At 29.8% G+C, this 144179-nt stretch overlaps 1 protein-coding gene across 1 annotated transcript; it reads left to right on the top strand.

The window, feature by feature from the left end:
• Window positions 1-1282: 1282 nt before the first annotated feature.
• LOC129984942 (uncharacterized) lies at window positions 1283-82984 on the top strand. Its single transcript, XM_056094886.1, has 7 exons — window positions 1283-2070; window positions 42750-42891; window positions 50415-50520; window positions 59409-59651; window positions 72968-73080; window positions 79903-80002; window positions 82913-82984. Exons 1-7 carry the CDS (start codon window positions 1977-1979, stop codon window positions 82982-82984), a joined length of 870 nt encoding a protein of 289 aa, XP_055950861.1. The 5' UTR covers window positions 1283-1976.
• Window positions 82985-144179: the final 61195 nt, after the last annotated feature.

Below are 144179 nucleotides of genomic sequence, written 5' to 3' on the forward strand. Positions count from 1 at the left end.
ATTTTGGCTGTAACAGCTTTGAATTAAGTTGCTATGGGGCAATGTATTTGCCGATGGAGCATGGATATCAGTGGCATACTACCTTCTCCAAAAAGAGACAGCTTTGTAATGAAGGCCGAAAAAGTGTTGTATAGTTTTATTTTCGAAGATGAAGAGCTTCGATAATGAACTATAAAGACCATCTATTAAAACGTGGCCTCCATACTGTGAACTGTTTAAGGTCTCTTTAACATTTATGTCTAAATCGCCATTGCCTCTCTATTAATATTCAAAGAAAACAATATTTTTTATCAAAACTTTAAGAGTAAAAAAAAAAAAAAAAAAAAAAAAAATCCGTGTATTTAGGATTTGATAAAGCTGGTTTCAATTACCGCATTAGAAAGTGTTGTTTCAAATTGTATTTAAAACAAATTTTGAAAAATTGTAAAATTCCCTTTGAGATAATAAAATAATTATGTCTCGAGCGATAATCAATCACGAAGTTAATGTTGGGAAAATGAACAAACATATAGATGTAGACTTAATTCTTGTTAATTAATTAATGGCTAAATTTTCGAAAACTGAAAGTAACAAATTTTACCAAGAAATGGATTCGAAAATGGTGTGGGCGAATTTCATTTTATTACTATTCACTATTTAGGAGGAATTTTTATAGTCGACAGAAGTATATAACTTCTGCTTTGTATTATTGTTTACACATTAGTGAGATAAGTCATATTTTGTTATTACCAAGATGAGATTCTAAGAATTCCATTTAATTGGCAGATCTTTGCGGATGTGAAAATAAACTTCATATTAATTAATGGAACTAATTGAAATCTTATTAAAAAGAACAGTGATAAGCTTATTTTAATTAACAGCCCTAATTCTACCACCGGAATCTTATTATTTCCGAAATTCCTTTATATAACCACCGAGTATTGAAGCAAGTAATGATAAATTGCGTTTTAATTTATTTAAGTAGTTCCAGATTTGGAGGCGTGGACTGAAAACTCGAGCGTTTAAAAAAATGCACGCATAAAAATATACATTCATCCTTTCCCATTATCTTTCGAATACAGAAAACGTGGAAAGTCACGTGATATTTCGATTTGTTGTTTCCTGTTGTCCCTAGAGACCATAAACGTGGCGAATGAAAGAAATAGACAACAAAAAAAGAAAACCCTGTTTCAATCGAAACATATTTTACTCCAAGCAGATGCAAAACTTTTGCTTAGCATGGTTCAGTCTGTCCGAGACCATCAAATCAACAACACCACGCAACTCAACATAACTCTTAAATTCCACCTGCCTGGTCTGACGAAACGTTTGACTCCGGATGAAAAACATTAATCAAACAATTCTGAAAGTGATGTGTGAAACAAACTGTTGCCAAGGTGTACATATTGATTGGTGAATTATTTTTTTTGTTTAGTATTAGTACTGAGAATTAGCGTGTATGTCAACAGTTGGGCAATCATGAGACGTCTTCACATTGTTCCAATTACCCAGTTTCTTGGCGGGCTTTTCTGATTGGCTGCTGCACTGTTGCCATTTCTTTCAAATGAGGTTAATTAATACAATTGATGGAGATATGAAAAGTTTTTAGATGGAATTTACAGGGAATCGAAAGCTTTGGTATACTAGATAGAATATACATCTTTAAATTCATCTTGTTTAAAATTGCTTTTGAGTGTTGTTTTCTAAAAATATAAAAAAATGCTAAATTAAAAAGGAACTGAGCAAAAGGAAGAACTGACACACTTTAAGAATTTTTTGGAATGATGTCAATAATTAATTGGAATTCACTGCAATATATTTCGTAATAAAATTGTGGAGTGAAGTGCATTGAACAAGATATAATTTGATAAAATTTGCAACAGACATATTTTATAAATGCAATGAAATGTAAAGTTCTTGGATTTTCTGATAAATAGGATGGGCATATACATGAACTATTATCATAGCTGTTCAGAACTATTTGCTGAGTTGTTCTAATGAAGATTTGGTGCCAACAGTTCTACAGATTACAGAACAGAAATATTGTGCTTTGGACTAAAAAGTTCTTGGCTGTTCTTTTATTATGGATATGTAAGTTGATTATTCACATTATTTCATAATTCTTTTAGTTACAGTAAACAAAAACATTACAAAGCATTTAATTCAGTATTCTAATAAACTAAAAAAATTTTTTTAGTGTGTTACGGAATAGTACAGATACGGAATTTTAATTAAAGAACCTTAAATAAACTAAAATAAATAGATAAAATATTAGTTTACCATGTGTTAATTGTAAATTAGAAATCAGATTAATAAAAAAAGTTAACTCTAGGGAGTATTGACGTATTCAATAAAAACAAATTTTAAAAACGTCTGATTTATAGATTTAATGATTGGAAAAATATAATTAATTTTTAATTACTTCCTGACAACTTTTATTGACAACATTTATAAAACTACTTAGAATGATCATGATACATTTTAATTAGTACTTCAATACTCCTAGAATATGTATATTTCGTTTTGAGATTTGCCGAAATGATGCTTAGCGAATTTTAATATAAGATTGGTAATTCGTTCCATATTATTTTAAAGCAATGCGGGAGCCTTCGAAAAATATGGGTATTTCATTCTCTCAAAAATCGAAATCAGTTTTAGCAAGCCTTCGAATATCGTGTACAAATTGCTCCATATCGTATCGAAATTTTATTTAATAGATGTTTTTAATAACATGCAAAATTTCTTCCTTGTTATGACCAAACCGTGCCTAGTAAAAATAACAATTTTTGAATAATCAAAATAAAAAAAAATGTGCTGTATAATAAATGTTCAGTCTAATTCTCTTGCTGTATAAAAATTGTATTGTCAATTGCTTTAAATCTGCATAGTGTTAAATGAAAACTTTGGATTATACTATATGATAATCTTACTTACGACTAGTCGCTTTTGGAGACCAACTGGTTCGCAGGAGATATGAGTTATATTTAATTTCAGTTATATCGCTTGGATACAACGTCATATACATATTTCCATCAAATTATCGGACATAAAACCCGTTTATTTTAATTATCTTACATAGTTCCTTCCGTTCACTGAGTATATGAGTCTTTCTAACGAAGCTAGTGACATAAGATCCTAATGTGATCAAAAGTATAAATGTTCGGTTCACTTATAGTCTAAATTTCGTACTTACAGGTATGTGTAATATGTTTATGTATGATATGTCATAATGTAATATGTTTATTATGTGAATTAGACATATTAAACAGAATTTTCCTTCTTTAGCTTTCAATAATAGAAGAAAATAACACTATTAAATATTTCATGAATAAATGAAAACAATTTCAGTTTCATGGAACAATGTAATCGATTGTTTGAAATCAGACAATTCGTTTTAGAAAAACACCAAACTCCAGAAAAAATGGCGCTGTTTTTAAATTGGTATCATAAAAATGAAATTTTTAAAATTTGGAAACATAAAATTTATTTTTGCAAGTTGTTGCAGAAAACCGTCACATTTTAGCTTAATTTTTTATTAATTAAATTTTAATTAAAATGTCAAAAAAAAGGCTGCGAAATACATATTGCTATCTTTCAAGATATTTCTGCCCCAAATTTGGTACATATAGGTAAAGCGAAAACACACACACACACACACACACACACACACACACACACACACACACACACACACACACACACACACACACACACACACACACACACACACACACACACACACACAATTATCCAGAAACATTTTGGATCACATTATTTTTGACACAAAAATTGTAATAAGTTTAATGCAAATTGGGATATATTATTCAGGCTTATGAGAAAGTCGATTACATCCGCTATTTTGGATATTTTATGAAATGATTTATGTTATATGTTTTATCTGGATTTGTTGGAGGTAGTTGCAAAAGTCTAGAAAAGCATTTGAAAAAAATTCCAAGAGGATAAACTGGAGTGAAGTAAAAAAAAAATAGTTTTCAAAAGTTTTTTTTAATTATCTTTTTTTTGCTCTTTAAATATAATATTGATATCTAATTGTAATTATTTTAAGTGGAAAGCTCTTAGCCTTCTTTAAAAGATTATTTGAAATAATTTAAGATTCTTTTTGTTAATATATAAGTCTTATTAAAAATATGGATACTTTAAAGTATTTTTTATTGAGAAAGAGAAAGCATCTTTATTTCTATTTACCAGTGCCAACATTCAATAAAAATAAATATTTTTTAAATTATCTCTGTCATTAAAATATTCATAAAAAATTCTATACATATTGGCATTTTGTAATTGAAAGTGTTTTCGGCAAGCATTCGTTATTCGCATTTTGGTAAACATCAGTTGACCGATTAATTTAATTAAATTTTGAAACCATACCAGTGGCACTGATTGGTAGAAAATGCGAGAAAAAGTATTTTCAAGATATTACGTGTTTATAATAAGAATTATAAATTAAAGTTTAAAAAATATAAATAATTAAAATAAAAGTTTCTTCTTTTTAATGTACTAATGAGTGGCTGCAAAAATAGTTCTGCTTAATTTATATGGTTTAAAAGATTTAAGATAAATTATGAAATGCAGAATCTGCTTGATAAATTTCAAAAAATAACAATAGATTCTTTTTCCCAAATTCATTACATTGCACCATAAGGTATTTCATTAAATGGCAAATACAATACGAGTCCAATTTAAGTGCACTTTTAATTGAAAAGTTTGAACAAAAGATAAGTAACTACATAAAACATATATTATGAATAATTCTTTTTCTATTAAAAGCAAAAAGTAATCTTTTTTACTTCCTCAGAACAATTTAGACAATATATTGCTATCTTGTAAAATTAGGAAAATTTTAGTGAAAAAGAAAACCACTCAATATAATAAATCAAATATTAATGGAAATTGCATTAATGAATATATTTAATTAAATTCAATTAATTATGCTATTTTTAACTAATTAAATTTTAAATTTAAATTTTACATATATTTGCTTCACGGAATAAAAACGATAAGTACAAAATTTGCAATTGAATCTTAGATAAAGTGAAATCTTTATTCCTTTGTGTAGCCTCATTTTGAGCAAATGAATGCATTAGTAATGCTACATAAAATAAATGAATTAATCATCATCTATTGTTTGTATTCCAAATGAAAAAGAAATGAAACTTTCAATCGTATCTTGATTATAATTAATTAATAAATAATTTTTTTTACTGATCACCGTATTCATAATTGATTAATTATAATAATGGAAATGGACTCCCCAATCTTTTTGAAAGCGAAAGAGAATTTAATTACTACACTGTAATTAAGTTAGTTCTTTCAAACGATACATTCCTTTGTTTCATATGTAAAAATTGAATCCATTTTCAAGCATTAGTGCTCCTAAAAATAATCCTTAATTAATTATTCATAAACTCATAAAAATTTGGTATTCAAGAACTTACATTTCCAACGTTCTGACAGTAATAACTCAATATTAGAATGCCATAACTTATTTCAATCTGCGCTTCATGGAAATTACCACAAGAAAAATGCTTTAAATGATTGAAAAAATTATTTCTGAATTTAACTTTCAGAATGGTTTAAAAGTTTTAATTACTTTGATGCAACCTTATATGAAAGCAATGGAAACGCTATCAACAAATGAAAGACCTAGAAAGATAATGCACATGCAAATTCGAATCTATAATCCTAAACATCATAACATGAAATGCTTTAGGTTCTATTAATTTAACTTTATTTTATTTTTCAACTATATAGAAGCTTAACGCTTAACTATATAGCAGCAATAACATGCACATATAAAACCCATTTGATATAATCACAACATATAAATCTGCCGGCGTCCTGGCATAGGGTTCGAGTCCCGGTTTGGGCATGGTTGTTCTTCCGTTGTTCTATCTGTGAGATGTATGAATATGCCCTCCTGTAAAAAGGGGTTGTGCAAGCGAATGAGTGATGTGTGAGTAGCTAAGTCGTACTGTTGGCCCTAGTTGGCGCTACTAAAAACAAGAGACGCTCCCCCACAGGCTTAAATCGGCTGTCTTCGAACAGCGGGCTTGTCCGTGGCAAGTGCCATAAGAAACAACAACAACATATAAATCGAATAATGAAAACCATGGAAAGTAATGTTGCAAAATATGTTTAAAAATTATTAAAACTGGAGAAAATGATTTTTGTGGTGCAATAAAAAGTCTTCCGCAATTATAGCGAAGAAAAATTTTGATTGAATGTTAGTTAAAAGCTGCCAAAAATCTTTAAAATGGGCGTATTTTCTTATTTACCACCTATTATGTGAAAAATAGGCACTTACAATAATAAATTTTGTGGCTAGTGGACCAGCGACTCGTCAAAGAGCGTTTTGATATAGCTTTTTCATATGCAGATTGTATGACAGCCTCTAAATGATGTCATGTTACAATAAACGGCCGACGTCCTGGCATAGGGGTAGCGCGTCTTCCCCGTGATCTACCCGTCCTGAGTTCGAGTCCCGGTTTGGGATTGGTTGTTCTCCCGTTGTTCTATGTGTGAATGTGTCCTCCTGTAAAAAGGATTCTGCAAGCGAATGATTGATGCGTGAGTAGCAAGGTTGTACTCTTGACCTTAGCTGGTGCTACTATAAAAACAAGAGACGCTCTCCCACCGGCTTAAATCACTGTCTTCGTAGCAGCGGACTTGTCCATGGCAAGTGTCAGAAACAACAACAGCATGTTATAATAAAGAGTGATTATCAAACTCATTGTCATTTTATTTATTCTTCTTTTAATGGCAAAGATTTACATTTTAATTTTTTTTTTTACTTTCTCATATATGAGAATAGCATAAAATTTGATAGCAGGAGTTTGATTATATTTGCTTTTAAGGACTCCTGAGCTCGAGGAATACTATAGCTCCCCAAAATAACAATTGAACGGGGGAAGTTTAATATGGGGTCTTTCCACCAAAATTACAAATATCTTTGAAATTTTGGAAAAATCTGCATGTGGAAAACCGGTTTGTCTATCTGTAAGTTGCATGTGAGCATGATATTCCATAAATACAAATAAGTGTTCACAGACATGCAAGCAAAATTTGAAACAATGTTTTTAAAATTCCAAATCAAATTTAAAATATTTTTTTTATTACTAGAATAATGGATCCCCATAACATTTTTTCAAAATCTTTCAACAGATTGAAATTTTTATCTGAAATCAAATATGATAAATAATCCCGGCGAACCAGCTGGTCAATGAATGCTTATTTGAATGCCTTTATCTGAACCAGATGCTTTTACCTGAATGCTTTTTTCAAAGAGAAACATTTATTTTCTGTTATTCCTGAACAATGTATAAGCAATGCAATCATTGCTTGTAAAGAACGCATAAATACAATATTTAATATTAAAATAAAAAAAGTAAAAATTTACAATTTATTTAAAATAAAAAATTTTTAAAAAATGTTTTAAAAAAGAAAACTAATATTTTTGCACTTTTCTTTACAAAATCTATGCTAAATTGATAAAACTATTGCAAAGTCATAACTTGCTAAGTGCCGAGTGTGAATCAAATCATAAATCGCTTTTGGACGCCGGCTTGGTCGACGCCAATAATTACTGAAAAATCATTTCATTCAATAAAAGTGCATTAATTCATTTATCATAAGAGCATACATTCATTTCAGCATTTCATTCCTCATAAGCGATTCATTTTATTTGCATCTCTTATGAATAATTTGATATATAATTACCTTAATAAAGTATCTTAAACCTCAAATTTTGATCGACACACAAGAAGTATCATTACAGTTACAGTAGCTTAGCACTTGCTTCGTCTGCTTTACACGCGCACGCACTTATTGCATCAAGTCATATGACCAAACTGTCTATGCCATCTAATACCAGATTGCATGTTGAAGCTTATTTGATTATAACATTAAGATGATGTTTGTTTGTTTGTTGTTTGTTTCTTATGGCACTAAGCCTGAGGGGAACGTCTCTTATTTTTTATAGCAGCGCCAACTAGGGCCAAGAGTACGACTTTGCCACTTCACGCATCATTCATTCGCTTGCACAACCCCTTTTTACAGGAGGGCACATTCACACATCTCACAGATAGAACAACAGAAGAACAACCATGCCCAAACCGGGACGCCCAGATCACGGGGAAGACGCGCTACCCCTATGCCAGGACGCCGGCTTAAGATGATGTGGTGTATTTTACTTTTAATAGTTTTACTGTTAGTTGATTTAAAACAGGCTTATAAAAATTTTATAATGTAAAGCACAATCTTTAAGGACACCAAGTTTATGTCTAAATACATTTGAATGATTATTGAACTTTATTTAAATATTTTATAAAAAATGAAATGGTATAAAATCAGTAAACAAATATTCATTACGACTTTGAGAAAAAGTGAGAAGGGATGAAAATAGAATCATCATTCCGCAGCTTTTGACAATGAAAAAAAAAAGCCTGATTCAATCTTTTAGAAGCAGTGAAAATAGTTTGAATTATTCCTCAGAAATGAAAAATGTTATTTGCTCTTCTTATTAAAAAAGTATCAAAATTAGAGAAAAATTGCACAACCATTGGTATTATAAAAATATAATTTTTTTTAAAAAATGATATGAAAATCATTTTTCTGCAATAATATTTTCGAAAGTTAACGGGAAAAATTGATAAAATTTTGATTCAGTTTTTTAATTATTATTTTTATTTAAATTAAAAAAATCCCTGCGAATTGTATATTTCTACCCACTAAAATATATCAGTAGCAAATTTAAGTATAAGGGTCTGTCCTCTATAAAAAAAAACATGCATTCATTTTTGATATTAGTAGAGGACCTTTATCCAATCCTTTTCTGTATTCAGAAACTACTATTCTATCATAATTCATAATAGAACGCATCCGAACAAAATTTTACTCTAGTTTTTATTTGGGCCAAAGAAACAAAATAAATCTATCAATGTGAAATGTCAACTACGAATAGCATGAACAAAGATGTTTTCGGGAATTACTATCTTAAAAATTCAACTATTTTAACGTACTCTTAACTAGAAATAAATGAACTGCTAAAGGTTCCAAGAAAACGACTTTGAAGGTAATTAGCAGAACCCCTCAAGAAAAAAAAATGTAGCAGAGAGATCTGAAAAAGTTGAGGACATTGTAAGCAAAATTATGAAAGGTGCCAAACAAGTTAGAAAACTTAATTTATCTCGTGAAGGGTTTTTCTGAAAAATCTAAAAATAGTAAGAATTTAATTGAATTTTGCCTCCGAGTTAGAGGGATGTTTTCTCCTCTTGCTGAATTTCTACGGAAGTTAATCTGCATTTTTTTTTTTTTTTTTTGCCAAAGAAACAAGTCCCATTATAGTTCGTACAGAATTTTAATTACGATTTAATAAATAATAAGATGCATTTTGTAATAACTATGCATGAAGTTTGGAATTTTGCTTGAGTTGAAAGTTTTACAGAGGAACAATGTGAATTATGATTTATTTTTTTAAAAAAATTTGTCGTTATTAAAGTATAAACAAAATTATATCTTAATCGTAAAATTCTTTTTTGAAATTTTGATATTTAAGTGGATTTCCAACATTCTTCATTTTCATGAATCCATGTGAATTATTACTCCCTATCTCTGAGCTATATATATAGAAAGCAAGAAGCTGTATAGATGAAATTTCTCATGTGTGTTTTGTCCTCTTTTTTGACCAAGTATATGTGAGCACAAAATTCAACAAATTAGGTACATGAATTTTGGCATATTATTTTATAATTAAACTTGTAGATAAATTTCAAATTTCTACTCAAATCTGTTGAAAGGTAAATACATGTTGACTTTTTATAAAAATCTTTTTTATTTTCCTTGGAGTTTCTTGTGATACTATTCATTTTTAATTAATTTTTATGTTGCCGTTTTTGCTTTCAAACCGCCGAGTTATTTCTACAGAGGGAAAGAATAAAATTTTTTGCCCAATTTTGTCTTTGAGTGAAATAAAAACGGCGAGTCACATGGTGTTGTAGATTTCTTAAACTACGTAGAGCACCACACATTAGTTTAATTTTTGTCTGCGCAAGATTTAGCAAATCCCATGGTGGAATGCACATTATGAGGCCTCTCGTTTAATGTACTAGTCAGTTTAGTTTTACATTACAACACGTTCTTAATTTTAGTCATATTTCAATAGTTTATTATTTTTATTTTAGTATCTTTGAGAAAATTCTTATGTATATGTATACACATATAGTGCATACAATTATCAGACTCTTAATAATAATAAATATTGAATTAATTAAGTTAAAAGCTTAACAAATTTAGCATATATATTTGACAGATAGTAAATATTATTTTAATACTTTTTAATTTATGGAATTCATATTTTTTATTGTTGTTGTTTATAATGGCACTTGCCATGGACAAGCTCGGTGACGAAGTCACCGATTTTAAGCCAAGGGAGCGTCTCTTGTTTTAGTAGCGCCAACTAGGGCCAAGGGTACGTCTTAGCTACTCACGCATCACATTCGCTTGCACAATGCACAACCCCTTTTTTACATAGGGGCCCATTTGCACATCTCACAGATAGAACAGATGATGAACAACCATGCCTGAACCGGGACTCGAACCCAGGACATCCAGATTACGGGGAAGAAACGCTACCCATATGCCAGGACGCCGGCATATTTTTTTTATAAATGTTTTAATTGGCAAATAGGCTAACGATACATTTTTAATCCGATTGTTGTGGCTCCCTTAGTTCAGCGACGGTAGATAATTGCCTAATCTGCCTCGTCAGAACCACCATTGAATAAAATTAATATTTTCAGTCGAATAAACAATGCATATGAGAAGGAGTATAATCTTTAGATGGGCAGAGATTTTAATCACGGACACGTTCATTCAACTTACATGATTACCTAATCAATCACAGTTTGGGATTAGTATAAAAATTACTGTAATATTGAAAAATTGCTGTTTCCCTCAATCATGTGCATAATAAACTGTATATATCGCTCGAACAAAGGATCGTAAAGGATAAATTACAGAAACCTTTCTTTACTTTTTCGTATATGTAGTGGCCGCGGTGGCCTGGTGGTAAGGTCTCGGCTTCGGAACCGTAGCGTTTCAGGTTGGAGACCCGATTCCACCAAAAAGAACCGTCGTGTAAGGGGGTCTGTTGCACGTTAAATCCGTCCTGACCAAACGTCCTCCCACTGGTGTAGTGTGGAGAGGGGGGTGCCAGCTCAGGTGTCGCCCTCGTCATCTGTCCGCGGTTCAAAATGACGCGGTCCGTCACAAAATAGCCCTAGTGTTGCTTCAAACGGGACGATAATATAACTAAACTAAACCGTATACGTAGTACAGAGAAAGTATAGTAATCGCCAAAATTTCAAACTCCAGATTTTCATAAATCTCCACATTTTAGACCTCCTTGAGTTCGAAAAACACATTTTCCCAAAATGCCCGTCCACCTGTCTGTCTGACTGTGACAAAGATAACTCAAAAACGTTTTGAGCTAGATGGATGAAATTTGGTATATGGTCTTTATACAACACTTGCAGATTTCTATCAAATTTTAAGTAAAATCTGTTCGGAGCAAGTTCGTCTTTCCAATGGTTCGAATATAAGTTAACACGATAATCGGAATACGAAGAGAGCTAGATAGATAAGCTTCGGTATACAGATTTAACATCTATAGTGTTTCTTCCCCGTGATCTGGGCGTTCCGGGTTCGAGTTCCGGTTTGGGCATGGTTGTTCTTCCGTTGTTCTATCGGTGAGATGTGTGAATGTGCCCTCCTGTAAAAAGGGGTTGTGCAAGCGAATGAGTGATGTGTGAGTAGCAAAATCGTACTCTTAGCCTAGTTGACGCTACTATAAAAACAAGAGACGCTCCCCCTCCGACTTAAAATCGCTGTCTTCGAACAGCGGGCTTGTCCGTGGCAAGTGCCATAAGAAATAACACATCTATAGTGTAGATACCTATCAAATTTTGAGCCAAAGCCAATTACGGGTTGAATGTCTAATAGTCTATACTTTCAGAAACATGTAAACGCGGTAATTCAAAAACGCAGTGACTTAAATGTATCAAATTTGTTTAGAGATATTGTAATTACATTTTCAGTCAAATTTTTATTTCAATCATTGAGAAAAACGTGTCGAAAACTCAAATTCGATTTTTGGATATTATTAATTTATGCCAGAGATGAATCGCTAAATAACTCGCCAAGAATGATACGATAGATTGAGAAAAACGGCTAAATCCACACCAAAAGTTAATATTTCGTAACTATTGTACTTCAATGTTATGCAAGGCGTTCTCTGGCATGACACGTTTATTATAGGGTATGCGAGAAAGTTTTGGGAAAACAATGCCCCCTAGTTTATTTTTCAATTTAACTTGGTGCAACATAAAATATAGATTTTTGTCTTTAATTTTTTTTTATCAATTATCATATATCTTCAGGAAGAGCTGTTTTCTGCATATATTGTTTAAAATGAATTTTTTCGCAACTTTCAAACAATTTATTTTGCATCGAGATTTTTTTTTAAAAAAATTGCATTTTGAACCTTATTTTAGAGCTTGTTAGTTTCTCATAAAGTTAATATTTCGACTTGTATAGTTTCAGTATTCCTCTAAACTGTTTCTTTTTTCGATTGAGAATACTCCAACCATTTTTCGAGTAAATACATTGCCATATTTTTCAGAAAGAAATTATATTTTACTGAGGAGCAATATTCTTATACTTGTCACGGATAGCCCTTACTTTTAAAGAAAAATATGATTTCATGCCTTGTTATCTCGAAAATAAGTTATTTTCTTGTACATTTCGCCTCAAAGATGCGATCAAATTCGAGAATATGTTTTATTTTTCTCAACTAGCTTAAAAGTCTTAGATTGAAATAAATTTTTCTTGACGTTGCATGTATTTCTTTATTTATGAATTTTTGAAATATTTTACAATAATATTTTCAAATGTAGCCAAGAGTATGTTCGAGGTAATAGGATGCTAGTGTATTTGCTGGAGTTTAGTATGGCATTTTAATATTCAAGTTACGATTGCCGTGCTAAAATTGCATTCTTGTTTTAGAAGTTGCTGTTTTGAAGTAATTGCAGTTATTGGTTTAGAAGTATAGATGAGAGGGATCTTTTCTGTAATGTATTTGGATATATAGAAATATATTATCACTTTTTAATTTTGAAGCATTTCCTCTCTTTTAATATTGCCATATATTTTTTTCTAGTCCAAATGGTTTGCTGGGAATATGGGTTATATTTCATTTCAAGTGAATCGTTTCTTCTTAACTTCGTGTCCCTGATTCCACCAAATTATCAGACATTAAAGCCATGTTATTTTGGTTGTTTTATTTTATTTCTGTTTATTGAATACACAAACTGTTTTAATGCATACGAATCCTATATCATCATAGCGCTATTACAACATAAATGGCCGATTCCTCTGTCTTCTAAATTTTGAAGAATTGTAAATTTAATTTTTTATTCGTCTTTTAAACTACATAAATTTTAAACAGAAACTTTTTCTCTGATTTTTAACAGAAGCAGAAAATTAAGCGGTTCAATATTTCATGAAACAATGAAAACGGTTTGAATTTCAAGGCAGCAATATAATATATTGCTGCCTTGAGCAAATAAATTGCTAAATTTTGAGAAACACGCACGCACACACACACACACACACACACACACACACACACACACACACACACACACACACACACACACACACACACACACACACACACACACACACAGAGAGAGAGAGAGAGAGAGAGAGAGAGAGAGAGACAGAGATGTATGAACATATTTGATATTATATAACAAGGAGTAATTTCGCTTATTATTATTAGATCTTTTATTAGCATGTTTCGACTCAGTCAACAAGCAATTGGCTTACTGTAATTGATTCATTTCTATTTTCAGAAAAAATATCAAATTTTAGATGCAACGGCTGATAAATAAAGTTGGACAAGTGCATTGCACACGGAATAGAGTCTCTGCAAGGCTTCTAAGACAGTAATTTGAAATTTAAAAATTAAGGGAGAATCATTAGACCAAGTTTCGTATAAATATTTCTCATGAAATAATCTCGCAGAACCGGCTGATAGCTCAATGTGGCTAATAAGCAAATAATAAAACTGTATATTCGACAGAAAAATCATGTGTTAAGTGCCCTGCTAATGCTGCAATAACCTTTTGCCAGAAAAGTTTGAGAAATTTATGAGAATTTTATCAACTTTTAAGTATTCAAGCTGTAAAATAATTAACGAAGAATGTAAGATATAAAAAAATTATAGTTTTGAAAATCATGGTTATAGATTAAACTAGAAAATTAATGAAAAAAAAAAGGGAATTTGCGCCAACATCTCCTTAAATAGTAGTTGATTTTATGCTTTGCTTCAATTAAAACTTGACAGGCTATAAAATGCCCACTTGCACAATTTTTATATTTCTTAGCTAATTAGAGGAAGAAAATGTTTCGAAAGTAACGGGAAAGAATTTAAAAAAAGACCTAAAGAGATTTAATTAAATGGAGAAATGAAAATATTTACACTTAAATGTGTCTTTCAAAAGCGCCACGAGTTTATTATCGTTAATCATGATTTATCGATGTAGTAACTTTGTAACTAAGCATTATTTAAAATTCTGTAGGCTTTAAAGTATCATGAGAAAAACTGGCAATTTAATATAATGTCCAGAATAAAGTGCAATTCAACGAAAAAACACATAAGATTATTTTTAAAATGTGATATTAGTCGAACAATTGAGGCAAATTAGACGCCCTGTTAAGTGAAAGAAGTAATAAAATAAAAATTCTTCCCTAAATGAGATTATTTGAAGTAATCAATTTGCAAAGTAAAATAATCAATCAATGTAAGAAATTTGTTATTGCAAATTTCATCTAATAAAATTTGTGACAATTTATAAACATGCAATAAAGCCAAATGCCAAACTTTCGTCTTTATTTTTTTGCACAGTTATTTATTTGTTGCATCAGATTTACGTTTTCCAGAAAAAGATTTTGCTTATCAGAAAGCAAATTTACAGGCGCCAATTGTGTTTAATACTTTGGTGCCTGTAAATTGTGTTTCTTTACAAATTAACTAGGTATTGAAAACTTAAACTTTCAGGCATCAGAAAGTAAGTTATTGTATCAAAGATATATGAATTTAATGTATGAAAGATGCTGAATTTTTAAAAATATTTACTTAATGCAGGGGGTTTTAATCCAAAACCACTGATGAAAAATGTATACTTTCTTTACAGGTAGCTTAGTATTCTATAGGAAAAAATCGACGATATCCATATTCTTTAGTATAAGGCAGCGCAGAATCGTTTCACCTATTGCATTTGTTATCAAGTCTGACTTGCCATTAGAATTAAGTCTTTACAAACATAATTTTTTTTGCTTTTTAAAATATTATAAATATGAAATACATGCAAGAATATTTTCTGAAGTTATAGGAAAATAATGCTGTAGCAGTTACATTACTCTTATCTTGTCTTTTGGATACTAAATGGTGATGTCTGATTAAGTCATCCAATATACCATCCCATAATGCATTGCGAGTGTAATGAAAATGAGATGCAATGCTGTTCTGTTAAGCTGAGCTCGTGAATGTCTTATTTTGTCTTTGTGCTTGTTTAGTGTGTGAATGTGATTATTAAAAAATATGTTCCTAAAAATATTCGTCCTGTTGTTTCCTACAGGGATCATAATAATCTCCATTCCACCACAATTCTAGAATTTTTCATACTTTTTAAAAATTAATTAAAATGTATTTACTTTTCTGAGAATGATAAATCTGAGAGGGCTTATTTTTAAATACCAAATTATATCTGCGTCAAAGCTGAAAGTTTTATGCCTAATTATATAATGGTGCCAAACCTGAAAGTTTTCATGTCAAATTATATAACGACGCCAAATCTGAAAGTTTTTATGCCAAATTATATAATGTTACCAAATCTGAAAGTGTTATGCCTAATTATATAAATGACGCCGAATCTGAAAGTTTCATACCTGATGGTTGTTATGTAGAAAGTCAAAACCCAAAAAGAGTTCTATGCTTTTTTGCAGCCCTTTACTAAATTCAGAATTTACTTTTTTTATGTTGATTTGTAATATATCTCAATATGTAAAATAATGTTACCCTAGGCCTTAATATAAGCCAAACCTCAACCAAGGAAACAAATAAAATCGCTTATTATCAAATGTCAGATATTGTAAGTATGAGCACACATGTCTTAGGGAAATAACTTCATGAAAAAGCCAATTATTGTAAGAAACAAATACCAACTTTAAACGGACTTTTAACTAGAAATAAATGAACTGCTACGGGCTACAAGAAAATGTCTCCAAAAGTAATTAATTGAACTAACTAAAGAAAAAAACACAGAAGAGAGACTTTCACACAAGGTTGAGGACATTGTCAGCAAAATTATGAAAGGTGCCAAACAAGTTAGAAAACTTAATTTATTTCGTGAAGGGTTTTTCTGAAAAATCTAAAAATAGAGTGAATTAAATTGAATTTTGTGTCCGAGTTCGCAAGAGGACTTTTTCCCCTCTAGCTGAATCTCTGCGGAAGTTAATTTATAATTTTTTTGCCCAGGGAACCAGTCCCATTATAGTTCGTACATAATTTTAATTACGTTTTAATGAGCGATTAGGTGCTTTTCGTAATAACTCTGTGATAAGTTCGGAACTCTGCTTAAAATGAAAGCTTTTCAGATGATTAGTATGGGGATTTTTTATATACATCTTATAAATTTGTCATATTCAATGAAACCTTCGTAATTATAAAAAGAAATGACCTCGAATTTTCGATGAATTTCAAAGTGTTAGACGTTTTCGAGACTGATGTTTTCACATTTTTGATGTATAATAAGTATCATATAATAGCAAAATATTTGAGATTAATTTTCAAGTGTTAAAGCAAATCATGAACGAAGGCTTGATATCATCATCGACTACGGATGACTTTATTTGATGAAATATTCATTGTGGATTATTTTTTAGTACACATTGTGTGCTCATTTCATTTGTTCATTCCTTTTCTTTTTATTCCTACTTATATTTTCCTCTTTATACAGAGAAACTTTTAAACCAGAAACCTTATCAGATTGATTTCCTACGTTAGCTTAGTGGTAATTATAATAACAAATCAGAATGATAATTACAATTGATGTATATAGGCATTTTTATTCAGAGTGGATGGAGAAATTGTGATGATAAAATATATTAATTTCTAATTATTCGATTCAGTAAACTCAGAGCCAAAGTTAGACATTTATAGGTGAGCTTGAGCTACTGGAAATTTAACAAATGAACATGAACTTTTGGCTCAGGATTCCTAGGAGTATTTCATCAAAATAGGCCTAATGATTTCGGTACAATAAGAACAATTCAATACTTCTATGTCTACTTATGAAAAAGATAGTATATGTTTGTGTATCTATGAGTACTGGCATTCCACAAGGCAGATCGTTCGATTTGGAATTAGAAATCTGATAAAAAATGTGGAAAATAGTAATGTACACTAACAATTGTTTTTAATAAAGTTTAATTAAGCAAAATTCTGGTGCTCCTCAGAGGGATAAATTCCAAAAATATGATTGAGTAAAGATGAGTTTTATACATTTTTAAAATTGAAAATATATTTTCAATATAGTAATACAATGCCGTGTAATTTTTGCCCGAACTTTGATGATAAATTGTCGCATAATATTTATCTGAACATTGTCAATAAAATTTTTTTTGCTTAATTTTCAACAATAGATTTTATTGTTGCAAAGAAATTCAAACCACTTTCATCGTTTTACTAAATATTAAATCTCATAATTTTCTTCCACTGTTTAAATGTGAGGAAGAAAGATTATATTTTTTATCAGCGCAATTTATACGAAGAATAGAAAGTGTCATTTCGGTTGATTGAAATTTAAAAAAAAAAGATGCGCGTGTAGTAAACGTTTTCAAAACTACTATGATATGATTGGACTTACCTCCATTAGGAAGATTCATTATATAAGAAATAGTGCAGCATTCGATCATTAAAACAAAAAGATTTTAATATTTATCATAATTTGACATTTAAAAATGCTTTGTTGAGAAAAATAAAAATATCAAGCTATGGATGAGAGATTTAATTGAAATTTAACATAAATAACATATTCACGATGAATAAGTTTGGAGCCAAAAGCGACTCATAAAAAAATTGCAAAGAATTATTATCCCTTTAATTTTTAAATTATTTTGCAAGCATTTGGACAATATTCCATGAACAAAAGAATATTAATAAACGTTATGCTACCATCTTACTTTACCTTCTCTCTCTTTCAAAGATGTCACAAAAAATCAAATTTAATAATAGGGAATTGTAAAATCCCGAATTCATTATGTTGTGATCCTCCCTTAAGAAGATTATATTAATTCAATTAATCTATCAATTGATAAATTAGTTCTGAAAGTGTTAAAATTAACACTTCGACATCAAGTAAATCCTGCATGAAATTTCAGGTCTTTAATATACTAGAAAATGATTCAAAAAATCGATGACGAAATTTCTTTTTTACAAACGTAAAATTCCAGCTAATAAAAACTGTTTAAAGGCTGGACAACAACATGTATTCTTCTAGTAAGAGAATAAAGCGTCAATTTAATACATCGAGGCATTTTTCTTGTTTAAAAAAGTATTAAGATATGGCTATCTTGTGGTTGTCTGAGACCCCCGACTCGCATTTTTATGTTGGAGCAAATTTGCTGTCAGTGCCATTAATTAATTCTCTGTAACGGAATAAGTCGGAGCTGAACTTGCGACTTCAGAACCCATCCATCATGTTAATAGCCTTCGTCTGTCATTTTCATGTCTCAAAAGTGATTAATTTTGCAACAAAATACATAAAAGCTGTTAAAGTGACACTAACTGCAACCTATAAGAGTTAGTAACAGAACGGGAATTGTGGACAGTAAAAATAAAAGGGATAAAAATGTTTCGTATTTAAAGGTCATCCTTTTTTTATTATGGTAATGGATGATTAATTTTATGTATTTGAACTACAGAATCTAATGTATTGGCAATGAATCCTAGAACTTTAACTATCATATCCGTACTGTTATGATAATAAAATATCAAGTATTTTTGAAATATTTAATAATATTTTAATTTCAGTAATCTAAAAATAGTAATGAATTAGGATTTTGTATATAACATATGCAGAACATTAGTGCCTTTGGTCAGATAAAAAAATCCTCTCGGCAAACTGGAAGGCAAAGTTTGATTCCTTTACATCTAAATTTTATCTGATAACATAAATTGTTGATGTTAGAAATAGACAACATTAGGGCTTAATAAAATCACTTTTAAGCCCCTAACTTTTAAGATATTCTAGTTATCGAAAAGTTTTAAATATAAAAGTTGTTCGTTTTAATGAGGCACTCATTTGGATAGTTGGAATTATTTTTCTATCTTCAATATTAAGAGAGTTAGAGCGAAATGAAAATTTCAGTCCCCAACATTTCCACCACTTTTGAGCTACATGGGCCATTTATGAACTTGCACGAGATTTTTATATTGCTAACAACACATTCCAAACCAGTTAAAAGAAAATTACTCTAGTTATCCTGTTCACAAGATATATATATATATATATATATATATATATATATATATATATATAATTGAACGAAGGGTGTTTGCGGCTTTAAGGACATGATCGGAAAACCTAATATAAAATGTAATGAACATGAACTTTTAATTGCTAATTGAGATATATTCATTAGTCAACATTTAAACCTAATTTCCATCCATTATAACGAGGCATCGCATTTTGCATCTTTTGAATAGAAATCATAGAAATGCCGCTTGTGATGATAAACGGATATTGATTGCCTGTTGTAAAGTAATACCATCATGAAACTTTCTAACAGAAAGGAAAGTCTTAAAGTTTCAATAATATAGGAAACTTAGCGTTAATGAAGTTTGGACATAAAGGATATGAAGGAATATATCCAATTGTAATCAATGTGTTACAGTCAATGTATGAGGATACGATAGCTACAATGATGTCTTTGTTTTACGGATATTTTGAATTAAATGACGAACATGAATATTCTTGCGATTCCAGAATTTCTAGAGCTTGAATCCAGTGAATTTACTTGCTTCCTGGGTAACTCAAATATAATCAGCCTTATTTATCTACTTTATGAATTAACTAACACATCTTTTGCAAAAAAATTTCTTTTGGAAAAAATTATGGATAGTCGCTATCTTGGCACAATTCATTCTCTTTGAAGGGTACATTCTTTAATCGAATGTATAAGAAATACAATCCATCATCAGAAGAACCAATGCATCACCAATAAAGATAATCAAAAGAACCAATCCATCACCAATGAAGATTACCAAAGAACCAACCAACCAGCTAGCCAGCCAGTCATCCAACCAAGCAACCAATAAATTAAAAGAACCAATCATCTTCACCAATCTTCATTAATCACCTTCGATTTATGAAGATTAGACATCCTCGATTATCGAGGATGTCTAATCTTCGAGGTGTCCCACCCTTTATACACATTTGTGAAAAAAAAAGAAAAGAAAAAAGACGACTCTGTTAAAATATAACGTGTTTTGAATAAAATCATAGTTACATTCTAATATTTCTAAAGATTTGCAGTTATCAGCCAGAAGAACACTCGAAATATTATTGAGAACTTGTGGGGGAATTCGAAAAAATGACTTCACTTAAATAGAGAAATTTTTATCCCACTGCAAAACTGATATTCACGATTGATTCAAAGCCAATATTACATTGTGTCCACAAATAATACTATCCATTAACCCATTCCAGGGCCATGGGAAATATACATCCCACCAAATTCATCAATCTTTGTGTGGAGGCATAACGCATCTTTGTAGGCTGGCATAAGTTCTGACAAATTTTTCAATAAGACAGAAATTTAAATACTTCAGTTCTTTGTCTCCAACAAAATAGTATTTTGATTAGTTAAGTAGTTATTAATTACACAATTTATTAAGAAAACAAATTAAATTTATCTAATAAGCTAAATGAATCACTTTTTTGAAGCTAGTGTCAATCCTAAAACTTTTTTAATACACCATGAGTAGAAAAGAAAATGACCTTTTAAAGGGTTAAGCCTAAGAATGTTTAGAGTCATAGAAAATAATGATGGATCCATAAAATGCAAAATCATTGCTCTTACATTATAGCATTCTTTCTCTTTCGGTAACATTAAAGGTTTTTATACGCTTTATATGTCTTAACTTTTGTAATAAAAAGCTTGCAAACGCATTTTTTCGATTTTTTAATGAGTATTTCATGATAAAAATTGAAATTCACTTTATATTTTTAGTTTTTAAACTAAACAATAACCTTAATTTTTTTGGTCTTAAATATTTTGGACGAACTGTTAAAGCAACACATTTTTATTGAAGTAAACACTATAATGAGTTTCATGAAATTAGGGATCATTCTTTTTCTCTTAGACACACACACACACACACACACACACACACACACACACACACACACACACACACACACACACACACACACACACACACACACACACACACACACACACACACACACACACACACACACACACACACACACACACATATATATATTCAATAATATTGATTACTTATTATTCATTTTGTTTCTCGTGTAGAAAATATATGATAAAGTGATGAAATCATCACAAAATTAGACCTCCAGGTTCTGATGAATGCATTCGTTATAGACTTCTACCAGTTCTAAAATATTTTTGAATTATTTCTGACTGTAAGACGAGTCTGTTCTGTCTGTCTAAGAAAGCAATAACTGGAGAATGGAAAAATTTGATGCACGTTCTTTACACCCTATTTACAAATATATCATAAATTTCATTTCAAATTTGTCAAAAGAAAGTCTGTCTAGTATGCTTATGAACACAATAATTCAAAAACACAAGTTAACAGGATGAAAATTAACATAAGTTATTATTATTAGGTTTATAGATTTTTGATAAATCTTGCCTCCAAAATACCAAATACCTTACATCTACCCTTCTGTTTAATCTTATGTATTTAAACGTGGTAACACAACATTGCAATTCATAACAATCATGAATTTCGGTGTGTGCCGGAGTCTTGGATAGGGGTAGCGCGTCTTCCCCATGATCTGGGCGCCCTGGGTTCGAGTGCCGGGTTGGGCATGGTTGTTGTTCCGTTGTTCGATCTGTGAGATATGTGAATGTGCCCTCCTGTAAAAAGGGGTTGTGCGAGCGAATGAGTGATGCGTGAGTAGCAAAGTCGTACGCTTGGCCCTAATTGGCGCTACTATAAAAACAAGAGACGCTCCCCTCCGGCTTAAATCACTGGCTTCGTAATAGCGGGCTTGTCCGTAGCAAGTGCCATAAGAAACAACAACAACATTTCGAAATGTGTATTTAGACTAGATATTTTAAATCTATATTTGAATCGCGCTAATATATGAATTTTTTCATAAATTAAACTTATAAAAGTGTATGCAGCAGTAGAATACACTTTTATAAATTTGCATCGTCGCTGGATTATTTTCGTATTTTAGGATAACGAAATCTCTATTTCTTTCTAAAACAATCTCAAATGGGAAATGTTTAAAAGTCCTAAGGCAAGAAGATGTTTTCTATATTATAGAACCATTTATGTTAAAAAATATTTAAACAAACTGTTATCAGGAACAATACTCCCCATTATTTGAACTTAAACCTTATGTTACCCCTTCCTTCAGAATTTATTTTTACTTTTCAAATATTGTTACTAATGGAAAATTTAGTTGAAAGAAACCCTACCAATCTTCTTATAAATTCACCATTAATTTTTTTTCAAGTATTATTATCTCCGTAGCCCCTAAAAGCCTTAATGGCCTTATATCTTTCCTCTGAGTATTTAATATTAATAGCCGTAAATGTAAATTTAATGACCTCTAGCCCTGAGGCTCTCAAAGTCTTTTGAATGGAAGCAATCTGTATTGTGTGCTTAATTATCCCAAGCCTCGGCAGGGCGGCATCTTGAAGAATCGATCTTGGACGTTTAACGAGTCTTTCTGCTGACCACTTGAGACGTATTGATCACAAGAAGATAAAAGAACGGGTGACATTTGCAACATATTCCTTAGACAATTCTTCGAAGAGACAGATTAAACTTTGCTTTTCGACAAATTTCTGTGAGATCTGATGTAATATTTCAATATTTAACAAAAAATTGGTAAATTCATTACATTAGTTATATTAATTTCGTTGCTGGTAACAAATATCCATCTGATATGCTATTTTAAGTTCTCTTTGGCTCAATTTAAGTTTTGGAATTTTTTTTTAATCTTGTCTATGATGAGAAAAGCAGGATGACTCATAATTTGTAAATAGTTTAAAAATTAATAAAATTGGAATTGAATTTGGTTTGTGACAAAGCTATTCTCATAAAAAAGTGATGTTTTTGACAAAGAAAAATAAAATGATTCAAATTTTTGCCGATAGATGGTGCTGCCCTAAAAACTCATGAAATATGAAAATCAAGAGCTTAGGAAATACAAGGCGCATGATTTATAGTTCATTTATTATTTCTCTTGTGAAGACGTTCTTGAGAAGAGCCTTTAAAATGATGTACGAATGCAATATGCGAAATCGAACTACTTGTTAAGATGGACTCTTTATCTTAATTTTTTTTGGAATAACTCGCTGAAATGGAAGAGGAGAATGGCAGAACTTTTGATGACAAATTTGATCTGAGAATCATGTACTTTCAAGGGAAATAAAAATTGGCAAAATAGGCTCAGTCCTGGGAAACTCGAGGGCCTTTTCCCTCCTCATAGAGAATTGCTGTGAAACGATGTTTCAGAGATTTCGCTTGAAAATTCGGGTGTTGGGAGAGAGGTGATAATTGATGACACATCTAGCGGCCATGAACTTTCGTATAAAAATTGGCAACATTGAAGCAATAATTATAGTTTGGAAACTTGTAATCTGGTTTTCCTGTTTATCATAAACATATAGATAATAAAATTACGAAATAAGAAAAAATATAAATGACATATTTTTTATTAGAAAATGGAAAATTTTAGCAATCATATCTTTAAAAAGTTTTTCCATCCACTCTTTCACATCAGCAAAGTATCACATATTGGTATTCTTTAAAAATAATTCATTTGAAAATAACCTTTGTAGAACATTTCTCTAACAATAAACATTATGGTGTACTGATTACAGAAAATTTAATCTATGATTTGAGTTATAAATGCTGAACAAACGCCAGCAATATTACCCCAAATTCATTCCGCAGCAAATTAGCGTAGGCTGCTACACAATAACTCAATTAAATCTTTGATTTAAATTCACATCTCCTTGCCTTTATTGGTACAAGCAACGTCAATTTAGTTGAGTTGAGAGGAATTTAATGATCCACATTGCATGATAAATTAAGCAGGATTATATACATTCGTTGAGGATAAATGATTTAGCCTAAAGTAATATAATTTAATTAAAACAACGATTCATCTTTCTAATCTTAACATTTTAGAACTAATCACTGCTGTTGCTGAATTAGGGAAGGAAATTTGAAATTAAAATTGGAGATGTAGCTGGATAAGTACTAAATTTTACTCTTTATGTCGAATCAATACTAATTCAGAACTCTTTAATAGTTAATATCTATGAGTGATGATACGAGAAGAAATAGCACAAGAGGGAATGGTAATTTCTGTCGAGAAATAATTAAAAATCCGATTTATTTCGAAACTAAAAGGTGCCGAAGAATTAACGCAAGATTTGAATTTACCACCATTCCTGCAGTAAAGTGTTAGCAACCTTATTAAAACATCTACATTTGATAGCTGATAGGTTAAGGTTAGGAAAAATGGAGTGTTACTCGATAGAACAACGTGTTTTCCTTGTTAAACAATATTTCAAAAAATAATGAAAGTCTGGCGGTCACAGTTCAAAAATTTGAGAATTGGCCCCCTAGATCGTGTGATTTAACACCACTGAATTTCTTTTTATGGAGTTATTTAAAGTCAAATGTCTATGCAGCAAGCACGTGTTTACTGAAGGAGGAAATTTAAGGCTGCATCAACGAAATTCAGCCACATTTAAGTAAAATGATCATGGAAAATTTCGAAAAAAGCGCCTGTATGTCCAACAAAGCCGTAGAGGCCTTTAGTCCTATATGTTATTCTATACATAATCCTATCTTGTGTACTTTTCAATTTAATAAAAATATAACAATAAAGAAAAAAACCCCCGTTTTTTTTTATTTAATTCAAATCAAGCGTTAAAACGTTGTTTTATCATGTAACGCTCCACTTTTTACTAACCCTATCAGCTGTCAAATGATATTTTTAATAGGGTTGCCAACACTTTACTGCACGAATGGTGCCAAATTCAAATCTTGCATTAATTTTGGGACAGCCTTTATAATAAAAAAATCAAATAAATGCATTTGGCAGTAATGATATAATTAAATATCTTGTTTTTTTTTTAACTATGATGTTCGAGAAGGAACATCGAATCTTTATCTGCAGTATATAGGGAAGAAATTCCGAATCATGGTTAGTGCAATTTATCCTCTTCCACGTGTACCTAACAACCGACAGGGAACCATAACGGATATGAGTTCGGGGATATATTGCTGTGAAAAGTAATGAAATAAACTTAATAATATATTAAAAGATCGCTGCTTTAATGAATAATTGTGATGGAAATGATTATTAAACACATCATTCCAAATTAAAGATACTCTGGTGGAAAGGTTTCCACTTCGGTTCTAGTGAGTTCGAAGTTCGAATCTCGATTCTTCTGAAAAACTAACTGTCTTACAATCTTATCCAGTGGATCAAATATCGTTTCGTGGATATGTAGCAGAAGCTTGGAAAGAGGGGTTGGTTCTCTTTAAATTGCATGGTCGGTCTCGAGATAGTTTTTATTTTAAGCTTGTCCTAAATTTAACTAAATCGAATTAAAATTGATAATTTTAGCTTTCTGATATGCTAACTATACCAAATAAAAATATTGCAACTGTAAGAAAAAAAATATAATTTCGAGATTTTGACGAATATCCAAAAAAAAAAAAAAAAAATTGAAGAGTACAAAGAACTTTGAAGAACGATCAACAAAGAATAGAGACAGGGCAATGACATAACAAATAAAAAAAATATTAATAAAAATGACATCAAAATATTACCATCTACAAAAAATTTGTTTGTCTGTCTGCTCATAAGTATACGATGACTAAAAAACATAATGAGAGAGGTTGGAAAAATTTAGCATATGAATTTTTATCCGAGAATGTTTATAAAATGTTGGCTCAAATCCGTCGACAAATTTACCGTCTGTTGATTTGTATAATCATATGTATGCGAATATGGTAACATAAAAAAGATAACATAGATGAATGTAATTTGTTGTCGTTTCTTATGGCACTTGCCATGGACAAGCGCGCTGTTACGAAGACAGCGATTTCAACCCGGTGGGGGAGCGTTGCTTATTTTCTATATATCAGCGCCATCTAGGGCCAATTGAACGACTTAGCTATACACCCGTCACAATCCTTTTTACGGGGCAGACTTCATTCACACTTTTCATTCGTAATTTAGACCTGAATCAGAGAACTAACACCCCTGATCCAGTACCCCCAGTGGTATTACTCTCGACATCGAGGACTATGTGACCACCACAGATTTATACGCTCCTCAGCCACCAAGTACGCGAGGAATCTTCGGCCGGCGGGGTTCAAACTCGCAACTTAATGAACGCGAATCCAACGCTCTACCAACCAGGCTATCTCGGACTATGTAAATTGGTCTTCAGTGTTGTTATTAAGAAAGTAAAACTAAATGAAATATTAAGTAAATATTTAAAGAAAGACGTCCAAAATTTATTTTACGTTTTCTTTATTATAGTAAAAGTACAAATATTTCTATATGGTGTCACAACATGCATTAGTTGAGGGAAGAAACTTTCCCCTGGCGTTGATGTCGGTTTTCATCTTTCTCTCGTATCACACAGCAGGTGACTGACTAGCTTACGAACTCTAGAGCTCCTTTTTTCCTATTACAGAGATTCAGACTTAAATCTTTTTTGCTGTCTCTACTAACAATCAAGATAAATGTGTATCTGGCGCTCTGCAGACTCTTTGGCATAGGTTTAGGTTTAGTTATATTAACGTACCGTTTGAAGCAACACTAGGGCTATTTTGAGACGGACCTCGTAATTTTGAACCACGGTCAGATGACGAGGACGACACCTGAGCTGGCACCCCCCTCTCCACACCACACCAGCGGGAGGACGTTTGGTCATGACGGATTTAACGTGCAACAGACCCCCTTACACGACGGTTCTTCGGTGGAATAGGGTCTCGAACCTGAAACCCTCCGGTTCTGACGCCGAGACCTTACCGCCACGGCCACTCTTTGGCATAGACTGTTTGGTATAAAGTTATTAAATATCGCAGAAATGTAAGGTGGGAAGTAAAATTGTACTCCTCGAAGCGATTAAAAAAATTTTATTAAAATTTTGGTTACTTGAAAATTTGGCTAGCATATTGGTTAAGCATTTTTTTTTCACCATACTTCTGAAAATATTACAACGCAAAACTGAGTTTTTATGTCATCTAATTTTTTTAATGATACCAATTTATTCGCCATATGATTTTTCCAATTTTTCATCAATTTTTAAAACTATTTTAGGCATATTTGACAAAATACATTTAATTGTGAAGTAAAGCTCACATGGATTTCATTGTTGCTTTAATATGTCTTTTTGGCTTTTTTCCATTACTGTGATCAAGATATGAAGATTTGATTTATTTTTCCATTCTGAATAGGTTTAAGAATATGGCATGATTTTAATAAAATATTTGAAAATTTGTTTTACTTGCAATTAAGATTTATCTTCAGAATCAAGTAATGGTGAAAAATTTTAAGGTTCACAGTATTTAAATATTAATGTTCTTTCTTGTGATATAACTGGATGTATAAATATATCAACAAAAATTTGATTGAAGTATACTACAATTAAGAAATTGAGTAAGTTTTCTAAAATAGTATTAGTTATAAGTCTATCAAAATTCGTTTGGAAATATTTTGTTGATTAAGCTATTTAAGTCAAGTTACACCAAATGATTAATTGTAATTTTAAGCAGCCATTAATTCTGGTGAACCAATTAGTTGTAAATAGCGGCTCTTAAAGAATGAAAAACAGAATGCTTCATATCGTGTTATTCTAAAATAGTGAGAGAATATTCTCACTATTAGGCTTATATTAGGCATTATTAGGCATTATATTAGGCTTAAATTAATTGATATATCTAGCCACCTTTGGTGATTAGATGATTCATAGATGATGTTAATAGTATATTAATCAAGTTATGTCAATCTAGATATAACTAGAAACAACATTGACATAATTTGATATATCTAGTTATGTCAATCAGCTTAAAATTGGGTAAGATTTAATGCTTGGGAAGCTGAAAGTGTCAATTGCGAAATAAATAAATAAGTAAAATAAAATAAGCTCAAGTTATTTCTTTAAAAATTTATTTTCTACTTTTTATTTCTTAGAAATTAAGCAATATTAAAAGAAATCTAAAAGGAAGAAAACAGAAAACCATTTTAAATCCAGAATCAACAAAAGTTCTCAAATTGATTATCGCAATTTTTCACATTCATATTATTTTTAAGCCTAGAAATAAACTTACGGATATTAAAGCACTACTTTCATTCAGTTAAAGAAAGTGAAAAGGTCATTTTTAAATGCTTTATTTGAAGAAATTATTTTTCGCTAACTTTTCTGTTTACGTGTATTTAAAGACTTATGACTCTAAAAGTTTCGATAAACACTTTGATTAGTAACTTTGCGAAAACGAAATTATTTACTGAAAGCTCAGGAAACTTTCCTTAGAATCTTTCTTTTAAAAGGAAGATAAACAATTTTTAAAATCTCTTTATTTATTTCTTATGTTGTGCTTCGTTAATTTCAAGTATATGTAGAGCACATTAAATTGTTTTTGAAGTATAATGGATTAATTGAATTCATTCAAATTTTTTGTTTTAATTTTTTTATATAATTTTTTAAACTTGATATTTTTTTATACTTATAAAATTTTGTAATCGATTTTTTCCTCATATTCTTATAGTCTAGAATTCTGAAAGGTTACACACTTACAGGCGTGCCATATTGGTGCACTGTTTTAATAGTTTCAGAAATTAATTCTCAATTAATCAATTAATGTAGTCAAAATTTTATTCAGTTTGCGTGGCGCCATCTGGAAGAATAAGGAACAATTGAAATCAGAATTCTTAATATTGATAAAAATAAAATAATAATTAAAGAATAAAAAGTAGGAGATAATGTGAAGTCAATTTAAAAGTTTCTACTTTTAGTACCCAAATAAAAATGTGTGTTTTTTAAAATACTTTCATTAAATTTAAAATTGATTGATTAAATTCCTTCCAAGGAAATTGAATCAAAAATAAAATTATCTGATTAACATAATTAGATTTTCTAAAAAAACGCAATTATTTCGTTCAGATCCAATGCTTAGATTGTTAATATAAAATTCAGAACATATTTTAATTTTATTTACCAAGAATACCGTAATGAATTCTTGTTTATTACATGAAACTTAAGTATATTGAGATGTAAATTCATTAAGGAAATCTGATATGAAACACAGAAAATTTTTTCTTTATCGCGTCTCAAAAATACTAAGAATTTAATGAGTTTAGGAAAAAGAAGTAAAAAAAAAAAAAAAATCAATAGCTCCCCTATATTTTACTTGTTTTGAATTATTTTCGCGTATGAAATTTTAATTATGTTTACGAAAACGATCCGATATGGTGAGCTAAATGTAAACAAAAGACATTATAGAGAATGAAGTTTGATTGCATCCTTTTTTTACTGATACTTGAATTCATTGTATATACATATGTCTGTGTTTTGAAGCTTAAAATTAGCTTAAAAGAATTTGTTTACAAAACCGAGTGTTTTGTTTTCAAAAACATTGAAACTTGATAAGAAAAATGAGACAAAGAATTTGATACAAAATAAAGGCTGATATTGTCTGTTTTGAAATACTAAATAAAAAGTGTTTTTGAATTTCAAACCATTTTTCTCCTTTTTTTGTCGGTTCGTTTCATTCTGTTGTCGGTTATAGAACAAATTTTACACTCAGAAACTGGAAGAAAAAAATTCATGTTTTCAAATCATTTTGCATTTTGCTGAACACTTAATTAAGAAAAAAAAATTATTACACTATTGTTCAATTGTTCATGCTCATTTAAAGATTTTAAAAATCTGTTTAAAGTAAAATTCTCGCCTGAATGATGAAGGCAATCAAATTATAATTTGTCTCTTCAAGTTATTATCAATAAATAACATAAAAAATGACTAATAACTTATCTAATTTTGTATCTATTATTAAAGAAATGTATAACTGGGCACCAATGGTAAATCAAAATGCAGACATTCAATGTCATATGTTAATAATACATTAAAGATGAGGTTTGCACAGAATAAAAATATCAAAAGTGGTTTTCCGGAAGTAAAAACTCATATTTTTTGCTTTCTTACTTTCTCATGTACTCTGGTAATAATTTAGAAGAATGAGTGTGTTTTGACTCTTTAAGGAACTGTTTGACCTAGATGACAAATTGTAAAATACTAAAACAAACTGTAAATTACTAAATTAATTGTAAAATTTATATATTGGAGGGTAAAATTGTGCACCTATGAATGATTTTTAAAAATTTTAAATAATTATAAATTACACTAGATAATTCAGTCGCTATTAAGTCATCTAGACTCCTATTAACGTATTGTTTACTATTCTACAAGATTTTTAAAAAAAAATTATCTACTAAAAATTAAGCAAGATTTTAGCGCTTTTTCGTAATAACTCTCGAACATAGTATTACATGAAATTATCTTTTACACAACATCAAAATATAAAAAAAATGTCTTTTTAATGACTCCAATTAATTGCTATGCATTTTAAAGATTTTTTTTTGCATAATTTTTAATATACCCTTTATTGTTCTAATGAAATTCAAACTGTTTTCATTATTTCATTAAATATTTAATCACTCGATTTTCTTAAATTTCGCAAGAAATTTTTATTGTTGAAAGCTAAAAAAGAATGATTCCGCAAATTATTTGTTAGTTCGTATGAGGAATCAGAAAAAGGAAATTATATAATCTCTGCAAATTATTTGTTCAATTCATATGAGGAATCAGAAAAAGGAAATTATATAATCTCAAACGAAGTAGGCAATCTGAAATACAGTGGTGGCCAAAATTGTGGACACTTTTGAAAATTTTATGTTTTCTAACTTTGTATGCTCATAGAAAATGCAACGTTTCACAAAATGCACACTCTTGCATATCATTTTAAAGAGAATTTAATGCTGATTTTAATATAAAACGCAGAATTGAAATATTTACAATACAAAAAAAAAATTGAATGGCAATAATTATCGAGATACATTAGATGCTGATTCTACAGTGAGTTATCAGTACTTAGAAGGGCAGCCTTTATTTTTTATTACAGCTTCATACTAATGTTTCATCGAGCTGAGGAGAGTTTTAAACTCTTCCTTCGTTATTGCATGATGCCAGGAAACAATTATAGCCTCAATTAATTCTCTTTAATTTGATGAGCACTTCATTATGTACTAGGTTTTCAAACGTTGCCCTAAGTTCTCAATAATTTTGTGGTCAGGACTGTTTCCTGATCATGATAACAATCTAATGTTCTTTGTACTAAACCACACTTTCGATATTTTTGCTGTGTGGTAAGGAACTGAATCCTGCTGAAAAATAAATGATGTGTTGTTGGGAAGGATATTGATGATAAAAGGTGTAAGTTTTGGCTCTAGAATAATGTCAATGTATTTTTTTTGCATATAATGCCCCATCAATAATATATCATCTGCTAATATGCATGTCCAAATCATAACACTAATTGAGTTAATCATAGTTGCCTGAAGGCAATCAGGATGTAGCTCTTCGCTTATTTTATGTCTTACATGTTTTCACTCATCGTTATCGAATAACAATACCTGCATTTTATCACTCCGTATAATTTATGACTACTGATCATTTGTCCAATTAATACGTCCCCTTTCCCTCTATAATCTTTTTATACGCTGCTGCAAATTGATCCCAGGATTTTATTTTATTGAATTCTACCTCTTAGTCCAACATCTGATTATCTTCTCCTGATTATTCTTGAACTGACATAAACGCCAGCATCATTCAATTCACTTCTGGTGGCCGCTAACGACATACTTCTGTCTTGGGGACATAGTCTCTTTATTCTTCTGTCATCAACAGATGAGGTGCACATTTTTCCATTCTTTTCCTGTTTTGTTTTTTATTGAGTTTGTTTCTGTTTCTTATGGCACTTGCTAATTTAAGCCGGAGGGGGAGCATATCTTGTTTTTATAGTAGCGCCTACTAGGGCCAAGTGCACGACTTTGCTATTCACTCATCACTCATTCGCTTCCATAATCTCTTTTTACAGGAGAGAACATTCACATATTTCAGAGATAGAACAACGGAAGAACAACCATTCCCAAACAGGGACTCGAAACCGTGACGCCCAAATCACAGGGAAGACGCGCTACCCCTATGCTATGACGCCGGCAAGAATTTGTTTCTTGATATCGTAAACAGTGTTCGGACTCCAGAAGTAGTCACTGAACCACCCACCTGTCTTGCAATTTCAGCATAGGAAAAACCACAATCATGTAACACAATAATCTTGGTTCTCTATCTAGGTGTAAAATCTATTCTTTTATTTGATGTTATTGCTTCTTGACTAAATATTAGAAATATTTACTACATTACAACTATATATTAAAATGTTTCACAAAATTTCTAACTTCCAATTTGATTACATATAAAAACATATTACATATATCTTCTTTCTACAGAAAAAAGCACAATAATGATTTGTTCCAACTTTAAACATAACGATAGCTTCTGCTAGCAGTTATTAACATTTGATTGGTTCCTAGAACAAGGACAGTGATTTGCCAGAAAAGTTAGAAATTGCAATCCACTTCATCACTGTGTTTGTTATTCAGATTAAAGTAAAAATAACTTTTTTTGTATTGCAAATATTTGAATTTTGCTTTTTGTATTGAAATCAGTATTAAATTCTTTTTTAAATGATATGTAAGAGTTTGCATTTTGTGAAATGTAACATTTTCTATAAGCATACAAAGTTAAAAAAACATAACGATTTTCAAAAATGTCCACAATTTTGGTTACCACTGTATATTACTCAAGTGGATATATATATATATATATATATATATATATATATATATATATATAAAGTATTGCAATTATCCATGTATTTCATTTTGTTTCAATAAAATTCTAAGTTTTAGTTCCACGTGAGACAGAGACATACATTTTATGAGGATAATGTCTATTTGTCTGTATATGTGTGATTTGATGTATCTTATATGTTTTGTATCGAAAATATAGAAACGCAATGAGTTAGGCGTATGATATCATGTGTGTTGTCTTCGCATAAAAATTGTTTATCTCTAATAAAGCTTGCAGGAAAGGTATATTTATAAAATGCTGACTTAATTTTAAACATTTTACAATGAATCCAAATAAAAAATGAGGTATAAGAATTACTAAAATTTCCATTTCTATTCTTTTTGTAGCCCTCCAGAATTAATGTCAGAAATTATTCAATTTTTGCATATTTTAAGAATAAAATTTAATCATTCTTAAAAAACAATACAAAATAATACTTTCTTGCAATTTCTTAAAATTTTTAATTGCTTTAATTTTTTCAAGCTTGATTAAATTTTGCTAAAATGTTTTAAAAAATTTAAGCATTATATCCTAAAAAGAGAAAAAAAAACATTTTGAGAGATTTTTTGTCTTCGAAAAAATATTTATGAAATGGTTGTATGCATTTTCTCAGAAACCGTAAATATAGAATAAATTAAGCCTGTCGTGTACTTAATAATGGGAATATTTAGTATTAGAATTTCCATTAAGTAAATATTTGAATTATTCGAAAATAAGGCATAATGTTTTAATATAATAATTTTAATATTTCTATTTTTGGCAAACAAATTAATTTTATTTAGCATTTAAATAGTTTTAATATTAGCATTACTTCTATTGAAATTTTAAAATATTTTAATAAAAAATTTTAGTACATTGAGCGAAAATTCATAATCTCTAGTAACACATCGAAACATTTTATTATCTTTATAATAAAGTTTATTGAACTTTTTCAAATTAAATTTTACACAAATTTTGTATCTTTCTTTTCTATAAATTATTCTTCCGTTTGCATTTTTATTTCACCATATAAGATTTCAGAGAAAATTTATTTTCAGGAAGTGGCAATGAAGCGACTGATAATACTAGCAAACGATTTTACCGAGCAGTTGAATACGTGAATAAATCTTTTTAAAGAGCTTTATTGAGTGTTAATATTACAATTTTATTTAAATAAATACATTAAATTGTCATCATCATATTTTATGTAAAATAATACTCGTCAAGTAAATCTGAACAAACAAATTTTCAGATTTGCAATGGAAAGTTTTAATTTAGCTATTTTGTTTAACAATTCAATAGAATGAGTTTAGTAAAAGATTTTTATAGAGCAGGTAAATGCTTATATTACTTATATCTCATTGTTTATCATTTGATTTGATTTATAACTTAAATTTTTGAGATATGGCCTCACTTCCTATGCTTTATCCAAAATTATTTAAAACAAGATTATCTATTTATTTTTTTCATATGAGTGCATTCATTTAAATAAATAATTTTCGTTATGGAATATCATATAACTTATTACCTCTATTTAAATAAAACAAACAAAAATTCAATTGATTCTTCTACACAAATTCAAATTAAATTAGTATTTTTTATTCAAAATTAACTAACGGTTGAAATCAAAATATCTTTATTCTAAATATTAATTAACTATCAAATATATTATTAATTCTTATATTATTCTAATATTGTTTCTTATAATAATATTGTCGAATACTTCTAACTTATATTTTCCATTCGTAACAAAAAGAAAAAAAATATATATGGCTTTTCTCTGATAAGCACACTGCATTTGTAAAATAGTTGATATGTAATTCATTTAGAATTAAAGCCCACACAAATTTTGCATTCTCCCTGTCGGAGTATTCTCTCTCAAATTCTGAGTTCATAGACGGATGAATTTTAATAGCATACATCTGATTGATCCAGTCCTGGAATAACGCAAATGCTGAATAGTTCATAAATTTTCCATACAAATAGAGGCGAAGACACGAATTTTGCATTTCTCTGTCTCATATTGACTTAGTCGCTCAGAATATATATTGGCATCTAAAACTCGCTTCGATTCGACCTTTGGAAATAGAATAACTGCCTGTTTCCTATATGCATAGGACGAAGTTTTAAGCTGAGATGTAGAAATAAAATTCTAAATATTTATTTCGTCGTTCGGAACAATAATTTGGCGAATTGTTTCGAACTTTGGATAGCTCTGAATCTGAAAATTCTATAGTTCTAGGGTTTATTTTTTGGTAGGAATATTTGAGTTAGATTTCATTTTAGATAGTTCTAGGGAAAATGCAGAATAAAAATAAGAAAATTGCAAATTTAATTTAATTTTGAAATTTTGAATTTGAATTTAAAGATTTCTTTGAGAATCAAAATTCTCGAGAACTGGGAATACTGGGTACTGATGGAATGTGTGACACACGCACAGAAAATTATTAAACCAAATGTGATGCTAATACTTTTTCAAATTTCCGGAAATACTTCCAAATAATTTAGATATACAGAAATTTGTTTTTATATAAAATAAATGGAAGTTTGAAACTTTTGGAATAAAAGAAACTAAACTAAACTAAATAAGAATACTAAGAATAAGAGATTAAATTAATGTGCATTTATTATAGAAGAATTCTAAACTAAATGTAGCAATTAAAATATACAATTTTCATATTGCTGGTATGCTTGTAGATATTTTAGATATGCAATAATTTTATGAATATAAAATAAATAAATAAAATAAAATAAATATTTAGAAAATTATTTTGATTGGAGACAGATTTACAATTTTATGTATCAAAAAGTAAAAAATCACGAAGCTTCCGAATGGATTCCTATTTCTATTACAGCAAATAGCTTATGGGAAGCAAAAATCCGAATTAAAGGATTAATTGAAAGGAAAGAATGTCCGCAAATTGAAAGTGAATCCTGAATTGCGTTATAAGCAATATTTCAAGCAGGATACTGCACTTGAAATTTGCTTTATAAAATAAATACACACTATTTAATATATATATATGTCATGTTAGTAACAAAAATCTTTCTAAAACTGTAGATTAGAAGAAGAATTTAGTTAATGAATTTAAAGCAATATTTATCCGTTAAATTCGAAGTTTGTTTAACCAAACGTTTTTTATAAAGTGGTTGCTTTCTTTTCTTAGATAAGATTATAAAAGATTTTCTTAAGTAAATCTAGAATGACTAAATTTAAATTATAGCCCAAAAATTCATTCATTTCTACATCTCAACCAGTTGTTGTTGCTAATCTCCATGGCCTGACTTAGTCAGACCAAATCCAAAAATCCGTTGACAAGAAGAAAGTCAAAAACAAGGAAGGGAGAAGAATAAATTTCTCCCCAATGAAATTCTAAACAGTCCAGAATATGTTCAGCAGAGGCCTGATGTTGGCAGCATTTCAGGCAAAGAGGGCAAAGAAAAGACTTTTAAGGTGGCCATTGGCAAGGTGCGACAGACAAGTGTTGGATTTTCTATCACAAGGAAGATTTAAGGACTGCCCCGGTTTATTGGCTCTATACCAATCATGAATAGGGGGGAACCATCCAATTCTTCTTATTTAGGAATTTCGCCTGAGAGAACAGTTCTAAGTATGTGAGCTCAGTAGAAGATGAAGTCGCTAGGCTGTTTCCTTTCTTTGCAAGCCTGTCTGCTATTTCGTTACCAAGTAGATCCACATGAGATGGGATCCACTGGAAATGAATATCATGTTGAAGTGAAATCAGCTTCAACTTCTGAAGAATAGACAAACTTGCTTTATCTCCAACATAGGTCCAATTGGCAAGGTGTTCCATTGAGCTGCGGCTATCAGTAAGAATCCAAAGGTTCTTATAATTATTTTCGTGTAAAATGGTCTTAAGTCCCTCATCGATTGCTAGAAATTCGCTTCTAAATCACAACCAGTAAATGTCCTGAATCAAATTCATCGTCATTTCTTTGAATACAGTTTGAAAGGAGATTTATTTCCTTACATATATGTATGGACAGGAAAACATCTTTAGATTGTGGTAAAGAAAATTTTCTTTCATTGCTTAAAAATAGTCTGAATTTCCTTTTTTACGAAAAAGGGTATATTATTATCATGAAGAATTTTGGATAACTTAGATATAATATATTACCAATATCTTGATAGAAGTTGGATTTGAAAATCATAATAAGTTTGAGATGCCATTTTACAACACAACTGTTTTTTTTTGTTTTGTAATCTCGATTGTATTTGATACAAACAATAAAATATACTAATTAAAAAAATCGTAAGATTTTTTTATATTTTTTATTTAGTAGCTATGAATTTAATGAGTTATTTCAGATTGAAATAAAAAAAACGTATTTTAGTTTGCGAAAATATACTATATTTTTTACCAATAATTTTAGAGAGTAAGTTTAAGGTTTATTACAGTCTCTTCTATTGACAATAGATATTCACTTCAATGTCTAAAAATCTTTTACTATTTTTAAAAACAAGGATTCTTGATTAAACAATTGAAATTTCTATTTTCCAATTTCGAGTCCCACATCTAACCATTTATTTGATGGCCAACACCGTCTGAATCTTGATTCTCCTGAGATTCGTGAACTTTTTCCTTTAGTCCAGAGACTGAAAAGGATGAAGAATCACGTTCGAAGGAAGCAAAATTATTTTATTCCTTTTTGCTTATCATTCATTCAGGAGAACAGAGCTTCCTTCATCCTGAAAATTCAAAGCTAAATTCTACCAATCAAATTTAAACTTTCTTCAAATTGAATTGAGTCGGGACGTTTCATTTTCTTTTTAAGGAAAGTTCAAAATTGCATATAAAAATAAATCGTTGAAATTTAAATTAAATTGCATTTCGTCATTTAAGATAATTTAATGAAGTTTCTGGATTTCTTGATATATTTTTTTTTTGAGCAGGACAAAATATTTGCCATGGATTAACGTTACAATTTAGAACTGTTTCTCGTATAAGGTGAGTACAATATTATAATCGGCATTAAAAATTTGGACTTGATATTTTGAACTTTCGTTTATGACCTTTCAAAGGTCTATAAAACCATCTTTGAAATTATATCTGTCCATCTGGAAATACAGTAACTAAACAAATATATCTAAACTATCAAAACAGTATAAAGTGGACGAGGAGCCAAATAAAGGTCCAAAGCAATATCTGACTTTTGTAATGCCTAAATGCATCTATTTATAAATTATTAAATAATGTACATACATAAAATATTAAAATGTTTAAATGATTTCTTTAAATTTATGTAAAAGTAAAATTTTCAAATAACATCTAACAAAAATAAAGCATTATATATGCAAATGTGTTAGTGTTTCATAGGACAGACAATTTACAAAGCTACCACATTTGGCATAGATAGAATTTAGAGAATGGAAATATGCTCTTCTGAATTTTTAGAAGTTTTAGTGAAAACGAGATTTTGGAATTTAAACATAATAGCTCCCAAAATTAAAAATGCACAAAACTAGTTTTTAGACAATGTTAAGATTTTTTTTTAAATTTTTAGTGATACAAATTTGATCTTGTGTAAGCGTTTCTTAAATGTTTACATTTTTTTGATTAAAAGAAGGATTTAAATTCATATGAATGAATATTTAATCATAATCATTAATACAGGTGAACTAGTTGTTAACGACAAGTGGTAATTGCTATTATTTTTATTAATATGTAAATTTTTCATAATATTCGTAAATTAATAAGTATTATGAATAGAATATGAATATGACAGTAAATGTACTAATCAAATTTTCGAAGCGCAAAGAATACTTCTGTTTATATTTATGGATTAGCCCAAAAAGAAATAATCAATACATTCAACTTTTTTATCATTAACTATTTATTTCAAATTATTTTTTGAACACTTATTTTCAACAAGGCCAATGAACCTCCATTTTTCATCGCGGAAATAAATTACTTTTTGTTTGTCCTAGGAGCTGATTCGTGACACTGAGTGGCAGAAATACTGTTGGTAACGATTTAAACTTCGCAGAAAAAGATAATTTGTTTGCTGTTGAACTTTTTATGCAGCTTCTCTCGTAGCAAACGATACGATAATAACTAGCAATCATTGATTGACAAGAGTTTGCAATTGCAGCTTATGTATAGTTTCCTTTACGTTGTGATTTACACTTTCCATTATCGGCTTTATTTCAATCAGATACATATCTTTTATTTTTTACGTTTTTTAGTTATTTATTTATATTACATATTTTTATGTCTTCATATTTTATATTTATTTATTTACAATATCATTTTTTATATTAAATAATTTTATGCCTTTTGTATATTAAATGGATGTAGAAAAAGTGTCCATCAATGGATAAAAGTAGAATAAATGGGTTTTTTAAAAAATTGTAGTCCTGCAAAAATAGTCCTGATTTTAATAAAATAGCTATAAAATGTCATAGTAAACATTACAATCAGTATATAAATATGTTCTATGCCTTTTAAATATTCAGAAATAATTAATTGCTTCTTTGATTGAATATTTTGTCACATAAAATACAACGGTGGCACATATTTAATTTATAAAAACTTATTTCTTTACAATTTTTAGTTTTGATTTTGAATGAGCTGAAATGATATGTGCAATTTGAGCTTGAAGTTCGAATTGTTCAATCTTATTAAAATGTGCAATTATATATATATTAAAAATATTAATGATATTAACAATATTATTTAACAATATGCTAATTAAAAATTCAAACGGATAAGATTTATTGAAAGCTGGTTGAATTCAGTACATTATTTCCAATTTGGTAACTTTTTGTAAAACATGCTTAATGTTAATAAAGAATATTATAATTAATCACGTACAAAATAATAATTTTTTTATAATAATATTGTTTTTATATATCTTCGGGGAGCTTCGATGAATTGCACTTTCGATTCCATAGAAAAAATCCTTTTCTTTTCTCGAATTTTTCTTAAGATTCTTGGACTGAACTTGGACGTAAGGAACATAGTTTAATATTTTTTTTAAGAAGAAATTTTTTTTGTATAATACACTGTCATTTTTTTTGTCTTGAAACATAATTGATGATGTTACCAGAGTCAGCCTTCCAACGTAACACGTTGATTAGAGCATTCTGTCATCTTTTTATCAAGGGGCCCATTTATCATAGCAGATTTTTTGGCAATCTAAGTAGTACAAGCTCATATATGTCACTTTTTTTTTTAATAAAAGATTGGCAGCTAACTGCTTGTTAAAGATGATGATACTCATAAGCCAGCATTTATTATTTATAATGATGAATTAATATAACAAAATTCCTATGTTATTATTAAGGCAGTTGAAGACAATTTTAGATATAAATAAAGAAATGAAAGGAAAGTAATTGAAATGATTGTAAAATACAATTTTATGGCTGTTTCTTTTTTACATATGCGTAAATTTAAAATGCGATTTACGTTTATTTTGTGAATAAGATTTGTGAGTAGATTTTGTGAGTAAAATTTCTGAATTTTCATTAAAAAATTGATATTTTTTAGTCTATTTATCATCTGATTTTATGATTCTTACATAAAAAAGTATTTACATGTTTGTTCCGATATTATTTCTTATTAACTGATGCGATTTTGATGGATTGATACACATCCTTCTCGTTCGACAAGCCGGCTAAAACTGTTATGAAAACAAATCTATCAATTTTTCAGGATAGACAGGGAAATCATTAAAAGGCATTGTTGTTGTTTCTTATTTATGGAACTTGACATAGGCAAGCCCGCTGTTCGAAAATAGCCTGTTTAAGACTGAGGGGGAGCGACTCTTGTTTCTATAGTAGCGCCATCTACGGCTAAGAGAAAGATCTAGCTACACACACGTCAAAACCCTTTTTACAGGGCGGACTTCATTCACGTATCTCATTCATAGATCGTAATTTAGACCTGAATTCGAGAACGATCACCCCTGATCCAGTACCCCCAACGGTATTACTCTCGACATGGAGGACTTTTTGACCACGACGGATTTATACTCGCGTCAGTTACCAAGCACGCGGTGAATCTTCGGCCGGCGGGGTTCGAACTCGCAACCTAAGGGATGCGAATTCAACGCTCTACCAACCAGACTACCCCGGCCCTCGAAATGCATATGACAAGTGAATAGATTAATATAGATTAATATGAAATTCAATTGGGACGTTTATATCCGAAGAGCTAAAACTATAGTGGGGTTAAATATAACCCCTATAAGTAAGTACTCCCTCTGGAGGATATCTATCTCCAATCAATCCTGAATCGGGTAGTCTGAGGACCAATCGTTAAAATATTGATAATAAAGTATAATAATATTTCTACTACTAATAAAGAAAAATATGTGTTTGATTGTGTCCATTTGCTCTACAGGATAGAAACGTTGACATAGAGCAAACAAATTTAGTACAGATGTGCATAGATAATCAGACTGTGCCTCTCCTAGCGATTTTTTAGAAGTTTCAATTAATTAAAAATATTATTGCACGCCAGTGGTTAATATAATTTTAAAATTAAGAAATTGTTTTTTAATGACATCAATTTACTTGTCATGCTTTTTTGGAATTTTAGAAAATTTTCAAACATTTTTTTTGCTGGATTTTTAACAACAGATTACACTGTTGTCCTGAAATTCAATCCGTTTTCATAATTTAATCAAATACTTAATAGCGTACTTTGTGTACTTTTCTTCCATTATTGAACACCAAGGATGAAAGATTCTGCTTATTTTTTGCTCATTTAATACGAGGAATAGGAATCTGAGATCATTTTACCTCAAAAGATTTAAGTTTTTAATGACCTATGATCATGTGGATCTCGACTACATTATGAAGATACATGTACACTATAAACAGAGAATCTGTAATTTTATCAACACTGCTTTAATGTTTTTAAGAATCTGTTGTTTAAACATATTTTTTTCTGATGGAATCTGGAACATTAAATTATGCATAAGATATTTAATTGAAATAAACCTTAACCAACAATCCGAACGAATCATCTGGCTGCAAAGTAACAAGACCAATTATCATAAATTAAATAATTTCGAAATATATGAACACTATTTCAGAATACAATAATATTATGTAAATTAATAATTACTACAGAACATTCTGATAGCCAAAATACAATCTGCGTTTATCAAAAGTGTTGGTAACCATTGTTTATCGGAAACTCTTCGTATTTTTCCATGACTACGTGTGGATTCTAAGTAATTGAGTGCAACGTTCTAACTGAAGCACGTAAATTATGCATTACTCAATATAGACTGTAACCGGTTCGTTTCTGCAATTGTTGAACACACCTGCCAGTTTGAATAAAATCGAATAAAAATATTCCGGATTTTTCTCATACATTAGTTAAACACAGGGAAATAAAATTAGAAAAATGTTTGTTTAATGCAATGTTTTTTCTTCTGTGTTTCAGGCTGTTGTTGCCCAGGTGACGAATCACATCCTCTGTCCACAACTTCTCACGTGCAGTCTGTGACGTTAGAGTGTCACGTGATATTGGAAGACTTGTATGGAAGATACGCACAGCTAGCTTGCAGTTGCAAGTGCTGGTTACGGTAAATGTTTGTTTTTCTCGTGAGTGTAACGCATTTGTTCTAAAATGGAAAGGACGTTTTATTCACAGGAGTTTTTCGTTCTTTTGTTCTATAATGACATACATTTTAGTATTGAACACGATCGATCCATAGTTTCCTAATGCGCTGTTAATGAATACTTGAGAAATAGTAAAAATACAGGTCACTCGGAGGGGGGGGGCAGGTCAAAATAGCTTAGGAAAGTAGCTCAGTGTCAGGGAAGATAACAGCAGAACAAGTCACGCAAAAGTTCGATTATAAAGAACAGTGCTAAGAATGATATTATGTAATATGGTCATTGAAACCATTTATTTTTTCATTTAAAAAAAACAAATAATAAAGGCTGCAATGCTGAATTAAAGATTAAATGAACAGCCTTCAGCAATCAGCTATTCGATACCCATATAAATATTGTCAATCTAATCAATTAATTTGATGCAATAGAATCACTGGGGGAATTGGGAAAGTGTTTTAGTGAACTAGGAAATATATGTCTTACTAACGCATTTTAGAGGAACATTATAAATACTTTCTTGCTTCTTTCTATTAAATCTTCTGGCGTTTGTTTACTTTAGTTGCAATAGCAATAAAAATAAGTGAAACCAAAACTGTTTCTACATTGGTTATTTTCGAGGTAAATTGCTAAATTATACATTTCTTGTAGGATATATCGGCTAAGTGTAGGTAAGATTTAATTTTCATTTTTAGATTTCTCCAGAGAAATACGAGTGGTTTCTTAATCACTTCTGACAATTTTAATTGTGGGGTAGTTGGTAACAGATTTTTAATATAATCAAAACTTATATTTTCCATATATTTTGAAGTATTATATTATAGGTAGTGATATTAAGTAAAGGAACATAGTAATATTATGTCCCACCAATATTTTTTATTATCTTATACCAAATTAACAACTGATATTGCTAAATAATCAGTTATATGTTATTATTACACACATAATAATTTTCCCACATGATAATGTACTTACTATTAATAATGATTTGTTGCTGATTGATGTGGAATTTTAAAAAAAAGCAAGAATACTGAAGTCAAAGAAGGAAAAAAAAGTGTGCAACTGAAAGAGTATTTTGAAGAAGATGATTTTGTCTCTTTTCAATACAAAAAAATGGGGATTATGAAGATGGGAAAAGTAGCATTCCGTATCATCCATGGTTGAATTTTCAATATATAAATATTTTGATGGTATTAAAAAAATTACCATTATTTTTTCGTATCAAGGATAGATGGAGATGAAGAGATGATGTTTAGCTAATGATGACATGCTTGAAGAGCACCAATTTGACTAAATTAAAGTTTGTTTTTAGCGGCTAATAATAATTTACGATTGCCGAGAGTTAGATGAATATTGTATTATTAGAACCTATCGCTAAAAATATTTTTAGGCATAAATGTTTGAGGAAAATTTGTCGAATCAGAAAGAATTCAAAGAAAAATATATGATTTATATTTGTGAAATGATAAACGAAATGAGTTGCAGAACTTTACTTTAGACTATCTAAAGACTTTTTCACTTATAACTTGCCACAGCTTTCTCCTAGAAAATTTCAAAATTGTTGACAAAATAGCAATTAGAGTTCGTAGTAACTTAGTTATAGAATTTAAAAATAATTACTTTTCAGTTTAAGAGTAAAAGCACTAGGGGCATGATAACCCTAGATAGGCATGTCTCCCCTATTTTGGACACCAATTTCCCGACCGATTAAAAATAAAATTATAGACAGAATACCAGTTCAAATATCAAATTATATGCATTTAAATCAATGCGTTTTCGAATTATTGCATTTAAATGCTTCTGAAAATACCCACCAACAGATGAAAAACCTTTGACAAATTTATTTCAAAACTTGATAAAGAATTATACTTTAATTGCTAAAACTATTAACCAAATTTTATTTTTGTAAGTTCATTCGCTTTTGGGCTATCGCTTTTATATGAATGCAAAAGTTAAGACCGACAGACGGTCAATTCCTTGACGACATTGAAAATTTCATACATATCTATACTTTAGAGGTTAAATCTAAAGTGCAAAACACCAATAAAGCTCTGTTCATTTGATAGCCATTGTGTTAAGTTATATTCGAAAAGTCGACCAGACAGATTTCCTATGGATAGATTTAGTTCAAAATTTGATAGAAATATATATCTTTTATATAAAAAAATGCCAAATTTCATCCATCTAGCTCAAGGCGTTTTGAGTTATCATGATTGTAGAGAGAAATAGTTTCGAAAATGTGATTTTAGACTCAAGTAGTTTTGAAACTTGGAGATCCTTCAAAATTTCGAGTTTGTATTTTTTGACAATTACAATGATTTCTTTTTGAATACTTCGCACATAAAAAAATAAAAATATAAAAATTATGAACCATTTTACTCTATAATAATGAATTTTATCATAATTACAGAGTAAAATGCTTTTGCATGTATTTGCAAATAATTTGAAGCGTATTAACCAAGGTTTCCTTCGTTTTTTTGAAGCAAAAAATAAAAGATTTTTCGATTTTAAACATAGTGTCCAGTAAAACGTTTTTGACATCTATAAATTTGTATGAATCTCTTAAAAAATACTAAAATTAATGAAAATATTTATTACAGAGTAGAATGATTTTCCGTGTACTGTAATTTTCTATAAAATGACGACTGTTTAGAACATATTTAACCATCTACGTTCTAATAGGCTATTTTTCATTCCAACAAATTCTTCTTTACACGCAACGAATTATGATGGAACTGGTCATCACTGCTTCTCGACCGATCATTCCAAGGAACGAGCACGCAATGAATGAATTAAAGTACATTTTACTAATAACCATTCTGGGAAGTTAATGTGTCAACTTCAAATCAATAAAAGCAATCGATTTTTCCAAGTACCATTTTGTATCAAGTAAAAGAGTGGAATACAACAAGATAAATAATTTATTTTTTATCAAAAGACAAATAAAAAATAAGCATGAATAAGACAATAAATGTGAAAAAATAAAGCAACTACTAATTATTTTAACTAAAAAGTAACAGCGTCATCTGATGTTGAGAAAATTAGACAGTTTTGCACTTTGACGATGAATTATAATCAATTGATAGTTAATGAGTGATCTGCAAATCAATGAAAAGAATCAATTTTTCTTTCAAGTTCTTTATTCGAAATTGGGAAGAGTAAAACATAATGGACAAGTGATTGTTTTTTCTTTTTTTCTAAGGTATGTTTCAAAAACAGATAGACATGTTATACATTAATGTCATACATGGAAATAATGCGATAAAGAATCACTTGCACCAATTGTTTTCAAAAATAACACCGACTTTCAAAAATAATAACATTGACACAAATAATGACACCTGCTAACAGAAAATTAGAAAGTTTGCAGTTGGACAATAAATCCTCGTCCAGTATTTGATGCCTGCCAATACTTCTGAAACACGCTGACTGTTTGGTCTACAAATTTATTTGATGATTATTATTAATAGTTATAAAATAGTAAAACATAGTTAACTATGAAGTGTAAATAACTGGACCTTTTTGGTAAGGGTTTGTTGCTATCCATGCTGTTAACAATTATTAATAAAGATAAGAACACTAGGCAAATGTCAAAAATTATGAGTTAATAATAGTCTTGTAAGAAACCTCAGATGTTTCAACTGTAAGGTTTTGATTTCGAGATTCAATTCCACTAAAAGTAGATGATATCATTTAACTGATCTTGGTTTGAGGTGGGCGTCAGCAGTAAATTTAATTTCGAGTTTTTATCAGCGTAATAACAACACATCGCAAAAAACTAGCAGTTTTTTTATTCACGAATAATTTTCTCTGGCATTTGAAGTTTTAATTACGCTTATAATTCCATAGAATAAAATAACCTAATTTTTAAGAAATATAATAATGAGTTGTTGGTTCTGTTTGTTTGTTGCTTATCCTCCTTGGATTGAGCACCAATTCAAATCAAGTCCAAGAGATCGGGGACAGAGGGGTGCATTAGCTTCTGAGGTTAAAGACCCCTGAGCACTCGAGGACACAAGTCTGACTTTAGCTTATATGAAGATGACACTCACACACTTGCTTGCATAGCCCCTTTTTTGCAAGGGGACTCTTTCACACACCTCACAGAGGGTAAAAGGTACATACAGAGTAGAAAAAACATGGTTGTTCTTTACACACAGGGTAAAGAACAACCATGATCGAACCAGGATTCGAACCCGGGAAGCCCAGATCATGGGGAAGTTGGTTCTTTATCCAATAAGAACCAAATCTACAGATTTAAATCTATGAAATTTGACCTGAATACCCTTTTTTTTTAATGCAAAGCTGGGCATTCATAAAACTTAGCTAAAGTGTTCGAAAACAATACATTAAACGGTCACAGTGATATTTTTTATTTTCGAAAAATTAGGAATTAAACATTTGAAAATAGATCACAGTTTTTACACCACTAATTTCATATCCTGTTCCGATATGGAGACCTTTCATATTCTGTTCATAGATGGAGACATAAGGTATAAAAAGCTATAAAAGTTAACAAAGTACGAAGAGGTAATGAAGGAACAGAGAATGTGAAGAGAAAAATAAAGAGAAAAAAATTATTTTTATAGGGGATTAGGCTTATTAATAAATATATTTTTGGGTTATATTCGAGGTGAATGTAGAGGTTTTTCCAATTTTAGAACGTTAACTGTCAAAATAACAGTTGAAAATAAAAATGCAAACATCTTATGGCATTTAAGCCATTGATTTATACTCGATTTTAGATATTATAAATGATTACTTTGAAGAAAATGAAAGCCTGTTAAAAAGATAGGTATTAAATAAAACAGAAATTAAAAAATAGTGACCGAGTAATTCAAAGTTAACAATAATTCGTCAGCGTCTATGTTTTATTAAAGCGAAGAAAGCAGTATTGAGCAAAAATGAAATTGATATCATTGAAGTGGTAAATTTTGACTTTTAAGAGGAAATTTTTATTGAAATATTTCTTGTAAGATTATTTTCTCTGATTTCACTACAGACAAACAGCAAAATTTCTGTTAATTTCAGATTAACTGAATAGTCTACAAATAGTTTTGCGCTTTTAAAAGGTGAGATTTTTCCTTCTCTTCTCTTGAAGACTAAATGTGGCAAGTGTGGGTGAAATCAATCCAGCCGTTTGGAAGGAGATGAGGAACCATAAAACATACCGCAATGTCTTTTATTTATGTTAAAATAATCATATTGTTATGAATTCGGGTTTTTTTCGATTTTTTAGTCGATGAAGAAACAGTCCTTTAAAAGTCTAAAATATTTATCCCAGCAAATTTAGGACTTTATACAAAGAAACTTAGCTACTCTCTACTGTCTTTCCAAACGCCTGAAAATCTCCACTGTCTCCTCGCTTTAACTGTATCCAGCTGCCGAAACATTACTACACGACTGGCTATTCCTCATACGACTCAATGCTACTTCTACCATAAACACCAGGACTCAGCACACAGCTCAATTCAGCATTCGCTTGAGCTCCACACAACGCTTTCTCTTCGGTGGACTGATGCAATTATTCGCCGTTGACTCGCTATGCGATCTAAACCTCTCGAAGAGTCGGTACATGACTGTCTTCGGCTTGGACTACCGGCCTTTTATAGTTTCCGGAGCAGAAAAGAAATGATTCTTGAACAATTAAGCATATCTCGGCTCCTATGGCTTCTATCACCAAAATTCTCGAAGATTCCAATATTATCTATTTTATCGCAAAAGTCACCAAATTTGTAGTCAAGTCGCCAAATGGTCGCCAAGTTTGGCGCCAAGCTCTGGGACTACTGATTCGGCATCTGATCAGCATCCAACAAAGCTGATCGTAAAATGGTCTTTCCAGTGATTGAACTGATCGTGCTGGGAAGCAGCATTACTGATTTGTAACAATATTCGGCAATTGAGTTAAAAATATAACTTTCCCACAGTTTCAGTTAAATGAAAGAAAACAAAACAACGCTTTTATCTCAGATTTGAAATATACAAAGAGAAAGTGTTGTAACTGTAAAAAAAAATTCGAATATAACATGTTGATGAATATTCATCAAAATGTCAGACCCCTCCCCCCGCATTCGAAAAAGTACTTTTATTGGGTGATGCTTATTTGTTTAGGAATGATATAACTCAAAATTGCCTTTAAATGCTCATTGAAATTTGTTATGTATTCCTAAAACAACTGGAAAATTTTCTGATTTCTGTCGACTCTTGGATGAAATTAATTGCAAGAATATCTGTCCGTCTGTGTAAACGTAAACACGATAACCAAAAAAAAACAAAAAAACACCAATAGTTATATAGAAGAAATTTGATGCATTATTTCTTCATCAAAAGTGTGTGCATCAAATTTTTGAGATATATACTTTTGATTATTTATTCATTGTTAGTTTTAGTGATAATTCAAAAATGCAACAATTTATAGAAATAAAATTTGATGTGAGGTTTCGAGATTCAAATTGTAGATCTTTGTATTAAAATTTGGGTTCAATCGGCTAATAAAAAGAAATCTAAAATTCATATTTATTTTTTTCATTCTTTTATCCTTTTTTTCATGAATTTCAAAGAGCATTAAAGTAAGCGGGTTTAGTTTAGTTTAGTTTAATTAAAGTTCCGTTTTGAAGCAACGTTAAGGTTATTTTGTAACTGTGAGCCGTGGTTAGATGATGAGGGTTGTGACTGGGCTGGCAGGCTTTCTCCAGGCTTCTACACTACACTGTGTCACAACAGTGGGAGGGCGTTTGGCCCTGACGGATTTAGCGGGCACCAGGCCCGTTTACATGACGGTTCTTCGCTGGAATCGGGTCTCGGACCTCAAGCCCTCCGGTTCCGAAGCCGAGACCTTCCCACCAGGCCATTGTGGTTCCCTAAATTGTGTATCAGAAATCGGATATCTTGTGAAAGAAATTCTCTTTCATATGACTTACTTCATTTTGGGCAGTAAAATGACACACTATTCTTTTGGAGAGTTTACTGCCTCTCTCTCCATCCCATATTTATGGAAAATTCAGGAGATGCAGGATGTTAGAAAAAGAATCGGAAAGAAAATGTTGTATTTTCTAAATATGCGAGAAAGGCGAGAGGTATTTTTCCATTACGGCTTGCTTTTGTAGTTTCTAGTTGAAATTGCTAACCTGAAAAAATTTTTTGTCACGAATTAAATAGTCGGTTTAAATAATTTTCTTTGTGATAATTTTTCTTTTCAAAATTAATTTCAAGAATTCTAAATAAAAGATATCACCTAATACACAATGAGTTTCAAGATCACATCAAAATGAACATGTGATACCGTTGAAATATTAATTTTCAACTTTAAAATATGACTCTTTATAGAGTATCTATATTATTCATTATTTTTTAGTATGAAACCTCCCAATTAAGTTTCCTTACATGAAATATGTCAATTCAAAATAGCTCTCTAAATATTATATTTACTATTGATTCAAGGTGTAAATTCTATTAATAATATAGTTTTTATATTTTTTTTTATCTTATTCAGGTGCCAAGAAACTCAAAAGTGCTTGAAGTGGTATTCATTAATCCGTTCAGTAGCCAGTTCAATATCGTTTCACTCATCTGAATTGTCAACATTGAAAGAAATCTTAGTAAGTATGGCAATCTTTAAAAATATGCTTAATTTGTGGAGGTTGTAACAGCTTTGAAAGGAGAAGAAATATTAAAATAAATCACAGCAATTTTAAGTAACACATTTTTTATTAACATATTAAATAGAAAAATTTCTTTTATCTTAATCATTTTCTGATACTAAGTCTTTGATTTATAATATTCACTATTTCAAATATTATAGAATCTTTAAATCAGTCGCTTATCTAATTCGCTGTCAGATGGCGCCACATATATAAAATCAAAATTTAGCTAAATTATAAGATCCACTGATATCTCATAAAATAGTAAAATAATGTAAGTTATTAAGAATACATAAATGTGTAAATGTGTGGACATCAGAAAATAGGTGTAATATAGATTCGAAACTCCATCGCTACAAATGTGAACTTCTTAAATATGAAATTCAAACTTCTTAAGTTCAATGAAAGTGTATTGTAAAAACGATTTTATTATGACATAATTTTTCTTATTAACTTTTAAGATAAAATGTTAGAAAAAGAATTTTTTTCTTCAAAAAATTTATAAATTGATGGACTCAAGGAGGAAAGCAACATTTTATGAGTTTTGGATTCACAATTATGAAATGCCCAAAACGCTGACTAATTACTTTTTTTATCCAAAACTGAGCAAATTACGGAATTTACAATACAAATTACGGCATTATAATATTTAATATAATAAAATTAGGATAGTTTTGTAATATTGTAATTGCATAATTGTAATATTAGGACATTTTTTTATGATTTTTAAAAAAAATTTCATTGCAAAATATGTACTTAATAGTTCTTACTGAATTACACAACTGCTTTCAATTCTAAAATATCTTTATAATTCCTAACTTGGTGTCCTGTAAAAATGTTCTATACGCCTATATAAAAAAATTGAAAATTCATAATGTATTTATATTCTACAGAAAAATCCAAACTACACAATATTCTTTAAATTTTAATCGCAGATAATGAAAAGCATAAAAAAAGATTTTGGAGAAGACTTCGTCATAATTAATTAAAGGTTTAATTTTTTATTAATTAAAAATACATTATGTTAATTATAAAGAATAGATTATTTAATCTTAAATGTAGTCTTTCTTTTGAATGATAATATTACCGATATGTTAAATCAATAAAAAATTCTGATAAATTTTTTTTGTCACAGCGTTGCAACTCGAAATAATTGGTTAAATTTTGCATTTAAAAATTATTAAAAATTCGTAAAAATATTATTTGGTATAACTGATGTATTATTAGTAGACAGTAGTAGTTACTATTTTAGAAATATTATATATATTTAAAAATTGAATTTATTTAACTTGTTGACATTCTGTTCAGTGTTAATATAAATTATATTTTTTGTTCTAAATATAAAGTACATTTTTACATGCAATACTTAGTTGTCGATTGCTGATTTTTTAAATGTTTGATGCAGTCTTTGTTTTGTTGTATGTATTTCAAACTTTGTCCACAAATATTGAGGAAAATTCAATGAAGAATTAGCACAAGGAAGATTTTAATAAAAAATTTGGATAAGGTAGATTTTAATAAAAAAAAATATGTGAACATTGATTACATTAATATTAATTTGGCAATTAATTAATTTAGTACTTTACATTATTATTAATTAGTAGTTTAATACGTTATAAACTTATATATTAATATTAATATAAAAGCTTTATAAAGAATTCGCATTAGAAAGATTTTATATTAATATATAATTATATATATAAAATTATATATTAATATTTAAGTTTTAATAAAGTATTTGCACAAGAAAGACTTTAATAGAGAATTTGGATTAGGTAGATTTTAATTCAAAATATGTGAGCATTAATTACATTATTATTAATTTATATATTAATATAAAATAATATATTTAATTATTAATTTTACATATTAATATAAAAGCTTTATAAAGAATTTGCATAAGAAAGATTTTATATATATATATATATATATATATATATATATATATATATATATATATATATATATATATATATATATAAGGTTAATTTTGTTTGAAGCAGAATGCAGGTTGGACAAGCAATGAAGAGACTTTGTATTTTTTATTTCGTTTTATTCTCCCGGGAGAGAGGCATGATTTATTTACAAGAAGACGCAGCGCGGCACAAAAGCAGAAGTAAGGGAGGAACGAAACAAATGATCACTAGTCTTATATAACATGGGATTTCCGACCACGCGATATAGGTTTATATATTAATATATAAGTTTTATTAAAGTATTTGGGTAAGAAATATTTTAATAGAGAATTTGGATAAGGTAGGTTTAGTAAAAAGTATGTTAATTATTACAGTAATGTTTTCATAAAAGTACATTAATTGCATTATTATTAATACTTAACAAATTAATTAAATTAGTAGTTAATTTCAAATATTAATAGAAAAGTAAAATAGTTTAATCCTGAACCATGTATCAGCTAGTAATGTAATAATTCTCAGTGATAATATATTTTTTAAAGAATGAAAAAGTACATTCATTTTACAATACATTAATTAATTTGAAAATAATTTTTGCACTCGAAAATGTTAAGTAAAAATGAAAACTATTGTATATAACAATACACACACATAAAAGCCCCCCCCCCCCCTTCTCAACCTTTTACGAATTTCGTGAATGATAGCTTCCGTCTAGAGCAAAATACTTTCCCAAAATGAATACCGGCGGAAGTAATTATAGTATATAGTTTGATTAAGTGAAAAACGGAATTCTTAAATGAAAAATGGCGAAAGTTTTCACCGAAAGCTTTATTATCCTGTCATAACAGATCTAGATAGATTATATTCTCTGATAGGATATTCACCGTTATTTCTTGATGATATGCCTGTCAAATCAACGAATATTGTATTTCGGAAATATTCTGCATTTTGACTTGCACAATAGAAAAAAATTGAAACATAAATATATATTACATATTATCCAGATGAAATTTGATGCATAAGATGGTCTTGTGAATTATGTGATGCCTAATATGGTATGTCAGATCTGAGGAAAAATAGCTTTTAGGGGAAACAATTATTTATCAGTGATATATGTATTGTTATTTTGGAATAGTTAAAGAAAGGGAAATAAATTAAAGGAGATAAACTATTAAATTTACAAAGCATTTTTTAAAATTTAAAGAAAAATTGGATATAATTCTCAGAATTTATTTAGATTGGCATATTTTGAGGTCTAGTTATTATTGAGAATTGGGAAAAAATCAAATAATTCTTTATTAGATTTAAAGCATTTATACATTAATCTTTAAATTGAGAGAGTATGAGTAAAATGAATATAAATGCTGGAGTCTTTTAAATAAAAAAGTACGATAAAGATTTCTTCGCTAGCATTGAATCGTCTTTTTAAAATTGAAATTTAAAATATTTAGGTAAATGAGATAGTACTTAAAATTATATTATGATGCTCAAAATATGTCGTAACTGGCTCCTATCTAATAGACAACATAAAAAAAAATAATGTCACTTTTGATGGTATGAGTTAAAATCTGAAATTTTGGACATTGGGCAAGAAATTATGTAATGGTCTAATGAAGAACAGGAGATGCCTGAGAAGGATAGCTCTCTTTCCGTTATATTCTCTTAATTAGGACGTAATAATGAAACATGAACTGGAAAAGGAAAATGTGATGATGAAGAGGAGGGAGAAGATGAAGAAGACATGCAGATAAAATTATTACATGAGAAGATGTAACGAAAAATTACTATATATGATTCACCAAATAATGTTCATTTATATCATTAAGATATTATGATTTTCCTTTTATGCACGGTGAATTTTTAAAAATCCGACAACAATTTTGGAAGCAGGCTGATATTCGAAGTTATATACCTTCACTCTCATCAATGCGTATCTTTCAAGTGATAACGTATATAGTAAATTTAAAATTGCGATTAATTTTGTTTTTTTTGGAATATAAAACTAAGAGTATAAGTTTTAATAATAAGAAGAAAGCTGCATGAGTTTTGTAAATATTTTTCCGGCTGTGGAAGACACATAGGAAAATGTGGCTTGCAGATTGTTTGTAATTTGTGCTAATCATCAAGAAACACAAGTAGGTAAATTATAGAAATACGTATTCAATTGCTCTGAAAAATCTCTTTTCAAGAGTTGGCAAAGTTCCATTCAATTTTCAAGATTTAATTCGAGAGATTCAATTTTGTATTGGCATACAATATATAAGACTTATCGTTTTAAAGGCACACTTTCTATAAAAACTGTTTAATTTGTCTTTGTCTGTTTAATTTGCCATGATCTAGAACGTCGTTTTTAAAAAAAAAAACAGTAGGCACATATTTAAAAGGAAGATAGAAAATTGTGAGCAATGGCAAGCAATCGCATTTCGACATGTTTGGTATTATGGAAATTTAAAGACTTATTTAAGTTGCAAAAACTAGAAAATGAGTTTCCTTAGGAAATTTTATTGTTGGAAGTCCGTTAGGACAAGACAGGTGGAAGTTAAGAAATGTACTTACGAAACTTAGTATACAGCAAATAATTCCTGAGTATCTTTGGGAATTTATTTCCCTGCTGTCTAAATTTCCCTTTGTGATACTTGTAGGAGATGAAAGAGGCAAAAAGACGAATCGGAATGACGTAATATCGCAGGGTCCAAAATTTCTTCTAAACGAGTTACATTAAAAGAAAGAAAGAAAAAAAAATAGAAACAGCAAGACGTTAGTGTAACACAAATTATTTTAACAACAAATTTCACATTGGCAATTAACAACATGTTATAGAAGGTGTTAGAAATTTCTATTAGAAGCAGTTACATAGGCTTCACAGCATTGCCACGTGGAACTCTTAATGTTCTGGAAGATGTCTGTTCCGTTTCTCACATCTACCGGCAGCTACAGAGACATGAGCAGGAGGTCTTGTACATCAAGACTTCATTTGACCCCAGCAGAAGAATTACAGGTATGACAGGGCCGGAGATCTAGCAAGTCAATGAAAGGGACCAATATGACTTATCCAATGCAGTTCAAATGTAAGACTGTCATTGATGTCTTGTGGGAATGGGAGAGTCCCATCATTGCTGGAACCACTTATGCAGCTTAACAAGAAGAATATGTGCTTTTACAAGAAGCCCAGGTAAACCTTGTGGTAGAAAGATCAAGTATGTCCTACCGTTCAGAAGAAGGAAGGGAGGGGTCAGAAGGTACAGTTCAGTGAGGTAATCTCCAAAATACCAACAAAAACACTGACAGAGAAATGAAGTTGAAAAGCACGTGGTCGGGTGCTATTGAGGGCTCTTCAAAGTTCAAAAATGGGTGTTATGCTAAATGAAGGTTCCCACTCTTGCGAAATTTACCTCATCCTTGAAAAACACTCCCAGAAAATGTGCTGTTTTTCGCATTCTATTGAAAACATCATGTAGCCACGCTCAGGTATTCATGATTCTTAGACTACGATGATTTGAAGGATTGCAGGTGGTGTGGACGGATTTGGTTTGTGAACAGTATCCACCAATGATGTGGAAAACACCATTTATGACGTGGAAAGACCATGGCGAAGGAAAGGCCAATTTATTTCGAGCATTCGTACTTAAATTGCCTTCTTCCAGACATGATATATTTTCTTCATTTTCTGGCGTCTTCGTCGTTCTATTCATGGTAACTTTTGTTAAACAAGCAGTCTCTCATAATCTTTTGAACATAAGTGCTGGAAATATTCCTGATACACGTGCAGAAAATCGTGTCTTTTATAATACAATTTGTAGCTCTATACATTAGGTCCATGTCAGCCAGTTCAACTTTTTCATACTCATCCATCCAAATGTATTTGGAACAGGCTCATAAATCAGTAAATGTTGATTTCAAGCAGGATTGGTGTTCAATCGACCTGTCCTGCTACTCAACGTCTTGTAGCACATTTCAGACCAGTAATGCTATGTAGTTCCAATTCGTCTTTGTATTCCCTACACCTTCTATTTGTTTAAGCACTGGCAGTAAAACAGTCTGTACAAATGAAATTAGGATTTTTTTAAAACCTGATTTTAAAGCATCATAATTACGTAACAATGAAATATTTAAACAGAAAAGTGCAACCAACTAATATTTTTCAAAAATAATTCTTAGTTCCTTATGATTATTGTGAATACGAAATATAATTTTATATTAAACCAGTTGTCATAAAAATTGCTTCTATCAAAATGTCTTCATTTCTAGAAACTAATTTTGAGAGAAAATTGTACAAAATTAGCAACAAACAAATGGGAAATAGTAAATTACGGAATATTACAGTCACGAAATTCATTTTTCTTTTTATTTACATACTTTTACTCCAAAGGGAGATTTTTTAAATATAAATATATACTTCTAATATCTCTCAAAATTAAACTTTTTTTCATCAACTGCAAATTAAATCTGAAGTGAAAATCGTCTGCAGAAAAAGAAGAGCAATTTTTTTCCAGTAAATTGCAAAGACGATATTTAATTAAAACTTTTTTTTAATAGTTTTATAATTTCTTTCTTGAATAGTTTAATTAACATTTGCAAATATTTGTTATAATATTTATTTTTTTAAATTTCTGCAACACTTTTTCAAATAAACGTGTTCTTTAAAAAAAAATTCAACACTTCGAATTCTTTTTAATCAGCTTATCCTGTGGTAATTCTTATTCAATAGATTGTTTAGTTTGAAGATTAGATTTTGCATGTGCTGTTTAGTAAAAAAACACTTTACAAGTTATATAATTTCTTAATTTCTTTTTTCCCCATTTCAGATAGAGAAATTCGGCATTTCTTCTAAAAATATGTTATTTTGTTTTAAAATAGAATTGTGAAAATGGCAGGGTCTTCAAAAAGGAGAATCCTTCTGTTCATAAAAGAAATTTAGTCTGAAAGCAGCTTAATAAAATTAACAAGTTGTTAATCTTAAAACAAGCTGTAAAAAATAAGCACAATATTTTTAAGCAGCACGTTGCGTTTATTCAAGAGATAAAGTTCATTTATAACATAATAAGGATATGTAATTCCATGAATTCAGAATATTAAAATGCTAGATTTTAATAATGAGAATTATTTTGGGTGATATTATCATCTTGAGCCTTAGTTAGAGGACGAGAACAACTTTTCAGATGGCTTTCCTTTCTACAGATATTTATTCCGTACCAGTGGTAGAATATTTGTGTCAGTCTATTTAATACATATTCTTGACCACCTTGGATCTTTGGTGGGATCGTATCTCGATACTTTAATTCTCCTCTGCTTTCGTCGAGATTTTGCCTACATATTAAGTGCACATTTAATCCATGGAAGCTCAAAATTCCTGGTGTGATGTGGAAATTTGGAGTAGGGTTTCACGCTAAAGCTAAATGTATGTTCAATTTCTATCTATCAACTGCAATATATGGATTTGACCCATTTGTCTGGAGCACAATACTGTTTCAGTGGAATGTTAATGCGACAGTTTGTTATAAGACATCAGACTTTCGCAATAACTTCTTGTTGAAGCATAGTTGTGTAATGGCACACACGATTTGTGTAAACCCAGAAGTGAATAGGTGCAATGGAAGGATGTCCTAAGAAAAAGTACAATTAGTAGTGGAGGACGTAAGGGGCGAAAAGCTGTCAAAATGGTATCGAAACTTTTTTGACGTTATGATGTTTCTTCAACGTAATACAAACATACTAATTATTTAAGTATTGTGTTCAGCTTATATATCATAAGTTTTTTTAATAATTCTAATTATTCGTATTGTGTAAATTATTAATAAATCATTAATTTCTTACGGCGCGATCTTTTAGTGTACCTACTTTAGTACAATTGCTAATTTTTGTGGTACTTTTCGGTTAGCCGGGCACAAGTCTCCAAACAATTTAGACAAGAGCCATGAAATACATCACTAAAAAGGTTGTAGCCTTAGTTTGTAAGCAAGCTGGCGCAAGTGTTGGCGACATTTTTTTTTAGTATAAATCCAAATTATTTGGAAACTTTTCGTTTGTGCCCGGTTAACCAAAATGACTTCAAAAAAAAAACAAACAGAAGTAATAGGTTTCGAATAACTGGGATAGGAGTTTGAAATAATCTTTAACAAGACTGAAGACTAGTTAAACAGCTCTATGTCTAGCCAGAAATATTTCTTTTCATGTAACGCTTTGGTCAACAATCAACAATCGTCGATGTGCCAATTGTTGGCTGGTACGATGTAACTTTCCTGATTTGTACAATCGCAAGATTCTACATTCTATCGCAAAGATAAGAGTAGAATTCTTTTTTAACTCTTTTTAACCCAAATAAAGCAATAAATTCACTCAGTTATTACCTTTCAGTAATGGTTACCTTCAGTCACAAATAGGCTGATGTTTTAAAGAAAACCATTATGGGCTTGTCGTGTTGAATCACGATCATTGCTTGCAGCATATAAATTATTGTTGTCGTTTCTTATGGCACTTGTTATAGAGAAGCCCGCTGACGAAGTCAGAGATTTTAAGTCGAGAGAGAGTCTCTTATTTCAGTAGCACCATCTAGGGCCAAGAGTGCGTCTTGGCCATTCATGCGTCACATTCTCTTGCACAACTGCTTTAATTACAGGGGGCACATTCACACACCTCACAGATAGAACACAAATGAAGAACAACCATGCCCAAACTGGGACTCGAACCCGTGACGCCCAAAGCATGGGGAAGACGCGCAACCCCTATGCCAGGACGCCGGTGCATATAAATTGTACTTTTAGCTGGTTCTAAACTGTCGTTTGATCATTACGCCATTTTGGAATACAAACCATTCTTTATATATATATATATATATATATATATATATATATATATAGAGAGAGAGAGAGAGAGAAATTAGCTTTGTTGTGCGTAATATATTTTTAATTTATTTTCACATGCATTCATTTTCAGGCCAATACCTACAGTTCTTGTTGCGAGCAGCTATCTGCTTCACTTTTTCAGCGGGAAGGAAACACGCCGGACTTCACTCTTGAATGCAGTGCGAGTTCAAAAATCCCTGCCAACCTATCTCACTGCGGTATCGACTGGGGCCATAGTTGCTGTTTAGTGTTTTGCTCAGATAATGTAAACCACGATGCCTGTTCGTATTTTAAACCAGACTCATCCATTCATCATCTTTCCTCCTTCAATCAAGTAAGTTTGCTTCTGGTAAAAACACTCCTATCTTGTTTTATTGGTTACTAGCCGCCTTTGACGGCCAGCCGGTTCGCTAGTATTACCGCTTGCTACAATTTTCAATTAAATATTTTAAGTAACTGATCTCTAAATAGATTCTCAAACAAAACATTTTTAATCTTCAAATTTTGATAGTCATACCAAACTTATACTGTTATTATTATTATTATTGAATATGAGTATTGCAAACAGAATCGCTCGGTATATAAGTCTTTTGTGAACTACAAAATATTTTTCATAATTTATGTAATATCTCAAAGAATAATTCAACAAAAAATTCTCAGATGCAGCATAAAATTCAGTTTTTAGTTTTGCTTTCAAGAGGATTGAAATGAAATCAATAATAATATTTTGTTTCGGCCTATAAATATATTTCAAAAATTATGAAGTCTAAATTTAATGCAGTAAGGGATCATATTCTGAGAAATATTCTGGACACACCAAATTTTAAATAAATGAATGAATGTTTCTATTTTCCACGATCAACTAAGACTTATTTATGAAGTTTTGAATGTTAAAAATTTAGAAAAACTCAACATTTTCATAATCTTAGGCCAATTAATCTTGAGAAACCTGCGAGCTGTATTTTCTTTGAAACGATCGATGGAAAATCTAAAATTATCCTTTTTTTATTGAATAGTGATATTCAAATTTTCATAAATCAGTCAGTTTAAGTGATTGATTTAGTTGATTGGAAATTAACTTTTATCTAAAATATTAGTGTTTCAAGAACATTTTGTTAATCGTGATTTCCACAGCAGAAGCTTTATGTAAAATCAAAAATTCGTTATCTATTAGAGCATTTATTGAATCAAGTTACATAAAATATAATCATTTTCCATTTAGATCATTTTAACAGATCTGTGTCTTACTAAAGGTTTACAAATTAGCTGCTTGGCCCTGATTTGAATGGATATCCTGTTCATATTAAACAAAACTTGCCTTAAAATAAAACTGATTTATTGGATTAATAATATAAGACAGTGTAAAAGATCATAAAATAATTTTTCTTGAATTTATTTTTTAGAAAAAATAATATTTCATATTTGTTTCATTTCTTACAGACACGTGCCGAAAATTATATTTTTGCAGATTTCATTTCCAAAAAGATTTAATTTATTTTCAATTGGAGCTTTAATCAATGTGATGGCAACACTTTGAAAAAAGATAATTTTTTCCCATGAATGCGAAACGTGCTCGTGCAGCTTAAATTTTATTTTTATTTTGTATGAAGAAAATTATCGAAAAATATAGTTAAAATATTTATTTAAAAATTCATCAAAAATAGAAATTTAACTTTAAGGTTAAAACATTGGTATCATTTAAAAGATAAATTTTTGATCTTTAACTTGATGTAAAAATCTTTTTTGTGCGATAATATTTTCGGAAGTTATAGCAGAAACACGCCAAAATTTCGCTGAATTTTTAAATAAATAAAATTCTAATTAAAAATAACCCTCAGGTGCACATTCCCGGCCTCCAAGGTATACACGTGCCAAATTTGGTAACTGTAGTTGAATGGTCTGGCCTGTAGAGTGGCAACACACACACACACACACACACACACACACACACACACACACACACACACACACACACACACACACACACACACACACACACACACACACACACACACACACACACACACACACACACACACACACACACACACACACACACACATTGAGCTATATTATAAGTATATAGATATTTATTACTACATGCATCTTAGAAAATATTATTAGAGTCTATCATTTAAATGTGTGGTTGATGATAATAATTTGTTTACATTCGTCGCTGTAAACAATATGGAAGAAAAAAGAGCTAATAAATAATACATTTGCATTGTTCCAGTCCTGTTACTTGGGATTTTTCTATAATTTTCAAATCAAACTAAATCCATTTACCATTTTTTTTAATGTTAAAAAGCCTTAAGAAGAACAAATATCAGATTTATTTGAACATAACTATGCAAATCATACTTAGCTATAGGAAATAAATATTTCAATCCCTGAGGTTAGGAAAGAGGTATTATTTCAGAGTTTTACACTAACTGACTCTGCGTTCTTGTGGCGCATGTGTTTGCGCAATTCTTTTTACCAAATTGAGCCAGACGTATAGTTAAAATATCCAAAATTATAAGTAAAAATATTCAATAAAAATAACTGCCATCAAATGGTACTTAAAAGAAAGTTACTTAAGTGTGAAACTCTGATTTTCACACGATAAGTAGAAGTGAGAAATGTTAGGAGATAAAAAGTGGCATTAAAAATTAAATACAACGGTAAAAGATAATGGCTCAATAAAAGTTAAAAGATATTTTCATGTAAATGTTTTCCCCACTAAGCCTAACATGGCTAGTGATGAAGATAAAAAAAGGGATGCACTGATTATTAAAATTTGAGCACTCTATCAATATGAAATTGAGTATAAATAATTACAAAAATTATTATAAAGCTGTTGTGGAATGTTTACAAAGATACTAGAAATTCTGCGTTGGTGCAAGAGGCATCAAATTGCAACTCACGAGATTCATCTAGATTTCTATTTGATTCATATTTTTAGACCTTCTACTTAAATGCATACTTTAATATACATCTTCAAAAAGGAGACTGTCCTCAGAATGTACCTAGTTGAGGATTGCATAAAAATCTCCATCCTTATTGATTCATCTGAAAAGAAACAACGAAAAAAGGGTATGAACTAGAAATTAAAGCAAGAAGAGAACAGAAGGGAAAAAAGAAAAATTAAAAAGTAGAAATTTTAAAGAAAAATATCCAAACGTTAAAACAAAGGCAAATATGGTTGAAAAGAAGATTTTGAAACGAAGACTTTATAGAAGTTATAGAAGAATTGTAGAAGTAGTTATAGAAAAAATTATATAGTAGAATATTAATGAAGTATTATATTATAGTGTATTATATTATCATCTTGTAAATCATTGTTACGATCTATTTGGACAGACAATGTAATTTTGAACAATAGCCTAGTGACGGAAAGACTCTCTCCTTGAGCATTACAATAGTGATGTAGTATACTCCTGAGAGATTGAAATTCGCTTACACGTCATTTCTTCGGCTAAATGGACTTCAAATCAAAACATTTCAGCCAAAACATTTCGCCACGTCCCGCAATTCTGATGAAGGAGAATAGGTTAATTGTTTAATTTGGATACAAAATATATGCCATAGGAAGTAATTTTTTTTTAAATTTAAATTTTACTGTAAATCACTTGATATAATTTATAGTCATTATGCTAAGTTATAGCTATTATCAAATGCATTATGTACTTTAATAAATAAAAAATAGTAATGAGGGTATAATTTTAAATATTATCGTTTATATTGTCACTATTTCTCGGATGTTTGTTACAACTTGCTCTCTGTACGGAGCAAATTGTATGATTCCACAAATTATAAACAAAGTATTTCTGGTTCTAAAAAAAAAAAAAAAAAAAGCGAATTTTTTCACGTATATCATCTATTCCCCTCCCCCCGGATTTAATTGCAATTATTCTTCCCATTGTTTTAAAAAGTGTTAATCATAGCATTATTAACTAAGATTTCTTCATATATTTTAAACGGTAAACTTAGGATATTTTTTATCAAACATTTTTTCCATTCAACTATTAAACACTTACCTAATCCAATACCTATTTAATAATGAATTCTTAACATTTAACAATTTTTCATTGCTTTGTATAAGAAATTTAATCCACGTTTCATCGTACATTTATGCAAAAAATTGGATGCCAAGAATCTATTTTAATTAATAGTTTCAACAAAAGATGGCACTGCAATCATGTTTCGAATTTGCATTGAAATAGCTGAAATAATTCGTGTACTCTTACGCGTGAAATTAATTTTCATTAGCGAATAAGGAAAAAAGAAAAGAACCCCCCCCATAATATTTTACGAAAAGTATGCATTTTAATATTCCAGAAGATTAATTTTGTATGCTAATGAGCCGTTTTTAATTAAAGAAATTAGATGAGAGAAAAATTAAAAAATATCTTCCTTTTTAGCTAAAACTTGTTGAGTTATCTTGGTCATAGAAAGGCTACGAAATGAATTTAGAATTTAATGAACTGTATTAAAAAAGCATTTTTTTTTCATTGCCGTTCTTTTAATAAAGATTTGCTTAAAATAGTTTTGTTAATCATTTTTCATTTCATAAGCAATAGTTAGCAAAAAATGCTTTGCTTGGCCTTTCTCATAAAAAGTTATATGCAAAAGATTCCTAATAAAAAATTTAAAAAAAATGTGAGTTTCATAAAGGAAAAAATATGCAGATCATGAATATAATATAAAGTATTATGTGCAAGCTAGTAATAGTTTTAATTATTTGCTTCTGTTTTGTATATAACTTGTAAATAGAGCTTAAATGTTCTCGCAATGATGTACTGCAACTTTTACTAATTGCCATATTAGGTGCTGTTGGAATTATATGACCATATAGAAAGCCAATCGACTATTTATGAACAGGTTTTTAATATGGAAAACCAGTTCATTTTATTAATAAAACTGGAATAAATAAATACAAGATCAAAAAATCAAATATGTGAATTGAATTCGATGATTTATGATTAGAAGAAGAGTTTTTAAATTTTAATTATAAGCTTATATATTTAATATTTAATAACTGCCATATAGTTTCGATCTCTGTTTTTCAATTTTAAAATTATGTTATGAACCTAAAAATACTGAAAATATATTGGAAAATGATAACGATTTGAGTTTTATTTACATTAAAGAAGATATACTCCTTCTAAAACACTCATTCTGCAAATTATATTAAAATATTTAATTCAGGGTAAATTTCATAATAATTTTTTTTCTAATCTATGTGGAAAAATTTGTAGAAGAAAATATTTTATTTTTGTTTCGTCGCTAGACATCGAAATCTGCTGTTTAAAAAAAAGTTGCACAAAAAAGAAGTACTTTTGCAAAATATAGTAATATTGTAGCTCAATGATGTTCCTCGCATGATTCATTTATTTTTATTTTAAAAATTACTCTTTATTGCACTAAATATATAGGCTAATCGTGGTCTAATTATTAATATCTAAATCTCTTGAAAAAAGTATATAATTTTGGAAGCATAAAATGGTTTAATGACATAAAGAGTTATGTTCATTTTGTCCGAGTCAATACATTGCAAAAAAAATTCCCTAAATTAAAAATTTTATTAAGTTCCTTATTGCATTGGTCAAATTTCATGAAATATTATTGACACATTAAATTTAAGGGAAAAAAAACATCGCTCATTTGCTATCAAAACTGAACTAATTTTCGTTTTAAATTTCATTATTTTAGACGAAAAACAGTTAATTTACACAAACGGATTCTTTTGATTGAATGATCTTTTCAGAAGCAATGTTGAAAAGGTTTAAAATCATCTAAAATAGTGATAAACCAAGTTTCACTACCTTGTCATTTCACTGACAAAAAAGATCCCTACTGAAATCACCTTAATTTTTATGACCCTACGTTCTGTAATAAAAATAACTTATTTCGGCATTTCTGACTGCCCTTAATGTTTGCCTCAACAATTTAGGAACAACTCTCAGTAGCACACATACAATTTACAATATTTTTTGATATTAAACGATATTTTCAATATAGAACTATGCTGTAAATTGAATGATGTAATATCGCACAATTTCGGGCAACAAGCTATGCTGCTTGTGATTTGCATACAAAGTATATGACCTGCATACATTATTTATCTTTCTGTTAATAAAATAGCCAGAGATTTCATAGTGTGAGATAAAATAACTGAGAATTCAATTTTCCGTCACCTTCAGTTCAGGAGTTTGGAAATTATACTTTCATAGCAATATCGTATTTGTTAAGAATTTATTATAAAACATGCGATGCACAATTTCAAGCTATTTTATTAACAGAAAGATAAATTATGTATGCAGGCTCCTTACTTTGTATGCAAGTCACAAGCAGCACCGCATGTTGCTCGAAATTATGCGATATTACATCATTCAATCTTCAGCATTGTTTTATATTGAAAATATCTTTTAATATAAAAAAAATAATGCACATTGTATGTGTACTACTGAGAGTTGATCCCAAATTGATAAGGCAAACATTAAAGGTAGTCAGTCATGCCGAAACAAGTTATTTTTACTATAGAACATGGAGTCACAATAGCTAAGGTAATTTCTATAAGAAATCTGCATATATAATTTACTTTCCTGTTCATAAAATAGAGTGATATTGTACATAGCCTGTTTTATAATAAATTCTTAACAAGTAAGATATTTCTCACAAAGTGTTATTTCAAGATGGTAGAAAATTGAATTCTCTATTAATTGCAGTTGAAGACGACTTAATTAAATCCTCGATATCATATTTCTTGAAAGTCGCTGGTAATCAGAGTACGATGCTTATGAATATTGTTAATTTTTGGAACGTGTCTTAAAGTTTCGAAAGCTAGATTACAATTTTCTTTGTAAATTCAGAGATTTTTCTTACGCAAGGGACAACAAATGCGATTATGGGAACTTTCTATATGCCACTTTAGAAATCGGTTCCTAAAATGAGTTCTCTTTAACCTCAAAGAGAGATTGTGTATGATCTATTAGTTTTAACTTTTAATCCAATATCTGAAAAGTCAGATGAATTTCCGGAGTTAAAGATCAATAATGAATATTGTCACGAAGATTTAAAGAACTACGTCGTTAGCTTAAACAAAACAAACAATTTATTAGGACGAAGCAACTCACAACAGTACCAGACTGAGAACTCACCCATCACTGACGGGGCTCAGCTGTTATATACATATATAGAATGTTCGAAAAAGACCCAATTTGAATATTTACGAAAAAACCTTTAGAACCTTTCAGATCTTAGATAAGCAACAGATATCATTTTAAATAAAATAATTCCAGTCTTGGATAAAAAATCGTATCTTATAAGTTTAAAATATGATCGCATGATTAGGATAATCCCAGAATCGATATTTTTCTCTCAAAATGTCCTGGTTAGTGATGCATTAAACTAGAAAAAAATTCAAATACCAATACTATAATATTAATATTTTACAATCAGAAAGCATTTTGTATATCGTAAAATTGAACTAGGACTATATGTTGAAAATAACCTCTGAGTCGGCATTCTATCGCTAATTTTGCACGCCAATAACCTACTAAACTGAAAACCTACTAAACTCTGCCACTAGAATAATGCTTCTTCTGTATTCAACCAGAATACTGATTGTATAAAATATAGCATTTGTCAGACAGAGAATAGAACGGTGACCTTTTCATTTTTGATGTATTACCGAGTGAATTTGTTGGATTTTTGTAATCCAGACAAGTCTGCCTTCCGCCTTTTCGAAACATTTTCACAACAAAAGAATAAATGTTTAAGAAATAACAGATTCCTTCTATTGGGAAAATGTCACTTTGGAATTTACAAGAATGCGAACAATAATATAGAATTTCGTAATTTGGACCATTCAAGCCAACAAAAGTCAATAGATTCTTTTTTTGTCGTTGCCGGTGAGATTTTCTCCGACAGCAAGCAACAAATGTGCCTCTGATGTAGGTTACTTTCATATGATGTATGCATTGCATTGAAACTTGAAATCGATTCGTTGAAAGGGGTGAATGCCTATGAATTGCCTGAGGTATTAGTGCTTCTCTTTTGTAAGAATGTCTATTTTAATTTTTAGGCCTTTTCCTAATGTTTGCAGAACGATTCATATTTTTAGATTAGCAATTTCTATTAACTACATAAAGCGTATTAATTAGTCTTGGCTTGAGAAGTTCGTGCTTTGATCTAAAGAGTAAGACAATAGATGTAATAGATAGATAAAACAGTTAGGCAATAAATAATAGAAAAATTGATAATAGATAGGCAATAAATAAAAGACAAATAATGGATAGACAGATAAACAATGCCATATAGATAATAGATAGATAATAATATATAGGTAATAGAAGACAATAAATAATAGATAGATAGATAGATTAACAATAAATAGTAAATGGATAAATAATAATATATAGATAATAAAGAGATAATAAATAATAAATAGATAATAATAATAGATAGATAGATAGATAATAGATTGACAGTAAATAGTAGATAGATAATAAAATAGAATAGGTAGCAATAATAGATAGATAATACGTAGACAATAGATACATATAGGCAACAGGTGTAGACTATGATTTAGAGATTCTTATAATTAAGAAATACAAAATATGAGTTTTCAGATAAATATAAAAATACAAAATATAATGGGAAACTTGAACTTGAAAAGAAATAGGATATTGGGATTTATAGCATCAATGGCTGTTATCCATATAAAGAAAATCTTCATATTTAATTGAAACACTTGTCTTAAACTATATTTAATTAATGTTGCCATCTTTATTGAGACTATTATCATAATGATGAGTTATACTTTCTGTTTAGATATCGATGAAAGATTTTATATTGAATGATATTTAATCGATAACAGCTTTATCCCAACATTGTTATCATGAATTCTCTTGATAGGAAGGAAATTCTTGAACTTACAAATATTTGCAAATCTGATGAGAAAAGATCTATTGTTTTATGATGGAGATAGGAAGAAATATTGGGTATCTGAGAATTCTTGGGTAAATTTATGTTAAAGATTAATTATGAGCCATGGCATTTCTTCGGGGCTACATATTACTAAAATGATTCATTAAGCTTTATTTTACAACATAATTAGTTTTCTGAATCCGATAGATAGTGCTATTTGTGGTTTAGTGGGAAAATTTCACTTAGTAGTCATATTATACAATTTTCAAAGTAAATTGAGATGAGGCTAATGTAATTATTTTTTAAAATATTACTTGCTTTAACTTATTGCGAAGTATTTAGGCGTGCTGCCTTCTTTAACAACGAAGTCTTGAACGTTCGAACAGTTTGTAACTACAGGATAAACATTCTCATTGTATCATATGTTGAGTTATCTGATGCGGACAATTGGTAATAATTCGAAATTATGGGTGCGGTAGCACTTTTGAGATTGCATCGCGGATGAAATGACAATTGCTTACGTAGTTTATAATCCGAAAGACTCATATAACTCCAAAACATTATCTAATATATTTCTCCACATAACCTATATCCTATTATTATTATGCGTTCCTACTATTAATATAAAAAAAGTTATGGCATACTCAAGGTTGAATTAACAAAGAAAAGTAGAAATAAAATTGTTTATTTGCGCATTTACAAGATATTTGCAACCAGTGGAAATTTTGTTCCTAAACATTCTCGAATACGCATGATAAAGATTTTATTTCCCCTCCCTCCCGCATAATAAAAATAAGGATCTAGGGCAAAACTGTGATTGCCACGAATGTTCATATCTTTATTTTCAGAATCTCGCGTATGAGCGTCTTGTGCTCTCTAGCGTTGTGAAAGAAATCGAGTAAGTATTTTAAACGCCCTTCTTTTCAACTTAATTAAACCAAGATTTGACACAAAATTACAATTTTAGTTACAAAATATCATCTCATATTTCATTTTTCTAACTCGCCATTTTTCTGAGTGCATTCTGAGCATTCAAGTGCATGTTAATTAATGAACAGAATGGCAGACGGCCAACTCTTTGGTGAATTTGGCTCGAACATTGCAACAGATCTGCACTTTAGATTGTAAAACTGAGCATTAAGTTTTATTCATCTAGTTATCATAAAAATCCTGATATATTGATCTTAGACAGATAGAAAAACTTCCTGAAAATATATTTCGCCCACATTTTGTTTGAGAATAATAAAATTATATGTAAATTCCACATACTAAATTACTATAATTACAAGCATTTATGTATTATCGTATCGCAGACAGATATAATTCCGAAAATGTGTTTTTTTAGACTCACAAAGATCAGAAATATAGGGATTTCCAAAATAAAAATCTCGAGTTCGAAATTTTGACGATTGCGATCTCTTTGTATATTCTTTATATATGAACTTGAAAAAATAACAATAAAACTATTTTCATTTAGACTACAAAAAGAAGGAGATGCAAATGGTTATTTCCGACCTGTGGAAATAGGAATGCAAGCTAAAATTTTGTTAAACCCCACTTCTTGTAGGTCTATAAAGATAATTAAAATAGCACAAATCCTTTGCCATCATATTTGATGGAGTAGCGCAAAATATATACTGAAAACATTTTAGTGGAAAATTGATCATAGAATGATAAAAAAGGTAAAGAAAATTGTTAACCTTATGAAATAAAATCTCAATGCTTACCTTATTCCAACTAATTAATATCTTGTGAGATGAACTAATTATCCGGAAATTGAACAAACAAGCTTCATTATTGCAGAAGAGCAGAGAGATTGATACAATCTACCCTGCTTTTCTACTCCTTGGTATTTTATGCTTCTATGAGGCACAATATTCATTCACTTAACATAATTCTTTTCTGAAGAAATCTGCTCAATGCATGGAACAAGTAGACTGAGAAAGAGAAAAAAAGAAAAAAGAAATATGTGTCATCTCTGGGGTGTTATAAAAAAATAAATCAAATGCTTTATGAAATTATAAAAAAGTGCTTCATGCAATAAAAATCTTTGAAATTAAATTTTTGAGTTTAAAAAACACTTCATACTTCAAAATGAATTTATTTCAGTGCAATAAAATTGACACTGACTTAATTGGTATAAAAAATATTATTCTTCCAGTTTTGTGTGATGTGGAACTCATTTTGAATTTTATGAATTGATCACCTATGCAAAATTATCAAACTTTCAAAATTTTGTATCACATAAATACGATGTATAATATAAGAGCCGGCTTCCTGGCATAGGGGTAGAGAGTGTTCCCCGTGATCTGGGTTCGAGTCCTGATTCAGGCATGGTTTGTTCTTCTTCTGTGTTCTATCTGCGAGACGTGTGAATGTGCCCCCCTGTAAAAAGGGGTTGTGCAAGCGAATGAGTGATGCATGAGTAGTCAAGTCGTACTCTTGGCCCTAGTTGGCTCTACGATAAAAACAAGAAGCGCTCCCCCTTAGGCTTAAATCGGCTGTTTTAGAACAGCGGGCTTGTTCATGGCAAGTGCCATAAGATACAACAATAATATAAGAAGCCTACGAAGGGCATCGAGAAAGTAAGTTCCCTGCTGCTTGTAAAAAAGAAACAAAATATGATTACCTGGAAAGATTTGTTGCAAAAGATGCAACCATATTTCATCTTTTTCTTAACATAACCTTTCATCACCTTTAATATCAACTTCCTTATTTCACTTGTATTTTACGAAAGTTTGAACTTCTATATATATATGTTCCTTTTAGTAATAAATCCTTTTAGTAATTTTATAATCTTTTAATGTGTTCCTTTGAGTAATAAAAGTTATTATTATTATCGTTCTCGTGCATAGTTTCCTAATTTTGTAATCGTTTTACACGTGTATATCGTGTTTCCCGCCATTTTGATTTACACTTTCATCCTTAGTCACATAATTACCAATTATGCTGTACTTTTGAACAAGAAAATAATACAATGATTCAGTATTTTGATATTGTATCACTGTATTATTTTTTTATGTCGAATTCAATGACTATTTGCGACCAGACGAATAAATCAGTTGCTTTGGATCGCTAGGCTGAGAGAATGGCTGCAAGCAGGTCCTCTTATAAAAACTTTATTTTCCGAACTGCCGTATGAATAAGTTTATAAAAAATACAAATGTAATGAATGCTAAAGTATAATGATTATATTAACACTTTATCAAATCTAATTGGTCATAATTTTAATATATTTTATTACTTTTATTTAGTTATTTGCATATTAATAAAATCGAATGCCTATTTCAATCATCTGTGTATGATTATGAATATCGAATAGCCTGGAGTCACAAAAGATAATAAAACGAATACTTTTCCCGAAGTTAATAAAATAAAAATATAAATAAATCAGCAAAAAATAATTAAAAGTGTGGTGAAATTTGAAATTAAATTGCTCAGCTTATTAAAATAGCGGCCTCATAATATGCATAGCCGAAGGTCACAATTAAGCAATCACTTTCCTCACTTTCTAATTAGATTGCAATTTCCGTTTTAGAAATGTGTTGCTCTGATTCTATTAAAAATGATACTGATTCTATTCATTAATAAAAAAATCATTAATTATTAATATCTTTGAATCGAATCATAATTTTTTCTTTCTCGTATATGTAGTATAGAGAAAGAATAGGAATCGCCAAAAAATTCAAACTCGAGAATTTGGCGAATCTCCACATTTCAGACCTTCCTGAGTTCGAAAAGCACATTTTTCAAAAATGTCCGTCTGTCCGTCTGTGACAAAGATAACCAAAAAAGACAGACGAAATTAGGTATACCGACGTTACTCTAAATTTGTAAACTTCTATCAAGTTTTGAATAAACTCTATTCAGAGCAAGTCGGTCTGTCCGGTTGTTCGAATGTAAATTAACATGATATATGCAAAACGAAGAGAGTTAGATGAATAAAATTTGGTACATAGATTTACCATTTATAGAGGGGATACTTGTCAAATTTTCAGTCAAATTCAATTAGGGGTTGACGGTCTGTCGGTCTGCGTTTTCAGAAATAATTAATCGAGGCAACTCAAAATCGCTATGACTTCAATATGTCAAATTTAGTATGTAATTTTGTGTCTACAAGTGTAGTTCACTGACATATTTTTGTTTCAATCAGTTGTGAAAAAACAGGTCTAAAATATAGATTATACTTTCGGATAGGCATCCGGATTGGTATTAATCCCTGGCATTCTGGAATACCTTGCAGAATGCCAGGGATTAATCGCCCAATACCTCGTCAAAGACCACTCGATAATTTCAGTAAAGATGCTATATTCACACTAAAGATTAATATTTCATAACAATTGTACGTCAATGCTATTCAAGGCCTTTTCTGGAATAATTCCAGAAGAATATGAGAGAAAATTTTGGAAAGACCACTTCCACTGGTTAAAAATAACTCAATTTAAAACTATAAGCTTAAAAATACGGCAAATCAGTGCACAAAAATACACTGACACTCCAGATCAGACCCTTAATATCCCCTTACCAGATATTAAGAGATTAATATCTGATAAGATGAATTGATTGTCATCAAACAGAGCAGACAAATACCATTATCGTAAAATAATAGCAGAACGATAAAATACTTCTTCCGAAATACTCTAACCCATGGGACACCCTCTTAGGTGGCACAATATTTATTTATCCCAAACCTTCTACTATTCAAAAGGTATTTTATTCCATTTTTCCTATTTTCAGCTGCAGCAGCAGCATCTGCCTACTACCAGGCACGAACAGACTGAGGAAGTGAAAGAAAAAGAAGAAAAAAGGGAAAACGTGTTCCACCAGTCGAGACAGAGGCGGCAGAGCAGGTGAGAATTGCTTATTATTCCGTTCTAGTGCTTTGCTGTGGAGAGCGCGGGAAGAGCAGAAGTTTCGAACTCAGTCAGCACTCGCAGAAAATGGCATTTGAATATATTCCGGCACGTATGAGCATATGGTGCGTGATGTTTCCCCATCTCGGTGGCAGAGTGACTTTCGGAATGTGTGAAGCTGCGAGAGGAGATCCGTTGTAAAGTGAATCGCAACATCAGCACATTTCGTGAAAATGGGTAGTAAAAGGATTAATTTAAGTTTACGGAAAGATTTCGGATTCGTGAAACCGTTTATGCCTCGTAATGGAATTTGAGGTGCCAGGAGTAAGAATTTGCTATTGAAATAGAATGCATTGCTGAATAATTCATGACTGGAAATACAATCGGAAGTAATTATTCTTTGAGGTAATTCAAGGAATAATCATGGAACGTAAGGACACAATTATTAATAATTATCAGTTTTCAGAGAAATATTTGAATTTGAGATTTGATGCTTGAATTTGAAAACACATTCGCTGATGATGATGAACGTTGGTTGATGTTCAAGAATCAACCAAATCAAGGATGCGGATAAAGTAACATATTTAAAATACAGAGTTTATTAATGAATGACGAAAACTCTAATTTGTGCATTAATGATGATTTCAGTTACTGTGGGTTGAAAAACATCAATCTAATAAAAGCATTGTTTTGAAAAAATTCTCATTCAAAAAAAAAAAAAAAAAGAAAAAAAAAGAAAGAAACATTTTAAATTGAACATAAATTTACTGTTCATATCTTTCCTATCTATCTATTGTTTTCATTTCGATGAGAAATTTAATTAGTTTTTATATATTTATTTATTTGGTTTTATTGTTAGCTAAAATGATAAAAAGTAAAATTAATTTACGACCTCTCGCCAACCATAAAAAAACTCGCGAAAAGTCAGCCATCTTTCATGGCTTCATGAAATGGAAATAAAGGCTTTTAGGTTTGCAATAAAGTGGATTATCATATACGCGAGTTAGCAAATTGTACAGACTAAATCTATGGCAAAGGATACCGACGGCTCTGATTGGTTTAAGCCTTGGCATCTTTTTGGCAGTGTTTTACCTAAAAGATGCCATACCGAAATATATTTTTATAAAAATAAATAAAATTTGTGAATTTATCCCCCCACCCTATTTTTCATGGTTCACATGTAATATTAATCTGGAACACATATACAGCAGAAAAGATCAAATCCTGAAACCTAAATTCAGGAAATATAAAAATTACAATTTATTAAAAATATTTTTTTGTGTTTCTTCTTAATATTATTCTTATATAACTAAAAAAATTAGCTACGAAATGAAATATTCCGTTAAAGCTTACATATTTATACGTTTTGGGCATTAAGTAATCATCTCCCCATATGTAGTTGATGGGAAAGTAACAAACGTTCATCAACAAGTTTCAATGACTGCATAAATTATCTAATAAAGGCACGAAAATCATAGAAAAATAAGAATTATTTAATTGCTGCATCATATGTTGAGGAATTACTTCCATTTAGTTTTTAAACTTCTGTACATAAACAACATTAGTTAATTGTATTACTAGTATTATTAGTACTATTTATTATTATTATTATTATTAATTAGTACTAGTAGTGTTACTAGTAATATTTAGAGAAAACAATTATATTAATAAAAATTAGATCGTGTTGATATTCACTCGTATGTTCCATAAAACTAATGAAAGGTACAAGGTTTGAGCCAAATAAGCGAAAACTACACTATTATGAGTGTAAAACATTGCCAAAAAGATGCCAAGGCGTAAACCAATCAGAGCACGTCGGTATCCTTTGCCATAGACTTAGTCTGTACAATTTGCGAACTCGCATCATATACAATTAGAAATCAAAATCTGAAAAAAAATTTGACTTTGGTAAAAGGACATTATTTTAAAGTCGGATCAATGACAACAGTTCTTGAGCTATATTTTCAGGCAAACTCCAATATAAATGTTGCTAAGCAACTGCGAATGGGTAAAAATACCATAACATAATAAGATATATATACAGGAGAAAATTATTTCTTATATACAGAATTAAAACTGACATGAATTCGAGTTGCATATTTTTAAAATCATATTGAATAGTTTCTTTATTAAATAATATTGGTGCTATTATGGGGGCCGAGAATCTGGTTGATATGAGAGAAAGTGAGTTAAAACGTACAGAGATTTGTAATAAAAACTAGCAGCACCCACAGAGCGTTGCCCGTGGCATAACATCCAAGAGGAAAAATTAGCTTTAGACTTAAGTCTAGCCTCCACCCGATATGACATGAAAATGCCATGAGGGATCAAAAAGATATTTAGAAATCATCAAAAATAACTACAACAAAAATTTTATAGCACACATTCAGAAATATTTATTGCTAAGCTTTGATATACAGTCCTTTGCCGTCTTGCGAGGTTGGCAATTTTTCGATGGCGCTTTGTTTGGGGTTACATGGCCGCCATTTTTTTTATGTTACTGTATGCTACTGTATTTCGAGCTTTCTTGTTCATTTCCATTGATTTCTTTCCTGCTGAACTTACTTCTTCTGCTTACTTTCATTATTTTCGATTAAATTTTTTTGCATGCATTTCATTTTACTGCATTTATTGATTTTTTTATATATTTCTGTTAATTTGGTGCAGCGTTCCTCGGAACCTTTAGACTGGAAACGCTATTACTGTTGTTCGCGCCATATTGAGCCATTTCGCTAAAATTTGACGATAAACTATTTTTTTGGGTGAAAATGATTGTATATCAATGCTGTTTCATATTAAGACTGTTAAAATGGTTTCAATTTTCCCTTGTAAACAACACACGCCTTTTGATTCATCTTCCCATTTTAAAGCTGGGCTAAGCTTTGATATACAGTCATTTTGCGCCTTCGAGGTTGGCAATTGTTCAGTGGCGCTTTTGCTACCATTACCCTATTGCTGCCGTTCTCGCACATTCGGCCATTTTGCTAAAATTTGGCAATAAATTATTTTTTGGCGAAAATGACTGTATACCAAAGCTGTTCCTATAGCTGAACAATGTGGACAGATTATAAACATTGCTCCTATTGAAACCGATGCATCATTTCTGTAATCCACACATGGATCGAAATTCAGAGCGGAGTACTCTGTTTCAGACCAAATATCTGGAACGTTTGTTCTTTCACTTCTTCTCATGTGTCTCAAATTTAATGTCTTTCTCTGTTAGCAGACAGGCGAGATTCATTCTGTCTCTGTAATTCTTTCTCTGATATTCGCTAACCTAACATTTCTTTCCTCTACATTTTCATTATCGCGCAACAAACGAAGCATTTTGGCATTTAATGTGCTCCGTCCAAGGTTGAATTTCCTTCATTTGGGGATAATAAGATTTGAATCGCTGTTTAAAATCAGACGTAAACAAAGAAATGTATCGCATATGAATATCACAGCTCTTGCTATTTGCACATGCGAAGTTTGAGATTTCCGCTCACGCGCGGATAAGTGCAAAGCACATATACCGCTGCTTTATGCATGCACAAATCGTTGTAGGAAAATAATTAAAATCGCAATTATAAAACTCCTTTTTTCATTTTTATATGACTTCGATATACTAAAACCTTCCCCAATAGATGCCCTACAAAATGGTACAAATATCTCCAAAATTAGTTAAGTATTTCTCGAGTTTTTCGTGTTTCAACATACAGAAGGCATTCAGGTGACTTCATTTTATATTATGTATAGATATACAGACATTTATAATAATTAATTTTAATAATGAATTCTCACAATAAAGTATTATGTAATTTGTCACATGCCTTATATTGTTGCAATGAAATTTTAACCAATTTTATAACTTCTTCAAACATTTCAACAAGTCCACCGAGAATATTGGTCATATTTAATTTCAAATAAATCGTTTACATATAACTTCATGTCCATGATTCCCCGCCAAGTAGTATGGCATTAAAGCCGTGCTATTTGAATTGCCTTCCTGAAAAATTTATTTATTACGCACATGAATCTCTTTATTGTATGTTATTTACTTTCGTTTTTAAATTCATTTATAGACAGTTTGCTGCGCTTTCGAAGAAGAAAACTTTTGTAGACAAATGCTTTTGAAGGCATAGATAACCATCTAAAATTAAAAATTAAGAGGAGTAACCAACTTTTAGTGCCGGCGTCCTGGCATAGGGGTAGCGCATCTTCCCCGTGATCTAGGCTCCCCGGTTTGGGCATGGTTGTTCTTCCTGTTCTATCTGTGAGATGTGTGAATGTGCCCTCCTGTAAAAAGGGGTTGTGCAAGCGAATGAGTGATGCGTGAGTAGTCAAGTCGTACTCTTGGCCCAAGTTGGCCCTACGATAAAAACAAAAGGCGCCCCCCCCCCAGGTTTAAATCGGCTGTCTTTGAACAGCGGGCATATCCGTGGCAAGTGCCATAAGAAACAACAATAGCCAACTTTCAGTTCCCACATTATTTAATAAATCTTCAAAGTGCCTCTCAGTATTTTTATTCCCACTGAGTGACACTATTACTTGTGTTGTTGCTCTTTTTAATGTTCATCATTTGGAAGAAGCAGAGATGATGTTTGAAGAAAGACAGTTGCAAGATAGATTCTGCGTTACCCCATTATGAAGAGATTTTAATTTCCTGCCGTTATACTAACATAAACAGCATTTCTACTTTTTCGCATGCGTAATATAGACAAAGTATAATAATAATCGTCAAAAAAAAATTCAAACTCGAGATATTGACGTATCTCCACGTTTTAGAACTCCCCGAATTCAAAATGCTAATTCACTACAAAACGTAGAGTCCCAGACAGATGAAATTCGATTAACAAAATTAACATTTATAGTTTAGACACCAATCAAATTTTTAGCCATATCCAAAGAGGGGTTGACTGTCTGTTGGTCTATACTTTTAGAAATATATTAATGTGATAACTCAGTGTCTCAACAACTTAATGTATCAAATGTGGTACGTGATTTTGTGACTAAAGGTGTAGCTTTGTGTCAAATTTTTATTTCAGTCGGTTTGGAAAAAAGCGTCCCAAATGCAAATTCGATTTTCGGATACGATTAATTGCATGCCGGGGATTAATCGCCAAATAACTCGCCAAAGATGAATAAGATAGATTCAGTAAAAATGCTAATTCACGCCAAAGGTTAATATTTCGCAACTATTTTATGCCAATGCTATGCAGGGTGTTATCTGGGATAACACCTTTATTAGAGAGTATGAGAGAATGTTATGGGAGACTAACCCCACTTGTTACATAAGAGAGTAGAAAAAGTCTGTGGAAACATAATAACTCTATTTAATGGGAAAAAATTAACTTTTACGGTTTTTTAAATTCTTTTTCACTTCTTTGTTAAGTTTGAATCATTTTATTTTCCATTTTAAAAAACTATCATCCGGTATTTTTGAAATTGCAAACAAAATACGAAAAACTCCTAATAAGATGTATATTTAAAATAAAGTCTGTTTGTTATTAAAACCAGCGAACCTCATTTAAAATTTTCCGAAAGGAATAACAGGAAAAGGAATCGTTTGCTCAGCGTGTTAACTCAAAATTAGATGGTAAACAAAAGAGAAACATCTGCTGATCCTTGAAAAAAATTGTAACAGGCATTTTTGAAAAAAGAAATACACAATCGTAATATATGGATATAAAATATGAAGCTGCGTTTAGCATTTTTACCAATCGCATTTTTTAATTATATTTTGCTAAGACATTCTCTTCCTTTTTTTGTATTTGCACATTTTTTCTTTTTTTACTTTCTGGCATACTTTAGTGCAGAGAAAATAGAGTTCTCATCGAAAAATTCGAACTCGAGATTTTGTCGAATCTCCACGTTTTAGATCTCCCTGAGTTCGAAAAACACATTTTTGGAAAATATCTGTCTGTCTATCTGTGATAAAGATAATTCGAAAACTCTTTGAGGTAGCCTTTTAAAATTTGGTATATAATCTTTGCAACAAATTTTTAGATTTCTTGCAAATTTTGAGTAAAATCTGTTCAGAGGAAGTCCGTCTGATCGGATATTCGAATATAAGCTAACATGATAATTACAAAACTAAGAGAGCTAGATAGATAAAATTCGGTACACACATTTAACATCTGTTTCGTAGACACCTAGCAAATTCTGAGCCACATCCAAATACGGGTTTACTATCTGTCGGTCTGTACTACCAACGATGTGCTTCGCGCACGGTGTTGGGGTGGTAACTCCGTACACAAATGTCGGTCTGTACTTTCAGAAACACGTAAACGCGATAATTAAAAAAAAACAAACACAAAGTCATAAATATATCATATGGGTATGAGATTTTGTGATTACAGGCGTAGTTTTGTGTCAAATTTTTGTTTCAATCGGTTAAGAAAAACATGTTTAAAACACAAATTCGATATTTGGATACTATTAACGCTATACCAGGGATTAATCGCGAAATATCTCGCCAAAGATGACATGATAGATTCAGTAAAAATGCTAAATTCATACCAAAACTTGAAATTTCGTTACTCATGCAGGCCGATGCCATATAAGGCGTTCTCTGACAAGACACGCTTATTAGAGAGTATGCGAGAAAGTTTTGAGGAAACTATTACTTTTGGTTTTTGTTTACTGTTTTTCTATAAAACCTTACATTGCCTAAATAATTTCAAAATATAATATAATCGATCAACTGTTAACATAAAAAATCGAGTATAATTTATTTAAACAGATATTTTCCATTATTTCCACATAAAGGCTCATTTGCATCTAAATATTGATCAAGATGATTTTCATTTTTAATCCTTTATTTCCTTTTTTTTGCAGTGGATTCCTTCCTCCATTCCGAATTGAAATTTTGGAAACAATAAAAGAAATTGCAGTACTTCAACCCTTTAATCTTTCAATACGGCTTGTGGACAATAATGTAAGTTTTTATTAATTACTGATTTTTTACTTTGAAAAATTATGCATGCGATAAGGTATGTGGACTTTGTTAAAAGCCATTTTTAAAAAATCGTAACAAAAGGTTTGAGCATAGATTAATTAATTTTTATATATATTTAATATTTTTTCCTACTTTTTGAGTTTTGAAATCTTTTGATATACAAATGGCGTAACTTTTGTATGATAGATGCTTTTTTTTATTGATTCAATGGCATTAACTCATATCAATTTCCATTTAGTATCTCACAGAATGGTTGCTATAGTGCCTATTTGATATCGTATTCTTTGATGCAATCATATATTTTGATCTCAATCTAAATTGAGAGTTAAATAATGTTTTTTATGGGTAAAGTTTCAAAAGAATTAACAATAAAAAGAAAACGCAGAAATCTGCATAAAAGGAATACTCAAAGTATGAACTAAGATGTTAATAAAAATAAAGAGAAGAATTTGAAATGCTAAAAACAAAAAAAAACAAAAAAAATGACGAGTGTCATAATTCAAAATTCGTTTCCAAAACATGAATTGTGAAAAAAATTCTTTTATTATTTAATTCTTTTTTATAAGCAAATTTAAAATTCTGCAGTTACAATAACTTTCTGAAACTTAATGATATTTTGATTTTTAATATTTCCAATTATCTGATTTCAAAATCATGAAAGGAAAAGAATAGCAAGTTCTCACATGCGCGGCCAAAATTTGTTCTACTGCAAATACTCATATATATTTCAATATTTTAGGTTCCTTTTTAGAATTTTAATGCATATTTGCTTGTATATTATTTTGTATTTTGAATGTTTTACATAATTTGGGTTTTATATAATGGTACATGCGAAAAACAATAAAAAATTACCGGATTTTTTAAAAAAGAAGACCTTTATATCTTTTAGAATATTTGTGATATGTTTATAAAAATGCATGCATATTTTATTCATAACTAGCCGCCTTTGGTGACCAGCCAGTTAGCCAATCTTAATGCTCGTTAAAATTTTAATAATTAAATATTTTATGTACTTCCTACTTTAATAGCTTCTTCATTAAAATATTTCAAAACTTCAAATTTTGATAGTCATATAATTCACTCATAATATTATAAAGGCCTTCAGTCATAACGTAATATGTATCTCTCTAATTTTCTGTTTGCTCCCATAAAATTTATGCTTTAAATTAAAGTGGAAATGATTAATCTGCAATTAATATAATAATATTTTTTACTGAAACAAAACCTTTTTTATAATGATTACAGAAAACAGAGTCACTGAGCGTTTAAACTTTATGGGCACTAAAGAATATCATTCTCAATTTATGTAATATCTCAAGAATTTGTCAATAAAATTTTCTCAGATTCATCATGAGCAGATCGATTAATTAACAATGTTTAATTTTAAATGCATCAAACACTAAGAAAATAAAACGAATCTTTTAAAATAATCGGTTGAAAACAGGTTAAAAAAACTACTTATAAAACGATGTACTTAAAACTATAAGCATATACAAAAAATATATAACTAACATAAATACAATTTAATTACAAAAGCATAAAACTAACCTAAAAATAATTTAAATCTAGTCCGCATCAGTTGATAATTCTCAACAGTCAGAACACAATGCGTATGCGTGAATTTTCTACGCCAGTTGGGGTAACGCTACGCAGATTAGAAATTTTTAATTTCCTTTATTCTGTTTTATTTTAATTCATAAGTACTTAAGAATGAATCTGAAAGATCGATTCATTAACAATATTTAATTTTAAATGCATCAAACACTAAGAAAATAAACAGAATCGTTTGAAATAATCGGTCGAAAATATGTTAAGTCCTTGTTAGCGAGGGGAAAAAAATGAAGCCTTACTCGTTTGGCGGAGGGAAGTGAAAAGATGTTTTGGCGGGAAAGTTAGTTTTTAATTAATAATTTAAATTCTAATTAAAAATTCAAAAAAAGGAACCCCAGTTGCACATTTCCGACCTTTAAGGTATGCATGTGCCAAATTTAGTAGCTGTAGGTCGAACGATGTAGCCTGTTGAGCGTCAACACACACACACGCACATTGAACTTTATATAAGTATAGATAAAGAAAATTATTGATGCAAGTTTCAAATATCAATATTTTTCTATAAAACAAGATACACAAAAAAATCATTTTGTTCTTTGTTCTTTATTCATGAGTTTTCTAAATACCTTCATGATCGAATATTTTTCTGTAAAACGTAAGTGCACAATAAAGATTTGTATTCTTTAGATGAGTAAAATTCAAGGAAAATGCACTCAGCTTTTCAAGAGATATTTGCAAAAAAAAAAAAAAAAAAAAAAAAAAAAAAAAAAAAAAAAATTAAATTTACTGACCTTTATATGTGTAAAGCTACTGATGAAAGTTGCCATTTTCTCTTGAGAAAATATTTCAACTTTTGTGCTCCTTTAAAGAAGTGAAAAAAAAAAGCTTTTGAAAATAGAAATAAAATACTGAATTAATATTTTAGACGAAAAATAATGTATTTTTTACATTTATAATCTTATGGATAATTGCATTATTATTAATCAATCGTTCTGAAGATCCAATTAAAAGCATCTTTTTAAAACAAAAAAATTAGCAAAAATTGATTTTTGGAAAAGCAACAACAACAACAACAAAACTCATCCTTTTAATTTACTGAAGAGTAAAAAAGAACTCACCTTTTTTTTTATAGCCATAAAAGTCACTATTTACCGCAGAATGTGTTTCAAGCGAAAATGGTTGCTATAAAACTTGATGGCGCGAAATTTAATTGAATTAAGAATTAACAACTCGGAATTACAAAAAGAAAGCAAACAGGAGAGAGAAATAATTCTAGTTTCTTCTTCTTGTTCGTCTTAAATTGGTTTATATGCTGTTCTTTAAAATGCTTCATTCTAGATAAAAGAAGTATCTTTTCCTTCTTTTGTTCTTTTTGTTCTGGAACTAATTAATGCAAGAACAGAAGTGTGAAGAAATGCTTATTTTACCTTTCTTATTTGTATTTAAAGCACATGCTGTATTATAGGATATTTCTTTTTTCCCTCTTTTTTTCTAAAGATGCTTTTTGATTTAAAGAATTGTATTAAAATAAAGAACACAACTTGTATTGTGTGCCAGTTTTGAGAAAGAAAAATAAGAGAACAAAAATGGTCATAAAATCATTTGCATTTATACGATTTATTTTGTGTAGAACTTTTAATTTCTTATTTGATTCTTTACAAAAGATTCATACGATCATTCTGACATCATTTAATAGATATTCTGTTTCAATGTTAGTATGTACTTATATTTCATTAATTTAGAACTGCTTTAATGAACATGAAATTTATCAAAGCGTTATTAAATAGCTTAGTAATCAGTAAATGAGATTCTGTTCTTATTAATAGTTCATCATTAGTTTTAGGATTTTGATTAAAAATTTTCGGTTATATATGAAAGTTATACGTATTCAATATTATATTTAGTTGCACATATTTTTATTGAATATATAAAGTTATATACATTCAGTTGTTCAATATTTTTCTTTCGTGAAAGGATTTAAGCAGAATTCTGAAAAGGAAATATGTATGTAAATACTTGAACCTATTTAGAACAGTATCGCTCAATCTGAGTTTAAAAGAAAAAACATTTTTGAAAGAAAATTTCTTTATTTATGAAATTATTATTAAATATATGCTTAAATAATATATTGAATTAATATTATTTTCACTCTCATTATTTTTATTTTACCGTTGCTTATAACGATTCTAGAGGAAATTGATTTAAATTAGATGAAAATTCTGTTTTATAACGTTCAAAAGCATACAATTGTGCCCATAGAACGCCCTACACAGCTCTATCTACGTATGGAAAGTTCAATTATAAAAACATTGCATAGTATTCTATGGTACATACTTTTCTGTCTTTGTTTAATAGGAGATAACAAAATATATTTAAAATTATTCCACAAATTCTAATAAGTGTAGAATTGTTTTTTTTTCATAAATTATATATTTTTATTAATCAGATGCATGAAATATATCTATTTAAGATATTATAAAGCATTGTAATAAATCGTCTGCAGATTTAATTTTGATAAAAATATCAGAAATACCAAATAATTTTTAAACGTTTTAATTTTCAAAAAATTACAGACTGTAACAAACGATTTTTTGAAATCAATGAAAATTATTTTCTTTCATAAATTATTAACCATTTTTAGAGGATACAAAATTTAAGTAATAATTATGAATGGCAGCTCGAAAGAAAATAAAGTGATTAAGAATGTTTTTTTAATTTAAGAGGAATGAAAAAATTGAACATAATTTTTTTTATGTACGGAAACGTGGTTAAAAATGAATAAACAATTTTCTATATATTTAATTAGCACGAAATCTTCAACAAAACTTTTATATTTCAATCTCAATAGAAGAAAATATATTAAATAATTTGAATTTTTCTAGTTTACAAATTATTTTTCAATTTTAATTTTTATTCGCTAAGCATGTCCTTGAAGTCTTGACAAGGAATGAGTAAAAATTTCGTTTGTACAATACTTTTTCTATCGTTCACTTTTAACCAAGTAAAATCACAAAGAAAACTTTATTAAATCTCCAATCCCTCGTTCTCCGAAAAAAAAATCACCGTCAATCGCATAAAAATCACCATCAACGGAAGCGTTAGGAGTAAAATGCGATGAGGTGAAATTTATTGAATTAGAGATTAACAACTCGGAAAAAGAGTTAAGAGGAAACAAAAAAGATCAAAAGAGAAAAAAACTGTATTTATCTATGTTTCTCCAAGTGTAAGACTGAATTCGATTTATTGGGTGTTCGTTGAATATATTCTTAAAAGAGAATAAGTGTACTACTATCTTCTATCGTTTTTTGTTTTTTATTTAATTGTTAAAGGAAAGGAAGCATGAAGATAGGCAAAAAGATTTTGTTTACCTTACACATAAGTCTTTAAAGTGCCCATTATTTTAAAGTATCTTTATTCTTTTTTTTATGAATATTTTTTTTGAATTCCTTATTTTTTACTCTCGTGTAAAGAATTTAATTAATAATAAAAGAGAATCTCTTTGCTTATTCACAGAAGCACATTCTGAAAATAAAAAAAATATATAGTATAAACGCTTCAAAATCGTTTGCATTTATTTATGCTTTTGATCAATAGAAAATTATCACTTCACTTAACACTTCATTTTTCAACCCTTTCCTAAAATTCTCAAAATATTGACATAATTTTTATTTCAATCTGATATATTTAATTAGTTGATTTTTAGAGTTCCTTTTATTTTATTTTAAAGTTATGCAAAGAAAAGTAAATTTGCAAACGATTATCTTTTTTGTAAAATAAAGCAACATTAATTACTACATTGTTATTTCGCGACATAATACGTGAGGTTTTGCTTCTTTTATTTGGTAATTTCTAAAGAAGAAAAGTGAAATGGATGTGAAAATACGCGGTTCGAATTACTGCTTCCAGGTACTCGGATAAACTAGTGATAACTTTATCTCTCAAAATTCACGGACATAAAGCTTTTTCCAATTAAAATTGAAAATTTAAAAAAGGGAATAATAATTAAGTGGCCTTTAAAACAACGTAAAAAATTATTTCAGTGTTTATTAGTACGGTTAAATAATAAAATAAGTACAATTTTAATTTTCATGATTCGTATATAATCTTGCCTGTTATAAGGATGATAAAATATAGTTTTCTATCAGAAGTACTTTCTCTCCCCTCCCCCTTATTCATCTGAACCAAGATTAAAAGAAAGTTTCTTTATTTAGGACGTTCACTGTAATCATGACCCAATAGCAAAATTCTGAACATTGATAAATAGGCTCACGGATTCAATTAAAAAAAACACTCAAAATAACTGAAAGAATAGTTTTTTTAAAATAAATACCGCTGAAAAAAATTACGAAGTTTAATTTTTTTTTATACAGTCTCCGATTACAATTAATATAGTTTCATAAAACATTTACTACAATAATTTTATGAAAAATCTTCATTCTTCAAATTAACCAGGTTATGAAGCTTTGAATCTGTGACTTAGACCATTTTAACATCTTTCTCAAGGAAAAACATCTAATCAACGGATTTCGTTTCCTTGAGTTATAAAGCTTCCAATATTAACATTTTCTGCAATGTAACTAGCTAGGTTTTAGCTGGAGAAGAGTGGAGTTTTCTTTGTATAATATATAGTAACATATTTTGATCTATTAATATGATTAACGGAACCTAAGGACCGTTTAAAACAGAAGCTATTAGGCTGCGATTAGAATGGATAAATTGCATAATAATATTTTAAGACAACTATTTACACAGATTGAAATAAAGCATTCAATTGCGAGCCCCCTTCAAACCCCTTGATTTATGTACCACCTTTGTAAGAGAATTTTAATTAATTTTAAACAAAGCGACAAAATAAAAATTAACGCAATTCAAATGCTTTCAAATCTTAAAAATTTACTTGTTTTATGAGTCGATCCCCACGCTGCAAAATTGAAAAAGAATGATTTAAGTGAAAAGTTGGAAACAAATTTAAATGCTCTAAAATTTAAAAGATAGTTTTTAATTTGATATATGAACTTACCGAATGAAAACTTCAACGTTATTAGCAGGAAAAGTAAATATCCTGCAGCTCAAAGTTACAGTCATTGAGAATTTGAGTTATATCAGATAACTCGACTCTCTAAAGATAGTATGTTGCATTTAGGATCTTATACCTTCAGTAGAGTGGCTCGCATAAGTGACACCTGGAGTATGATGATTGTTTTCACCCCTTATCTTTAGCAGTGAATTTGCATATATAAATGATGTCCAAGAAGAGGGTTTTCTTTTCACCTTGTTATATTTTATTTTAAAAAGGAACGAAGTCTCACTATTGTCTTATCTTTCTGAATGTTCCTGGCTTAGAAGGCGTCATTTACCGTACAGTCCCTATCCCTCTATATGCTACTATGGTGAAATGACTTCTGTTAAGCCTGGTGTTATACGAGAATTGAAGTATGAGATTACAATAGTTACGAGAAAATGAAGAAACTCTGTATAACAATGCTTTTCAAATTTACTGCCATGACATTAAATGATAGTGCCAGATTTTCGACCAGACAGCTAGATACGCCACCAGCCTCAGAAGGGGGTTGTCGATAGTCGATTAAAAGCTTGATTTCTTTTTTTAAAAAATTGCCAAATAAAATAATAACAATTTTACAAAGGCGATGAGAGTTTAAAAAATTTCATTAATTTTATAAATGCTAGTCAAAAATTCTTTTCTGACATTAGTTAACATAAGACATTGATTGCCAATTATGCTTAAATTGTTTATTTAATTTCACATTTGAATACTAATTTATTAACAGGGAAGCCCTATAACGTGTTTTGCTTTGGGTTGAAAAATACGTAAATCCAATACTGCTCAATTGGACATATGGGTAATTAATGTAGATAAATTTCATCCAAGGCAATCATTAAGATTCCGCAATAATTAACATGAAAATTATATCAGAAAATCATCTTGAGTTTTAATTTTATAAATATTTAAAAGGAGGGTCGGTACGATAATTAGTTTCCTTTCTTCTGATTGCAAGTTTATGAAGAAAAAAAACTTTCCCTAATGAGACGAATGGAAGAAATTCAAAAATAAAGTATAAACCAGATGTTTAAAACTCGAGAAAATTTTGAAAGCGCTTTCAACCCAAAGGGAACTTATAGAGAAGATTACTGCTTAATAAGAATGAAATACAATGAAAATTTGAAATAAGTTTATTTTAAAATTCATATTACAGAGACGGAAGCATAGTTTACAAGGCAATATACAAAATTAAATTAAAATTAATTACAAGACAATATACAATTAAAAATTATATATTTGATGCATGTAAATTCAAAATTAGAAAATTTAGAGTAAATTTCATGCAATTTAGATAGTAAAATATTAAAAACTTAAAATCAGTAAAAAGAATGTTAAACGATTTATATTAGACGAATGCTTTAATTTTACAAGATCGTTTTAATATATCCAATATATATATATATAAATTAATATATGATTTTAATAACAGAATTTTAAAACAGACCAATTATAATTTATTTCAAACTTGAGATGACAATACTCTACTAAATGAAAACTTATTAAACTTCTAAAAAAATCTGCAAATTTTATCCATTTTAAAAATCAAGAACGAAGAATTTAAAATATTTGACTTAAACACAACAACAGTATTTACAAATTATCATTTTTATTGTATGCCTTTAAAGTGCAGTCACTAGTATTCTTTATTAACTAATACTATAAACCACAAGACTGCAAATTAATGTCCATAAAACTTTCCAGAACAGCGAAGAATATTTTTGAAGAGAGCAAATTTGTAAATCTGATTGTATTATGTTTATTTTATTTGAATGTATAGTTCAAGACATATTACAAGGATTGCTAAATATATTACAGTTCAGCATGAATAGGATATCTGAAGATGATCCTGGGTTCAAAGTTTTTCTTAGCAATAATAAAAAATACATGTAATTAGAACAGTTTCAATAACTTATGTATTAGAAAGTTTATTTCAGTTTGATTTTTATTTTATTAATAAATGAAAATTACCAATTATCATAAATGTGCAACGAGAATGTTTTATAGACGTATATAAAAATTTCAAAACTTGCACAAAACAGTTACTTTATCACTAAGGGTAATACAAAGAAAAAAAGTGAAAAGAATGAGCAAAATAATATATTTATAAAACAAGTTTAAAAACATACAAATATCAATATGCAAACTGACAAACACAGATTACAACGAAGGAAATTTCACTAACCATTTTAAATTAGATTTCTTATTGTAAAACTTTCACAAGGTATGTTATCAAATGCAAATTGTTCTACATATGTGAAATTTATAAACAAATTCCAAAAATATAACTATTTTATTCATGTGTAGAAAATTTCAAAAACCTATCACTTCAAGATGCGATTGTATAATCTATTAAAAATGTCTCTACAAACATGAAATTATAGTTAATGAAAAATGTTAAAAAATTAACAGAAAAAAGCTCTATTCACTGCATCCATTCGATATTTTTCTTGAAAATATTCATCTAATATTTATTATTATTATTAACCGCGCGAGAGAATAGTCATTTCTCCTGAAGCATGTCGATTATCATGTTGATCAGACATGGTAATCGAATAGTGCTTGCTAAAATTTGATAGATTCCGATTGGTTGGCCGGCCGAACCAATCGGTATCCATTCCCTAAAAAGATAAATAAAAGGTATCTATAAAGTATTCTCTTATTATTATTATTATTATTATTATTATTATTATAAAGTATTCTTCATCTTCTATAAAGTATTAAATTTTTTTAGAAAGAAACAAATATCTGGAAAAAAAAAACGCTAGTTATATAAGAATTTAAAATTAATCGACTAAGTTAAATTGCCCAAGGATGCAATGAATGAGTAATATTAAAATAAACTATAGAAAAAGCATTTGAAAAAATGCTCAAATTAAGAACTTAATCTGACTTATTGTTGAGAATTATTAATGTAACTTTAAACTTCAATCAATAATTATATTCATTCTAAATACAGTTCTAATTTAGACACTTCAAAGTTTGAGAAATAAAATACATAGAAGAAATTAAAAAATGTAACATTACATTCGTGATGATAAACATTCACAAATTTGAAAATGGTTAATTAGCATTTTGACATTAGATTTCAGCTAAGAAATCTATGATTCCTTAAATCCCCAAATCTTTCCAATTGAGATGTAAAGGGAAATTCTGTATTTTCCTACAAGAGCATAGCTCCATTAGACGTCTGAGAAGATACTCATTCGTTTTCTACATGCTACATTTTCGTGTAGTAATAGCCCAGAATACAATAAATTGCTTATACAGAGTATGTTATCCTAATTACATTCCTGTAACCATTACTACAATACTACTCCTTATGCTTACAAATGCATCTTTAATGTTTTAAATTTATGAGTAGCAGGTCTATTATATAAGTGCTAAATCATTCATTAATGCAAGAATTTTTGCAAGAATTACAAAAATAACTTACCATTTCACTTGCCAGTAACCGAGTTGCATGTAGAAAAAAGCATATAAGTTTAAAGACTATTACTTGCTAAAACACATCTTAAAACGGTTTTCGTAGTTGAGTTAGAATGGTTCTAACAATCTTATATTTACATTCAACTACATTCTGTATTCTGCGATTTAAAAATTGCTTTTGGTCAACAATTTGAAAATGCAATTTTGAAATCTTCGCAGCAGGTTTTGCGGATCAGATGATTTAAATTCATACAGCAGTCTACAAGAACGATGTTCTAATGTTTAATTCAATGGTTTACAGTTCTGAGAAGACTTAGTAAGGCACTTAAGAATTTTGAAAACAATTACAGCAAACATTAATGCTTGAAACCCAATCGTTTATTATCACTTTCTTTTCAAAATGATTAGCCAACATTTCGAACATATAAATCTTCCAAAATATAAACAAAGCCAAGCCAAAGGCCAAACGGGGTGGGGGAGATTAGGCGAAATTGCCACAAAACAAATAGCAAAGGAAACAAGCGACTTATCGATATCTTAAATCTGAAACTGATAAATTCCAAAGACCTCTAGAAGAATGTACCAAATGTCTTCAATAGAGAAACAGCTATAATACCATATCAACGTAAAAGCCACGAAATTTTCTGGAAATAGTTAAACATCACAACAATAGAAACATGTCCTAACAATACAATAAAAATGGTTATACAATAAAACCTATAATGCAATAATAGTTATAGAATAACGTCATATAATGCACAAAAAGTTAAACAATAACAAATAATGCAATAAAGTGACGCAATTTCAAATGATAAAAGTTGAACAATGAGATCGATACAAGATTGTTTTACAACAGGATGCCGAATAAGAATTTTTAGTTTGCTGTTGCTAACCAAAAGGCCAGTCAATCCTCAGCTTATCCCATTTAAAGCGATATTATTACATAGTCCATAGTTCATTCTGAAATTCCACACGGACAAAGTGTTTTCTTTCTATAGAACCTATTCTGGTAAGTCCTAAATATACCATGACCATGGTCTTAGTCGATTCATGATCCTTCTTTGCGATTTACTAATTTAACTTTCAAACAGAATTCCTTTGTTTTGATACCTTTATTCGAATTTCCCAAAGAATTTCCCATGGAGAGACAATATGTTTCTGTTCTCAGCGTTTTTTTATTTATTAAAGTATTTATCTATTACTTCTACACTTAATCCTTTTTTGGCCAGATAATAGGCTCTTTCATTTCCATAATGTCCGTGGTGCGCTTTTAAACAAAATTAAGTCAATATCTAGGTCAGAATCTACAACTCTTTCCTTCATATCCAATAGAATTATCCGTGCTTCCAAAATATGAAAACTATTAAAATATTGCTCACAGTAAGATGTAGCACATTTCTAAACTATTGATAGATTTTATGCCTTGAAATTGCTTTGCGTCAAAGCATTTTAACATTGCTTGTTTTTAGTGATATTATAAGCTCTAAAAGCTGTCAGCAGGCACAAGGTGTTAGCCGTTTCCCTTTAATGTTTCGTGTCTTGACAGGAAATTCAAAGAGATGGAATTGTAGCTCACGATGAAGTATTCCCTGCTCCGTTAAAAAAAATCTATTGCAATGTAAACATCGTGCCATCGAAAGATAGGACCTGAAAAAAAAAGATTCATATCAATTAAATTTTTTCAAGCTATAATTGGTTTTAAGAGTCGAGAAATTGATGAATAGAGATACTCTGCTCGATAATTTATTGCGATTAACTCATATATATATATATATAAAAGCAAACTAACAAAATGGATAATTTTTATATAAAATATATAGTATTACGTTAACTCTTATGTTTTGCTGTAAAATATTGTGCTTGAAAGCATTCATTTTGCTCATTACTTTCAATGACCGATAATGAATTAAAATACGAATACTGTTTGATTGGAGGGTTAATTAGGTCCCGTAGTAAATTTAAATGCAACTTGCCTTAAGCTATGCTGTCATGTCAAGTGTTTCCTCTTACAAAATGTTAAAATAAATTTTTTGAAAAACCTTTAGCCATTATTTAACCTGCATCCTATCTGAAGACTTCCGTCTCAATTCAATGTCAAACGATTTCAATTATCGACGTTTCTTCTAAAACTTTTCTGATCACTCATTCAGAGTAACAGTGCATGATTATGCTGGTACTCTAAGAACCATGTGATACGTGTGGTGCCTTACAGGGGTATGGATAAACTCTTTGCTATTGAATTTATCTATGTTACTTTATATAATAGAAACCCTTCATAAACAATAAAAGCGTATTCTCTTCATCGTAACTACAAACATTTTTCTCTTAGGAAATCTAATTTAAAATAAAATTTTATATTACAAAGTGACACTTTTTCTGACCTTAACTCGAATACTACTAAGTTTGGCTTAGAATTGCTTCGTTGGGCACCTGTTAACTCATAAAAGAAATAAGTGGCGCAGCCGATTAGTTTTCATTTTGTAAGTTATTCAAATGTCACATAGCATGCAATGTCTTTTTCAAATGGCATACATAAGGATTCATTCGAATTCTGATACTTACATAGTTCTTTTATTACTAGTAGTTCAGAACCATCTTGGAGACCATTTCTGGTATACCAGGGTAAATGATGTCTCTAGGAATAAGAAGGATAATTTAACAAGCCAAGAATGAAGTCATGGTATAAAAGAAATTGCTTTCTCTGAATCGTATACCGAATCTGTATTCTGCAAATGCAGATGTATGCACCTCCTTGGCATATATTGACTTAAATGAGCAAATCTACAGAATGAGCATCCTCAATACTGGACAAAACCTTTTGCAGCATTTGAAGGAGCTTTCAAGGCCTCATTGTAGCCACTAATATCTTTTCATCGGTTGTATTCTGAAATTTAGAAAGGAATCTTATAAGAAATTTATAAACAGTGAATAAGATTAAATGAAAATTTCAAAATGATAGAGTAAGAAAAGCTTATACCTGGTTAGTTGAAAATTGTACTCATTTGTCAACAGTTAATTATTTAGACAAAATTCATTTCCAAAAGTAATGAAAAGTATGTTTCAAATGTTGCCTACAATATCAAATGCATACAATAATTCGCCATAACCCTACTGTAATCGCTTTCTTGAAAATTTCAAAATGTGCTTTTATTCGTTAGGATATATGCTGTATCAATATTTTCAAATTTCGTAAATTATTTATTACATGCTAAAAAGTTTTAGTTCAAAGTTGCTTTTCATTTATCCTATGTTGGATGATTGCTTCAAAAAATTAAGTTCTTATTGCTTAACATTCTACTGGAGTATTAGAATTCTATCAGGCGTGGTATTTAAATTTTATTCTTTGACTTTACAAAAGTTCGAATTTTTTTTTCTGTTCTGAAACAAGGATAATTTGAGAAAATTATCTTTGATAAGTATTCAAATGCCGATGATTTAAGATACAGATTTAAGCGTTCGCAAAACATGTGACGCATATACGGTGAATCGTCTAGGAAATCAAGATTATACCTTTCAAATACGAAGCCGACAGTTCAGACTATTTTTTTCATAGAAAAACTTCGGTATCTTTATGCATTTGGTAAAATTCATGCAAGATTTACAAATTCAAAATGAATATTATTCACATTGTTGTAATACTTTCAAATAAAAAAAATACGAAAAATATTCTTTCGTAATAAAAGGCAATATTTGCTTAGAATTATGAAAAATTGATTAAACGATTTACTGAAATTCAAATACCAAAAAAGATAAGAAGTTCATTTAATGAAATGTCATTTTTATACTGGCTCAAAAAATATTCAATAAATTCAAAATAGAAGCGTCTTCATTTGCATGTGCATGATACATTTTTCTTTTCCTCAAAAAGTATTCAAAGATTTTTATGATGTGCAATGTTAAAAGACAGAAATTAGACAAAGAATAATCTAAAAACTGGATTACTCTAGAAATAAAATTTTTTTACAAAGTTTTGCAAAATCATTTGTAGTATTTATAGAAGTTGAGATCAATTGATATCCATACCTTCAAAATTGAGTCGAAGAACTCCCTGACTGGCTTTTCATTTACCTTCACAACACTTATACAATTTTTCTATTCAGTTATCACTGCTGATTGACCAAGAAACAAATAAGACATTTCTTCACTTAGGATAGTCCCACTAGCCAAGACCACACAGCCTAAAAATATCCGCAGAACAGAAACATTTCGTTTGGATATCCGAATTTTCTTCTTCCTCAGATGTTCAGAATATCATAAGATGATATCCTAATGCATTCTAAAAACATTCGCATGATTTCAAAACAACTTAAAAGGAAATTAATTTGATCTCGGAAATAACGAAACGAAGGATAAAAATCTTAATACTTGCTGTTTTATTGCTAAAATAAACTATTTTTCATACACTCCGCAATCAAATCGAACTCAAGGGTTTTGATAGAATCATTTTTTATTTATAGTAGTTTAATAATTTCATTTCTGCAATTTATATTCAGCACTGCTAATATGAGATGGAATTTGCTCATTAATTCTTATTTATCAAATGAAAATGGATAATCGTTGCGTTTATTTCAGCTAAATTAGGTTACAAATTCACGTAAGTTTGTTTCAAATATATTTTGAATGTTCTATATGATACATCCATAGCCCCCAAAACTTCCAACTAGTTTTTTATTAACTAAAATTCTTAGTTAATGGGTTAATTATGGCATGTGAGCAAGTTTATAACCGAAAATAAATTCAGTGCGCGTCAGTTTAAATACGGAGTTCAATTTAGATAATTCTTAGGCGTTTTAGTCAATAAAAATTTTTATTAAAATTTAAAATAAATACTTGTCACATTTCCCGACTTTCATTAGATACACGTGGATCAACTTTTAATATCTCACAGAAAATTAAAAACTAAGTAGGGAAATTTATTAGCAATACTAAGTGAAAATTATCCTTTCCTAGAAAATTCTAGAATCTGCTCTTCATCAGTAAACTTAGCCAAATCCTTTTCTTATTTTGAATTTTGATTGTCCTTGAATTCAAAGTGAGTCTTTGTTCCACATTTTAAATTAAACCTAAATATTTTTTTGAGTTTCCTTAGCTATAATATGCATTTATTGTATGCCAAATAAAGATTTGTAATATGCTTATTTAGATATTCTAGTAAATATGAATTAACCTCCTAGAGGGAAAGGGAGATTTAAAAAAGTATGTATTAAAATAGAGAACCAGATATGATAAGTTCACTTAAATTCAGAAAAGTTTTAAAAACCTGAAAAAAGAAATACTTCGACTATAAGAAAGCAATTATAAAAGACATTAGGAAATTGAAATAAAATTCCTCTCATGAAAAAGCTATCGCACTACCTAATCTTAAAATTTAAAAAATTAAGAAATAAATAATCTTTGATTTAATATTGAATCTATTTGGGCAAAAACTCAGTGACAAATTCTCATGTTGTCGCTTATCTTCTTTTAACGGCCTGTCCTAGTTTGATATTAAGCGAGTTAGATAAGGATTTTTGAGGTCTTTGTTTACGTTAAATCTAAAAATCTTCGAATTTTGAAATAAGTCTTTGAATCAGAGCTATGTTTTATCTCATTCCTATATTAAATTGGATATGTATATTGCGGAATTTAAATCAAATTTTGAAAATAACGGAATTTTGGAAATTGTTATGAAGCCATTAATCTGCAAACGGAGACAAATATTTTTTCGATTAAAGTTAGATAAAAAAATTTGGGATGGTGCATTAAAGATGGCAAATATCCGTTTAATTTTAGACAATTGCTGGAGGAGATATTACTACTATTATTCGTTCAAACGCTATTCGTTCATGTTCAACCTGAGCCAATTATAATCTTGAAATACTCTATTATCTAACACTCAGCACCCGAGTTTCGGATAGTTGCTCATAATACACTGCAATCGAAATTTTAAGATAGCAAATTGCTGAATCGTGTATTCTCAAGAGACTTTGCAATGGACAGATTCAATTTGTGTAAATGCATTTTCAATGCACATATTACGTAACTAGATGAAATCCCCATTTAATAAGTAAAAAAATCATACTAAATATAATTTTCCTGGATAAGTTCTTCGGAATATCTATTATCGATATGAGACGACAAAGATAGTGTATGATTTAATGTTTCTAGCCTTGAGATTAAAAGTACATGGATATGTAAGCCTCTTTAAAGTACTGACAAAAAGTGACTGTAAAGTGAAAAAGTGAATATGGAAATCATTATAAGGTGCATTAGATCATATTTTAGAAATTTTACTCATAAACTGGAGATAATTACTGTACGAGTCTAGAATTTATAACGAGATTGATCTATTTCAACAAAAGCTGTTTAGCTCCGAATCTCAAAAATATCTATGAAAGCTTAAAATCAAGCCTATCCATCACTGGCTGCTAAATGATATTTTATTTAAATTAAGGATTAAAATATCGAATCTTTCAGTACATCAAGAGATATATTGCAATTACGATTAATTACAATGACTAAGTCGCAGATATTAGTTTGATGGAAAAGCTAGTATTGAACGATTATTTAATGTTAAACAGGGAAATAAGTTCTTAAACTGTACAGAATTTTACATTTTATCTTTTGTTGTAATGCTATAGTCCTGCTTTAAAATAAAAATAAAAAACAAACTATAAATCTTAGATGAATTCCATTTAAAATTCTTTGTTTCCTTAAAAGTCCCGCTTATCTTTTAATAGGGTTGAGAAATTTCTAAAACTACAGCTTTTGAATCTGCTTCACGTTTCGTCCATCCGGTTTTTAAAATTAAATTTAGCATGTTATAAAGTGATACATTTTGGATATTTTCTTGTTATTTAAAACTTTCTCTCCTCAAGATGAACTTAAACAATATTTAATTAGGATAATGACAGTTCACTTTTCCACCAATCAGAGATTAAATTCATTATATGTTAAATGCCTGCCTTTAGACCTAAAAAGTTAAATTCAACTTATTAAATTTCAGCATATTAATGTCAGCCAGAAATAACATTGATGTATATCCGAAAAAATAACAAAAAATAATAACCATATTGCAGAATTAAATTTTACAAATGCATCCAAGGATACTTTCTTTACAAATCAGCGTTGCACATCGCTACTTCTAGAATGCAACGACTCATAAACCCACACTCATGCATTGCCCGTTCCAACGACCCAAATATCCACACACACTCATGCATTGCCCGTTCCAACGGCCCAAATATCCACACACACTCATGCATTGCCCGTTCCAACGGCCCAAATATCCACACACACTCATGCATTGCCCGCTCCGACGGCCCAAATATCCACACACACTCATGCATTGCCCGCTCCGACGGCCCAAATATCCACACACACTCATGCATTGCCCGCTCCGACGGCCCAAATATCCACACACACTCATGCATTGCCCGCTCCGACGGCCCAAATATCCACACACACTCATGCATTGCCCGCTCCGACGGCCCAAATATCCACACACACTCATGCATTGCCCGCTCCGACGGCCCAAATATCCACACACACTCATGCATTGCCCGCTCCGACGGCCCAAATATCCACACACACTCATGCATGCATTGCCCGCTCCGACGGCCCAAATATCCACACACACTCATGCATGCATTGCCCACTCCGACGGCCCAAATATCCACACACACTCATGCATGCATTGCCCACTCCGACGGCCCAAATATCCACACACTTATGCATTGCCCATTACAACGACCCACAATCCACACATTTTCATGCTTTGCTCATTACTACAACCATATCTCCAAATTGCCCTTTCCAATGGCCCACAATCCACATTGTCATTCCAACGGAATTCTATCCACACTCCCAGACATTGTCCACACTCCAACGGCCCTTAAACTAACACTCCCACACATTGCCCACACTCCAACGGCCCGCAGACCACATTTCCACTCTCATGGCCTTAACCCAGTTCTTACTTTCAAGTACTTTTGCAAACTATTCACACACTTCATCTCAACTTCAGAATTTTCGCAGTTATGCATTATTCTTTCGCTTGCAAGCATCCTTCCTCTATTACACTGATTTCATATTTTACATAAAAACTCATCTCATTGCTTGTACATCTGCCACTGTCAAAAGCCATTTTTCACCACATATTTCGCATTATTACAATTTAACCTTTTACAACTATACTTTCATGTACTATCGCAACTCAACGAACAAGCTTTCTACTGGATTATCACCCTTCTCATTCATAACGTATTTCTTTATTTAATGATATTATTTTCATCCCTCCTTGCCGAGATATACATTATACATTTCTGTAGGTACAGAATCATGCATATGGAGTTCAGAATTTTTTTCCTCTAATTATTTAATAAAATGGTTTGCATATAGTATTTGAAAATTTGACTTCATTTTTTAAACACGATTCTGAGCAACCCCAAATGATGAAATCTTTTCTAAGATTTTTTTCAATGTCCATCGCAAAAAAACTATTTTAATCGATATATTACACTGTGCTAGGGTTTACGCGTTATTGTCTGTTAATGCATTAACAGAGTAGCCAACTTTCAGCCTAATAATGTTAAGAATAATGTTTAACTTGGTAAAAAGAAATTTATTATATTAAATGTTAGAATTCTATATTGTGATTTCTTCATTGTGTTTTGCGAGTTCCAATTAAAAATTAGTGATGTCACAGCACGTGGTGCTTATTCAGAAGTATTAATTTTAGAAATTCCGTGGCGTTATTAGAAATAAAAAATTCTGCTTGCGATCAGAACCGCGATTCAAAATCTACTCGATGGAATTTTCAATATTGGGTTACGATTCTAAAGAGCAACTGTCAACGCTAGACACTCATGCGGTTTGCAATCAAAACAGCTAATATTTAGGATTTTTTAACAAACGGAAGCCAAGTTTTCTAAACTATTTACTTAAAATATACGAGAAATTTAAAAAGCTAAAACATCGCAACAATTAAACTTTTGATTGAAACTTTTTTTAAACTAATATTTACTATTTGATCATTGTAATTAATAGTAATAATGACCTTGAAGGGACTGGAATTTTCGATACTTGAACACTTAAATTTAAATTAAATAACATTAGCAGGTGATCGATAGGTTCAATCATAAGATTTGCAGCATTTTTGAATCTCGGAGCGTAACAACTTTTCTTAATGGAGTGAATCCATGTCCCTCAACAATTTTAAGCAATCACTTTTCTTGAAAGGCGAAAACTTAATTTAAATGCCATTTAATATACTTGAAATCATTTCAATTTTTTCCATTATTTTTCCACATCTATGAAGCCCCGAAACGAAAATAGAAATATAAATGCATCTATTCTATGTTTAAAATGTGGTATTCTTTTATTACTAATTTATATTTGTGTTTTGCGCATCACATTACATTACAGATTTATTGAGAAAGGTATATTGTTAGTATCGCCTCGCTTCTTTAAAATTATTTTATCAATTTTTCCATAATACGCAATGAAAAAAATATATACTACATTTGATATTCGCTGGAATATCCCTTTTGCTAGCGTGTATTCAGAATTACTATGGAAGCATTTACCTGAATTTTCCCACTAGCGATTAAAGATTAAAGTTAGAAAACAAGGAATTATAATGAATATTTTTATCCATTCCAAGCGCTTTGAAACTGCAGGATTCAGCATACTGTAATTAAATTTAGACTGCAAGTTATAACACAAGCGTTATTAAAAACTAAGAACCGACATATTGGATTCGTTTTGTAAATCATTTCGGGATTAAGATAGTTATTTTGAAAACACCACCATAGCATTCCGTGATGTCACCCATCCATTGTTTGTTATAAATTCGACAATTATTGCCATCTTAATGCATCTTTTTAAACAATTTCTTCCAATAATGAGCGCCTTCTTTTTCTAAGTACCAATCGATTGCTATGGATCAATATGTACCTCATAGTTGGAAACGATATTATACAATTTACATTTTAAAGAAGTGGAAAAAGATTGCTATAATTTGATATATTTAACTTAAATCAGGAAGCACGGAGTCATAATGCCGATTTCGAAATCAGTTTGGAGTTTTATTTTTACTAACAATTTTAAAATCTATTTTGAAAATAATTCTCTTGAACAAATCTTTCCACAAAGTTTAGCTCATGAAAGACGAGTTCAAATACTGGTTCTCCTTTAAGATAGGACAGGTCCAAGACATTAAGATTTAGAAAAGCAGTTCTTACTGTCTTTTGCCAGGCGGTTTCACGTTTATGATTCAAGCTGAATTTGTTATAAAAAAGAGAGGACAGTGTACTTCAGAGTGCGAGGATTTAAACCATTGAGAATTCAGTTTTTTGTATTTCTGTTTTGGGTTTTATGGCTATTCTTTTTATGGGATAGCATATTAAATTTGATCTTTATAATGACATGCATGGTATTTTTTTATTTTTCTTTAAATCCGTTTCTACAGAATTAAAAGAGTTTCAGTAAAATGTTCGTCAGCAATTGCCCAGGAAGTTTATTTCTTACAAACATTGTTGTGAAAAAATTTCCTAATTCTAACCCTCGAACTCAAAATTTAGCATCTATAAAGATGGAATGGAATGTTGAATTCTTTGTAATGTAAATTCTTTGATCATTTTAATTACTTGCTCTGATTAAAAAAGTAATCTCTTATTAAATATCTTGACTTCCTTTCATAGATGCGCCTTAGAATAATTGGCTGGATGGGTTTTAATTCTTTTTTTATCTATCACTCTATAAGGTATCCGCATTTATCATTCGAAACTGGAACAATGAATCTGATAAATCTTTAATATTTCATTTAAATGTCCCCATGAGTGAAGAAGTAACATCACCTGTCCATTATAATATTAGGTCTGATCTCAAATAACAGAGCTATAAATCGAATTCATATGGTTGCTAAATGGAAACTACAGAGATAGTTGCGAGCCTTCGATTTTTTGATACTACTTAAGATTTATCATATTCTGTCTTAGCGACGGAGATCTAAATGGCCACATGAGCTGAATGCTCGGATATTCTTGCTTTACTGAAATAAAAATTGAAAAAACAGTTAAACCTGCAAAACTCCTAGAATTATGAATATATCCTATGGAACATTCCATATATATTAGAAGTACCCTCTAATGAATTTGTCCCTGCTTCACTGAAATGGTTCGGACGAAACTAATCAATATTAATTGAGTGAAGGAATTAAATTGATTATAAAACTGTCAATCTAAAACGCTACTTCTATAAGAATTGAAAAAGGATCGAATTACTTTACCGGAGTTCCTTTGATTTTTAACATTAAGAAATGTACGCTGCAGAAAAATTACGTTTCGCCACTGATATTTATTTTAAAATTGCTTTGAGTCGTTTTAGTTGAATGCTTTTATAATGCTTTTGGATACAGTCTTATGGTATTTTGAACATATAAGGAAGAAGAATCTTTGAATATTCCTCAGAAACAGTTCTATTCTACTGATATAAAATGGTGTGGTCTTACTTCTTGAAGTCCAATGTCACGGAAGACGAAATTATGAAATTTTTGGCTACACCTTCAAGCAATGCGAATAGAATAGCATCATGGAAACCTGGCTCACGCTACATACTTCCGATTTCACATTCTGAACTGGCAGCTGAGAAGTTAAGGCTTGATATGGCTGACAACCCAAAGCTTGAGATACGCGTGACAAAATATTCGGATACTTGATGGATCTGCAAAGAAAATTATACTCTATGAAGATATTTAAACTAGATCATTCTTTATATTATTTAACAAATACTTATAATTAAGGGCATGTAATTCCAGTGAGTTATAGAAAAACATTCTGGTGCTGGAGACATGCAAGACTCCATGTATTCTTATATTTTAAAGAATACCAGAACAGAGATTTCTAACATGAATTCAAACTTTTATACACAATGTAATTAATACTTTGAAAATATTTCGGAATTTACTACCGAATACGGAATTTTTCCACTGAAGAAAGAAAGAGAACAGATTGAACTTGCTTACTTGAAGTAACTACTTTTAGGAAACGGATTTATTAGAAAAAACAGTTTACATTAAAAAAAATAAACTTCATCATGCCGTATAAGAATTTTCGCGTAAATGGACACGATGGGTTTTAACCGATTCTCATGAAGAAATATAAAATAAACAGGTAAAACTTCTCCCGTTTTTAATGCAATAGAAATTCGGGGTAAACCCTAAGGTTACTTACTAAAAAGCTCATACGTATCGGCAAGTCATGTTATTATTTGCTTCTACTCTAAATATTTTCCAATTTCTAAGCATTTTAATTGAGATTCAATTAAATGTTAGATTACTTATGTCGAGTATAACCATCTAAGTAGAAATGTTTAAACATAAAAGATTGATAAAAGACAAAAAGGAATAAAGTCTTGGCATGAAATTTTATTATATACGCTTATACGTTATAAATACTTGAGAAATCGTGATTTAGCTATTAAAATCTTTGAACATGATATAAATCGCAAAACGCAGAGCGTTGCAAGAAAATTTCCAAATTACACTTTTTAAAATAAAATTTGCATAAAATAGTTAATTCAATAAAATAGCTTTCGTCGATTTAGATAAAGTCCTCATTCATCTAAAATAACTATGAATGATTGAATTTATTTAAAAAGGAAAATTTAAAACATTTGCGAATACATGAATTTTTATATACCGAATTTTCACTTTTAAGAACCAACTTTCAAATTTGATTATAAGGCATATAATCAAACGGTATGATAAATATATTATCAAGAAAAAACAATTTTATAAAGAAAATTAATTATTAAGTAAAAGACAATCTCATTTATTAAACTATGACTTCGTTCTCGATTAAGACATCACAATTTTGAAATAACGAGACGAGGCGTATTCAAAGCGTACAGTACCACAATAAAAATTTGACATATCTGAAAAATGTTTTATACTGAAAATTGGGTTCAAAAAATCAGTACAGTAAAAAGAACTTAAAATGTAAAAAAGTTAATTTTAATATTATCCATATCAATTAATCCATATTTAATACTTATAAATACATAAATACGCAACAAATAATAATGTCAGTAAAACAAAAATGGCCAAATAATTTGTTATATAGCACTTAAAATAGCACAGTGGTGAAATTTCAGTAATGAATAGAACATCCGCCAAAAACAAAAAAAGGAATCTATTTGTTATTTAGTGTCGATAGAAATGGCTTAAAGGAACTAGCATGTAAGGTAGAGATAAAAGGAATTAATATGTTAACTGACATATTTACCAAATATCATGAATATTTTCCATTGCGGAAATTAAAATTCAGTAATTCGATCCAGCAGGACTTTTCATGCATGTATATCAAATTTTGTTGGAAATTCGAAGTAGTAATTGAGTATACCTAATTTTTTTTTATGTGGAACGAAGCCTTATTTTAATGTTAACTTGCTTAATGCCAAGAAATTTTGCAGATTTCTAACGATATTAGTTTCATTTACTTGCAAACGATAACTGGCAATAGAGAGTAAAAATTGAGTATACATTCCTAAAGTCAATCGACTTGTAATAAGATTTTATATCGTTCAAATGAAAAAAGGAATTTAAAATGAAAGCAAAATTCATATTAATTTAAAATTATCTGATCTAAAAATAAATTTAATATTTTACTAATTTGTATTATAATGGTAGTCGAAGCTTGCGTTTTCGAACAATAGACCTATAAATACAAATAAATTTAATATACAAATGTCCCTCAAAAGGTGGGCGTTGCAGATCGACGGAGAATTTTACAATTTAGAAATATTTCCAAAATATTTGATATATGAGCACAATTTTTTGGATTCCAACATTTTAACACTTCAGCGTGAAAAAAAATTTACTTTGTTCACTTTTTCACTTCACTTTTTTCTTTCATTCATTTTTAAAAATTTATAAATACATTAAATTTGTGTTATTTACGCATTTTGTAATTTAATGAAATAAGAATTCCTTTAGTGAGTGAGAAAATTTGAGTATAATAGTTTCCGAAATATTGTCAAAAGTTTATAAGGCTTATTTAACAATGGAAGTAACTTGTTCAAAACCCTATAATTTCAAAATTATTAAAATTCCAAAAATTTTTCATTGACAGGTTAATTTTTGACGGTAATTGTTGCAATAAAAAACACCGATTTCACTAATGAAAAAATTTTGAGATTTGACCATGTTAATTAACTTGGTTAATTTATTGTAATTGGAACAAGCCTGTTCTCTGAAGTCGTTTCCATCGACACCAGTTTTGTGAAAAGGCGATAGTAAAAAGTTAGAGGTGTTCTATTTTTTTTTATCTGCTGACGGCTGTAAAATATGCATTTGTCGTGTAAAATTTTTCTAAGAAAAAAGCTTAAAATTTTGTATGTTTTATTGCAAATAGTTTGCATTGTAATAAAGTTTTAGTAAATTAAAGACCTTAAAATGTTATTCATTTAAGAATATTGACAAAAATTTAGAAATATTTTAACGCTGAAATATCAGGGCTGTTCTCTGTTAATAAGTTGTTTATCAATTAGAAAGCGAAAGAAGATGTTTTATTGCCAAAGGGTTAATTAAAGGAAGAAAAAAAAGGAATTACTTTCAATTATTATTTTTCGTTCCTAATGATTAAGATTGGAACTCAGTTTGATATTTTAGTATAATACTGAAGGACATCGTAATAAACCAGAAAAGAATTTAAATTATCAATAAATTCAAATTGTAAATGTCAGAATTGGCAAAATTCTACAGTACTAAAGATTTGCTTATTTATAGGTTCAAAATGTTTCAAACAATTATAGAATTTTCCGGACAAAAAAATTTATCGTGAACAAATATTTTAAGGAAAAAAAAATACCATACTTTAAAATTAATTTGCCAGTAAGAAGTTAATTAAAATATACATGAAAAAGTAAAATTACTTACCTAGTTATTCTCCCAATAATTTCCAAGTTATTATTGAAAACTATATTGATACATTTCTACAGTCTTATTAAAGCATCAAAGAACCAATAATGATAGCGGATACCAATTGAAGCAAAATTATCATGAAGCTCCAATGAAGGGTTAATAAAGAGAGAAGAAGCGTAGTTTCAACACGGAACGAAAAGTCTAGAATATATGAAGAACGCAAAGAGTTTCAAAACAAAATCGATTAATAGTATCTTTTAATCGATCATCATCGATTATAAAGAGATGGAACTAAATAATCTTTAAATCACTTTTCCAAAAATTTGTATAAAATAATAGTCGCTTTGAAGGAATGGTAGTTAAAAAACATTAGAAAACTGAACATCTAGATTCGTAAACATAAGAAGCGTATGCTATTATAATGAAAGATCGCTAATCGACAGGTATACAAAGTGACATAACAAAAAGTATTTAAGAGTATGTCAGTGATAAAATAAAAATAAAATCACCAGTTTTCGAAAAGATGCAGGAAAAATGAACTGCTCGTAGCTCATTTAGCATACGCGGCTAAATGGTGTCCTCAGGTTTTTTGTTAAATTCTGGTCTAGATACATAAACTAATGAAATAATTCAAATATAAAATTTGATTTGAACTCTAGTCAATAATGTTTGTATAGTTCACTTGCATAAGATTAAAATTTGCAGACGTCAAAAATTCGATCTACTCATTCTAATGGATATTAAAATAATTCTTATAATTAATGCATATCTATTTTTAAATTTGTGTACATGATAGCTCAAAACTTCTGCAAGCTAGAGAAATGAAATTTGGTAGGTGGCACTTACTCTAACATTGCCCAATTTTTAGTAGCATGCATATATAGGACGGACGAAAACACAGTATATCATACTTTCGTTCATCCATGGTCATGTAAAACTCAAAACACAAAAATGCAAATAACTTAATGGAAGATATTGTTACTAAAAATTGTCTAGTGGGTAATAGTGGGTAAAAGGAAAAAAACCCACCTCTATAAATTTTGATATCGTCAGCAGCATACCCCTCTCACCCACGAAAAAGACGAAGAATAGGTAGCAAAAACATGTTCGATCTTGTGGGGCCGTGGTGGTCTGGTGCTAAGGTCTCGGCTTCGGAGCCGGAGGATTTCAGGTTCGAGACCCGATTCCACCGAAGAAGCTTCGTGTAAGGGGGCCTGTTGCGCATTAAATCTGTCATGACGAAATGCCCTCCCGCTGGTGGGGTGTAGAGAAGGGACCGCCATCTTAGGTGTCGTCCTCGTCATCTGACAGCGCTTCAAAATTATGAGGTCCATTCCAAAATAGCCCTAGTCTTGCTTTAAACGGGACATTAACATAACTAAACTAAACGTTTGAGCTTGCACAAAGAATGGCATTTGTAAAAATATGCAACATAAACGGTTAGAAAATAGTAACAGTGTTCAGAGTGCGCAGATACAGATCACTGTGCATAAACAAACTCAAGAGAAAGAGATTTGATTTCTCATGAGAATTTTTCGTCATTCAGACTTTAAAGTCTCTTAAAAGAGTTTGGAATTTTCTAAAAAGATCCTCAGATGTGTGCTCCTTATAGAGGTGACGGCATAATTCTTGTATTTTCCTGAGCCTTCGTTTTTGTCGCCAAAATAGCTATCAAATAACTAGACTGTCGCCAATGCGGGATCATCGACATGTTATTGATTAACAATATCTGTAAATCTCTCCTTTCATAAAATAAAAATAAATTCCATGAAAAATGTATTGCAGATTTGTCACGAAATTAAACCTTATAGATTTATCATCAGAATTATGGATCTGTATTAACTTTTATTTTTTAACCTTAAAAAAGAAATCGGAATTACATACTCGGTTTTCTTTACTATGCTAAAGGACATTAATGTGTTAAATTGTGCCAGTGTACGAGAAAACCAAGACGAGTATATCCTCGCTACAAGGTCGGACTACTTCATGTTGGGTTGTATAAGCAATGCGAATTGTATTTCCCCCCAAAAAATTAGATGATTTTTATTGATTCTAAGTTAATCTTCATTAAAACAGTTTTTAAAAGCTAATAGATATTCTGATTCATTGAGATAACTTAACATTTATTTTCGAGTCAGTTTAAAAAGAGTTGTTTTTAATATTTCGAATATGAAAAAATTAAAGAAATTTGGAACAAAATGATGATATAAATATATATATTTGACGGAATCTAAATACTGTAATATGAAATTTGCCAGAACTGTTAATTTGTAAATTTGTGAAAAAATTGTGTTCTGAAATTTGAACAAAATTTGATTTCAGCTTCGATTAATTTGAGTACATATAACTATTTGTAAATTAACTGAAAGCACAAAATGTATATAGCCTAGAAAATATTGCAAAAAAAAAAGCCGAATTTTTTTTAAGTTTATGGGGTCTACAGACAATTGCTTATTTTGCTGTAATAATTTTGAATAAGAATACATGTGGATTATTTGATTTCGAATAAACTGATCACAACTTTTTAGTATCAGTATGTGAAAAATCTGAAAAAAAATTTTCTAACATTGAATAATTATTAAATATTTTAAAAAAGCTATTGAATATTTTTTTACACTTTTAGGTGCAAATATAAACTGGTTAGTATTAAATATTGCGAATATCAGTTTTAAAAATGCAATTTAGATTTTTTTTCTCTTTATTTGAAGGCAATACTTCTTTAATACAAGGCTTTAATTAAGGCTTTAATACAAAAGCTGTAAGGTAATATTGTCAATGGAAATTTGTTAAAAATTACCGAGTTAAGACTTTTATACTTTTTGACACAGATAGAGACTTATTTAAATGTATCAAATAATTTGAAAGTAACACATTTTTGAAGATAGTTGTTCACAAGATTTATTTACTGAAAACTTATTAAGTTTTCAAATTAATGGTTAAAATTTTGAATAACAAATCCATAGTTATAATTTTAGTTATTTAATTCACGTTCAGTTAAGTTTAATTACATTAACGTTCCGTTTATAAAGCAACACTAGGGTTATTTTGGGACGAATCTTGTAATTTCGAATCGTGGCCAGATGAAGAGGATGACACCTGAGCTGGCCCCCTCTCTCCAAAGTTCCACACCACACTAGCTGGAGGGTGTTTGACCCCGACGGAATTTTCCTGTACCAGACCCGCTTACATGATGGTTCTTCAGTGGAATCGGGTCCCAAACTTGAAGTCCTTCGGTTCCGAAGCCGAGATTTTAACACCAGGCCACTGCGATGCCTTCACGTATAATAAAATAATTGATTTGGAATAACATTAAATAAAAAAAGCTCTATGACAAAAAAGAAAGTAAAAAAAAATTAATTCAGTGATTTCACATATGAATTATGCTACTGATAACAGCCGTGTGCTAAAAGATAGAAAAGAAGAGATTTTCAGTTACCTATAAATTATTTGAAATTCGCTTTAATAATTTTCAAAAATGCATTCCCGTTTTGTAAGATATTATGACACTTTTATATGTAAAATATTGAATAAAAATAGACCGTGTACATTGATAAAACAAAAATGAACTTTCATTTTTTAAAATTTCAATACAATTCCGATGTACCACGAAAACTTTATGCCAAGAAAAAGCACAAAAAATTAAAACAAAATCCTCGAATTCTGATTTCCTTTTACAGAAAATATATATTTTCAAACTAAATTTAATTAAGATGACGAATAATATTTTTTTTTCTTCTTTTGGCGCTATCCAAGGCGTTCATTGTTTTCAATAGTAAATAAAAATTTTATTTGTCGCGTTACCTATAAGAAATATCTGGATTTGCTGCATTTTAAAAGCTCCCTATATATTGATCTTGTTAAGAAGAAAATGTTTGGAAAATATTTCTCAGCTTTTTTCACCCTTTCTTTGTTATTCATCCTATTTCATTTGGTAATTCCCTGTGCAAATAATAATTTTTATATTCAAAACATCTCGTTTAGTCGAAAATATTCTTTTGTTCAAGCCATGGTGGATTTCGTTGATATAAATAGGAAGTTTGAATAGTATGAAAAACACTGGCCAGTTGAGGATGGTTTATATGTCTTTCAAAAGAAATGAAAGAAGAAGAGTTCAGAACAACCTAGAATTATGTAAATCAGAAACTAGAAGTTTAGAAACAAAATGTCTTTTCTAACTTATAAAAGAATTTTTAAAAAAGTAGGTAAATGTAAAGACCGGATGATATATCTACTGATAGAAATTTTCTCATGTATTTCTCATCAGGACACGCCTAATGCCATCTGTCGGATTTTTAGAATAACAATGCACATAGAATAAATTTGGAATAACATCAACACAAAACTTTTATTATAAAAGTAACGTGAAAAGTCTAAAATAATACAGCTGATACATGAAAGATAATTTCTGCAATGATATCCTGTTTTTACATTTCAAATAAACAGCTATTTTATCATCATTATTTCATATCACATAGATATCGCCATATCATATGTTCAAATATGGAAAATTTGAATGTACGCATGCGAAGGAATATAATATTTCAGACAGACATCCAATCAATGCAGTATCAAAAGATAGATAAAAAGTTTGAAAGAAATTTTGTGATTTTACTTGAAAATTTTGACAAAAGTGATATTAAAATTATAATGTAATTGAAGCACAAGGAAAAAATTAACCGTAAGAGATTGCCTTAGATATGATATGGTGTATTTGCCAATTTAAATAAAATTTTCATTATTTTCTGTCATGCAAGTGTTTCGAACAAATACAAAAAAAATCTGTAAGTACAATAAAAATATAAAGAGAAAAAAAACAAATTCGCAGAAATAAGAAATCTCTAACATAATTTCATTTACCAATAGTTTTATTATTTTACCGATGGAAGATGTTTTTAATGTAAATGAAGTTTCTGTGAAATAAAGTTATGTTTCATATACAAAATTTTAAAGGAGTAAAAAAAAAAAAAAAAAAAGGAAAATAAGGGCATGAATTTTTTTTAAACATCTCTGAGATGTAGCATCTAATATGAGAAATTTGAAATTAAATTGAAATGTACATAAAACCAAATAAAACGAGAGAAAAAAAATTACTGAGGAAAAATTATGATCGTAGAATTTGACATCACTTTTTAAAATAATTGACTGTGTCAGTAACAGAAGTAACATGTTTGAATGAATTGTCCTAGGTTACGTAATGAAGGGAAATTACTAGAAAAATGAAAGAATATTATACAAGGATTGAAAATCAAATTGAAACTTACTTATTTTTTTTCATTAAAAATGCATGCATTTCCATTTGTTTTAGACCCAAATAATATTTCGAATTAAAAAGAAATGGTTCACATATTCTTTTGGGAGCATTAAAAATAATGATGTATTTAAATTACTTTATTTTGAAATTAACGTCATTTTTAAAATGTAAATTGCACTTTGTATCTCTCAAGTGTTCTTAATAAATATTTTATAATCAAAGTTATTAAAACTGGATAGCAAACTTGAATGATTTAAGTTTTTTTCTAATATTCTCAAATGGGAGTCATTTCTATTCTTATTAATAGAATACGAGTTGAGATGTAATTCCTAGCTAGCGTTATCGTTAGGCGCATAATTTCACTCACTTTTAATTTTTTTTTTTTTGTATTTTTGATTTTTAATGTAACGAATTCATGATGATTTTTATTTAATTACTCCGTTAAGAACTATGATTCCAATGAAATTTATTAAAGAAATCCTGGTTTATTAAGGTTTTTTTTGGTTTTTCTCAATATAAACAAATTTATGTAACTTTAAATGACTCTTATACAACTATAATTGTTAATTTTAAGCAGGTGAAAATCTTTTTTTCACTTTGATTGATTTGAAATGATCAAATATACTATAATGTTTCTAAGTTCTTCATTTTCATCAATAAATACTGTGCGGTCTTTTAACTATCAGGATACACTTATCATTAAAGACATTTTCTCAAATTAGCTTATTGAAAGCTATATATAGAGAAAAATAAACTATAACCATATAATAAACTATAATGAAATTAGATATTATTAGCATCGTGAGTTTCAGCTATATAATTTGGTAACAGTAAGTATGAAGCGATGATAGTTTCGGAATGGAATTGAATTGAATTTTTGATCCTTTGAATGTTTCTTTATTATTATTTTACTTTTATCATTGATTGGTATTCTTAGCATTTCACGGTATGAAATTATTTTCATATTTTTTAATAAGGAAAAATGATTATTTAATTAATGGTCATAAAAATCGTCAAAACCTTTTTTCTTATATCTGTATTTTTTAGGAAAATTTCAAATATAGAATTCTTTGTTATTTAAAATTTGTATATTGTTAGGAATTTGTAATGTTGCCTTTTAGCGCAAGTAGTCTCCTAGAAAGGAAGACAGTTTTGCAAATATCTATGATGGATCCTCACGGATGCTGAATCAAGGGAAAATGATTTTGTCTATCATTCGGAGACAAAATCAAATATTCCAGAATCGACAAGTATCTTGGCGAAATGTCCATTAGACAGCAAGTTATCTCCCTGGGGGGGGCATGAAATACAGTAATGAGAAACAGCCGGTATTGTGGTTGGTTCTCGTCGTCCTTTTTATAAAAATGGCGTGGAGTTGATTACCTCCATACAAATGGGACGGAAATATTCGGGAGGAGTTGTACTGTGGCTGGTAATAGCCATTAAGATTCAATCACAATTCCCTTTGATGCTATCGCTGTCTCTGGTCATTCATGATTTGTCTGTGCTTTAGGACGGGTCGGAGTTATCGATTGTGATTAGAATGCGAGTTACTTTGTCCTTCCTTGAAACTTTTTTGCCCTGTCACAGAAACTATTAAAAACAAAACAAAACTACAACTACAACTACAACAATAACACACACACACACACACAAACAGCAACAACAACAACAAGACATAGCTGAAGTCGATCTGTAAATCTGTTTTACGAAAAAGGCTTTGTTTCTAGGACCGTTTCCAAAACAAAAATTTCATTTCCTTCAGAAACATTTCTGTTCTTACAAAAAAGTTTTAATCACTAACATTGATTCTACTATTCTTTTCTAAGCTTCTACTAGATTGTTTAGTGAAATGTGGCTACATTAAGTTCTCTAAACTGACATGAAATAAGAAACTATCCGCGTGTGTTAAGTCGCGAAAATAACTATTTTTTAAATTGATAACGAAATGGTTTGATTTGTAGCAGCACGCTTAAATATCACGAGCAACAGCAAAGTTTTACAAGTTGTTAAACGTAGATTTTTTTTATTTGCCTACTGAATACATCTTGACATAACTAAAAGTCACTGTAACTATATATGCTTGTTCTATATTTTCTTTAAAACAACTAACCGAATTCTGATTAATTTTGCATATTTTTTATTTAAGATAAGGAAAAAAAAAGAATCCTGTCATCTTTTCAAAGTGAGAAAATGAGCGAAATATTCAGTTAACTAGAATTTATCTGAAAATTCACTGTTTTTCGTCCACAAATTAAATGAAAATTATTTTTAAATGTTTCTTACTATATTAAAATTAAAAATTGAACATTTTGAATTCAAATCATCTTTATTTCCATGCCATTTCTCTGACAATTTTCGCTAATAACTGAAAAGGAACAGACAATTTTGAAATAAGAGAATTTATAAATATTCCGTTGCTGGATAATGATGGCACTTTCAGCAACGTCCTTTTATTTTTTTAATATTTGTATTTTATTTCCAAAAAATATTTTTGGCAACAAATTATTGATTTTAGAAGAATTCTACTGTTTAATAATTAAAAATAAAAATACAGACATTACAAAATTATTGTGTAATATAATATTTTATATGAATTAAATTTTTGTATTAAAATAAGTTCATTAAAAAGCGTTTGCTTATGGACATACTGGAATTCCGAGGAGTGCTAGAATTAATAGTTTCCTACTTTTTAGCATCTAATTCATAGATAAAATTCTGCTCACAGATAAGTAAGGTTACCAATAAAAATTTTCTGAAAATTAATTAAACAATAAGTTTATCATAGTAAAAAAAACAAGATTTTCTTTAAGCAATGCTGGCTAATTTATGTAGTTTATTATATATTCGACTCACCCAATCTGCATCAAGGGGTTAAGGTATTTTTTGCTCCAGAATACTAAAATGTGCGACAGTCGAAGATTGCTTTAGGGAAATTTATATACTATCATAAATATAGAAAATGAGTTTTAGTTTATTTTTCATATTTGTATTTAATATTAAATTTCTTAAAGCCATTTTTAAATCCAGAATTTGGACTTTGAATCCATAATGAAAGTACTATATATACGCAGTTTGAATCTTATTGTAGACATCAGAATTCATTGTACTCAGAGATATAAAAGTATGAAATCAGTGTCTTTGTATTCTCATGAAGATAAAAAGATACAAGTAGTTTAAAAGTAGTAGTTGGTTCTATAAAATTATTCGATTTTTTGGAAAGGCATCAAGCTTTTGATTTGTGTGTTTAGAAATTTTATCAATCGAAATCAGAATTACATTTTAACTGTAAAAACATACTAGTTGATTATAATATAAACATACTAATACGTAACTAATAATTTTATTAATAATTAGATAAAAACATTTATTGATTTATAAATGCTTGATGCATTTTGAAACTTTTTGAACCCCTCTTTTTTAAACATATATAGAAGTAATACATGATGATACATTCTTTTTCCTTTTTGAATTTCTCGCTAGTTTATCCCAAAAATAACTATACTTGTTGTTGTTTCTTATGGCACTTGCCATAGGCAAGCCCGCTGTTCGAAGACAGCGGATTTAAGCCTAGGGGGGGAGCGCCTCTTGGTTCTATAGTAGCGCCATCTAGGGCCAAGAGAACGACTTAGCTACACACACGTCACAACCCTTTTTACGGGGCGGACTTCATTCACGCATTTCATTCACTCAAACACAGATCGTAATTTAGACCTGAATCAGAGAACGATCACCCCTGATCCAGTACCCCCAGTGGTATTACTCTTGACATGGAGGACTTTGTGACCACGACAGATTTAACGCGCGTCAGCCACCAAGCACGCGGGGAATCTTCGGCCGGCGGGGTTCGAACTCGCAACCTAAGGGACGCGAATCCGACGCTCTACCAACCAGGCTATCCCGGCCTATAACTATACTTTGATATCATAAATAACTTTTGATATCAAAAACATTTTAAAAGTTAGAAGTCAGAGTTTGTTTGCACATTTTAAGGAGACTTTTCCTTTCATTTTTTATGTTAACACTTTTTTTTTATAACAAAATCTTGAATGAAAAAATTAAAATGGATTTTCTTTGAAACAAATCATCATTTAAATTAACTACTACTTCGTGTCTGAAATATTAGAAATTCCTGATCCTTCAGAGAAAATTGTTTACAAAGTATAAGAAAATTATTCAAATCACGATTTCTTTTTTCTTCAAAAAAAAGTATGACAAACTGAATTTAATTAAAATTATGAATAATGCATTATTTTTCTTTCTCGTGGTATCCATGTTAACATTGTTTTCAATAATAAATAATGTATTTATTGTAGGATATCCCCTTAAAAATATTTGGATATATTCAAATTTAAAAGCCCCCAGCTTGTTGAATTCACTATGATGAAACTACTCATTCAGTTCGAAACTCCTTCCCGAATTTTTTCACACTTCTTCTGTCTCTTTCATTTTATCATATCATGTGTCAATGCTCGAGGTAAATAATGCTTTTCTTGTAGAAGATCTGGTTTGATTGGCAGTATTCTTTAGTTTCGGCCTGCTTGGATTTGTTGGAATAGCAAAGAAGTGTGCAAGATATGCAGAGCAAGTGTATGGTGAATATGTTTAATTTATATTTCGAAGAAAATGAGAGCGAATAGAAGGTCTCTTTTGTTTCAGAACAGAATCAGATGAACCGTATGAGATGAGGAAATATTTCATTCTTAATTATATGATAATTATGTTTTGAATCATTGATATTAATTCTGTATCTTTAGATTTAGTTCCTCTAAATATTTGTTGCGTCTTGCATCATCCTTTAATGGCAATTTTAATGAAATTTTGTATCCATTGCTATGAGTGTTAGAAATAAGCGAAAAATTACTGTGTACTACCATTGAAGGTGTTAAGTAGATTCCTATATCAAGACTACTTATTACAATGGTTTTCTTAACAAGACTTCGGGAAAATTTCTTCAATTCTTTACCGATCATGGCAAATAAAATCCAAAGCCACTTTTCGTTCAAGAGTTTACACACACACACACACACACACACACACACACACACACACACACACACACACACACACACACACACACACACACACACACACACACACACACACACACACACACACACACTTTCTAGGATCAAAAACCTCTTATTAAAAATGCAGTGTTCATTTTTGCTTATGGGATAAAACTGCAGTTACTTAAAATGAATTTTGCTGAAGAAAAACGAAAACAGACTAAAATGTAAAACAAAGCATTTAGATGTTAAATGATATGTGCATTTATCCGTGTAATGCGACTCTAATGTTGATCAAAACATTCCGTTAGAAAAGAAAAGGACAAAACAATTAAAAATTCATAATGAATCAGGTTTAATTCTTATCTCTTTATTATTTAAATTTATACATAGACTTGGTAGTTCTATATTTACTAATAAACAACCCAAATTTTCGATGCATTATTTCTATGTGTTTCCATTACTTTTTTCTTTAATTATTTGGATATTATTTCAAATGCATATTTCAAAAACATAAATTTTAAACAGATTTTAAAGATAAATTAGGATATCTAGCCCAAAATGTCACTTTATCACTGATTCATCTATGCTTATGCTTTTTTTCACGAGTTTATTATTTGTTGTAATAATGATGATGTGAACAGAAAATGCATTGAATTCTATTAAATATAATAACTGAAACTATAAAAATTAATATCGTGAATTATATTTAAATATATTTAAAAAAATTATGAAGTTCAGAGATGACATTGAATAGAAAAGTAAAATGATATCAATAGAAAACCAATTTTACAAAGATCGAAAAACGTTGATAAATTTGTAAATAGTTAAAAATCTAAATAAAATTTTTCAAAATCTTTCGTTATTGAAAATTTCTTATTCAAGAAGTATCTATGTATCAAATGTGGTAGCTCCGAGTCCAACAATTTGCCCTGTGGAGAATTTTGTACAATTTTCCTATTACGTAATTTGCAAATAATGTCCAGTTTAAAACCATTAACATGTGAATAGCAAAATATTCCAAAATCAAATTTTAAAACCAAATCAGCCATGGAACCTTGGTCCTTTCACATCACATTGCATTCAGGGAAACGAACGGATACAAATCAGGAAAGCGCAACAGAAATAAAGAGCTAATCAGCTAGTGAATTGTGTGGATATTCGAACCTTATCACGTAATGTGCCGTTCTTGCTAAGAAATGCCTTTCCATTCAACCATGCAATCTACCATCAAGGATCTTGAATAGGCCGTTGCATTAAAGAATGTTGCATTCAATGGTCTTCTAAGCGTGTCTACAGCATATTATCCGAGTACTAAGGATAAATTTCATTGTTTCCAGGCCAGATAATGCTTTCGCCATTTCATCGCGATTCTCTATACTCTGTTGAAAGGATCTGAAACAGGACTCCGATCCAACAAAGCAATGTATCGCCTCCAATAATATATATGGAAGATTTTGAGGTGATGTTGTAAAGGGTATTTAAAACTTTACTACAGTTCAGTAGAATTTAATTAAAGAGTTTCCCGAATAAATGCATTTAAATGTGTGGTATTATTAAGCATAATTACTGCATTACATGTAACTTATCGCCATTTTAAGACTCAGGCCTAATATTATACTAGGATGCAAGTTTGAATGTCACCAAAATATAGAAGTTTAAGTAAATTAGATTAAAATAAGAAAATAATAAAAGCTTATTTACTTATGTACTACAATACGACAAATTCCCTAATTCAATTAATTTATAATTCCTTCAAAAGTTTCGAAATTTTTTTAGAGTATATATATTTTTAAAAGTTTGATGGCCTATTTTAACATTTTTTTAAATAACATTTCTCTATGTGATTAGATATCACATATTGGATATTATCACAATATCAATATATATCACATAGTGAATTGCATAACAATATATTATTAAATATAACAATGGTAGAATAATTTATTTAGAAAAGTAACTCAATATATCTTATATTGATATTATTATGAGGATAGTTGTTATAAAGACGAAACATACTGTAGAAACAGGACAAGGAAAAGGCTTCCTATACTGATTACTTTCGCCTCGTTAGTTGGATTTCTTTTAGAATTATTTACATCTTCACAGTGCCTTTTTTAGGAATAAAAATCAATTTTATTCGGAAATTGTTGGAAATTAAAATCAAGATGGGATTATTGATTCTATTATTTCTGCCTCATTGCTAGGTTGATATTGATTGCCAAGTTTCTTTAAACGGTTGCACAAATTTTTAATTTTAACAATTTGCCAACTATTTTAATTATAGAATATGTTTATCTAAAATGTATAGAAAATTAGATAATGTTTTCTTATAAATGATAATGTGCAGAATGCTTCAATTTGGGTTCGAGAATTTCTTTAGTGCACCACTGTATGTTTATATTAACATGCATATAATTATGAACAACATTAAAGAGATTTTGTTTGTTGAAATACCAAATCTTTTAATCTTGTATAATCTCAGAACACCAAATGTATGAGTGGTTCATTTTAAGTGCAATACAGCCAAGGAGCATACCAAGATGTATTTGATTCTTCTTACAGGCCTTCTTTTAGGCCTTCATTCTGCGGTTTTGATCTCCCCACTGCAAAAAATATGGTATTATTGTTCTATCGATCATCATGAATGGCAAATCGAAATAAAAACTGTCTATAGAAACGATTTTAAAAATGAATAAAAATTTTCCTATATTAGCACGAAATCTTCAGCAAAACATTCTTTATATTTCACCATGTAAGTGAATAAAATTGAAGAAAATATGTTCAGAAATTTGATTTTTTATAGGTTATAAATTATTTGTCAGTTTTAACTTTTATTTTCAACGTTTGTTTTTAAAGTCTTGAGAAGAATTAAAAAAAATCGCTTGTACAAGACTTTGTGTCTCTCACTTTTAACGAAGCAAAATCACAAAGAGAAGTTTATTAAATCCACTCCCCCCTTCATCCTCCGAGAAAAAAAAAATCGCCATCAATCGCATAAAAATCATTATCAACGGAAGAATTAGGAGTAAAATGCGATTAAGTGAAATTTATTGAATTAGAGATTAACAACTCGAAAAAAAAGTTAAGTGGAAATAAAATTGATTGAGAGAAAAAAATTGTATTTATCTATGTTTCTTCAAGTGTAAGACTGAATTCGATTTATTGGGTGTTTGTTGAATATATTCTTAAAAGAGAATAAGTGTACTATTATCTTCTATTGTTTGTTGTTTATTTGATTGTTAAAGGAAAGGAAGCATGAAGATGGGCAAAAAGAATTTGTTTACCTTGCACATAAGTTTTTAAAGTGCCTATTAAAATTGAAAATTTTAAACATGGAATAATTAAGTGCCCGTTAAACTAATGCAAAAATTATTTCAGTTTTTATTAGTACGGTTAAATAATGAAATAAACAATTTTAATTTTCGTAAATCGTATGTAACCGTGTCAGGATAATAAAATATAGTTTTCTATCAGGAGTACTTTCTTCCCCCATATTCTTCTGAAACCAGATTAAAAAGTTTCTTTAGGACCTTCACTCTAATTATGACCCAATAGCAAAATTCTAAACATTCAGGGACAGGCTCACAGTTTCAATAAAAACACGCTCAAAATATAAGAATAATTTTTTAATAAATACCACTGAAAAAATTACGAAGTGTAATTTTTTTGTAAGTCCCCGGTTACCATTAATCTAGTTTAATAAAACATTCTTATTACAATAATTTTTATGAGAAAGCTTCATTCTTCAAATTAACCGAGTTAAAGCTTTGAATACGTGTTTTAGACTATTCCAACATCTGCCTGAAGGACCATTTAATGAACGGATTTTGTTTCTTTCAGCTATATTGTAGAAATTATCACCATTGGAAGCTTTATAACTCGTTCCGTTTAGCTGAAGAGTGGAATTTTTTTATGTATAAAATATTAAAGATAAAATATTTTACTACATAAAGATTAACTGTATATGATCTGACATAAAAAATGTCGATTCTCATGTTTAGTATCGCATTATTGAGTGAAAAAAATGATTCTCCACGTTGCGTTCAGAATTTTCCAATAGAAGATATGATTTCCTAGGATTGGAAATTAGCTGTCAGGGTACAATCAGAATGGACAAAATGCATAAGGATATATTAGGACAAATAATCAAACAAATTGAAATAAATCATTCAATTGCTCCTTTCAAGCTACTTGGTTTAAGTATCTCGTTATTAAGAGTAATAGTTCACAGAGCAATTTAATTTACTTTGTATATTAAGTAATTTTAAAAGAAGCAGCGAAATAAAGTGCTTTTAAATCTTAAAAATTCACCAGGGTTGTTGTCTTATGAGTCAATTACCCAGCTGTAAAATTTATTGAGCAACAATAATTTAAGCTAAAACATAAGAAAAAAAATTACAATGTTCAGAAATTTAAACGATTTTTGCTTATAATTCAATTACAATTTGGTACAAGACTTTGCAAACCGAATAGGAATACCAACATTATTAATACGTAAATTAAACGCCAGGCCTCTCTGGAAAAATGACAGGGTCCTTGGAAACTTGAATCATATCAGATAATCCAACTCGAACTATGATGCATTTATGACCATATGCCTCTTGTAGCGTAGCTTACAGAAGTGATACCCGGAGTGTGGCGATTGTTTTCGCCTCTGTTTATTAAGAGTGATTTTGAATATCTAAATGATGTTCAAGATATGGTTATTTTTCACCTTGTTACTTTAAAAAATAAAATATAGTAAATTCACACAAATATAATCTTACCTTTATAGCGCCTCCTATGCCTGGAGCATCTATATTCTAGGAAGTCCCTACCCCTGTGCAAGCTCCTAGGCTGATATTTGTTAGGCTCGATTTAAAAAAAAAATTAAGAGCATGAAAATAGTTCAGTAATATTTTACAAAATGACTGTCGCGACATTAAGTTTTATTGTCTGATTTTTAACCAACAGCTCCATATTCTTCTATAAAGGAGTCTCCAGCAAGCCGATTAAAAGCTTGAGTTTTTTTTAAATTGCCAAATAAATCAAAATATAAATTACAGTAATTATAAAGCTTTAATATAGTAAACTGCAAAGTATAATTGATAAGTTCCAACAAGATTCAGAATAAACTTCAATCTAATAAGTAAACATAGAACTTTATTTCAATGAAGTTTTGTTTTGATAAAATAGATGCCGGGGTGTTTTGAGTCAAAATAGAATTTTCACAAATTCAATGAATTAAAAAAGTCGATTGACTTTTTTAAATGCTAGACATATTTTTAGTACAAATCAGTAATTATTAAGACATATTTAGTTTCGAATTTTAATATTATTTTATTAACATAGAAGTTTCATTATGAGCGCTGTTTAGGGAAACTAAATACATAAATCCATTGCAGCTCAGTTGGGCCATGTAGCTAATTAAGATCAATAAATTTCATTCAAAGTTAAATGCCGAATACAGGGGACATTTCCCTAACTAAGTAATTTTGCACTATTCGTAAGCCCATGCCCTGTGTCCCTGTTCATTAAAAGATTCTAAGCAAGAAAAAATTAGGATTTAATTTTCTTTACTAATTATTTTATTCACATCGAGCCACTTTTTTTTCAATTTCCAATAAGCAATTCCATATCACGATTACGAATACTTTTTCAAGACAAAAATCATTTTCTTCATAAACTACCAATTTTACAAGAAACTCGCTGGTTTTCCGCATGATCGTTAAAATAAATTTGCTCTACTTTTCCTAGGGATACTTAACGCTTACACTTCACTTGAACGTCTGCTTCTCTCTACTGCGAAGCATTTTTTTTTTTTTTTTTTTTTTTGCATAACTCAAGATAACGGGAATGCGCTAATATCTCGGATTAGGAAGAGAAACTAATCCCGACATTGTGATCAACATTCTTCAATAAAAATTAAATTATTTAAGAACAATTATCTCGACTTTTATTTATAAATATCTAAAAGGGAGTTCGAAACGATAATTATTTTTTCTCTTTTCCTGACTGAGAGTTTTTCTAAATGTGGTAGAAAAAACTAGCCCTGAAGAGAGAGGGGAAAAAAAAAAATCAAAAATAAAATATTAATCAGGCTTTTCAAATTGGAAAATTTTGCAAGCTTTTTCAACCCATAGAGCACAAAAAGGGAAGCTTAGAGATTAATAAAAATTAAATACAGGGAAAATCTGAAATAAAACCCCTTTTATTTTCAAATCACAGACTGAAGTATAATTTACAAGACCATATACAGTATTAAAATTTCATTTTATACATATACAATTCAAAATTCGAAAATAGAAAATTTCATTCAATTTATATGTTAAAATATTAACAAAAACTTATCAATTTATAAAACAAATGTTACATTCAAAGATTTATATTATTAGATAACGGCTTTACTTTCACAAGATATTTTTAAGATATCCAAGATATTTGCACAAAAGATTATAACACTAAAGGCAATACAAAGCAAAAAAATTGAAAAGAACGAGCGAAATAGTAGAGATACTTATAAAAAAAAGTGTAAAAACATACAAATATCAATATGCAGTTTAGAAAATACTAACATCCCGTTTTAAAGCAACACTAGAGCTATAACATCAATACATAAACTGACAAACACAAACTACAACGAAGGACATTTCACTGAGCATTATAAATTATAGATCTTTTGATGTAAAATTTTCACAAACTGTGCTACATATGCGAAATTTAAACAAATTTCGAAAATATAACCGTGTATTTTATTCAGAATAATGTGTAGAAAATTTCAAAAACCTATAACTTTTTTTCATAGATTATACAATCGCATCCTAATGTCTTTAAAAAACATGAAATTATTTCTAATGAAAAATGTTTAAAACGTTAACAGAAAAAAGCTCTATTCACTGCATCCATTCGATATTTTTCTAGAAAATATTCATCTAATATTAATTATTATTATTATTAACCGCGCGAGAGAATAGTTATTTCTCCTGAAGCATGTCGATTATCATGCTGATCAGGCATGGTAATCGAATAATGCTTCCTAAAATTTGATGGATTCCGATTGGTTGGCCGGCCGAACCAATCGGTATCCCTTCCCTAAAAAGATAAAAGATACCTTTTACTTAAAATATCGATTTCTTTCTAAAAATTTAATATCTGAAAAAGAAGGAGAGCTAAAAATTTTGGATGTAAAAATTTAAAATTAATCTCGACTAAGTTAAATTGCCGAAGGATGCAATGAATGAGTAATATTAAAATAGACTATAGGAAAAGCATTTCGAAAAGTGCTTAAATAAATTATTGTTGAAAATGATTAATGTAACTTTAAATTTCGATCAATTATCATTCATTTTGAATATCGTTCTAATTTAGATGCTTCAAAGTTTGTGAAATTAAATACATAGAAAATATTAAATACAAAATTATTACCTTCGCAATAATAAAAATTCACAGATTTGAACTGTTAATTAGCATTGTGACATTCGATTACAGTTAAGAAATCAAGTTCTTGCCAATTTAGATGTAGATAAGTACAAACTCATTTACAAGAGTATTTATTACACCATTGGACGTCTGATGAGATATTTATCCATTTCTTCTCTTAATACTAGTATATTTAGTCAAAATTTATGCAGCGATAGACGTATTTTGAATTCTGAAATCATAAAATATTTGAAGTTTAAAAATGAACAAATATCAAACAATCTCAGAAATTCAGAGAGGCTGAGTCTTGCTGATATGCATCAGTAATTCCCATAAGGGGATGCAAAATTATAAATGTAGCCTTTGCACTTTTCATTAAAAGAAAAATGTGGTCAAAAAATTAGAAGGGCAGCAAAACTGAGCCCCATATTGTGCAAGCAGACAATTTTTCATAGAAAATCGCAAGTGAAATTTTTTTTATAACTTTCTTTGTTCATTTTGCACAGAGTTTTTCGCCAATAATTCAGTCAGTTATTTTAAGAGAAGATTAGCACCAATTATTTTATGTTCTTTTCTTCCGAAAATGGAAACCGACGTAAACTTCAAAGCCTTTTAGGAGAACACTAAATGTCTCAAGTAGAGACAACAGATACCAAATCACATCAGCATAAGAGCCATACACTTTTCTGGAAATAGTTAAACATAAGAATAGATACCATGCCCTAGCAAGACAACAATAATAGTTATACAATAAAAGTTACAATATAAAACACTTTATACAATAAAGTTATATAATACACAAAAAAGTTAAACAGAAACGAAATAAAGCAATAAAGGTATTCAATTAGGATTGATAAGAGTTGAGCAACAATATTGGTGAATGATATTTTTTACAACAGGATGCTGAATAAGATGTTTCAGTGTTTGTTGTTGCTAGCCAAAAAGCCAGACATTCTTTAGCGTATCCCATTTAAAACGGTATTATTACATTTTCCATAGTTTATTCTGAAATTCCACACAGACAAAGTACTTCCGTTCCAAAGAACATATGTTGGCAAGTCCTAAATATACCACGGCCTTAGTAAAAAAAGCCGCCTTCAATGCGATTTACTAATTTAACTTTGGGAGAGAATTCCTTTGTTTTGATGCCTTTATTCGAATTTTCCAAACAATTTGCCACGCATCGACAGCCTTTATATATGTTTGTTCTCAGCGTTATTTTAGATTTAATATAGTATTTCTCTATTACTTCTATACTTAATCCTTTATTGGCCAGATAACCGGCTCTTTCATTTCCATAATAACCAGGGTGTGCTTTTATACAAATTAAGTTAGTATCTATGTTGGAATCTTCAATTTTATCTTTCATATCCAATATAATTATTTTAACTTCTCGAATACTTTCCATCTTTACTTCAAAATATATAAAAAAAACCTATTAAAATATTGCACACTGTAAGATGTAGCGCACTTCTAATCTATTGGTGGTTTTATGCTATGAAACTTCTTTACGTCAAAAAACGTTTGTTTTCAATAAAGTATAAGGTCTAAAAACTGTCAGTAGGTGCCAGGTAGTGGTCATAATGAAGTATTCTCTGCTCTATTCCAAATATTTTGCAGGCTAAACATTGTGCGGGGCATGATGGGACCTGAAAAAAAAGATATATAAATTAAATCTTTTTAAGACATAATCGGTCTTATAAGAGGCCGAAAAACTGAATAGAGATGCTCTGCTCAATAATTTGTCTCAAATCAACTATACTTCAAAAAGCAAATCAATCTCTTGCGCAAAGTAAATAACTTTTGTATAGCATACGTAGAATTCATAACTAGTGTGTTGTCGGTTGTAAAATGTGCGTGAAAACATTCATTTTGCTCATTAATTTCAATGAAGATAGAGAATTTATAATTCAAAAAATACGAATGCTATTTGATTAGGTGGTTAATTATGTCACGCGGCAAATTTAAAGACAACTTGCCTTGTGTTATACTGTCACATAACATGTTTCCTCTTATAAAATGGCACAATAAAATGAGGTGTCTTATAGGAGCATGGATAAACTATTTGCTAGCGATATTGTCTATGGGATTTCATAGCCTGAACGGAATCCTAACGGAAACCTGTCTTAAACGTAAAATCATAATCTCGTCATCGTCATATTACATTTTTCCTTTAAGAAATTAATTTAAAACGTTTTGTAATGCATAGAAAAAAAAATCTAACCGTAACTCGGATACTTCCAAGTTTGATTTAAAATTCATTCAATGGGCGTTTAATAACACATTATAAAAATAAATGGTGCACTCTATTCATTTTCGTTTTACAAGTTATTCAAATGTCCAATAGCATGCAACATCTTTCCCCTAATTGTATCTGTAGGGAATTTAATGATTCTAATTCTGATACTTACACAGTTATTTATTTGCTAGTATTTCAGGACTATCTCGGAACAATTCCTGTATACCAGGGTAAATGATGGTATTGAGGGCCATGAAGAATCATTTGACAAGCCAAGCATGAAGTCATGATGTTATCCATAGAAATTGATTTCTCTGTGCTGCACTGAATCTATATTCTGAAACTGCATGCACATCCTTAATATATCTTGACTTAAATAAGCAAATCCGTAGAATGAAGAATCCAATACTGGTCTAAAAATCTTGCAACATTTCAAGCTTTGAAGACCTCGTTATAGAAATGCAACATCCATTTATCGGCTGCATTCTGAAATTTAAAAAGAAAATACATAAGACATTTAAATCATTTAAAGATTCAACGAAAATTTCAAGATGATAGGATGCGAAAAGCCTATAGATAGTTGAAATTACACGCATGTGTTACTAATCAAATAAATTGGATAAAACTTTAAAATTAATGCAAAATATATTTTAAGTTTCAGAGTTAAATGTTGCTTACAATATTAATCCTCTGCACTCGGAAAGATAATTCGATGTATAATTATTCTTAATACATGGACCTGTTTATTCCACGAAAAAATAAATACATGCAACTGTTTTAAGTTTCCCTACAAAAGAATGAATCTACATCTTTTTAGCATTCTGTAGGTATTTTTAACACTTAATGTCAAAATGATGCACCATCTTGAATGGTGACCGAGGGAAACATTCAAGCACAAAGGGTTAAATTATACATAATAATTTGCCATATTCCTTCTGTAGTCGTTAGTATCTTAACGCTTTATAGGGCCATTTTTATCTAGTCATTGTCAAAATATTTTTAGGCTTGAAATTAGAATAAGAAAAGGGATTCATTTAACTTAGATAAATTTAATTTGATTAATTTGGTTAATTAATAATTAAGTAAAATTAATTAAAAAAATCAAGACATTTGGTGTAAGATAAAGAACTGAAACATCTAAGTTTGTCTTTTTTAAAAAAATTTGTGAGAACTTATGCCAACCTACATAATTTCATACAAAGATTGATAAATTTAGTGGGAAGCATACTTCACACGGCCTTAGAAAGGTTAAAGCTCGAAAATTTAAAAATGAGCTTCCATTTATTAGGATATGACCTGCATCTATTCATATTTTCAAATCTCGTCAAGTATTTATTAGATAAATTTATTTAGTTCAAATTTGCTTTTCATTTCCTTCTTTGCTTGATTAATTCAAAAAAATATATTTTATTGCTGAACATGCTGCTAGAGTATTTGTACTTGGTCAAGCGTAGTATTCAAGCCCGATTCTTTGATTTTATGGAGTTAGATTTTATGCTCATTTCCAAAGCAATAAGAACTATTTCGAGAAAGCTATTTTTGATAGTTATTCAAATACCGAGGATTGAGGACGACAGGTTTAAGCGTTCGCAAAACATGTCTGCATACACGGTCAATCGTCTAGGAAAGCAAGATTCAATCCTTTAAATCTGAAGCCGACAGTTCAGACTATTTTTTCATAGAAAAACATCTGTTTCCTTATGCATTTGGTAAAATTTAATTCATGCAAAATTTACAAATTCAAAATGAAAATTCACATTGTGGTAATATTTTTAAATAAGAAAATTACGAAAAATATTCTTTCGTAATGAAAGGCAATATTTGCTTAGAATTATAAAAAATAAGCTGATTAAACAATTGACAAAATTAAATATTAGCAATGAATGAAATACAGTTTTTACAGTGACTTATGAAAAATGTTCGTTTCCAAGCAGAAGAGTCTGCATTAATATGTTCATGATGTATTTTTTCTTTTCGTTAAAAGTTATTCATAGATTTTTTACGAAATATAACGTTAAGACATAGAAGTCAGCCAAAAAATAATCTAAGAATTGGATTTTACAAATGGAATAGCTATTCAATTTATTTTTTAAATTTTGTAAAAATAGAAGTTAGGATCAATTGATAGCCATACCTTTAAAAACTGAGTCCAAGAACTCCGTGATTGGTTTTTCATTTACCTTCACAACACTGATTCAGTTTTTCTATTCAGTTATCACTGCTGATTGACCAGGAAACAAATAAGACATTTCTTCACTTAGGATAGTCCCACTAGCTAAGACCACATAGCCTAGAAATATCCGCAGAACAGAAACATTTCGTTTGGATATTCGAATTTTCTTCTTCATCAGATGTTCAGAATACCATAAGATGATATCCTAATGCATTCTAAAAGCATTCGCATGGTTTCAAAACAACTTAAAAGGAAATTAATTTGATCTTCGTAAACACGGAAAAGTTATTCAAATTATAGCATTAAAAAATAATCTTAATACCTAAATGTAACTAAACTATTTCTCATATTCTCCGGAATAAAATCGAACTCGAGGATTTAAAAAAAATCTTATGTATAGTAGTTTAATAATTTCATGTCTGCAATTCATATTCAGCGCTGCTAATACGAGATGTAATTTGCTCATGAATTCTTATATATCAAATCAAAATGGATAATCGTTGCGTTTATTTCAGCTAAATTAGGTTACAAATTCACGTAAGTGTGTTTCAAATATATTTTGAATGTTCTATATGATACATCCATAGTCCCAGAAACTTCCAACTAGTTTTGTATTAACTAAAATTCTTAGTTCAGACAACAATTAAACAATTAAAATAGATTGTCACTGACGTTTTTAAAGATATGGTAGATGACCAATTTTATATCCTAAAATAAACTCAGCTCGCGTTAATTTAAATACGGAGTTGAATTTAGATGATTCTTATGCGTTTTAGCCAATAAAATTGCTCATTAAAATTTAAAATAAATACTTGTCCCGTTTCCCGACTTTCATTAGATACACGTGGATCAACTTTTAATATCTCCCAGAAAATTAAAACAGAAGTAGAAAGATTTATTAGCAATACTAAGTGAAAATTATCCTTTCCTAGATAATTCTAGAAGCTGCTCGTGATAAGTAAATTTAGTTAAATCCTTTTCTTATTTTGAATTTTGATTATCCTTGGATCAAAGTGAGTCTATTTCACCTTTTAAAATAAACCTAATTATTTTAAGTAAATTCCTTTGCGATAATATGCATTCATTGTATGTCAAATAAAGATTTGTAATATGCCCATTTAAATATTCTAGTCCATATGAGGTCTCTTTAAGCGTACAAGGGTGGCTTACAAAAAATATGTACTAAAATCGAGAACCACATAGGATGTTATCACCCAAATTATGAAAAGCTCTAAAAATGGAAAAAATTGACTTCGGTTATAAGTTTGCAAATTATAAAGAGCTTGGAAAATTCAAATGAAATACCTCTATTGAAAATACGCTATCGCAATTGTCAGTCTTAAAACTTCTAAGAATTAAAAAAAAAAAAAAAAAGAGCGATCTTTCTTTTAATCTTGAATCCACTTGGAGCAGAAATTTAATTACAATCTCTCGTGTTATCGCTAATCTTAACTAAAGGCCTGGCCAAGTGTGATATTAAGCAAGTTGGATAGATCATAGTTCACGTAAAATATAAATATCTTCGAATTTTGAAATAGGTCTTTGAATTGGAGCAGCGTTGTGTCTCATCGCTATATTAAATTGGATATATGTAATAAGGAATTGTATTCAAATTTTGAAAATAAGGGAATTTTGGAAATTGCTTTGAAGCTATTAATCAGTAGAAAATATTTCCTTGATTAATTTTAGATAAAAAGTGTGGGAAAACTCATTAAAGATGGCAAATCGTTCAATTTATGATAAAACGGCTGGATAAGATAGCAAGGGAACACTATTCATTCATGCTCGAATCAAGCCGATTATAATCTCGGAATATTTTATCTATACTGAACACCTGAGTTTCGAATATCGGATATATTGCAATCGAAATTATATAAGAGCAGCTTGCTGAATCTTGCACTTACAAAAAGACTTTTTAATGGATATAAATTTGTGTAAATGGATTTTCAATGTACATATTACGCTCCTATATATGAGGTCCTCCTCTAATAGAAAATATTAAATGAAATTTTCTCAAAATAATTCAGAATAGGCAACAGAAGAAGAAATATCGAAAAATTTAATAGTCTAGTTTTGTATTTCTAAAGACCAAAAAGTTTAAACTAAATGATAGATAAAAGATTTGTATTTCGGTGTATCAAAGAAGTAAATGGGCTTTGAAGATTTACTAATAAATGCGTATGCTCTTCGGAATATCTATTACCATACGAGATGAAAAAAAAAATACGATTTAATTTTGCATTCGATGCGCTAAAAAATGCATGAATATGTATGCCGCTTCTTTAATGCATTGACAGAAAATGATTAAAAAACGTGCAAGTTTTTATTTAAAGAAAATAAAAATTATAGTCCGACTTTAGCATTTTTAAGGAGACTGATCTATTTCAACAGATAGAGTTAAGCTAACCTCAAAAACATCTATGAAAGCTTAAAATAAAGCCTATCCATCACTAGGCACTAAATGCTATTTTAGTTAGATTAAGAATTAAAATATCGAATCTTTCAGTACATCAAGAGGTCATTGCAATTACGATTAATTGCAATGATTGAGTCTCAAATATTAGTTTGAAGGAAAAGCTGGTTTCGAAGGTTTATTTATTTTTAAATTTTAAAATAATTTTTCTTAAACGTGACAGAATTTTTACTTTTTATCTTTTGTTGAAATGCTTCGAGATACCTATAATATCTCCTTAAAAGCATTATTAAAAGCAAACTGTAAATCTGATCAATTCGATTTTAAAATTTGTTTCCGCAAAAGTATTTTTGATATGGTTGCGAAGTTTCGAAACTACAGCTTTTGAATTTGTATCATGTTTTGTTCATCCACAGTTTTTAAGATTAAATTATGTTAAAAACGGATAAATTTTGGATAATTTCTTGTTATTTAAAAATTTATCTCGATAAGGTGAACTTACTAAACCATATTTAAGATAGTCACAGTTCACTTATCCACTAACCCAACATTAATTTTATTATCTGCTAGCTTTTTGCGTATTTCATACTAAATATTAAACACCCCTGTAACATGTCAGCCAGAAATAATACCGATGAAGTATATCCGAAAAAAGTGTTAATACGACAGAAGGACATTTTTCAAAGAAAAATGCTCCCAAGGATACTTTCTTTACAAATAAACATTGCCCCGTTCCGACGTCCCAGATATCCACACACACTCACGCATTGCCCGTTCCGACGTCCCAGATATCCACACACACTCACGCATTGCCCGTTCCGACGTCCCAGATATCCACACACACTCACGCATTGCCCGTTCCGACGTCCCAGATATCCACACACACTCACGCATTGCCCGCTCCGACGTCCCAGATATCCACACACACTCACGCATTGCCCGCTCCGACGTCCCAGATATCCACACACACTCACGCATTGCCCGCTCCGACGTCCCAGATATCCACACACACTCACGCATTGCCCGTTCCGACATCCCAGATATCCACACACACTCACGCATTGCCCGTTCCGACGTCCCAGATATCCACACACACTCACGCATTGCCCGTTCCGACGTCCCAGATATCCACACACACTCATGCATTGCCCGTTCCTACGACCCATATATCCACAACCTCAAGCATTGCCCGTTCCTACGACCCAAATATCCACAAACTCAAGCATTGCTAGCTCCAATGACCCAAATATCCCCACATTCATGCATTGCTAGCTCCAAGGACCGAATAATTGACACATTGCTATGCATTCGTTTTCCAAAGATCCAATAATCTGTACTCATTCATTGTCTACTTCAACGGCCCCCAATCCCCATTCCCACCTTTGCTTACTCCACTGGCCCTCAATCCACTCCTCCACACATTGCCCACTCGAACGGACCTGAATCCACACTCACATATTTCCCACTCCAACGGCCCGCAAACAATATTTCCACATATGACTCACGGCCTTAACTCAGCTCTTACTTTCCAGTACTTCTACAAGCTGTTCGCACACCTCATCTCAGCTTCAGATTTTCGGCAGTTATGCGTTCTTTCGCTTGCAAGCATCCTTCCTCCATTACACCGATTTCATATTTCACATAAACTCATCTCTTTGCTTGTGCGCAATGACCGTCACGGTCAAAACCCATTTTTCATCTCATATTTGGCATTACAATTTATACTTTTACAACTATCATGTACTATCAACTTTTCGAACAGGCTCTCTACTGAATTACCTTTCATATCTCATCCACAATATATTTCGTTATCTAATGATATTACTTTTAAAAATCCTTTTCGAGATATACACTATACATTTCTGTAGGTACAGAATCATTCATATGGTGCTTAACATATGCACATAGCTTTCGAAAATTTGGTGTCATTTTTTAAACGAGATACCGAACATCCTCAAATAATGATATATCAGAAAGGATTTTTTTATCCATCAAAAAATATTTTAATTCTTATGTTACAGTGTGCTAGGGTTTGCACGTCAACGTCTTTTAATGTACTTACAACAGATTAGCAAATTCTTGGAAAGTTTAAGGATAATTAAGTGACTTTGCAAAAAGAAATTTAATATATTAAGTGTTAGAATTCTATATTCCTTTTTATCCTTATTGTGGTCTAATTCTATTTAAAAATTCGTGGATGTCACAGCGCGTGATGCCTATTTAGAACCATTAATTTTAGAAATTCCATGACCTTGCTAAAATACGAAATTCTTTTTGCGATCAAACTTCCATTCAGAATCTGTTCGATGGAAATTTGCAATATTGGGCTATGGCTCAAAAGAAGAACTGTCAGAGCTAGACATTACTGCGATGTGCAATCAAAACAGCCAATGTTTAGAAATTTGTAACATTAATAGATACAAGATTTTAATTTTTCATTTAAAACATTTAAGTTTATTTCAAAATTTAAAAAGGTTAAAATGACATCTGAACAGTTAATCTTTCGATACATGCTTTTTCCTTAAACCAGTATTATTTACTATTCTACCATTGTAATTAATAGTAATGAATGACTTTGATGCGAATGAAATGTTCGATACATGTTACTTAAATTTAAGTAAAATAACAGCAGGTGATAGATAGATTCGATTTTAATATTTTTGAATCTCGATGCTTATAGCAGCTTTAATGAAGTGAATTCATGCTAAAAGCAATTTTAAACAATCAATTTTCTTGAAAGGCAGCATCTCAATTTAAGAGCGATCTAATACGATTGAAATCATTTAGTTTATTATTTTCTACCAACCATAAAGTTCCAAAATGAAAATCGAAAAGCAAGTACATGTATTATATGTTTATATATGGTTCTTAGTTACTCCTCATTTGTACCAACTTGTAATGGTCGCATCATATCAAATTGCAGATTTAATGAGAACGGTAGATTGTTAATGTCAACTCGCTTCTTTAACATTTTAAAATAATTTTATCTATTATTCAATGATAGGTGGTGGGAGCATGCATACTAAATTATTAGATATTGCCTGAAATATACCATTATGTTGGCGCATATTCAGAATTACTTTGGAAGCATTTACCCGAGTTTCTACCCTAGCCATAAAAGTTATAAAACAAAGATTTATACATTTCTGGTGCTGAATTATAATAAATATTCTTCTATTAATTGCCAAGCCCTTTTGGAAACTACAAGATTCAGCATACTAAATTAAGCTTAAACTGGGAGATATAATGCGAATGTTACCAAGAACTAACATTACTGGATAAGTTTTGTAAAGCATTTAAGAATTAAGATATACTTTGAAAACCTTAGAATTCCTTCGTGTCCTTATTGGTGTCACCTATCTATTTGTATTAAATTCGAAAATTGCTATCTTAATACATCCTTTTAACACTATTTCTATAGAAATTACCTTCTCATTTTTTAAGTGCCTACCTACTATGGATCAATACATATCTGACACTTGTAAGATTATACAATTTTAAAGAAACAGAAGAAAGATTAAGATTTTTGATATATTTAACTTAAATCGGAAAGTATGGAGATTATGTTATTGTTTATGAAAGCAGTTTCAAGGTTTTAGATTTTAAAACTGTCAGTAAAAATATATTTTGGGAATAATTCTCTTTGCTCACAATTTAGCCCACCAAAGGCAAGTTCAAATGCTAGCCTGCTTTTAAGATAAGAGGCGTAAGATTGAGGCATTACGATTTAGAAAAACAATTCGTATTTTTCCAAATGGTTTAATGGTTATGATTAAGGTTGAAATTGTATATATAAAAAAGGGGCAAATACTTCAGAGTGCGAATATTTAAATCTTTAATAATTCAGTTCTGGATTTATATTCTGGGTTTCATGGCTCTATCCATTTTAGGGGATAGCATACCAAATTGGTTCTTTACATTGATGGCACGTAATTTAAAATTTTTACATAAAATCGGCTTGCATAGAATTAAAAGACTCGGCTTCAAATGCTCGTCAGTAAGTTTTCAGAAGCTATTTTCTGCAAGTATTTTTGTACCGAAATTGATTAACTTGCCCCCTCCAACTCAGATTTCATCATTACATAGATCTGAAGAGAAGTACTCATTTCGGGAATTCTTTGAATATTTTGTTTATCTGTTCCGCTTAAAAAAGTAATCTTTTTCTAAATAATCTAACCTCCTTTCACAGGTGACGTGACAAAGAATAATTGACTAAATGGTTTTTAATTCTCTATTTTTAATTCTATCTATCAAGTATCTCCTTCGATCACTTGAAACTGGAAAAATTAATCTAGTATATGCTTAATATTTAGTTTAAAATTCCTTCACGTGTGAAGAGATAATATCACCTTCCATTATAATAGGTCGGATCTGATCTCAGACAGCTATAAATAGAATTTATATTGTTAGTTTGAAAAGCAGTTGTGAAAATACTGAACGGTCTTCTCGGCATTGCGAGTCTGGTTTTTTTTAAAAATACAAGTTTCATAATATTCTGTATTAGCGACATAGATCTCAATGATGACATGCATCGAATGCAGATGTATCAGTCTCGAATCATCTTAGTTTATTGAACTAATGAATTCCAAAAGTAATAGAACCTGGAACAATTCCCGGAATTACGAATATATTCCACGGAACATTCAATATATATTAGAAGTGCACTAATGAATTTGTACTTGTTTACTGGAAATGATTCGGATGAAACCCACCATCAATATTTATTAAGTGAATGAATGATTCATTAAAAACTATCCATCTTAAAAAGCTAGTCCTATAAAAAATAGTTCGAATCATTTACTGGGGGTCCTTTGCTTATTAATATTGAGATATATTTGCTGTGCAGATAGAGAAATTTATTCCTTTTCTTCACTGATATTTATTTTAAGATTGTTTTTAGTCGCTTTAGTTGTGAACCATTAAAATGCTTTTATGATGCATTCGGATACAGTCATACGGTATTTTGAACAAGCAAGGAAGAAGAATCTTTGAATATTCCTCAGAAACAGTTTTATTAGACAAATAAAATGGCTTGGTCTTACTTCCTGAACTCCAATGAAAATGAAACTATGAATTCGACTACACCTTCAAACAATGAGCAGAGAACAGCATCCTGGAAATCTCTCTCAGGCAACATGATTCCAATTCCACATTTTGAACTGGTAACTGGGCTTGATATGGCAGACACAACCAGAGACTTGAGGTATACTTGACAAAAAAAATATGCGGATACATGATAGATCTGTAAAGAAAAATTATACTCTATGAATATATTAAAACCAGAAGACATTTTTTATATTATTTAACAAATACTTATAATCAAGGACATTTACATCGGATGAGTCATAGAATATTCTTATTTTTTCAAAAAATACCAGAAATGGTTATTCCTTATATGAATCCAAACTTTACTCAATATACTAGCACGTCGAGAATGTTTAGGAATGTATTACCCAATACGGAATTATCTACCGAGAAAAGAGTTTAGAACTTGTTTATTGAAGTAATTGCTCTGTACAATTACGCATTTTTTTCATCATTCATACAAAGATGCAATAGAAAATTCCAAACAAATTGCAGCTTTTCCTTTTGTGCCTTCTTTGTCGATCATTTATATTTAGAAGCGTCGCCCCTTAGGCAAACTATTTATGTAATAAGCGAGAACATTAACATAAATTGTAAATAACCAGAATATGAAGTTTTTATTTTTCCATATACGGAGTATCTAAAGAGAAAATATTGTTATTTTGTTTTCTGAAGTCCGAAAACAGTTTTGGAAGCATGTCTGGATTTGATAATTGAAAGATGTTTTATACCAAATATTTTATATTAAATCTTGATAGATTTCTACAACTTTTGGATAATATGATAATTCTGCATTCGAAAATTATTAGGCTAGCAGGTAACTGTAGCGCATTGTTTTGACATAAAAAGTGCAGATCTGTCGATTGAATTTCTCATATAGACGTGATAACTCAAACACAAAGACATTTATAAAATTTAGTATGCGATTTTGTTACTTGTATTAATATAGATTTGTGTCCAATGATTTTATCGTGTCAAAGCAAGCATATAAAATGCAAACTTAGTTTTCCTTTGCTACGGAGTACAAGATGTTGGCTTCAAAATTCGCCTGAAAAAAATGAAAATTCTCGTAGAATTCCTTGTGCAAGCTTCATAATTTTTTTATGAGTATGAGGGAAGTGAACATTTTTATTAGAAAGTATGTGAGGAAGTTTCGAGGAGACCATTCCCATTAGAGTCTTGAGGAAATTTGACCTAAAGATGGACTTATTATCCGAGAACATTATCCCGTGGCTTAAACTTCTAAAGTTCAGTTCATTTGCATGTCATGGAATCTGTAGAACCTGATGCCTTAAACAAATATGAACAACAATTTTTCGAAGATCAGTTCTGGATATGTATGCCATCCTTGACCTTTAAATCTCGATAATCTGACGGCTCTTTTATAACATCAACGTCACTCAAATTTTAATTTTACTCACTGTCGTTCATAGTAAACTGATTTAACCGTTAATGGTCGTTATTCATCACTCACGTAAAAACAGCACGTTATCAGCTATGTTGTATATAAAACTAACGTCCGATAATGGTTAATTAGTAGGAAAAACTTGGCAAAATATTTTTCGAATATCGCATTTAATATTTAAATTTCATCAGATTCAACACATTTTCCACTCCGAGAAATTTTGCATGTCTACAATTAGAAGCTACATGCATACACTTAGACATTTGACTGGATGATACCTGATTATATTGAACGGTAACAAAATTCTGTTCAAAACGGGATTCATTTGCGTTTGAAAAACATTACCATTCTTAAGAATATTGGACTATGCTTTTGATTACCAGCAATTTAAGTGGGTTCATCTGATCTAACAACGGTGCTAACTTAAAGCAAAACCTAGTGTACCACTCCGTGTTTCTTTAAGCTGATAACCATAGGGTTCCGCACATTATCTGTATTTCATTATAATTACCACCCCTGCAGTCTCATTTTACATTTTAAGTTTCGGAGCTTACGCTATAATCAATAGAAAATGTTGAGACCATGTGCACGAATAATTACTTTTTTAGACAGACTGGTAAGATTTTTCAAACAGTGTACTTGTGTATATTAAACGTCATAAAATCTTCAAGCTAGTATACCGACTTGTCTTGGCTATGTTATAGGAAGCAAAAAAAATTTATTTGTTAAAATATATCACGAGATTAAAACAGAGTGGCTGATTTTTTAACGACTAAAAAGCTATAAATGTCTAATTGGCATTTCAAATTTTGCATTTAATATTGCGGTAGCTGCATAGTCACAAATTCCTAACAAAATGAATAATTAAGTTTTTCGTAGATCGAGTTCGATTATTGCATTACATGTATAAATAAAATGTTTGTTGGCAAACAGGGGTTAAAGTTAAAGATGCACTAAAATAATACTTTTATCAACTTGATATTTTTCTTGCAAAAATATTGAAAAGATTATTTAACCGTTACTTCATTCCAAAGGAATTTGTTTTCTGGTGCTGTTTCACCCTTTTTATAGTATTTTGTGATTAGATGTCACAAACGGAGATCTAATCACTTTCTATCTATCTAATTTCTACCCAAGTAAGAATCTCAAAAGGCATCTATTTAAAAGCAGTCTCAAGATATTTTATATTACTACCAAAATAATAAAATTGCAACAATAAATTTTGTAATTGGATGCACGTGCCCGTGCATTCATAGACTATAAGAAAATAAAGCTTCAAGGTAAATTAAGCATTTCAGAAAGAGGGTTCCTGCTTACATGAATTGGAATTTGCTACTAATACTTCAAACATTATACTAGCAGAAAGTTCCTTTAACCCAGAACAAAATTTCACTACCAAGACGTATCATATTTAGTCGAATTTAGAAAAAGTGCAAGTTCGGAGTAGGCATTTCATCTCTTCATTTTGTGCAAGAATTTCAAATGATTCATCAGTTTCGAACGAGATGCCTCGTTTTAACTTGAAATTACGTTGATTTGATGGAAAAATGTAATATAATTTATGTTTAATAATTTGTTCGAATATTTTGCCTTTTCATTGCTATTTCATGCATAAAAGTCGAATTGAATGTACAGATGAAACTAGAGTAAATTTAATTCTTGGTGTAAGATGCAAATAAAGTTATGTTTACTGGAAGATCATTTCCTAGAGAAAGTTCTACACATTTCTTTTGTCTTTGAAAAGATACTATAAAATACGATTCTAACAGGACCATTATTCCGATTTCACTATTATTAAAATATATATAATAAAAGACGAAATTTTATCGCCAATTTGCCTCTAATGTAATTTAACTGAAAAGATTGAAATAATTTTACATACACGTTTCGATCACAAAACATTTACACCCATGTCAAATTATTTTTCGAAAACATGGATTTTATTAGATAAACGGTTTTTAAATTAAATAAACTTCATTACGCCGAATAAGAATGTTGGCCTAAAGAATTCATTTCTCCGAAATAAATGGGTACAATTCTTATGCGTACAATTCTTATGAAGTATTCTTCTGCGTACAATTCTTATGAAGTGTTCTTCTGCGTACAATTCTTATGAAGTGTTCTTCTGCGTACAATTCTTATGAAGTGTTCTTCTGCGTACAATTCTTATGAAGTGTTCTTCTGCGTACAATTCTTATGAAGTGTTCTTCTGCGTACAATTCTTATGAAGTGTTCTTCTGCGTACAATTCTTATGAAGTGTTCTTCTGCGTACAATTCTTATGAAGTGTTCTTCTGCGTACAATTCTTATGAAGTGTTCTTCTGCGTACAATTCTTATGAAGTGTTCTTCTGCGTACAATTCTTATGAAGTGTTCTTCTGCGTACAATTCTTATGAAGTGTTCTTCTGCGTACAATTCTTATGAAGTGTTCTTCTGCGTACAATTCTTATGAAGTGTTCTTCTGCGTACAATTCTTATGAAGTGTTCTTCTGCGTACAATTCTTATGAAGTGTTCTTATGCGTACAATTCTTATGAAGTGTTCTTATGCGTACAATTCTTATGAAGTGTTCTTATGCGTACAATTCTTATGAAGTGTTCTTATGCGTACAATTCTTATGAAGTGTTCTTATGCGTACAATTCTTATGAAGTGTTCTTATGCGTACAATTCTTATGAAGTGTTCTTATGCGTACAATTCTTATGAAGTGTTCTTATGCGTACAATTCTTATGAAGGAATTCAAATTAAAAGGGGAAAACTTCAATTCTTAGTGCAAAAGAAATTCTCGAAAAATCGGAAAGTTACTAACGAGGAAGCAATAAACATGTGTTGGCAAGTAATGTCATTCTTTACTTTTTCTTTATTTTACTATTTTAAAGTAAGAGTTAATATGAAATGCAATTAAGTTTTAAAGTGAGTGTCGCTTAAACATTTTTAAGCATGAAAAAGAAAAAAAAACCCAAAAAGGAGCACAAATAAAGGCTTGGCATGAAATATCGCACATGTGTACCTAAGGAAATATTGTTCTAATACTTGAATAATAGTGATTTAGCTATTGAAACCTATGGACATGTCGAAAAAGATCTCAAATATAGTTGTATATAATTTGTAAACTTGCTTGACACACTCTACATCTGTGAACTTTTCAAAATAAAATTGATAAATTAGTTTAAGTCTTTACTTATTTAAAATAACTACACAATTTATTAAAGGAAATAATTTATAGGATTTGTGAACACAGGGAGTTTTATATACCGAATTTTCACCCTTAAGAATCAATTTTTAAGTTTGTATATATTACAGTATTAAACAGTTATCAAATATTTATGTTCCCAAGAACAAAACAATTTCTGTAAAGAAAATTGAACAAGTATACTTAAGAAAAATGACCCCTTATTAAATTATAATTTCGTTTATAAATAATTGCAACTTTGAAACAACGAGACATTCAATTCAAAGCTTACAACACCACAATAAAAATTTGACCTACCAAAAATTCTTAAGTTGAAAACTGGATTCAAAAATGAGTACAGAAAAAAGAATTTAACATAGAAGAAAATTTTCATATGCTACAGTAAAGCCATATTTAGTATTTATAAATACTTAAGCAATCAACAAATAACTTATATAAATGTAATAAGTGCTCAAACAATTTGTTATACTGCACTTTACATACGGCGATTGTGATGAAATTTCGGAAATGAATAGTACAGTCACTTACAACAGCAAAAAGTATTATCTCGGTATTACTTATTGCAGATGCACACTTCGTGTTAATTTACAGTGATTTAACTTACATATGGAATATTTTCCATTATGGAAATCAAGATTTTTCAATAATTCGAACCAGCAGTCCTTATAATGCCTGTATCCAATTGTATGCGTCAAAAATTTTCAGTTGTCTTAAATATTTAATTTTGTTTACGGAATGAGGCATTATTTTAATTTTAATTAATTTGCCTAATTGTAAAAAAATGTTGCGGATTTCAATTTCTTGCAAAAGATGACTGATATTAAAGAGTAAAAATTGATTACATATACCGAAAGTCAGTCGTACGTAACATTTTATAGTTCGAAAAAAAGTAATTTTTCAAAAAGTAAGCGACATTTATATTAAATTAAAATCGTTTGATCTAAAAATAAACTCAATATTTAACTAATTGAGACATTATAATAGCTGTTGAAGCTAACGTTCCACGAAGAGTAGACTTATAGATACAAATAAATTTAATATATGGTTCCAAAAAAAAAAAAAATGGACGTTGCAAACCGACTGAGAATTCTACAATTTTAAGAATATTTCGAAAACTATTTGAACATGAGACCAATTTTTTTGGATTCCAATATTTCAGCTCGTCAGCTACGCTTCTGTGCAAAAATTTTGATGTATTAAAATTCAATTTTTCCTCTCATCTTTATTTAAAAATTCTAAAAATATTAAATTTGTGTTGTTTATGCATTTTGTAATTTAATGAAATAAAGTGTCTTTAGTTAGTGAAAAAATTTGAGTATAATAATTTAAGAGATATCGCCAAAAGTTTATAATTCTCATTTAACATTGGAAATGCCCTTTTTCAAAACCCTATAACTTTCGAAATATCAGAATTACAAAAACTTTTATTGTGAGGTTAATTTTATGACGCTAAATGGATCCAGCAAAAAAATTCGATTTCCTTAATGGAAAAATTTCGAGATTTTACCAACTTAATTAACTTGGTTAATCAATTTATTAATTGGAAAAAAGCTGTTCTCTTAAGTTATTTCCATTGACACCAATTTTGTGAAAATGCGGCAATAGAAAAAAGCTAGAGATGTTCTATTTTTTTTCCCTGTTCACTCTTAGAAAGTTGAAATATTTGCCTATTTGAGTAAATAATTTGTGTTCCAGTAAACGTTTAATAAATTAAAGGGCTTAGAGTTTTATTCTTTAAGTGTACCGAAGACAAAAATTTAGGAAAGTTTTAACTCCGGAATGACAGTGCAGTTTCAGGCAATCAAATGCTAATCAATTAAAAGGCGAAAGAAGACGTTTTACTGTCAAAGGTTTAACTATAATAAATAAGAAGAGGGAATTATTTCCGTTTTTTCGCAATTCATGACCAAAATCAAGTTTGAGTTGAAAATATTTTAGTAATATACTTGTGTACAGTCGTTCACCCCACAACCATTGAACGAAGCAGTAACGAACGAAGCAGTAAGGATTTGTTGTAGCAGATTGCTTTTAGTAACACACTGAAAGGAAACTCAAAGGAACAAAGAAAAATTTGAGCTATCAATGAATTGAAATTGTATATGTCAAAATTAGTAAGCTAGAACAGTACTGAAGGTTTGTTCACGTCATGTTCAAAATGATTCAAATAAAAAATAAAATTTTATGGCTAAACGAGATTTATTTAAGCAAACACATTTAAGTAAAAAAAAAATACTGTAACTAAATTAAATTTGCCAATAAGAAGTTATCATATTAAAATAAACATGAACAATAAAAATAACTTACCTAGTTATTAGTGAAAATTATCTTGATAAATTTCTACAGTCTTATCAAAGAACCAACATGGTAGTAAAAACGAAACGAGGCAAAAAATATCATGCAATTCCGACGAAGGATTAATAAAAAGAAAAGAAAGCGTAGTTTCAACACAGAATGAAAAGTCTAGAATATATGAATATTGCAAAGAGCTTTTAAAACAAAATCGATTAATAGTGTCTTTTAATCGATCTTTATCGATTGTAAAGAGACAAAATTAAATAATATTTAATTCGCTTTTTTCAAAAATATGTACATGATAGTAGTCGCTTTGAAGGAATGATAGTTAAAAAGCATAAGAAAACTGAACATCCAGATTCGAAAACATAAGAAGCGTATGCTATTATATTGAAAGATCGCGAATTGACAAAAGATTGACAGGTATACAAAATGACATAACACAAAGTATTTAAGAATATGACTGTTATAAAATAAAAATAAATTCACCAGTATTCGAAGAATTGTAGGAAATTGGAAGAATAGATTGCCTAGCTCATTTTGCAAACGTAGTGAGGACCTTAAATGGTGTCCTCGAGTTTTTGATAAAGACTGGTTCTAGGAACAGAAACTAATTAAAGAATTCAAATAAATAACTAGATTAGAACCCTAGTTAATAATGTTTGCTACATTCTCTTAGTAAAATATGTAATGATAAAGCCATCAAGATTTGTAATAATCAAAAATTCTACTTTCACATTCTAGAGGATCTCCTTGTCTTAATTTTCTTTGAGTCAGAAAAATAATTTTTAAATCCTGTTAGCGCAAGATGTTGTACGAAATCTCCACGGTTTTGTTCAATATTTGTAATACCAGCTAATTTCGTAAAGATATTGTAACAATGTTGTTGGGCATTTTGTTGTAATAGGGTAATTAATGTATATCTACTTATCAGTTTGTGGACGCAATAGTTCAAAATTTCCAGAAACTAAAGACATAGAATTTGGTACGTGGCCTTTGCACTAACATTACAGATTTCTGTCCAATTTTAAATAGCATGCATATGCGGGACGGACGAACAGATGTATTGTCCTTTTGCTCATCCATGGACGCGAAAACCTTAAAACACAAAAATGCATATAGTTTAATGAGAGATATTGTTACAAAAAATTGTCCGGTAAGTAAACGGTGAAAAAAAAATCGGAAGAATGAGAAGCAAATATATACTAAGAACACAGGTAGTAAGAATAAATAGCAAAAATACGTTCGAGCATGCATAAAAAGCGACACTTGTTGGAATTTACAATACAGTCAGCAAATCGTTAATTAGAAAGTAGTAATAGTGCTCAGAATCCACAGCTAGAGATAACTCCTCACGAGATAGAGATTGGATTTCTCATGAGAGCATTTAGTATTTTATAATCTCCCAAGATAGTTTGGAATTTTCTAGATAGACTTTCAGATCTGTTCTCTTTATACTGATAGCGCGATAATTCTTGGATTTTCCAGAACTTTGATTTTTATCTCCGAAATAGCCAGATAGTTGACAATGTTGTTGTCATCGACATGGCATACATTGAGTATATATAAAGCCCTCCTTTCAGCAATAAGACTAAATTCCAGGAAAGATATATTGCAGATTTGTTGCAATAATCTATAGGTTATCATCAAAATTAGAAGTATCTATTAATTTTTTTATCATTGTGAAAGAAATCAGAAATTCATAGTAACTTTTTTTTACTATGAGGAGCGTTACTGTGGAGTACTAAACGTGTTAAAATGTGTTAGTATGCAAGAAAACCGAGAAGAGAACATCCTCGCTACAAGGCCGGATTAAACCATGTAGCAATGTAAAGCAAAGTAAATTGTTTAAATTTCTCCAATACATCTAATTCCCGCCGCCCCCACATTTCAACAATTAAATATTTATTATTGATTCTAAATTAATCTTCATAGAAGCAGTTTTTAAATGTTAATAGATGTTGAAATATTAAAATATTTTCTTCTGGTCATTTTGAAAAGTGTTAGTTTTAATATCCTGGACATGAAAGATTTAAATTAATTTGAAACAAAATGGTAAAACACACACACACACACAAAATATTTTTGACAGAATTTAAATTCTCTACTCCGAACGTTAATTTTAAGTCAGTAAATAAACTGTGCACCAATTGTACTGATAATATAATACTGAAAATACTGATTAGTAAATGAATTCGAAAACTGAAAAAATTCTTAAAAATAATGTGCAATTTAAACAGTTCTTGATTTTAGAAGAATTGTAAAAGTAACATATAGCGATGTGTAAATCAATTGAAAACCCTTGAAATAGATTGCCCTGAAAATATTGCAAAACTTATTTCGAATTCCTTTGAAATTTGCAGAGGATCTCAGGCAGTTGTTTATTTGATTTGTAATAAGAAGATCCTGAAGAGAATAGACGTCAATGATTCGATTTCGAATAAATTGATCACAGCTTTTTTTAGCCATTTTTTAAGAAGGCTAAAGGGGAAAAAATTCTGAATAGAACAATCATTAAATATTTTTTTACAGCTATTGAATAATTTTCTATAATTTTTTAGGATCAAACTTGATGTGCATAAACTGGTTAGTACTTAATTTGGGAATATCTCTTTTAAAAATGAAATCTAGATTTATTCTTTATATTTATAAGAAAAGATATGCATATCTGATTGTTAATACAAAAGATGTGGGATAATTTTGCCAACAGAAAGTTGTTAAAAATTACGGATCAGTGTTTACAAAAATCATTTGA

This window comes from Argiope bruennichi, chromosome 9 (assembly GCF_947563725.1).
Source record: "Argiope bruennichi chromosome 9, qqArgBrue1.1, whole genome shotgun sequence".
In the NCBI taxonomy this organism is placed as follows: Eukaryota; Metazoa; Arthropoda; class Arachnida; order Araneae; family Araneidae; genus Argiope; species Argiope bruennichi.

Bases quoted from the DNA above. Each gene is read 5' to 3' on its own strand.
- LOC129984942 (XM_056094886.1), top strand. From the start codon at position 1,977: ATGAAGATTTGGTGCCAACAGTTCTACAGATTACAGAACAGAAATATT. The intron at 2,071-42,749 runs GTAAGTTGATTA...TCTGTGTTTCAG, and splicing joins TGTTCTTTTATTATGGATAT to GCTGTTGTTGCCCAGGTGAC. The intron at 80,003-82,912 runs GTAAGTTTTTAT...GCTTCATTCTAG, and splicing joins TACGGCTTGTGGACAATAAT to ATAAAAGAAGTATCTTTTCC.